Below are 144179 nucleotides of genomic sequence, written 5' to 3' on the forward strand. Positions count from 1 at the left end.
ATGTTCACACAAAATGAACACAGGCGATATGCAAGACTTGCGCTTTTTAATTTTGCGTAATTGCTTTTTCTTCCCCACAAACAGCATTTTTAGCATTGTTTAGTAATGAAACCAGATATTCCTGTAGACTTTAAGGTGTGACGACTCAACATCCGCACGTCTTTTTTCTCTACACAGGTATCCTACCACATATTACAATGGAAAAATGAATATTCTAATTCAAATTTGCATTGAAGAAAAAATTCACCCCTCTACAAAATATTAATATTCATGAATGTGAGAGACAGAAGATCAGATTACCAATGTCTCCTATCATTTGGATTTTCTGACACTAAGGTAGGTTGGATTGATTGTATTAATCTTACAAATAGAAATAACTTCCCTATACATGCAGAAAACTTTCTTGTAATTTAGTGACATATTTGAAAAAGCAGTACAACAGCAAATTGACAAGATGAGTATATTGTCCCTCACCAGCTAAACGCACCAGTCTACAGCATTCTGAGCAATGAATGAATAGGTTATTGCGTTTTGTGTGCTGCTTGATCATTTTAAATAAACACAGATGTGTTTACTGTGAAGATTACAGCAACTGTTTATTTTAGTGACCGTGAAATCACGCGGCAACAAAATCTGGTAGTAAATCTCTGTGCAAGTGGAACCTGATGCTTCCCTCTTTCATAGAGGGGAGGGAGAAATAAAACGGCTGTGTGTGAGAAACTGTAGTGCTGGTGCATCAGACCAGTATTGGGGCATGTTCTGGAATGCCGGCGACCTGTATTAGGACCAGAATTTATCTTGCCGCCCTTTGTTTTTGGATAAATATCTGCCCATATATAAGGCAACCTAAAATTACTTTTATCAGTTTAAAGTGTACCTGCAGTCAATAATAAGCACCACGCGCACACACACACACACATCTATCTATCTATCTATCTATCTATCTATCTATCTATCTATCTATCTATCTATCTATCTATCTATCTATCTATCTATCTATCTATCTATCTATCTATCTATCTATCTATCTATATGCACATATATATGCAGGCACCTTAAGATGCCTGTAAGCCAGGTTAGCGTTCCTACTAAGAACCTCTGGAGCCCCAAATCACAGGAAGTTGTGGTGTGCCATATTTATCCAGCTTTCTGGATGGAGAGCTAATTGCCCATTACTGGCTGTTACATGTGTACAGTGCTTATTGCTAGAGGCTTGTTATTATGGAAAACTTACCTACAGTCACATTTTCAAGCTTCTACATACATGGGGGCATTGTTTATGCTTCTCCAACCAAATGGGCATGCACTGGATGTACAGTATATGAGTTTTCGCTTTTATTGATTTCTAATGGTCCATAAAAATGTATCCACTGAAGTAATCAATGCACCTTGTTTACTACGCATATATTGAATTGCAACTCGTTTACAAAAATTGGTTAGGTATATGCTAGAGCCCTAAAGATATTTCTCTTAAAGTGTAACTTAAGCCAAAATGTTTTGTTTTACATTTTTGGGGAGGGGGAAGGTTTACAATCTCTGTTAGGTTTTAATTTTTGTCGGAGGCTTCGTTGGGGGTATTTTCGCACAGTACAGCCCCCACCCCAAATTTATCAAAGTGCAAAGGGCATGCATAGCACACCTTATCCCTTTCCCACTGTTTACCCTCACCCCTTTCAAAAAATTCTTGGCTGTCACTATAGTGGCTGCTGTCAAATACAGAGCCTCAGAAGCATAATTCAGAGACAAAATAATTACTGTTGCATTGTGTTCTCTCTGTTTCATTCACGTGAAGGTCAAAGTGGCAAACCTTCAATTTGCTCATGAGGTTAGTTTAACTACCTCAATACTGGGCACTTAAACCCCCTTCCTTCCGAGACCAATTTTCAGCTTTTAGCGCTGTTGCATTTTGAATGACAATTGCGCGGTCATGCAATATTGTACCTAAACCAAATTTGTGTCATTTTTTCCCCACAAATAGAGCTTTCTTTTGGTGGTATTTGATCACCGCCAGGTTTTTTCTTTTTTGGTGCACAAATAAAAAAAGACCGAAAAGTTTGAAAAAAAAAAATTTTTTTTTGTTTAGGTTATAAAATTTTGTAAACAGATACGTTTTTTCCTGCACTGATGAGCACTGATGACGCCGCACTGACAGGCACTGATGAGGAGACACTGATGGGGTGGCACTGATGGGGTGGCACTGATATGCAGCACTGATGGGCAATGATAGGTAGCACTGATATGCAGCACTGATGGGCACTGATATGTGACACTGATAGATAGCACTGATATGCAGCATTGGTGGGCACTGATAGGCAGCACTGATGGGGACTGATCAGCGGCACTGATGGGCACTGATGGGCACTGATAGGCAGCACTGATGGGCACTGATGGGTGGCACTGATGGGCGGCACTGATCGGCACTGATGGGGGCACTGATAGGCAGCACTGGTGGGCAATAATGGGCACTGGTGGGCGGCACTGATAGATGGCAATAACGGGCACTGGTGGGCAGCACTGATATATGGCATTGGTGGGCAGCACTGATAGGGGGTCACCACTGGTAGGCTCTCTGAGCCCTGTTTGCCATCCCTGGTGGCCATGGTGGGCATCCCTGGTGGTCATGGGTGGGCATCCCTGGTGGCTCTAGTGGCACCCCCTCCCCCCCAGGGCTGCACTGGTAATCAATGTTCTGATTACCAGCACAGACCCCCCCTGTGATCAGTGAGTAATTAGAAATACTCACTGATCCCCCCGGCTGCAGCACCGATCCTCTCCTCTTCTCCTCACTGACAGGATCTGTCAGGAGGAGAAGAGATCGAAGCCGTTACAACAGCTGTATTTACATTACATGACGGCTGTGATTGGACACAGCCGTCATGTGATCAGGAGGGCCAATCACAGGGCCCTCCTGCCGCATCTTGTCGCTCTGTGTCCGAGGGACACAGGCACATCGAGATCGCGCCACTGCGCGTGCCCACGGTGGCGCGATCTCGCTCCTTCTGAAGGACGTTCCAGAACGTCCGATCAGAAGGACGAGACTCCCACCCGGCAGTATATGTACAATGGCCCGGGTGGGAGGTGGTTAAACAACCTCACAAGTTGCAAAAAATTTTTTTTTTATTTAATAGAAATTGGCTGCTATTCATCTTCGTATAAATCTTTAACTAACCTAGTCAGCTCTAGTTAACTCCATTCCTTCCTTTTTCTCCTTAGCTTTTTTTTTTTCTGCAGATTTGTTGTCCATTTTTAAAACATTAATATTTAAAACTAAAAAAAAAAATGAAATACATTGTGTACATTTTATCTATAGTGACAATATTTTTAATTCAAACTGATCAAAATTGTATTTTTTAAAATATTTTTGTCCATTGATTGCAAAACCAGCTTTTACTGCGCTATTTACCGTCAGTCCAGATATTTTGCTGCAGTGACTTTTTCTGCCACTAGATGTCCTCAGTATGATGGCTAGTGTCCTTCAATCCACTTCCTCCCAACCCAGATCATCGTGTTTCCCTCCCTTCCTAGCCTGTGACTGAGCAGTGAAAAGAGAAGCAGCATAGCGATGAACTCATCTCTGCTTTTTTTTCCTATTGGCATGCTTGCCAGCACATGAGCTCATTTAGATCCTTGTACAGCTTCTTCCTCTTACACTCCAGCCCTGCAGTATTGGGACTGCAAGAGGCTGATACCAGCTCATTTTTAAGTACTTACACTTACTTGCATTTTAAAAAGATATATTGAATGATTGCATTGTTGATTACAGAGCTGCATTGTGATAATGTGTTTCTTTTTCTTTTTAGAGTTCATCTCTAACTTTTAACTACAGACATCCACAAAACTGGTAACCAAGTATTTTTCTTCTTAAACATATCAACAAATGTAGTAAAACAGAAATTGTATAAACATTATACCGCTTAATTGCTTTCATTTGTAATTGCTAGGCATACAGAATGTTGTTCTACTGAACACCATTACTCTGTAAGCATTAATGACAAAGCCTTAAAATAGCAGCAATTAATCATAAACAAAAAAAAAGGCATAACACCACTTTTTTTTGTGGCAGGGTGGTAAATTTTCATAAAATAAAAAATACTCAAAAACGTTTTTGATTACTCTGTGCCATAAGCTTATAAGGAAAGCCATAAGATTAAATATCATGTTGTATAAAATACATTAGAGCTCATCCAGACAGGCAATTAAGCCCACCCTCCATACAGAGCCGCTGGCAGATGCGTGTGCATCTTCCTTGGAATTGTGCTCAGGCAGCCCATAGAAGTGATGCACATTCAGCGGCTGTGTGGACACAATCACATGTCAAAGTTTGACAAACGGGCAGCAGGGGATGCACAGATCCAAATGTACAGTCTTTGTGTTCAGATCCATGCACCTGCTCCTGTTGCATCTTGCTTTCCAATGTATGGGCTGCCATTAAGAGCAAAAGAGAAGCATGTTTTGCCTGCAGGTTGGGGAATAGGTGCAAATAGCTTGCTTTCCTTGACCCACATACTGTATGTGTGAACTTAGCCAAAAGCTTGGTGCAGTATGTTGCCGTTATATAAAAATAAAAAATAATTTAGTAATAAAGACCCATTGGAAGAAAGAAAAACAATGAATGAATTGAAAGCATTTAGAGGTAATAATTGTTATGTGATGATCCATAGAGCTATGTACACATTTACATTGTATTTCTGTTGATTGGAAGAAAAGAACAAGGAACCCTCATCAATCTGCTAGTCATGTCCTTCACATGGAAAGCAAGTCTGACTTGAAGGGTTAGTTCAACTTTACCAAAAATGTCTATGCAGATAAGGGGTGTCTATAGACAAAAACAAGCTGTGTGGCTCTGACTAAAGTTGAATAATGTCCTTGTTATAGGTGTAGACCATTTTCATGCCTCATGAATCCTGACTGGAATACTCCCAGGATGTTGCTAGGATGTCGCTAAATGAGGCCTAGTCATTACTGCTCACCTCCACCATCACCAGAGTGAGTGTTCAAATAGTGAGTTCAGAGCTCTTGCATCAAGGAAGAGGTAGAGCATGAGAGGAGGATTGAATCACAGAAAAAGCTAATTTCTGTGATGGTGGAGATGAGCAGTAATGACTAGGCCCCACTTAGTGATGCCCTAACAATGTCCTGGGAGTATTCCAGTCAGGCTTCATGAGGCACATAAATGGCCTACACCTATAGCAAGATCATTATTCAACTTTAGTAAGAGCTGCACAGCTTTTTTTGTCTACAGACGTTCCTTATCTGCATAGGCAGTTTTTTGGTAGAGGTGAACTAACCTTTAGGAGGTATTGTTTCTGCTAATATAAATTTTTCACTGCTGATACCCCCCCCCCCCCCCGTATTGTATGTCCACCAACCATATCATGTGTCACTTTTGCAATAAATAGGACATAGAAATATATATAATATAAATATATTTTTTTAAGCCATCCAACAGTAAAAATCACAATCTTTCCTTTCTAGAGCACATGGAGCGGGTCATAAAGTACTTCAGGTCAGGTTCAGAGGCCAAGATGAATGCGGTTTGTGGGCTCATCATCCTAACCAGCATGATCATATACAAGGTGTATGAATTTAAGTGTCCATGCATACCTGGATTTAACAAACCTTATGCCTTGATGGTCTTGCTTGCTCCACCTTTAATATTCTTCTTTGTTGGGGTTATTGTTAGCCAGTACTGTACTATACTGACTATGGAATGTTCCAGACCTGAAGGCAACCGAGAGAAGAACAAGAAAGTTTTAAGGTAGAACTACTGAATTTTTTTTTTTTTTTTCCTGCAGTTCGTTTTTGAAGCAATTCAAGTACATTAAAAGTATGTATAATCTGTGTTGGTGCATACACTGTGACTCCTTTTACAAAGAAATTTGAAATGGGAAGTGTCTGTATTTCCCTACAGCAGGGGTGGGGAACCTTTTTTCTGCCAAGGGCCATTTGGGTATTTATAAAACCATTCAGGGGCCGTACAAAATTATCACCTTAAAAATTAGCCTGTTATATTTGGTCAAACATTTAATTAACTCACCCCTAATGTGATGGCTGCTACTGCTTCTCTTTGGTGAGGTGTGTGATGTTAGCTGGTATTGATGATGTTGCTACTCGCAACAGGTTTTCCAGGTTTGCGTCGGTCAGTTTGGAGCGCAGTCGACTTTTTTGTGGTGGTAAGTTTTGAAAAGAACTGCTGGCAGGTACTGCTGGTGGGTACAGCTGGCTGGTACTGCTGGTGGGTACAGCTGGCTGGTACTGCTGTGGGTACTGCTGGCTCAGGCTGGTACTGCTGGCTTGTACTGTGCTGTGTACTGCTGGATGGTACTGCTGTGGGTACTGCTGACTCAGGCTGGTACTGTGCTGTAGGTACTGCTGGCTGGTACTGTGCTGTGGGTACTGCTGGCTGGTACTGCTGGCTCAGGCGGGTACTGCTGTGGGTACTGCTGGCTCAGGCTGGTACTGCTGGCATGTACTGCTGGCTGGTATTGCTGTGGGTACTGCTGGCTGGTACTGTTGTAGGTACTGCTGGCTCTAGCTAGTACTGCTGGTTCTGCTGTGGGTACTGCTGGCTCTGGCTGGTACTGCTGGCTCTGGCTGGTACTGCTGGCTCTGGCTGATACTGCTGGCTGGTACTGCTGGCTCTGGCTGGTACTGCTGTGTGTGCTGCTGGCGGGAAATACTGGCTAGGAGAAGTGTAGCAGCGCCACGCTGGAGGAAGAGGTGATGTTTCCTGTATTGGTCACAGGCGGAGTGCATTTGATATAATTCCGCCTGTGACTCACTCAAACTGTCATAACGGAGCAGGAACTATACAGGAAGCATCGGCTCCATTCTGACAGATCAGCTGAGAGACACAGACTTAGCTGCAGTGGGGGCCGGACCAGATGACTTCGGGGGCCGCATACGGCCCCCGAACCGTAGGTTCCCCACCCCTGCCCTACAGTAACCAATCAGATTTGTATCTGCTCTGAGAGACAGCAGTAACAAAATAAAAAAAGGATCATGTTTGTGGTTTGGGATGCTACAGACAGCTCCCAGAGAGCTCCCAGACCCTAGTAAAAAATAAAAAGAAGACCATTCATTTATCATTCTGGAAAAGAAAGCACTGTATGATACAATGTATACAAATTATTGTTTCACAGAGGTGAACATGATATTCATCTGTGTTTTGTTAAAAATGACAGAATGACATATCTACCAAATATATAATCTTGAGGATGATTAGCACGGCCTTGGTAGAAAACTGAACTTACTTTTCTTCCCAGTGTAAAGATTCAGTGCCATTAAAGCGGAACTATACCATTACCAACTTGATAAAAAATAATGTTCTTTAGCAGTGAACATACATTCCACATTAATAATTATGCTACCAAAATTAGTAGTGATTTAAATTCCCTTCAGCATTGCTGCTGTTTCTTCTTGCTGGAGGCTGCCTTTATGCTGAAGCCCAGAGCCCCTGAACAGCAGTAAATCATAAAGCAGGACTAAACCCATCAATTTAACGGTTTAGCCACGGTTGAGCTGGTACTGCGGCAAAGTGGCTCGTTCCCGTCCAGCGACGTAGACCTACGTCGCTGGACTCCTCCCCCTGTGGGCGGAGGCTCGCTCCCGCTGTATTCAGTCACAGCGGGAGTCGGGCCAGGGGAGGAGCGGCGGTGATCAACGCCGCTCTTCCCCGATCGTCGGGGAATCGAGTTTGGAGATCCGCCCGCCTGTGTAAACAAAGCGGGCGGATTTCCTAAGTGACAGACAGTGACAGATTGCAGGGTTCAGCATAGCTGAACCTGCGATCTGTCCCTGTGTCACTCAGTCACCTCCCCCCACACACGTTAGTAAGCACCAGGCATACATTAACCCCTCCCTCTCCAATAAAATTAACCCCTTCCCTGCCAGTGTCATTTTTACAGTAACAGTGCATATGTATAGCACTGATTACTGTAGTAATGTCACTGGTACCCCCAAAAGTTTCAAAAATGTCAGTCAAGGGTCAAAAAAAATCGCAGATCGCCGCCATTACTCGTTAAAAAAAAAAAAACACCAAAAATGACAGAAATCTTTCCCTTAGTTAGTAAACGCAATAAATGTAAATGCACCCTTATTGTACTGTATGTATCTCTGTTTGCCCCTAGCTACTCACTATGTCTTAACCATACAAATGAACCAGTTGCTGACTGTCCCGCTGCAGTTTTACTGCAGCAAGGTGGCTCGGCTGCATGAACCGACGTAACTGTACGTCGGTCACGCGCGGGGCTAGGGGGCGCGCCCCTGCCATCCCTTCGATGTTCTGATTGGGTTCAGAACTGATCAGTCATCAAGTCCAGGCCAATGATTTTTGGCCTGGACCTGGTGATCAGTTCTGACTAATTTCAGAATGTCCTGTGCCTGTGTAATTTAAACACAGGCACAGAAAATTATGCAATTTTCTCTCCTGGAGCCCTTTTCGGTTCCAGCTTGAGAAGAGAGAACATCAACTGTGAGTACACAAACACTAAACTGACACAAGTACACATAGGCACACATTTAACCCCCTGATCACCCCCCAGTTAACCCTTTCACTCCCTGTCACAGTGTACATTATATACAGTATACAGATAATTTACTGATCACTGTATTAGTGTCACTTGTGACTTCAGTCATTGTGAGAGACAGTTAGTGGTAGTTAGAGGCAGTCCCAGATAGGTTTAGGGTACCTGCCATATTTCCCCCTAATAAAGATTTAACCCCTTGGTCACCCCCAGTTAACCCCTTCATTGCCCTTTCACAGTGTCACTATTACATTGTACACATCTTTTTTCTGATCACTGTATTAGTGTTACAGGTGACATCAGTTAGCGTTAATGTTACTTAGCGTCAATACAGGATTGCTTCAGATTGCCCGCCGCATATTTAGTAATACATTTTAACCCTTTGATTGCCAGTGACACATACACACACATTAAACACCTGCATTACTAGTATAGTGTCTGAACAAATTAATATCTTTGATCTGATCAGAACTATACTAGCGTCCCCAATAGTTTAGTATAGTGTTCCCAACACACAGCGTTAGCAGGATCAACTCCGACCCCTGCCAGCCCCTGCGTTTAGCCCCCCCCCCCCAAGAAGTGCAGAATCAGCAGATTACTGTCACTTCCAATACACAGCACACTAAACCGCAGCATTAGCAGAGTCAGGCCCGATGTTTGCTAGCACTAGCAGTTAAATGTTTTGGTAGCGGTTCAAACAGTCCTTGACAACCAGGTGCTTTTTCACCTGTGAGTCACATTAGGTACCTATAAATTTATTGCCCAAAATGTCCAAACAGCGTTAAACTAGTGAAGAGGCCTACACAATGCTGAGCATGACAGATGAGGGCGATGGTGAAGCCTCACTGTCAGAATCAGGCTAAGTATTCGAACCTGTTGAGAGCAGCGGCACACTGACAGATAGCTCTGATGACGGAGTTGTGGTCCCTGCTAAGGTCAGGCGTACTTGACCCCATTCTTCTGTTGCTGAGGTGCAACAACCTCAGGGTTCTCATATGCAGCAGAGTGTCGGTATTAGTGTCGCTCAACCTTCTGGTTAACTGGCAAGCACCAGCAGCCTAGTAAAGTCAGCTGAAACGGAGGTGGAGTGCAAACCAGCGATTCCTATACAATGCATGCTGATCCCTGTCTTCTTTGGAGATTTTTCTTCCTGCATGTTACCTTTGGAGTGATCACTAGAGAAAAGGACAGGAGAGGTTTAAGCTCATCTAGAGAATTCCATTAACGTTTTGTCTATCAGCGCTTGTGCCCAACCATGTGAATGAGGGGTAAAAATATGTGGTGAGTGTCCATCTGATGGGAGTGGTAGTGAATATCACACAGCGGTGGTAGTTTGTGGTTACTTAAGTTATCCTTTGTTCACGAGACTCACATCTATTTGTGGACGCACTGAATTATTTTACTGTTCAAAATAATATTTTTTTGGGACTGTGCACCGATCACGATTATTTTTGGATTTTGTTATAGTACTCTGGTTTAAGAGTACTTTCCTTTATAACCTATTAATAATCACTAAATCACTGTTTTTGCACTGCTTGTGATTTTTCACATATTGTGGTGTGATTATCACAATATTTTACCAAACAATTGAGCAGTATATAGTGTATTTGTGCATTCAATTTAAAAAAGTGTTTTTTTCCCCCAAAAAATTGCATTTGAAAAATCTTTGCGCAAATACCGTGTGACAAAGAAAATTGCAATACCCACTATTTTGTTCTGCAAAGCCTCTGCTTTAAGAAAAGATATAATGTTTAGGGGTTCAAAGTAATTTTCTAGTAAAAAAAAAAAAAAAAATGGATTTTTGTCTTACAGTAAAATACTATTCTCTTATGTTCATTGACGGACACAGCTTCATATCTTCATTGACAGTTGGGTTATGCCGTTCTTCCTAGGAGTAGGACACTAGGCGGAGAAAGGGTTAACAAATGTTAACAAAGCTTGACTGCGCCCATGGGCAGTCCCAGGAGTATACTCCCACTTTCTGCTCTAGGATTTCAGTTTTGTAACAAGCAGTGTCAGAAGAATACATAACCCAAACTCCACAGAGGGGTGGGTGCTGTGTCTGTCAATGAACATCAGAGAAAAAGATTTTACAGTGAAACAAAAATCCAGTTTTCTCTCGTTGATTGACACAGCTTCATATCTTCATTGACAGTTGGGATGTCCCAAAGCAGTGTCATCATGAGGGATGGGCACACAGCAAAAATTAACTAAAAACGGCTAAAAAGTAGCCGACCAGGTATCAAGGAGCCCAACCAGAAACAACTGGGGCTCATCAACCAGAAAAAAACACACCTTCAAGAGGCCGCAGCCTCCACAACAGCAGCCTGCAAGACTTTGCAGCCAAAAGCAGCATCCGCAGATACCAGGACATCCACCTTGTAAAATTTTGTGAATGTATGCACAGACGACCAGGTAGACGCCTTGCACACCTGGACCACCGACGCCTGGTGACAGAAGGCCCAGGAAGCACTAGGTGCCCTTGTAGAATGCGCCTTAACAGGGAAAGGAGGAACCTGACCCTTAAAAGAATAGGCCTGCACCACCGTCTGCCTGATCCATTTTGAAATGCTCACAGCAGATGTGGCCTGTCCCTTACAGGGTCCATCCGTAAGTAAAAATAAGGAATCCGATTTACGAATCGTCTCAGTCGCCGCCAGGTAAACCCTGATGGCGTGAACCAATGTAAGGCAATCTCTTTTGGATGTTTTGGCTTAGGACACAGCAAAGCCAACACAATGTCCTCATTCAAATGGAAGCCCGAGACGAACATAGGAAGAAATGACTGACAGGGACGGAGAACACCTTGTCCCTGTGAACCACCAAATAAAGCGACCGACAGGACAACGCAGCCAATTCAGAAACCTTGAGTGCCGAAGTGATGGCCACCAAGAAGGCCACCTTCTGTGATAGAGTCAATAAAGGGATCTCGCGAATATTCTCGAAAGGTGATTTTGAAGAACCGATAATATGAAATTAAGATCCCACGGAGGCACTGGGGGACCTAACAGGAGGGGCCACATGACAAACTCCTTGCACAAAGGTGTGAACCAAGAAGTTTGAGGCTAATGGGCGTTGAAAAAAAATTGCCAGGGCTGAAATCTGGTCCTTGATGCTTCCCAGAGCCAAACGCTTACTTACACCCCCTTGTAGAAATTCCAGCAGACGTAATACTGAGAAGGCACGGGAGGACACCACCCCCCCCCCCCCCCCCCCCCCCGAGACTCACACCAAGTAATATTTGCCTTCCAAACCCGATGATAAATCTTCCGGGAAGTAGATTTTCTAGCTCTTAACAGAGTAGGAACCACCGAATCCGACAATCCTCTATTTTTCAGTACCTGGCTTTCAATAGCAAGGTCGTTAAAGCCAGCGACTGTAAATCAGTATGAGAGATCGGTCCCTGAGACAACAGATCTTCTCTAAGAGGGATCCGCCAGGGAGCATCGGCAACCAGTCTCACTAACCTCGCGTACCAAGACAGAGGAGGCCAGTCTGGAGCCACCAGAATTACTGGAATCCCTTCTGTCTTGATTCTGCGTAGGAGTCTTGGCAGAAGCTGTAATGGAGGGAAGGCATAAAACAGACAATACTGACCCCAGGGAGCCACCAGAGCGTCTGGGGCATCTGCCAAGGGGTCTCGAGATCTTGCCACAAACCTCTGAATCTTCCTGGTGAGATCACTGTCCAGGATAAGGGAAGGAAGGATTTTCCCTGACGAAGTGCCAGGGAGCGGAGCCACCACAGTAAGGCGCCCCTCGTACCCTGGGTCAATCTGATCAGATTGTACAGGAACCCAGGATTCTTGTCCCATTTGGACAGAATCTCCATTTGCAGAGGTCTGGTGTGAAACTGAGCAAAAGAAACTGTCTCGAAAGGGGAAAGCATCAACCCAGGCACTTGCATGCAAGTCCTTAGAGATGACCAGCGGTTGGACAATAGAAGCTGAATCGCATGCTGCAACTTTTGCAACTTCTCCTCCGGTAGAAACACTCGAGCTGAGACTGAATCCAGAGTCAGCCCCAGATAATTCAACCTGTTGGGCGGAGCTAATTTCTGAAAATCCAGCGTCCAGCGAACTCTTGTAAGGTTCGCAAAGTGAAGTCCAAATCATTCTGTAAGACGGAACATGACTCTGCTCGCAGAAGGAGATTGTCCAGGTACCCCAGTACCGTAATTTCCCTCTGTCTGAGCAAGGCAAGCACCGGGGCCATAAACTTTGTGAACACTCGAGGAGCTGATGCGAGACCAAAGGGTAATGCCACGATTTGATAATGTTTCTCTACTAAGGCAAAGCGAAGGAAACGTTGATGCCCACCATATATTGGGATATGGAGATAGGTGTCCTTGATGTCGATGGAGGCCAAAAAATCCCCTTGATGAAGGGAAGCCACTACTGTGGGAATGGACTCCATCTTGAATTTTTGAACCCGCACAAACCAGTTTAAGGCCTTGAGGTCTAGAATCGGACGAACCTTGCCCTCCTTCCTGGGGACAGTGAAAGGTTTGAATAAAAACCTTGAAAACCTTGAACTGGTACAATGACCCCCTACGAGAACAAATCTTGCACCGCCACCATGAGGCCCTGCAACTGATCCGGGGACAGGTGCAGGTTGGAAAGAATAGGACCTTGCCAGAGGCAAAGACAGAAACTTGATCTTGTAACCAAACCAGACCAGTGGGGTATGGGGTACCATAGGGGTCGGGAGGTCACAAGAGGGACCAACCATCTCAGAATGGCCCGCTTCACCCCAAAATTTCACAGAGGAGAAAGGGGGGTTACTACAAAACCTTCAGAAACCGTGCGGACACCACTCCAGGCAGAACACCTCCCCATCTTGGAATGGGAGGAGCCAGGGGTACACCGAGATTTAGGCTGTGACCCGGTCGTGTGTGTCCTCGCGAGGTGTTCCACTCGCCGCCATGCCCCTGTCTTGTGGGGCTGTGTCGCGGCCGACTGAGCGCCGAGCTACAGTCTGCACACGCTCGCTGGCCAGACTGGGGGGACCGTAAGGATTTAGAATATCCAGTGCGTCGCCCAGTCTGGCTGTTGATTGTAGTTCTCGCAGGAACAACTTTATTGTAGAACAAAAAAAAGGAAAAAAAGTTCCATTAAAAAAGAGAAAAAAAGCTAGGACCAAATATCCCAGCAAGGAGCTCGGTCCTTACTCCTGACTAGGCAGAAAAAAACTGAGATCCTAGAGCAGGAAGTGGGAGTATACCCCCTGGGACTGCCCATGGGCGTAGTCAAGCTTTGTTACCTTTTGTTAACCTTTTTTCACCTAGTGTCCTACTCCTTGGAAGAGCAGCATAACCCAACTGTCAATAAAGATATGAAGCTGTGTCCATCAATGAACAAAAGAGAAAAATAATTTTTTCATGATAGGCAAGTTGAGTCCATGGAATATTCTATATTTTGCCACAAGTTTCAGGAAAATTACATTTTATTTTTCTATTTACACAAAGTTGTCATTTAAATTATATATTGCTCAAACATACCATGGCTATATGTGAAATGACACCCCAAAACACATTCTGCTGCTTCTCCTGAGTACAGAGATACCACATGTGTGAGACTTTTTGGCAGTCTAGCCATGTACAGGACCCCGAAAACCAATCACTGCTTTCAGGCTTTCTAAAGGGCGTAAATTGTTGATTTCACTCCTCACTACCTATCACAGTTTCAGAGGCCATGAAATGCCAAGTTAGCACAAACCCCCCCCCCCCATGACCGATTTTCGGAAAGTAGACACCCCAAGTTATTTGCTAAGAGGCATGGTGAGTATTTTGCAGCTCTCATTTGTTTTGAAAAATGAAGAAAGAAAAGAAAAATTTTTTTTTTTTTTGTTTTTTAAATTTTCAAACTTTGTGACAAAAAGCGAGATCTGCAAAATACTCAAAATGCCTCTCAGCAAATAGCTTAGGGCATCTACTTTCCGAAAAGGTATAATTTGGGAAGGGATTTGTGCTGTCTTGCCATTTCATGGCCTCCTAAAGTGTGATAGGTAGTGAGGAGTGAAATTAACAATTTACGCCCTGAGAAAGCCTGAAGGCAATGATTGGTTTTCAGGGTCCTGTACGCGGCTTGACTGCCAAAAAGTCTCACACATGTGGTATCTCCGTACTGAGGAGAAGCAGCAGAATGTATTTTCGGGTATCATTTCACATATAGCCATGGCATGTTTGAGCAATATATAATTTAAGTGACAACTTTGTGTAAAAAAACAAATTTGTCATTTTCCCAAAACTTGTGGCAACATATTAAATTTTCCATGGACTCAGCAAGCCTCTCAGAAAATAGCTTAGGGTGTCTACTTTCCAAAAAGGGGTAATTTTGGGGGGTTTTGTGCTATTTTGGCATTTCGTGGCCTCCGAAACTGTGATAGGTAGTGAGGAGTGAAATCAACAATTTACACCCTTAGAAAGCCTGAAGGCAGTGATTGGTTTTCGGGGTCCTGTACGCAGCTTGACTGCCAAAAGGTCTCACACTTGGGGTATCCCCATACTCAGGAGAAGCAACAGAATGTATTTCGGGGTGTAATTCCACATATACCCATGGTATTCGTGAGCAATATATAATTTCAATGACAACTTTGTGTAAAAAAAATATATTTTTTTTTTGTTATTTTTTAAACATCTGTGACAAAAAAATGTAATATTCAATGGGCTCAACATGCCTCTCAGGAGATTTAAGAAAAGGGGGAATTTGTATGGGGGGGGTTGTACTGCCCCGCCAATTTAGCACTTCAATAAATGAGATAGGTAGTCAGAAAGTAAAAGCTGCGTTAAATTCCAGTATATACAGCATAGTTTGTAGACACTATAACTTTTGCACAAACAAATAAATACACGCTTATTGAGATTTTCTTTATCAAAGACATGTAGCTAAATACATTTTGGCCTAAACGTATGACAAAAATTTAGTTTATTGGATATTTATTGTAAGAAAAAGTAAAAAATTTAATTTTGTCTCACAATTTTCGGGCTTTTTTCATTTATATTGCAAAAAAGGAAAAAAAGGACATGAATTTCCTTTGGGTACAGCTTTGCATGACAGCGTAATTGCCAGTTATAGGCACGCAGTGCCAAATTGAAAAACAAATGGTCTGGTCATTAAGGGGGTAAAACCTTCCGGTCCAGAAGTGGTTAAACAATTAGATGGAGCCCTTCAGACTGCTGCAATGCAGGTTACAGCAAATAACGCAGTGGTGAACCAAAGGATGAAACTTTAAAGCGGAATTTCTGTTTTCTGTACTGCAAATGTAGCTGTCTTAATACACCAAAGGAATTTCACTTCAATGATACTGACTATTGTTTGATAAGAAGTATTATCATAAAGAACAAAGCCTGATAAAGAACAGAACGTACATATCAATTACAGATACATTTTATACACACATAGAAAAGTCAGTAGCATTGTCATTAGCATTTAGAAGATGAGCCTAGTGTACATGCTGTTTAAACAGGTACCAATTTGCAGCTGGGCATACAAACAAAGCTTCAAAGGAAACTCTACTTCAAAAGTTAAAGAAATAAGTAGTGCATTGTATTTCATTGGTTGTTTTTGTTTTTGGCAAAGGTCTTCTTCTACTCATGTTCACTGCGAAATTCTAAGCTTATAAATCAAAATATGAAACTTTAAGAGGTACCAAAAGATAGAAGCTATGGGTGGCTTGAAAGTAGGCAAATGCAACAAAACATTTTTCTTTATAACATTATGAATGGCACAGATATATAAAATAAAGGGTGGCTTGCAATATCATACCTATTTCTATTGTTATAAAAAAAAATATGTACAGTACTTAAAATGTTCATACCAATATCAAATTGTGTAGAATTCCCACCTATGAATAACTTTGGTTTTATTTATTTATTTTTATTGCTACATCTTTTGTAAGCAAACCCTGCAACCTCTCATCTAACTCGTCATCCCTGACTGCTTAAGTTAAAGCATTGAATCCAGACAGTTCACACTCAAAGTGTATCAAAACAAAAAATGTAATATTTTGCAGCTTACCATTCCTACAATATGACAGCTGCATTTGTTTTCTTTTTTTAAGCCTTTTCCTCTTCTTTTTTTTTTTTATACCCGCTTCAGTATACAGTCCTCAGTGGAGAGAACTGTGCACGGTTTGAACCCACACTGAAGCAAACTAGACTGGACCACAAGTGAACTGCGCCTAGAACCACCTCTTCCCAGTGGTCCCGGGCATGGTACACTGAACCGATCCAGGGCTCAGTTCAGAACACACACACTACACAAACAATTTAGCCCACGTCACTGAAATGCCCCCAGAACCCGTTCAAAGTGCTAGTGTGAGTACACCCTAAGAGAAGATAGATCCGATTTACATACACTTCAGAATTTTCTTATAAAAAATGTTCATACATGGGGAGTAACCAAGATGCATAATGACTCAAATAATGTTTCTACCATCTTGGGCAGGGTTGCCATTTGGGTAGTTCAGGAAAACCTAAGATCATAACCTAAGATCAACTTAATCTTTTTTCTGTTTCAGGCAAATGTTTATAGCAATGATGGTCAGGGCTTTGGCACCACCAATCCTGTGGATTTTAGTTTGCTTACTGGATGGAAAGACAGTAGTGTGTGCATTCAGTGAGACAATGGATCCAGAACAGTTTGGAGGTTTTGCTGACCTCGCTGAGTATGAAACAGTATTCCTACTGGCCAAAGTACCTTGTAAAAACTTTGGGCTGCTTCGCACATCCTCTACCAGGAAGGCTATATCAAGGTTCCTTAAATTCTTATCACAGGTAACAATTGAAGGCAATAAACATGGAAGTATTGTAGCTTAACATATAGAAGGTCCATAGTTATGAAGGTTTAAGTTTTTGACAAAAAACTAAGCTTCCAAGCCATAAATGCAGGTTGCCTGCCGTCATGCCGATACTCTGCCCTCAATGCTATGAATTATTAATCCCCAGATAAGGACTTCTCATTTTACTAGACTAGGAGTCAATACAGCAGGTTGCCTCCCTCTTGGGGAGCGCTGAAGAGTGTAGGAGCAAAGTTATGTTTAGGACTGAAGACTTCTTCTGATTGACTGATAGACCAGATATTGCAGTAAACTTAGTACGCATAGTGAGAAAATTCAAAATTTAAATCAGAGGCTGTGCAACTGTAAGCAAAAGATCCACCCTCACTAGCTCCACCCCATGGGTGGTCTAGGATGAAAAGTATTGGGGAATCATTGTGGATTATAGTAGACAAAATGGTGTTAATTCTACTGGCCAATATTTTTGCTAAGATTTTAATACAACTGTTAAACCATAATGTAGGTATATAATTATAGGGGTTCAGCCTCTTTTTACCATGCTTAGGGACAATGGAAGTATAGCCAGCAATGAAGAGTAGTTATTTTGTTAGTGCATTAAATATACATCCTAAGTGCATAGATACTAAGGAAGCTGGCTTATTATAGTACAGATCTGGGGAGCAAACTGGTCCTTGGGTTTTAGCCAGTTACAAGTATCTGGAAATTATGGAGTTTAGTTTATAGGCCTTTTAAATTGTTTTAAAAACTTTAAAGAATCTTTATCAGATTGGCAGCTACAGAATCTCACATAAGTGAGTACACCCCTCACAATTTTGTAAATATTTTATTATATCTTTTATAAGAACCCTGAAGAAATGACACTGAAGAAATGACACTTGGCTACAATGTAAAGTATTGAGTGTACAGCTTGTATAACAGTGTAAATTTGCTGTCCCCTGAAAATAACTCAACACACAGCCATTAATGTCTAAAGCACTGGCAACATAAGTAAGTGCACACCTAAGTGAAAATGTCCTAAGATACTGTATATGACCACTAGAATCTCTAATCCTAATGGATGAATATCATTTTTTTCCAGCACAGGTTTTCTTTAAAACAAGATATTGCTCCATTAACTTTACAACACAGTGTACACTACTTTTGAAATGTGATGGCCTGAAGGAAGGAATCAGCTGAATCCCTGACCTTTATTATTCTAGTTTTACAACAATTAATGGTATTACTTATAGGATAGGTCAAAGAAAAACAGTGTCATGTAGTTTCTGCAATTAAAAAAAAAAAAAGTTTTAAACTTTTGATACATACTCTAAATCTATCAGGCTTTTGGCATGCTACGATCTCCGGCCCACAACAATGGTAAATCACAGTTTGGTTGTAGTCTTCTGTTATAGCAAATCTGAGCACTTTGTATTACTGTATCAGGTATATCAGAGTTATGACAGTACTAAAAAAATGAATAATATTTTTTTGTTTCGGTTGGAATGGGACAGGGTGTGATCACTCTTTGGTGGAACTGTACCTATTGATCTCAAGTTACTTTTAACACAGCTCTGATCAGCTATGTTTGGCTCTTCAGCCTCTACTTATTATGTTTAGTTTATCCAGCCTATTTTGGACCATCACATAAGTAATCAAAACTAGAGTTGCTTTCTTTATGCCAACAAGAGCTCACGCTCTAATAAGTGAGGAACTTAAAGAGATTTTTGCAGATTTAATAAGACAAAACAGATCCTGCAAAAGTCATTTATACCACCATCACCATTTCCTCAAATTATCAGTCTCTTGCAAAACAAAATCAGTTGCCTGTTCCCCCCACTTTAGGAGGTTACCACAGAGGAAAGACCTCATTATTTCACAGTCGCAAATTTTATTGTCCAGTTACAGGCTGCAGTGGGTCCTAGATCAGGCTTAACTGCAATGTGCTCTACAGAGAGACTTAGGCCATAGCTGTTGATTAGTTCTGATACCTGTATCAACAGTATCAACAGGAAAGAACTACAAACCTTTTGATAGATAAAACTGCTAACAAATTTATATTTCGATTGGGTATTTGGGCATTTGCCTGGAGTTAAGCTTTTATAACATGTAATGTACATAACTTTAATCGGTTAGTGGGAATGGAAAGCTCTTTTTCACTAAGTTTACATTTCTTTTCTTCCTAAGGGGATTGGCTATATCACAATACTGGTTTTTATCCTACTTGCAGCAGTTGCACGCTTTGTCGGCCCAATGTTAAACACAGCTGCATCTCTGCAACTTCGCTATTGGTCTAAATACACAGACATGGAGGAGAAATGCTTTGAGGTGATGTGCATAGAACACAACCACAAGGTTGCAGAGAGAAACATAAAAGGTTACTTTGAAAAAGGGGATGACAGAGAAGAGAGATACGAAGTCTACACAGAATTGACTGAAGCTCCAGTAGAGACACTCATTTATGTGGATAAGTGGTACCACAGTCGCCCATCCATTCTTGGGGCAGAACCTCCAGATCATCATTATGAATAAAATCTAAAGTCGTTAAACAATATCAGTGAGTTGAATTTTGCAGAAACTGAATTCACATGGGTAAACTGAATCACTTTATGACAGAGGTGTCCAACCTTTTGACCTTCCTGGGCCCCATTGGAAGAAGAGGAATTGTCTTGCGCCTCACATGAAGTAAATTAACAATAAGGATAGCTGATGAGTAGAAAAAGTCGGGCAGATCACAAGTTAATGATCACATATTTAGATATTGTACCTATCTTAATATTAAAACTTAATTTTTTGTAATATTTTTTAATAATAAAAATGTAAAAAAAGGGCAACATAAAACCAGTGCGATATTTGACACGGTTTTGATAAACGAATGCATCAATATCTGGTTTACTGGATGTAGTAATAATTCTAAAGGTGCTAATTAGATACTTTGGTTCTAATTTTGCCCTTTATGTACTTCATCCTTGAAAATATTTGTTTACAAATATAGGTGCTGTAGAAAACAAATGACATAAGGCATGATTGTGAAGAGTGGGATATATTCTGCATTGGGAAGATAAAACTTATAAAAGTAAAGTAAAAAGACACTATGAAATGTTTCTTCATCCGCATGTGTTCGTCAAGTGTAAATGCATTTGTACAAAAAATTCCCCCAAAAAATCATAATTTTTAGGTAAGTTTACGATTTTGTGTTGGGCCGCAGGTTGGATACCCCTGCTTTATAATGTTCAGTGGATAGCTAGCCACTAGAAACCCTGAGATATTGAATGGTCCAGCTTATGAATCATATTATTATAGCAACCACAAATCCATTTTTTTATGGTGATGTCCTTTAAAAAATGTTGTACATGAATCTGAATTTTCATTATTGAATTATAAGAATTGTGCCGATTTGGTGTAATGAAAGTTTGACACTTCAGAAAGCTGAAAGCTTATGTCAAGGCAAAATTTTTAAAAAAAAAATGTTCAGTTTACATATCTACAATACATGCATTAGCAGACAGGCAGAGAGCAAAGTTTTTAATTTCATATTCAGATATTTATTACAACATACAGTCGCGAGTAATTGTCTTGACTGAGGGGGATTTTTTTTTTATTAGTCGTTTTTTCTGAATTTTGCCTCGGAAGTGCCACACAGAGGAATTAAAGGGCAATTTTCACAAAAATGTTCTTGGAGGCAAAGTTGGCATTTTTGCAGTGCAATAAGATTAGACAAAATTTCAGGCTCATCCTGACTTGACAGTACCAGACATCTTAGCCCCTCCACCACCTCCTTTTTTTTTTTTTGAGCTTTTTGAAAAATATTCCTTTTTTCAGTGGGTTTTTCACAGTAGTGAAACAGGAAGAATAGGACCCTTGTTGATGCAGTGGAAAAAGTAAGGCCCTCCAATAGATTGTTAACGCAAACAGTATTAGACCAACTTTAGTCTTTAAGATCTAGCCAAAGTTGCAATAAATATATCTGCTTTTGCAGTTTCATAGAGCCAGGGTACTTTTACTAGAAAACATTAACAAACTGCACATTGATATTTAGAGGATATACTAATAGTTTGGTTATATTGGTACCTTTTGTCTTCAGAGAGCTTCTTTCCACAACATACCTAGATGTTTTAGGATTGGCTTTCGAGAGTCAAGCATTTTATCAGCATGTTCAGTGTGCAGTAATTGAAAAAAATAATGCTGTGACATACGCTCAGTATTCACATGGTTTCCCCCCCCCCCACCCCACCAGAGGATACAGGTACTCCCTTATTTATATAGCAAAAATGTTTCTCTAATGTAGAGCACTCCCTAGACTTCTCTCTTTAAAGCCAAGTGCACATTACCATAAACATGAAAATTGGTATTACACCCAGTGACGGAAGATGTAATTTAAGTCCCATGAGCTAAAACTGTTAAAGCTGAAGCGTAATGTACTACCTTACCTTTCCTACCCTGGGTCAACATGCAGTTACAATATTTAAATCAAATCATTTTGTTTTCAAGAATACCTCTTTTAACCACTTAAGCCCCGGAAGATTTTACCCCCTTCCTGACCAGTCCCTATTTTGCGATTCGGCACTGCGTGAATTTAACAGACAATTGCACGGTCGTGCGGCGCTGTACCTAAACGATTGTGACGTCCTTTTGTTCCCCATAAATAGAGCTTTCTTTTAGTGGTATTTGATCACCTGTGCGATTTTTTGATCACGCGCTATAAACAAAAAAAGAGCGACAATTTTGCAAAAATAATATTTTTCACATTTTTTATATGAAATTCCCCCAAAAAAATGTAAAAATCAATATTTTTTAACATTTTTTGGCCAATTTGTTTTCTGCTACATATGTTTGGTAAAAAAAAAATCGCAAAAAGCGTATTTTGATTGGTTTGCGCAAAAGTTATTGCGTTTACTAAGGGAAAGATTTTTGTCATTTTTGTTGGTTTTTTTTTTTAACGAGTAATGGCGGCAATCTGCGTTTTTTTTTTTGCGGGACTGCCACATTGCGGCGGATAGATCGGACCCTTGACTGACATTTTTGACACTTTTGGGGGTACCAGTGACATTACTACAGTAATCAGTGCTATACATATGCACTGTTACTGTAAAAATGACACTGTCAGGGAAGGGGTTAACTTTATTGGGGAAGGAGGGGTTAAGTGTGTCCCTAGGGGCATGTTTCTAACTGTGCAGGGATGTGGCTTTACATATAACAGCAGAGATCAACGGTCCTACATAGCAGGACCGTTAGATCACTGCTGTTACACAGGGAAGAATGACAGGCGGCTTTGTTTACATTAGCCGCCTCCCTTTCTCCCTTCACGGCGGAGGATCACACGCGCGGACTTGTTAGGGAAGGAGCCGGGGCGGGAGCGCGTCTCCGGGGGCGCGCCCGCCCGCTATTGGCTCACAGGCTAGTGACCTACCCATACGTCACTTTGCCTGGCCGGGGCTGACCGCCGCAGTATATGTACTTGCGGCGGTCGGCAAGTGGTGAAAGTCATCACTTGGTCTGCTGGTCTTTGCTTGTAGCATGGTCAAGTTTATTGGGAAGGGCTGAAAGGCTTTGTAAGTGTCACAGCACTTTGCCTTGCGTGTTATATGAAAACATAGTGGCATTTTGACTTTGAGTCAGTCACTATACTGCTGTTCATCAGAATTATATGAAAGAACACATCCATAACATTCCTTTAGAAGTGCATCCCTGCTGGCCACTATGTGGTGCAGATCAGAACCACGCTTACACGATTGTCCGGAGGCCCCCCACCTGAGGATGCAAGCGCACACACTGGGTTCCCAGGTTGTCTACGGGTATTTACATACACAATCTCATATTTATGATTTTTGAGAGGAAAAGGAAGGAGAAAGATGACTGATTGCTCTACTAGTTGGTAATCCCAAAGATGGCCCCCAGCAGATGTCTCCACCTAATAGGGGAGACTGACTTGGCACTGTAAATCCCAGCAATGCCAATGCAAGGTTCAGTATCAAGGCCTGCAGTGTATGAGCTCCTGTCTTGTACACCTATTGGATCTCCTAGCTATGGTGCGGGCACAGGTCTGATCCCAGTGCACCATTTTAATATACAAAGCATGCTGAGAGTGTACAGCCAATGCCTAAATCAGCTACATATGGTATGTGGTTCTTTCTAATAAGTGTAATTCTTAGATTTTTTTTACCATCTGGGAGATTTTTGAAAAACACCTTTGAATACATATACATGGCTCTGAGGTGAAATGAAATGTTAAACCCCTGTTTGTTTGTCTTTAAATAATGTGTGTATAATACAACTTTGCGATATAATGATTATAAAAAAAAATAATGTTTTTTTTTTCTGTACTTCATGTTGGAATAAAAAACAATTGTATTTTTTCCGATAGCTTGTGATTGTTTGTTTTTATCACCTAAAAAGTCCCATTCATTTTAGGGACATAGCAAAAAACACTCCTCATACATATCTTGTAGTTCTTCTTCAAATTCACAAAGTCGCTCTTTACCAAACTTGTCTGGGTTAATAAACCACCCAGGCTGAAGCACACCATACTTTGAAAAACTAAGAGTGAGGAAGGGTCTCCGCTACATTAAAAGATAATGCTGCAGTACACCTTGCTTGTGTCACTAAATAGTGTAAAACAATATTAAAGTGTTCCCATTAAAGCCAGCCATACATGGAGTGAAATTCAGCTGGTTTAGCAGGGACTGGCTGAATTTTGATCCATGTATGGGAGGGCTGGTTGTGAACGAGTTGATTTATCGATCAATTTGTGTACCACTAGCCTTTTGGAAAATTTCCTCCTGATCAGCGGTGCTGGCTTTAGCCTGCGTTGCTGATATAGGGTATTCTGATGTCTGAAAGTGGGGGGTGTCATGGCGCTCTTCTAATATCCCAAGGTGGTACAAGGAATGTGGGTGGATGGGAGGGGGGGGGTTATGGGGCTGCGTGGGGGGGAACAAAGTTTGGTACTGTAGGGAAGCTATAGTCCGCGGCAGCCGGCTGAAGCGTGGAGAAGCCCTGAGAGATGCAAGAAAGGAGAGAGCGGCGCTCTGTTGTGCATGCTCCGCCGCGGCCAGTGACAACTAGCAGCCCCACAGCGGCTCGGCTATACCTCTGGAACCTCACCACCTTCTCCTATGACCACTATCCTGGAAGAGGAAGATGGATGACCCTAACAGTCTTTGTGTACCGGTCTCACCCAACCTCGGACAGTGAGTCACCAATTTTAACAGTGTTAAATAAACTTGTACTATACTAAGCTGGCGCCGCTCTCTCCTTTCTTATTCTGATGTCTGGGAAGACTCCACACTGTCAGAATACAATATCTCAGCGGGATGGATTCCCAGTGGCGTTGCGTGGGTTGTCAGCACCCGGGGCAAGGCAAGTAATTTGCGCCCCCTAACCCGCGGGATTTTAGCCCTCGAGTCTCTTCCACTAGATTAGTTAAAGAAACCCTTACCCCCTAAGCACATGTATTGTTTGTTATGAAAATACTGATGTAATTAAAGTAAAATGCATCTAAATACAAGTTTGAATGACCAGCGTGCCCCCTTTCAATGCAGAGAGACCAGCTTGCCCCCATTCAATACAGAGACCAGCATGTCCCCATTCAATGCAGAGAGACCAGCGTGCCCCCTTTCAATGCAGAATGACCAGCGTGCCCCCTTTCAATGCAGAGAGACCAGCGTGCCCCCTTTCAAAGCAGACAGACCAGCGTGCCCCCTTCAATGCAGAGAGACTTACCTGCAGCGGTGGCTTCTCCTCAGTTCCCTGTGTCTCCTCGAGTCCTCCCGCCACCTGCTCGGCCAATGGCATGCGTTTGCCTTTCGGCCAATCAGGAAGCGGGTCGAGACCCGCTTTCTGATTGGCCAGGAGGAGGATCCGTGTGACAATAGCGAATTTTCATTCGCTATTGTCACACAATGGGTGGGCTCGGGGCGCACTGCTCTGCACCCCGGGTCCACCCTTTTTTGAAGCCTATTAGAGCCTCTGGCTCTAATCAGTGGATTTAAAAGAAAAACCCACTCTGTGACAGCGGCAGGCTGCTAACTTACTCGCTGCTAAACTGACTGAGCAGTGACGAGAGACGGCATAGGCGGGGCTTGGCTTGCAACGCTACCCCACCCTACAACAATGGACAGGTGAGGCACAGTCCAGCCCTGCCCCGCCATTTTCATCCATAGGGCGACCGTGCTGGACATCTCCCAGCCTAAAGATGGAGGCAGCCGCAGACAGTGTGTGAACTGTGTATATCAGAGTCAGACAGACAGAGTGACACTGCGGATGCGCCCCCCCCCAGATGTTGTGCCCGGTGCGGCTGGCCCCCCCTGCACCCCCCACGCTACGCCACTGTGGATTCCCCCATCCACACACTCACTGTGAATCAAGTAATTTTCTTTTGTTTCACCCACTGGTTGAATGTAAAAAAATGGCTCATGTATGGCCAGTCTTAGTTAGTAGTAGATATTTCCTCCATGAGTGATAATGCAACTCAGTGCATATCCTGCTTCACCTATCTAGCGGTAGTTAGTTACATTCCACTGGACTTGTTCTGTAATGTTAAAGGCATTTCATAGCTTATTCATAATACTTCTTCAGTTCTAAGGAGTGTCAGGAAAATACTACAGCATTTCTATCAAAAAGTTTGCACTGACACCTTGATCCAATTACCATGGAAATGCAAATATTATTGTCTAAGAACAGAATGGGAGGTGTGAAAATTTTGGAACCACTCAAAATCCCATCACTGGTGTCAGGAAAGCTTCATAAATGTTAAAGTGGTTCTAAAGGCAGGAGGTTTTTACCTAAATGTATTCTATGCATTAAGTTAAATACCCTTCTGTGTGCTGCCCCCCCCCCATACTTACCTAAGCTCGATGTCAATCCAGTACTGTGCACGAGGAGTAGCATCACTGCTCTCTCTCTCCCCTCACTGGCTCAGACACAGCAGCAGGAGCCATTGGTTAACCACAGCTAGTGAGGAGGGAGCAGGGGGCAGGGCCAAGCTGAATTGTGTTTCTCAATGGACATACAGAGTATGGCTTGGGAGCGAACCTGGATTAGTGCCCCCACAGCAGCGGGCTTTCTATGGGGGCACTCAGCAGGGGGGGAGGAGCCAGGAGCACTGGCAGAGGACCCAAGAAGAGGAAAATCAGGGCTGCTCTGTGCAAAAACAAAGCAGGTCATTATGACATGTTTTACGTGGGTACTAAATGTCAAGATGGGGGGAAGAGGAGCTCAAACCATTCTTCAAGTCCAGTGTAGGAAGTCTTGCTGAATTTAATTGTAGAGTTTGCAATATTAAAATACCAGCACAAAATTAAAAGGTATATACACAAATGCTATAATGCTTGAAGGAAATGCTCGAAGTTTGTTTAACGAAAGGAAGAGTAACTTCTGTTACTTGAGGAGGACTTTTACTTCATGGAAGTATTGAAAACCTGATTAGTAGACATGTGCAATTCCTTTTGGTCTGAATACAAATTCAGACAGATTTTTGGTTATTCAGGGATTCAGATAAAAATGTATTTTGTTTATTCGTTTTCTAACAAATTCCAAATTTTTGGAAGGATTCTAATTTGGATTGGTCGAAAAATAATTGCCAGATTCTAATTCTGTGTGAAGAATAGCTGGTTGTTAAGCAGCAGGCTGGGAAGCCATCTGCCTCATCCCTAACAAACGATGACCCATCAGCTGTCAGCAGGCTTCCACACTGAGAGCAAAAATGTAAACAAAAGAATGCTGGTAATAAAAAAAGTCAGAAAAAACAGATCCTTCGGGTCTCTTATGGATTTTAAGGGGAACTCTGTGCCAAAATTGAAAATAAAAATGGCATAGGGTCCACCCCAAGATCAATACCAGATCCTTATCCAAGCATGCAGCCCGGCAGACCAGGAAAGGGGGGAAAAAGCGAGCACCTTCCCCCTCGAACCATACCAGGCCACATGCCCCGCCGACTGCCTGTTCCTCTCTCTGACATTTCTTAAACAGGTAAAGGGTAGAGTCATCCGATGATATCAGTGGGTGACCACGCCCCCTTGTAGCGCTACTGACCAGGGCATGATGGGTCATTGAGGTCACAAGGGGGCAGGGTTACCTGCTGATGTCATTGGGTGACTCTGCCCCTAAGCTATTTAAGAAATGTCAGAAGGAAGAGCAGAAAGTTGGCATTCAGCCTTCAATGAGACTGGAGGTTTTTTCCCCTTTTTTCAGGTCCAGCGGTGCGGCGGGCAGTGCGATTGAGGATGGATCTACACCAAGAAACATTGTTTTTTTTATAAGAGACTTGTCAAAAACTTGTGTACTGCCTTTATTCACTTTTTACATACTGAAGGGCCTGGTATGGGTTGGGGGGTGGGGACCCCACGCTGTTTTTTTTTTTCAGAATTTTCTATTGCCAGCATTTTTTGTTTACATTTCTTCTGTCAGTGGGGAAGCCCACTGACAGCTGATGAGTTATTGGTTGTTAAGGATGTGGCAGCCGGCTTCCCAGCTCCCTGCATAACAACCAGCTATTCTTCACACAGAATTGGAACAGGCCAATCATTTTTCGATCGATCCAAATTTCGAATCGTTCAGAAAATGTGGAATTCATTAAAAAATGAATAAATGAAACTAAATTGAATGAAAATGAAACACAACTAAACAAATTCTGAAATGAATCAACTAAATATAATTAGTAACATAATGAATGTATGTGAAACAAAACTAAACACATTTTTCAATTTTGCAATGTCTACTGATTAGACAGTAAATACATATTCACCAGCACACCAAGGTGTACGTTTAGTAACCGGTGTTAATTCTTGCATTATCACCATTCTCCTAACACGCTCTAACACCACCAATTTTTACACCGGCTGTGAGGCTGTTTAGTAAACCGTGTTGTGTTGACTCCAGCTCGGTGATAAGCGGTGTTAGCTATCAGTGTGTTAGCATCGTGTTAGAGAGTGGGGAAGGTTTAACTAGCTGCACAGCAAACATCCTGTGTGTGAAAACCTATGATCCACAGTAAAGGAACATTGAATGTTTCTCAGAGCTGTTGAAAAATAAAAAATAAACACACGTAAAAGCACATACACACCCTGACTAATATTCTAAAATATAAATTTACATATATTATTTTTTTAAAACTACTATTCCTCTACCATCCTCCACCGTAAAGGATCATAAGTTAATCCTTAGAACTGAGTTATGAACAAAATATTATCCTTGGCCAGAGCCCCCTAGAAAAGGAGGTGCCACATCCCTAATAAGCAAATACAACAAAAGAAAGGGGTTCCCCTAAGGGGTTGGGACTTTTAAGGCACTCAAATTGGTGTGAAACAGGTATGAATAGTAGGGTAAGTTTGAAAAAGTATCAAATTTTTTTATTAAACAACCATAAGAGTCTAAAAACAACAAATTTTAAACATAGAAAATGCACATACAGAAAATGCAATATAGTACAGCTACAGAGACGTGCAATTAGATTCACAACCAAATACCCAACGCGTTTCGAAGCTATTCGCTTCTTCTCCAGGGGTAATGTAAAGTATTGCACATAAATTTCTATAATAGAAACATAGAAGTATGTTAGAAACAATACATTGTATAGTATAACTCAACAAATTTCTTTAGAGAATACGTATAGTTCTTACATAATATTAAAAGAAAGGTTCTGAGTGAATACATACTTGTAAGGTCTCTGTCTGTATAAGAAGAAATTCTGCATGCATGAATTTAAAATCAGTTCGGCAGGCTCGGCATTCTCCCTGTGTGTCCACTAGGGGGTATGGATCATAGACAGGTGCGTACAAGGTCAAAAGAGACCTGTATCTAGAGGGGTAGACCTCTCTCAGATTTTGTGTAAGACTAACACAGACCCATCCATATGAAGACCCATCAAAACACTACCCTCAAAAACTCCTAATATTACATCATCAGAAAGACAAATCCTGAGTAAACTCTCTAAAAACGATTCCATCACGATCAAGCCGGCTGATAAGGGTGGAAATGTTGTCCTGATGGACTCCCAAAAATATGTTGAGATGTGTATGAAAATTCTTAATAATGTATGCTGGTACAGATCTATTACGACCACTATTATAGCCAAATATACAAAAGATTTCTATGAGTTAGTAGACCTGGCATACTACAATGGCACAATTCTAAAAAAGACCTGGGAGTTCATCAGGACAACATTTCCAATCACACCTACATTCTACGCCCTTCCTAAAGTGCATAAATGCAAACGCAATCCCCCCGGGAGACCAATTATCTCCGGTCGGGGTGCGCTGACGGAAAATGCCAGCAGACTGGTTGATGAGTTCCTACGCCCCCATGTCATCTCTCTGCCATCTTACATACGTGATACCATCCATCTGTTACAAATTATAGAAGACATTATCATTCCAGCTGAATCCCTACTTGTCACAATAGATGTAGAGGCTTTATATAGCTCTATCCCCCATTCCAGGGGTATCACAGCTATAAGACACATTTTGCTACAATTGGGATCTGACCAACAGGCATATGGTGAATTCATCACCTCCCTGTTGGAATTCATTCTTCTACATAATGTCTTCTCGTTCAACGGCTCCCACTACCTCCAGGTGCAGGGCGTAGCGATGGGCACTTGTTGTGCCCCATCCTACGCCAATCTGTACCTGGGGGAGTGGGAGCGTTCTGTTCACACAGATGATTCTCTATCGATATATACGGACCACATCTTGATGTGGTATCGTTATATCGATGACATTTTTGTTGTTTGGCTGGGGCCTCTCGAGTTGCTACATCAATTTATGGAAAGACTGAATAAGAATGAGTTTAACCTCTTTTTCACATTCCAAGCAGATTCTAACCTTGTCTCCTTCCTCGACGTGGAAATCAAGAAAGGCGAGGATGGCTCCCTCCGCAGCAGCCTGTTCCGGAAGTCCACGGCAGGTAATACTACATTACATGCTTCGAGTTTTCATCCAAAATCACTGATTAATTCAATCAGTATTTACGCATTAGACGAAATTGCTCCGACTTTACATCTTTTCAAACGGCTGCTGATGGACTCCGGGACAGACTGTTGCAGAGGGGCTATTCTAAGACCTCGCTCAAGAAGGCCTACAGGAAGGCTGCTACAAGTAACAGGTCAGATCTTATTCATTCCTCTTCTAGGAAGGAGAAAGATAGAACTGATATCATTAGGATTATTACTAGATTCTCAGATCAACATCCTAAGATTAGACAAATAGTCAATAAATATTGGCATCTCCTCTCCATGGATCCCGTACTAGGCTGTTACGTACCTCCCAATCCACAGTTTACCTTTAGAAAGGTTCCCGCCTTAAAAGACCGATTAGTAAAAAGCGAGTACAAAAACACCAACATGGACTGCCCTTGTAAATACAAGGGCACGTTCATGTGCGGCAGTTGCAAATACTGCAAGTTTATGCATACTACACGAGATGTAACATTACCTAATGGTCAAAAATATCGACCCAAACATTTTGCCAATTGCCGCACATTTGGTTTTGAATCTAATTGCACGTCTCTGTAGCTGTACTGTATTGCATTTTCTGTATGTGCATTTTCTATGTTTAAAATTTGTTGTTTTTAGACTCTTATAGTTGTTTAATAAAAAATTTTGATACTTTTTCAAACTTACCCTACTATTCATACCTGTTTCACACCAATTTGAGTGCCTTAAAAGTCCCAACCCCTTAGGGGAACCCCTTTCTTTTGTTGTAGAACTGAGTTATGGGGTTAAAATATAGCCAATAAAAAAAAAAAAAGAAAAAAAAACACATTTAAAACCTATACACACTTTTATTAAAATAATAAAGATTTGTTTTAATATTACCCTGCCATCCCTCCCACCTTAGCTAACTGCATTCATTTCCAGACACATTTCTTTTTCTCTTTTAGGGCTGGTTCACACGATGCCACACATGAATTGCACAGAAATATACTGTGCATTCCTATGCGATTAAGACTGCATGCAAAATGTACTCCATTTGCGATTTGCAGTGATTGTCAATAGAAAGTTAATGACACCCAAACGCAGGTTGCAAACGCATTGCATTTTCCCACACCCGCCCGCACTGGACTGCATGGTACAAAAGATCTGATTAGAGTGTGGTTTAAAAAGTAGTGAATGCACTACTTTTGGTGCAGCGTGGTGTTAATTTGGCCCATTCAAAACAAATTGGCTGAAATCGCACTGCATAGAACCACATGTAAATCGCACAGGAATGCACAGCTCATTTCTGTGCGATGCATGTGTAAGCATAGTATGAACAGGCCCTGAATGGGCTAAAATCGCACTATGCTGCACCAAAAGTAGTGCATGCACTACTTTTTAAACCGCACTGTAAGCAGATTGCATGGTACAAAAGTACTATGCGATCCAGTGCAGGCAAACGCACTGCATTTCCAACCTGCATTTGGGGTGTCATTACCTTTCTATTGACACCCACTGCAGATCACAAATGGAATGAATTTTGCATGCCTTCTGATCGCACAGGAACTCACAGTGCATTTCTGTGTGATTCATGTGCTGGCATGGTGTGAATCGGCCCGTAAAAGTACATATCAATCCTACGTGTCAGCTGCCAAGCATCAGACATGCTAAGGCATACATTAATATATATTTTTTTTTTCAACCACCGAGTTAAACAAAAAAATGACTTGATTCACCCATTCACACATTCCATTTATGTGGACAGGGGAATCATTTCCACTGAACTATTGTGTTCTGACCACAGGGATACTTCCCCTCTGTCAGAATACTGATCAGTACTGCAGGCTATGGCTGGCAGCACTAATTGATCGGGGAAACCCCGACAGGCTGGTTGTACAGAAGTCCATCTACCACTCAACTTCTGTACAACCAGCCTACCCATACATTTATGGAATTTCAGTTGGTCTGTGCTGAACCAGCCAAATTTCCGTCCATGTATGACTGGCTTAAGATAGTGGTCTCATGCAGTAAGAAATATGTGCCTCTCTGTCATTGAGGTCTACTGTTCTCCTTTCTCAGCCCAGAGGTCCACTCTGCTCTGCCATTATATATGCATGATATGTGAATGCTGCAGACACAGGGTTCTAGATGAACACATACCCTGCAGTCTACACTAGTGTTGTCCTGAAGCACTTACTGACCACAATGAGCAGTGAAATTCCTCTTCTACACTGAAAAAAAGACCTTAACACCTGGTCTGACTAGGTGTTAAATTCAGGAGATTTAACACCAAGTTTACACTGGTTTTAGGACTCTTCTGAGCTAACACGGGTTACTAAACAGGTACATTCCTATACTAACACTGTAGTTATCACAGAGACAACACCGTAAGGTGAAGAGATGTGATATTTGGTTCCTACCTTAGTTAACACGGTTTACTAAACACGTCTTAGGAAATGATCACCTTGATTCTCTGTGATAAAGCCTAACACCACTTAACACCCATTTAACACCGGTTACTAAACGTACACCTAAGGCTCTTGCAAAAGCAGTCCAAAACTTTATTGAAGTTACGATCACATCAAAAAACAGTGCAACGTTTCAGAGCCGCACAGGACCCCTTCGTCAGGCCCCCCTTCACAAGCCTAACGGTCCTGTGCGGCTCCGAAACGTTGCACTATTTTTTTATGTGATCGTAACTTCAATAAAGTTTTGGACTGCTTTTGCAAGAGCCTTGGTGTGCTGGCGAATATGTATTTACTTGTAACTAATCCAGTTGCCAACTGGTGATCGCTTCAGCACCCAATATACACGAGCCTACAAACCAGGAAGGTGTGCGATAGGAATATGAACTATATACTGATTAGACAGCTCACATAACTGAGCTGTGAATGTCAAAGGGTATGCTCTATTTCAGTTAGACAGCATAGGTAAAAAGGGGGATGAGTATGTCTGCATGTCAAGAACAATCTGAAAGTGAATGTGCGCGATGACATCACTTGTGCAGAGTCTTTGACCTCATTTGCATGGGGTGTACTACAGTGTATGCTTGTGTGAGGCCAAGTTTACCTGCACAGGAATGTACAAGTGTTCTGTACATACTTATACAGGCAGTCGCAGTGATGTCAATTGGGATACAGTAGCTTCACAGGCACAGTAGCTGCTCCCAATTTGACATCACCGGGACTGCCTGCAAAGGTATGTACAGAACACTTGTACATTCCTGGGAGCAGCAGAAGTTTCCCCACTATCAGAATACAATAGCTCAGTGGGAAGGATTCCTCCATTCAGATTGAATGTGTGGATGGGGGAATTGGCTAATTTTTTTGTTCAACCAGCTGGGTGAACGAAAAAATATTACTCATGTATGGCCAGCTTTAGGCTTATCATTTCTTGAACATACTGCAGGACAATAAAATTGGTCAAATTGTGCAAGCCCAAAGTAGAAATAATGCTCTCTTGGATCTACTAACTTCAAACAGCATGAAGCTGTTTGCAGATGGGGAAATTAGGAACAATTTGGGTAACAATGATCACAGAGTAATTATGATTGCCACAAATTACAGGAAAGAGAAACATGTTGATATGACAAAGAATGCTAGATTTCAAAAAGGCTAACTTTAATAAGCTGCACTCCTTACTGTATGATATTAAATGGGATCAAATTGTCTCAACAACGAACACTGGAGACAAGTGGGAGTATTTTTAAGAACATATTAAATTTTGAGTAACAAATATGAAAGAACAAATGCTAAACCTTGGTGGACAAATTCTAGGGTATATAGACTAATGAGAAAAGAATGGCCTTTTAAATATAGATGACAGAAGGGTTACCACTGACATTTCAGAACTACAATGAATGCAACAAATAATGCAAGAGGGCATTAAGGGTAGCTAAAATAGATTGCAAAAAAAAACATATTGCTGCAGAAAAAAAAAAATAAAAAACAATTTCCATTCTTCAGTTTGCAAAAAATGAAAAAGATGAGTTTAATAAACAAAACAGTAATGGTAATACAATTGTATGGAATGTATCTTTGTGGCTGACAGAAACCTGGGTTCTAAAATGATTCGAAAATCTAAGAGCAGATGGCTTATATCCAGGACTCCAGGAGTCCTCAAAGAGCTTAGCCATTTTATAGCCAGAGCATTGTTCTTATTTTTAAGGACACCTTACTGACTAGAATGGTAAGAATGGTAACAACTGATTGGTGAGAAGCAAATGTGAAGCCAACGATCAAAAAAGGGCTTAGATGTATACCAGGAAACTACAGCCTGGTCACTGGCCATTTATCATTTTGAGGAAATGGTAAGGGACTATATTGAAGAATTTGCCTGCAAAAAAAGGAATAGTAAGTAACAACCAACATGGATTTATCAAGGAATTGGTTTTGTCAGACAAACCTATTAACACTGAGGAAGTGAGCAGTCATTTAGATAGAGGAAGGCCAGTGCACAGAGTAAACCTGGATTTTGCTAGAACATTTAAAACTTTGAGAAAATGATATGTCCACAGATAGAAAACTGGTTACATAAAGGCATCTAGAAAGTAGTGATTTTCCAAATAGTCTGGAGTTCTGAGCGGTGTGCAGAGTTTTATTTAGATATATGAATATTTGATTATCTGTTGAGTTCAATAGGGCAATAACTTCACAACAGGATATAGCAACTTTACAATAAGACCATGATAACATAGCGTTTGGGGCAGCTACATGGCAGATGAGGGTTAATATTGAAAAATGTAAAGTTATGCACTTGGGAGCTAAAAATAAATATGCATTATACTAATGAGGGGTAGCACCTCTGTGTAACGCTCCTGCGTTTTTGTAACAAGATGGATTTGCAGCTGCAGAAATCTCCACTCAGCAGTCATGTAGAGATGTGTTGAAATACCAATTCCAACTCCCAAGACTCATCACTGTGGCCTGCCTGATTCAGCATACAAATATACACACTCAATAAGATGTTCCTGGAGTGATAGATGTATATAGCAGTATAGTGGTGATGTGCTGAAGGGACAGGTATGAACAGTGACAGTAGATGGCAAGCACTCAAGAGAAATGTTCAGGAGAGTATAGATGGTAACAGGTAGGATGCAGATAGGTTAGCAATCATGTATGGTAGTAGGTGGTAGGATAGCAGATGACATACAGGAGAGACTAACCCAGTGCAAGGATAGATGTTAGTAGGCTCAAGAGCTAGCAATCTAAATAACAGTGCAGATGATAGGTTTAGTATTGCATAGAGAGTGACAGTCTTTAGTGAGCAATAGATATAGTGTAAGTAGGTTTTATGGAGGTTTCCCCTGCGGGGTACTTATCACTAGAGAGTAGGTTAGTAGCGGGGTCCGGTAATGAGGAGTGATCCGGTAGCGAGATACAGGGATCAGGAGCGAGGTTCCGGTCTGTTCAAGGCAAAGGAAAGCAACTGGAGGTTCTGACAGCGAGACACACTAGCAAGCATGTGGACAGCCAAGCAGGTTGAACGAACAATGTGAGTGAGACCGCTGGCGGTTGAAATAGCCGCTCTGCGGTGCTCAGCAGTGACCTCATCGCTCTTAAAGGTATATGCGTACCACCTAAAGGGAAAGGTGGGACGCATTGAAAAGAAAGTAGTAAATAAGGGTACTAGAGGTACCAGAATCTTACAGTACCCCCCCCCCTTAAGGCCGGCTCCGGAAGGCCTATAGTACTGGTTTCTCTGGGTATTTCGAGTGAAATCTTCGTATAAGCCTAGGTGCATGTACATCAGAGGTATCTAACCAGGTGTTGTCTTGGGGTCCATAATTCTTCCATCTTATGAGATACTGGAGTCTTCCTCTATGGAATGCGAGAATCCAAAATCTCTTTGATCTCATATTCTTCTCCGCCTTGTCATGGTCTTACCTTCTTGCTGTTCTCCTTCGTTTGACATGTGCTGGCGGCCATCTTGGTTTCTGGGTTTCTTGTAGCCTCCCACCCTGCGGCTCCTCCTTCCCACTGGGAGGAGCTGGATGCCTAGCTCATATATATAGGAGGTCTGTGGCTTCAGTTCCCTGCTTGGTCCTCCTGTGTTCACATGCTACTAAGACTGCTGCTACTTCTGGTTCCTGTTCCTGGCTTCGTCTGACTACCCTGTTGGTTCCTGATCCTGGCTTCGTCTGACTACCCTGTTGGTTCCTGATCCTGGCTTCGTCTGACTACCCTGCTGGTTCCTGACCCCTGGCTTCGCAAGACTCTGCATCGGTTTCGCCATCCGTTTGGACTTTTGCTTTATAGCTTGTTTTTCAATAAAGCTGTCTTATTTTCACTTATCTGTTGTTGTACGTCTGGTTCATGGTTCCGTGACATTAGGACCAAGCCATGAATTCTGACGGTACAGGGCCATCCTCGCTACCCACGCTGGTTGCCAGACTTGATCAGCAGGATCACCTGTTGGGTCGGTTCGCCGTGGCGTTGCAAACCCTGCTTGAACGCACGGTACCACAGGCCACGAATTCTGACGGTACAGGGCCATCCTCACTACCCACGCTGGTTGCCAGACTTGATCAGCAGGATCACCTGTTGGGTCAGTTCGCCGTGGCGTTGCAAACCCTGCTTGAGCGCACGGTTCATTTCGCTCCCGTTGCCGATGGGTCGGTTGTCGCTCCTGGGCCCGCTCCTACTGCTGCTCCGGTTGTTGCGCCAGAGTCTACCCCGACACCTGTTGTTGCGCCCGCGGTGTTTCGGGGTATGTCCGGTTCTGCTCCCCTTCCACAGCGCTTTGGGGGAGAGCCAACTCAGTGCCGAGGTTTCCTTAACCAGGTGGGCATTTATTTCGAGTTGCTGCCACATGCCTTTCCTACTGAGAGATCAAAGGTGGGCTTCTTAATCTCGCTGCTCTCGGACAAGGCCTTGGCCTGGGCCAGCCCTTTATGGGAGAACAACAATCCGGTGGTTGCCGAGTTTTCCGGTTTTGTTGCTTCTCTTCGGAAGGTATTCGATGTGCCGGCTCGTGCTGCCTCTGCTGCGAAGCTCCTTATGTCCATCAGACAGGGTTCACGATCCGTAGCTGAATACGCCATTGAGTTTCGTACCCTGGCAGCAGAGGTGGGCTGGAATAATGAGGCTCTGGTCGTTGCTTTCTCTCATGGTCTCTCGGATGCCTTGAAGGATGAGGTTGCAGCTAAGGACCTACCAGTGGAGCTCGAGTCTCTTATTTCTTTCCTGATTTTGATTGACACCAGACTCAGGGAGAGACCTTCCTTTAAGGAGAGTCTGCGGAGGCCTCCTAACAGATTGGCGCCTACCTTTGTTGTCCCACCCGTGCCTCCCTCTCCTCCCACGCCTCCTGGGGATGACTTGTCTGGGGGTGAACCCATGCAGCTGGGGTTTGCTCGCCTGTCCGAGGGGGAGAGGGTACTCCGGAGACGCGAGGGCCGATGCATGTACTGTGGTCTCGGTGGGCATTTTCGGTTGGCATGTCCGAACCGTCCAGGGAAACGCTCGCACCTGAGATCCTGTCGGGGGCAGATCTTGGGTGGAGTCTCCTCGTCCCCGGTTTCCCGTGTTGACAAACCACTGATCACTGTTGTCCTTTCCTGGGTCGGGGGCTCGGTGACGACCCAGGCGTTGGTGGACTCTGGTGCTGGTGGTTTGTTCATTGATAGTGTGTTCGCTGCCGCCAATTCCATTCCTCTGCAGGCTCGAGGTTCTCCTCTGGCTCTTGAGGCGATAGACGGTAGACCCCTTCTGCCGCCACACGTGACTCATGAGACCCTTCCAGTGGGGTTAGCCATTGGTGCCGTCCACAGAGAGTCGGTCTGCTTCCAGGTTATTTTGTCTCCACACTACTCGGTGGTCTTGGGGTACCCCTGGCTCCAGAAGCATAATCCGATTTTCGATTGGAGATCGGCCGAGATCCTCTCGTGGTCACCGCAGTGTGGGACTAGTTGCATCCATGGGCCTGTCAAGTTGCTGTGTACTTCCTCGGACTCTCTGTTGCCCCCTGAATACGAGGAGTACCGGGATGTATTCGATAAGGTGCGCGCGGTTGCCCTACCTCCGCACCGCCCATACGATTGTGCCATCGAGTTACAATCTGGTGCCGTTCCTCCTCGTGGCAAAGTCTATCCACTGTCGGTAGCGGAGAATGAGGCCATGGAGGAGTACGTGAGGGAGGCGCTTTCACGTGGACACATTCGCAAATCCTCGTCCCCGGCAGGGGCTGGATTTTTCTTTGTGAAAAAGAAGGGCGGTGAGTTGAGGCCTTGCATCGATTACAGGGGTCTCAATCGCATCACGATCAAGAACGCTTACCCGATACCCTTGATTTCCGAGCTGTTCGATCGCCTTAAAGGGGCCACGGTCTTTACCAAACTCGACCTGAGGGCGGCATATAACCTCGTAAGGATCAAGGCGGGCGATGAGTGGAAGACCGCGTTTAACACCAGGACCGGTCATTATGAATCCTTGGTTATGCCCTTTGGGCTGTGCAATGCGCCCGCAGTCTTTCAGGAATTCATCAACGATGTTTTCCGTGACCTGTTGCAGCAGTGTGTGGTGGTCTACCTGGATGACATCTTGGTATATTCTGAGTCCATGGAGACCCACATTCTGGATGTCAAACGAGTGTTGCAACGGTTACGAGAGAACAAGCTGTTCGGTAAGCTTGAGAAATGCGAATTTCACCGATCCCAGGTAACCTTCTTAGGTTACATCATTTCCGCTGAGGGGTTCTCCATGGATCCTGAGAAGGTTTCGGCTGTCTTACAGTGGCCCCAGCCCAGTGGTCTTCGCTCCCTGCAGCGCTTTTTGGGCTTCGCCAATTATTATCGGAAGTTCATCAGGGACTTTTCCATGCTAGCCAAGCCTCTCACGGATCTGACCAGGAAGGGCAGTAATTCCCAGGTCTGGCCGCCCGAGGCCATCTGAGCTTTTGAGGCTCTAAAGTCCGCCTTTGTGTTGGCTCCGATTCTGTCGCATCCCAACCCTGGGTTGCCCTTTGTCCTCGAGGTGGACGCGTCTGAGACGGGAGTAGGCGCCCTTCTGTCTCAGCGTAGAACACCAGAGGGTCCTCTGCTTCCTTGTGGGTTTTACTCCCGGAAACTGTCTTCCGCGGAGTGCAACTACCAGATTGGTGACAGGGAGTTATTGGCCATCGTGCAGGCTCTTAAAGAATGGAGGCACTTGCTCGAGGGTTCGGTGGTTCCGGTCCTCATCCTGACGGACCACAAGAATCTGACCTACCTCTCTGAGGCCAAGAGATTGACACCACGTCAGGCCAGATGGGCTCTGTTCTTGTCACGTTTTAATTACGTGGTCTCCTACCTACCCGGTTCCAAGAACATCAGGGCTGATGCCTTATCACGGCAGTACTCCGACCTGTCCAGGGAGGAGTCGATTCCGACTTCGGTCATACCTCCGAATCAGATCCTGGCTGCCATTCGCACCAGCCTGACCTCTCCCCTGGGTGAGCAGATTTTGGCGGCTCAATCTGGTGCTCCCTCTGGGAGACCCAACGGCAGATGTTTTGTGCCTGAGGAGTTGCGCACTCGGTTGTTGCGAACCTACCATAACTCCAAGACCGCGGGGCATCCTGGAAAGAATCAGCTGTCCTGGGCTGTTTCACGTCTGTTCTGGTGGCCTTCCCTACGTTCCGACATCGCCGCATATGTAGCGGCATGCTCCGTTTGTGCCCAGAGTAAGTCCCCTCGGCACCTTCCGTTGGGCCTTCTGCAACCCTTAGCCACCGGGGAGCGCCCATGGTCACACCTGGGTATGGATTTCATTGTGGACCTCCCTGCATCCCGAGGCCATACGGTCATTCTCATGATTGTGGATCGATTTTCCAAAATGTGTCACTGTGTTCCTCTCAAGAAGTTACCCTCGGCACAGGAGTTGGCCACGATTTTTGCCAGGGAGGTCTTCCGGTTGCACGGTTTGCCCAAGGAGATTGTGTCGGATCGGGGGAGTCAGTTTGTGTCCAGGTTCTGGCGCGCCTTTTGCTCCCAGTTGGGGATTCATCTCTCCTTCTCCTCGGCCTACCACCCTCAGTCCAATGGGGCCGCAGAACGATCCAATCAGGCCTTGGAGCAATTCCTTCGTTGCTATGTCTCCGATCACCAAGACAATTGGGTTGACCTCCTGCCTTGGGCTGAGTTTGCCAGGAACACGGCGGTGAACTCTTCCTCTGGGACGTCTCCCTTCATGGCCAACTATGGTTTCCAACCTGCCGTGTTACCGGAGGTATTCTCTCCCCAGGATATTCCGGCTGTGGAGGATCACCTTTCCGTCCTACGTGCTTCTTGGGTACAGATCCAGAAGTCCCTTGAGGTCTCTGCGCAGCGCCAGAGACTCCAGGCTGATCGCAGACGAGCGCCTGCTCCTTCCTACCAGGCCGGAGACCGTGTATGGTTGTCCACCCGCAACCTCAACCTTCGAGTGCCCACTCCCAAGCTGGCGCCTCGCTTTGTTGGTCCCTTCCGAGTGCTTCGCAGGGTAAACCCGGTAGCCTATGCCCTTGCGCTTCCTCCTGGCATGCGGATCTCCAATGTGTTTCATGTCTCCCTGTTGAAGCCTCTGGTGTGTAATCGTTTCACTTCCTCGGTTCCTCGGCCTCGTCCGGTCCGAGTGGGCAATCGTGAGGAGTATGAGGTGAGCAATATCCTGGACTCACGCCTGGTCCTCGGTCGGGTGCAGTTTTTGGTTCATTGGCGTGGTTATGGTCCAGAGGAGCGTTCCTGGGTTCCCTCCGCAGATGTCCATGCTCCTGCCTTGCTCCGAGCCTTCCACGCACGCTTCCCTCAGAAACCGTTCTTTACTCCGCGGAGGAGGGGCCCTTGAGGGGGAGGTACTGTCATGGTCTTACCTTCTTGCTGTTCTCCTTCGTTTGACATGTGCTGGCGGCCATCTTGGTTTCTGGGTTTCTTGTAGCCTCCCACCCTGCGGCTCCTCCTTCCCACTGGGAGGAGCTGGATGCCTAGCTCATATATATAGGAGGTCTGTGGCTTCAGTTCCCTGCTTGGTCCTCCTGTGTTCACATGCTACTAAGACTGCTGCTACTTCTGGTTCCTGGCTTCGTCTGACTACCCTGTTGGTTCCTGATCCTGGCTTCGTCTGACTACCCTGTTGGTTCCTGATCCTGGCTTCGTCTGACTACCCTGCTGGTTCCTGACCCCTGGCTTCGCAAGACTCTGCATCGGTTTCGCCATCCATTTGGACTTTTGCTTTATAGCTTGTTTTTCAATAAAGCTGTCTTATTTTCACTTATCTGTTGTTGTACGTCTGGTTCATGGTTCCGTGACACGCCTTCAACTTGTATAGGAGGTGGAGGCAAGATGGTAAGCCTTATTCCTTGGTACGTGTGGCTTCAATAGCGACACATGGAAGATGAGCTGGACTGCAGCTTTTCCAATAAGTTTCCTGATTGGGAAGGGTCCCAAGAATAAAGGTCCAAGCTTTTTGCTAGGGATCTTTAATCTTAAATTTTTGTTGATAGCCAAACGAGGTCCCCAATAGCATACTGAGGAGAAGGTCTTCTACGAAGGTCGTAGTACTTTTTTTGTTGACTATGAGCGTGTGAGATGGTAGTATTAAGTAAACCCAGAGAGTCTTTTATTTGGGTAAGATAGTCTGAGGCTACTGGGTTACTTGAGGGAAGGATGCGTGGTGGAAGAAGAGAGGGATGAAACCCATAGTTCAAGTAGAACGGACTTTGTTTGGTAGTACTGCGGGTTGCGTTGTTGTAAGCAAATTCTGCTAGGGGAAGGAGATCCACCCAATCATCCTGTAGGTATGATGTGTAGCAACGTAGATATTGCTCAATGCACTGGTTGACTCTTTCAGTCTGTCCGTTGGTCTGAGGATGGTAGGGAGAAGTGAGCTTTCGCTCAATCCGTAGTATGTGACATAGTTCTTGCCAAAACTTGGAGATGAACTGTGAACCACGGTCAGATAAGAGAGTCTTTGGAATTCCATGTAACTTAAAGACATGTTTCACTAGTAGTTCCGCTGTTTGTTTGGATGAAGGTAATCTGCGAATAGCAACGAAATGTGCCATCTTTGTTAGATGGTCCACTGACACTAGAATGGTATTAAATCCTTTGGAAGGTGGTAGTTCTACTATAAAGTCCAAGGACACAACTTCCCATGGAGCCTGGGTTATTGGTAGACTGCATAGTAGACCGGATGGTTTTGTAGTGTCAATTTTGGACCTGGCACAGATGTTGCATGAAGAAACAAATTTCTGTACAGATGTCTTCATCTCAGGCCACCAAAACTGTCTGGTAAGCAAATTAAGAGTTTTCGTCATACCCATATGTCCTGCCATAGGCACATCATGTGACAATTCCAGGATCTTGGTACGCATAGTAGGGGGTATGTAGAGTTTGTCGTTGTAGTAGAGGAAGCCTTCTGCATCAGTACTTAGGTGTGGTGGAGGTGAATCCAATCCTATACTGTGCAAAATCTCTTCCTTCAAGGAACGGACAACCCCAATAATACGCTTGTAGGGTATTATAGGAACAGAAGGGATTTCGGCGTAATTATTTTCAGTTAATCGTGATAGCGCATCCGCTTTTTTATTCTTGTCTGCAGGCGTGTAGGTCACTAGGAAATTGAATCTTAGGAAGAATAGTGACCATCGTACCTGCCGGTGGGAGAGAGTTTTGTTAGTCTGAAGATATTGAAGATTTTTATGATCTGTATATATGATTTTTGGTAATCGGGTACCTTCAAGTAGATGTCGCCAGTTTTGCAGAGCCAGTTTTATGGCAAGCAACTCCTTTTCACCCACTGGGTAATTTACCTCTGGGCTGCTTAATGATTTGGAGAAGAAGGCAACTGGATGGAGTGGTGAAGTATTTGTTGGTCGTTGGGAGAGAACTGCTCCTACTGCCATATTTGACGCATCTACTTCCAGAATATATTGGAGGGATGGGTCTGGATGGCGTAGTATGGAAGCAGAGGTAAAGCTTGATTTTAACAAGCGAAAAGCGCCACTTGCTTCATCTGACCATTTAAATGTTTTTTTTATACTTGTGAGCTGTGTGAGAGGTCTCACAATGGCAGAGAAGTTCTTGATGAACTTCCTATAGAAGTTTGAAAATCCAAGGAATCGCTGTAGAGCCTTGCGGTGGTTGGTATAGGCCAATCCTGAATGCAGGATATCTTACTCATATCCATCTTGATTCCGGTTTTGGATATGATGTATCCTAGGAATAATACTTCTTCTTTATGGAATAGGCATTTTTTTAATTTCACGTATAGATTGTGTGTGAGTAGTCTGGATAACACAAGTCTTACATGTTTTATATGTTCAGACAAGGATCGTGAATAGATAAGTATATCGTCCAGATATACCACCACACAGACATCAAGTAAGTCTCTAAAGATGTCGTTTATGAATCGTTGGAAGGCTGCGGGAGCGTTACATAGCCCGAATGGCATTACAAGATATTCAAATAATCCGTATCTGGTTCTGAATGCTGTCTTCCACTCATCTCCATCACGGATTCGGATTAGATTGTATGCCCCTTTTAGGTCCAATTTTGAGAAGTAGGTAGCTCCACGCACTTGTTCAATGAGTTCAGGGATGAGCGGTAAAGGATAGCGATCCTTTACTGTGATGGCATTCAATTGCCTATAGTCGATAATAGGCCTAAGACTTGAGCCCTTATTGTGGACAAAGAAAAGTCCTGCAGCTGTGGAAGAAGTAGAGGGTCTAATAAACCCTTTTGCCAAATTCTCATCCAAGTATTCCTTGAGATGAGAAAGTTCATCCTGGGAAAGAGGATAAACATGACCAAAAGGCAATTTGCTATTTGGGAGTAGATCGATAGTGCAATCGTAATCCCTATGGGGAGGCAATATTTGAGCGTTTTTCTCAAGAAAAACTTCGGACAGATCCTGATAGCATAGTGGTGCAATCTCATCTGACACCACAGACAGGATCTTTCCATAAGACGGGAGGTTACACGTAGTCTCGCAATAATAAGAAAGGAAGGTTAAGGTCCGTTTCTTCCAATCTATGGTTGGTTGATGTGTGTGTAACCAGGGAAGTCCCAAAACAATGGGAAAGTGGGGTGAAGATAATAGATCGAAGGTGGTGGTCTCCGTATGAGACTCGTTAGTAGTGACGAGAAGTGCTTGTGTCTGATTAGTGATTGGGCCAGAAGCTAACGGGATACCGTTAATAAGACTAATAGAGACAGGCTTAGGTTTGGAAATAATAGGTACTTTATTTAAAGTAGCAAAACGTATATCGATATAATTTCCGCAAGATCCTGTGTCGATCATGGCTTTAGTGGTAATCCTAGTCTGGTCCCACTGCAATGTCAAACGAACAAAAAGATAAGGGTTAGTAATTGAAGTTGTTAATCCCCCCAGGAGGACATGTGAACACTCACCCTCTTTTTTGCGGGCAAGGGGACAGACGCTTATCATATGATCCGGGGATGCGCAGTACATGCAGAGATTACTGGATCGTCTCCTGGCTCGTTCAGTAGTTTATAAAGGTGGGCGTATGGTTCCTACCTCCATAGGAGTAGGGTCAACAGCGGCAATCTGAGAAGGACTGGACAATGGCATTCCCATTTTTTCAGCCTTTCTTTCTCGCAGCCGCCTGTCTATGTTGATACTGAGTTGTATCAAGGCATCCAGAGTGCCAGGTAAATCCGCTCGGGCGAGCTCGTCTTTAACGGCTTCTGATAGGCCGAGTCTGAATTGAGTTCGCAGAGATGTGTCATTCCACCCTGAATCAAGGGTCTATCTTTTGAACTCTGCTACAAAGTCTTCTACAGGTCTCCTACCTTGTTTCAAGGACCTCAATTGAATATCAGCAGTACTCTGCCTATTGGGGTCATCATATAAACTAGCGAGTTCCGCTAGGAATAAAGCATAGGAGTTGAGAAGCTGATCATCTTTCTCAAAGAGAGAGTCTGCCCAGGCCCGTGGATCACCCGTCAGATATGAAATAATAGTACAGACTTTAATATGATCAGTAAGGTAAGTACGAGGTTTTAGCAAAAAAAGTAACTGACATGCGTTTTTGAATTCACTAAATTTTTTGCGATCACCTGTAAACACTAAGGGAGGATTTATTTTGGGTTCAGGGGGCTGAGCAGTGGCAAGTTGTGATAGACGGGTTACCTGCTGCTTCAGAGCCTGATTGTCTTCTTTTAATTCAGTAAGAGCATGTATTAATGCATTTACTTGTTGTTTTAATTGTGTCACTTGAGTGGGTATTTCTGCTAAATCCATTTTTATGGTTCGTTCAATCTGTAACGCTCCTGCGTTTTTGTAACAAGATGGATTTGCAGCTGCAGAAATCTCCACTCAGCAGTCATGTAGAGATGTGTTGAAATACCAATTCCAACTCCCAAGACTCATCACTGTGGCCTGCCTGATTCAGCATACAAATATACACACTCAATAAGATGTTCCTGGAGTGATAGATGTATATAGCAGTATAGTGGTGATGTGCTGAAGGGACAGGTATGAACAGTGACAGTAGATGGCAAGCACTCAAGAGAAATGTTCAGGAGAGTATAGATGGTAACAGGTAGGATGCAGATAGGTTAGCAATCATGTATGGTAGTAGGTGGTAGGATAGCAGATGACATACAGGAGAGACTAACCCAGTGCAAGGATAGATGTTAGTAGGCTCAAGAGCTAGCAATCTAAATAACAGTGCAGATGATAGGTTTAGTATTGCATAGAGAGTAACAGTCTTTAGTGAGCAATAGATATAGTGTAAGTAGGTTTTATGGAGGTTTCCCCTGTGGGGTACTTATCACTAGAGAGTAGGTTAGTAGCGGGGTCCGGTAATGAGGAGTGATCTGGTAGCGAGATACAGGGATCAGGAGCGAGGTTCCGGTCTGTTAAAGGCAAAGGAAAGCAACTGGAGGTTCCGACAGCGAGACACACTAGCAAGCATGTGGACAGCCAAGCAGGTTGAACGAACGATGTGAGTGAGACCGCCGGCGGTTGAAATAGCCGCTCTGCGGCGCTCAGCAGTGACCTCATCGCTCTTAAAGGTATATGCGTACCACCTAAAGGGAAAGGTGGGACGCATTGAAAAGAAAGTAGTAAATAAGGGTACTAGAGGTACCAGAATCTTACAGTACCCCCCCCTTAAGGCCGGCTCCGGAAGGCCTATAGTACTGGTTTCTCTGGGTATTTCGAGTGAAATCTTCGTATAAGCCTAGGTGCATGGCTAGGGAAATTGGAGTTGAAAAATGATCTGGGGGCAGTGTTGTAAACTGTCCTTAGCATAACAGATAGTTTGTAAAAACCGGGCACTTTTTGCTTGCCCATAAATGTCAGTGACAAGAAGAGTGTCCGTTAAGAATATGGATGTGCTCAATGTTCTGTCAGCCTGGACAGAGCACTAGTACTAGAGGGAAAAGTTTATGTGCGCTTGGATCCCTTTAATAATTAGCATCTGAACACTACACCCTTGATACTAGGCATGTGATATTGTACAATAAGAAAGTGCAGTGCTAAGCATATAAACATATGTGAAAAAAATACATAAACATAAATCAAGTAGTGAACCACTAAATCATAATGTGAAAAATCAACTTATATGAATAAATTGTGGTAAATGTATAACGAATAAATTAATTTAAATAAAAAGAGTGTCCATAAAGAAAAAGTCCCTTTAAAATTCTGAACAGAAAGGAAATCCAAGACAGCAGACGTGACACCAAGGTGTAATCAGACAGAGGCCTACCGGAAGGCTAGCGATAATATATATAATATATACCTATTCACTATTAATTTTTACTCATTCTATATAGATATCCTTTCATGTTGCTACCAGCACTACTTCAATCATTTCAACCCACACTCCTTCCTGTGTGTGGCGTTTTTCGCCCTGTCCACGGGCCTTGTGCCCCCTCAGCTCCCGTGGGAGACACCTGGGTTCATGCCTCCACTTCCAGTACCAGTCACTGCCAGAGTTGCCATGTAAGTTTTGGGAATGTGGGGGCTTGTCTCCCTCTCCCTCCCCCTCCAAGTTTCTATTAACCATCATTATTGCAATTTTCTTATACGCATATTTTTTATAGACACAGATCATACACCTACTCTTGAAGAAGTGGCGAATCTCTGTGTGGCTGGGCAATGTGGAGCAGTCTCTGTCTCTGTTTCCGGTCAATGTGGAGCAGTCTCTCTTTGTGGCTGTGCAATGTGGATGTCACGCTTACCCCTAACACAGGTGGTCAGACACTATAGCTTGCCACTGTATTCTTCACCTATATCAGCCCCCTTTCCTATAAGGCAAGCAGGCCCAACGGTACTCGGTAGCCCCAGAACTTATACACAATGCCATAGTGGCTGGCTACCACGCCAGGGCATGCGCAAACTGAGCAAAGCAAATAGGCACTTAAAAGGCAGGCAGAGATCAGAGAATAGTCATTATCCGATCCAAAGTCATGCACAGGGAAATCCAATCTAGCAGGGCAGACAAACAGGCAACTTGATCGGGTATTTACACAGTCTATCACAAGCATGATACTGAAGGTTTAACTGGCTTAATCAGGTTTGGTCTTCACCCAGTGTCTGGCCACATCAACACCTTTGACAGACAAACAAGGAAAATGCAATAGCCAAAACCAGGATGCCGGCATGAGGAGCAGGAGCACTAGACAAGGGGGACATCAACTATTGTTAATAGTACTGCTGCTACTGCTCGGAAATCGGGCAGCGGGTCCAGCGGTGGCAGTGCCTGCTTGTGACATGAGTGATGTTAAGGGGTGCCAGCCACCTGCCATTCCAGCATCAATGCAGCAGGAGTCAAGACTGGAGCTGGCAGTCTCATGTGTGGCCAGGTGGTCCTTCCGAGTGACGAGCCATCTTATTCTAATATAAATATATATGGGCCCTGGAACAGGGAAGGGGGGAGCAGTCTCTCTCTCTGTCTCTGGCTTAGCAATGTGGAGCAGTCTCTGTCTCTGTGGATGGGCAATGTGAATCAGTCTCTCTAGGGTAGGGCAATGTGGAGCAGTCTCTCTGTGCAGGCAATATGGAGCACCTCTGTGGCTGGGCAATGTGGAACACTCTCTCTCTCTGTGGCTGGACAATGTGGAGCAGTCGCTCTTTCTGTGGCTGGGCAATGTGGAGCAGTCTCTCTGTGGCTGGACAATGTGGAGTAGTCTCTCTCTTTCCGTGGCTGGACAATGTAGAGCAATCTCTCTTTCTGTTACTGGACAATGTGGAGCACTCTCTGTGTGGTTGGGCAATGTGGAGCAGTCTCTGTCTCTGTGGTTTGTCAATGTGGAGCAGTCTCTCTTTGTGGCTGAGCAATGTAGATGTCATGCAAGACAAAAGTGATTCCCCCAGGGGCTTTTTAGCAGCAATGTATTAAATCAGACTGATAATGATAAAAATTTGTATTTTATTAACAAATCATAATCCATAAAAGGCTTGATGCCACATAAAAATGTAATTCTGGTTACAAAAAATAAAGAATCGTCCAACAGTTAGGAACATACATGCATGGCAGTTACAATAGAGCTACCAGACAATGAAGTACCCCAACGCGTTTCAACCTAGTACAGTCATGGTCTTCTTCGGGGGGCTATTTCTACAAAATGTATACATATAATTAGTAATATAATCCACTCTGTTAACGTCTATCCGTATAAGAACAGAATGAGTATAAATGTATATAATTATCACTGAGAGACGAAAACAACAAATTCCAATCAGAAGTATCAATCAAGCAATTCCCTATGGAGTCCCCCCGATTCACACAGCACCCGCAGGAAAGAGGCTTACGAGGGATCACGGTGTGACATTTGGGGAAAGGAGAGAGGTCCAAAACTGGGAGGGCAACCACCCATAAGTCGGCTAAATTGCAAATAAATATATGGTTTATGCAATCTATTAAATCAAACAAAATAAAATATAATATTAGTGATATCAATGGAGTCATAGTGACAATAATATCAAAAATGGACCAAGGTTCGGTGTTGAGTGATTAATGTTAGGAAAGTGAAAATAGGAATAAAAATTAAAAATGAAAAAATGAAATAAATATAAAATAAAAATGAAAATAAATATATAAATATCAAAGGTAAAAGTAAGAGCTGTGATGCATGAGAAAGAAGGGAAACATACCCTGTGGATGCATGTGGATGTCATGCTTACCCCTAACACAGGTGGTCAGATACTATAGCGGCTATTTTGTTCTTCACCTATAGCAGCCCCCTTTCCCATAAGGCCTACCAGTACTCGGTTGCCCCAGGACTTATACACAATGCTATAGTGATTGGCTACCACGCCAGGACATGTGTGAGCTGAGCAAAGCAAACAAGTACTTGCGGTTGGCATACAGGCAGAGTGGTTCAATGACTGTCTAGGTAAAAGGCAGGCATAGTTCAGAGAATAGACATTATCCGATCCAAAGTCATACACAGGGCAATCCAACCTAGCAGAGCAGGGCAGACAAACAGACAGCTTGCTCATGTATTTACATAGTCTATCACAAGTATGATTCTGAAGGTTTAGCTGGCTTAAATACAGTTTGGTCTCCACACAGTGTCTGACCACATCAATCACCTTGCAGGTAGACAGACAAGCAAGGAGAATGCCATAGCCAAAACCAAGATGCTGGAATGAGGAGCAGGAGTGCTAGATGCTCCTGACATTACCCCCCTTCGAGGAGGGGCTCCCGGACTCTTACAGACAAGCTGGACATCTGGCACAGGACCATCAAGCTAGGCAAAGGTTAGAGGATCAGCGAGGTTCGGTTGGTTTAGCAGGTAACATGTCAATGGAGTCAAGCTGGATAGCTGGAACACAGGCTGAATGCAGAGTGGCTTGAAGAAAAGATTGAAGGTGCCACCTGCCCGAGTGAGTCAGATTATACAAAGGATGGATGGAATTTCTTAGACAGGTTTAAGCAGATGTATTTGAAGTAGGGTGAGGCCAGGTTACTGAAAGTCCTGAACATGAAAAAGCAGGAGACTCAATTGGCATGGGCTGAACCGGAATAACTGGTGCTGAGACAGACTGGAGCTCATTGGCAGTAATAGAGACAAACTGGACTGCATCATCAGGTGTAGAGGCAGCAGAACTTGAGGACAAGTTAGCCTGGGTGTGCATACAAGTGCATTTAGAGCCAGGCAAAGGTAGGGGTAATCCAGAAGGCTTGACCTTTGAGGTCTTAGAGCCAGCACAGGTTTTGCAAGCCTTCACATAGGAACAGAAATCCATTTGGAGAGAGGGTCACCAAAACCCACAAGAAACCAAAGAAAATCACTTCCAAGACTCCTTGTTCTTCTTTACACTGAAAATGGTTCTTAATGATATTGGCTGTATGTTGTGGGTCGTTGCACTGCTGCAGAATAAATTTGGGGCCAATCACATGCCTCCCTGATGGTATGGCATGATAGATAAGTATCTGCCTTTATTTCTCAACACTAAGGGCACCATTGATCCTGACCAAATCTTCAACTCCATTTGCAGAATTGCAGCCCCAAACTTGCAGGGAACTTCCACCATGCTTCACTGTTGCCTGCAGACACTCATTATTATCTCTAGCCCTTTGAGAACAAACTGCTTTTTGCAGCAGCCAAATACTTCAAATTTTCACTCATATATCCAGAGCACCTGCTCTACACCCCAGTTCCTATGTTTTCATGCATAGTTGTGTCACTATAGGGCAGAATAAGGCTGGCCATACACTATACAATTTTCTTGTTCAACTTTCCTTTAGATTTACCAAAACCATGTAATATAGGGTCAAACCTAAACACTTTCAGTTTGTATGCGGTCAGGCAGGCCCTTGCACTACATAGTTTAAGGTAAATCTAAAGGAAATTGAATAAGAAAATTGTATAGTGTATGGCCAGCCTTAGCCTTGTTTCCATGTCCTATGCAAATCTGATGCAGCTGTGTATTGTAGCCAATCAGTTTCACTTCAGCTTGTTAAGTTAAGCTTTGGCAAAATACCTGAAAGCGGATTGGTTTCTATGCAGAGCAGCACCAGATTTTACACTCTCCAGTTTTAATAAATCAATCCCCAAGTCTGTCTACGATTATTTGAAGAAACAGAAGGATTTGAGGCAGCCTACATCCACAGAAGATCTTCAGTTAGTTCTCCAAAATGTTTGAACAATCTACCTGCCGAGCTCCTTCAAAAACTGTGTGCAATTGTACCTAGAAAAATTGATGCTGTTTTGAAAGGGTGGTCACACCAAATATTGATTTGATTTGGATTTCTCTTCTGTTCATTTATTTTCCATTTTGTTAATTGGTAAAATAAGCTATTAAAACTTCTATTTCTGAAAGCCTTCCTAATGTAGAGCCTTTTTTATACCTGCCTAAAATGTTTGCACAGTACTGTATCAGTTTACAGGGACGAGACAAACCATTTAACACTGGCATGGGTGCTTGCAACGATCAGCTGTTTTTATTCATGTAAAACCTTTAACCTAATGTTTTAAAAAAGGTTGTTGTATCTGATTATAAAGTGTGAGCTGAAGTTTGGCTTAAATTTGTTAGTACATTTAAATCTGCTAGTATATCTAACACTCCCCTCCTCCCCCAGACTGACATTACTGCTGTTTTCTGTGCCCCCTGTGCTCATTCATCCAGAGTGAGAGAATTCTATTGCAGAAGGTGTGCTACTGGTCAGATTTCCAGGTGAAAGCAGAGAGAAAAAAGCCTAAACAAGGAAAGCGAATGCAGCTGCCACACCTAATGACTGGTCAGCTGCAATATATTACATTTTTGGTTTTGGGTTGAATAGCACTTTAGGATGCAAGTATAAATCAGTAAGTCGTACATGCTGTTCATCTTTTCCAGTTAAAACACACATGTTTTAACCGCTTACGACCGCTTGGCGCAGATTTACTGCGGCAGGCTGGCTTGTCTGTGCAAACCAATGTAGGGGTATGTCAGCTCGCGGGAGCGGTCCTGGCTAGGCAGCAGGAATGCTGATGCTCGGGATCGGCAGCAATAATTGCTGCTGGGCACCCGTGATCGCTCCCCGCTGAGAGAGAACACCGGTCACATGTTGTAAACACAGCCGAACGTTGTTCTCTCTGAAATGATCACAGAGCGCCTGTGATCCTTCTACATAGGAACACAGGTCTCTGTGATCATTTCACAAGTCCCTCCCCCATACAGTTAGAAAACACTCCCCTAGACTCACACTTAACCCTTTGATCACCCATAGGTTAACCCCTTCCCTGCCAGTGTCATTATTATAGTAACAGTGCATCTTTTTAGCACGGATTACTGTAGTAATGTCACTGGTCCCCCCAAAAGTGTCAAATATGTCAGTTAGGGGTCCGATCTGTCCCCTGCAATGTCGCAGTCCCGCTTAAAATCGCAAATAGCCGCCATTACTAGTAAAAAAATAAAGAAAAAATAACATAAATCTTTTGTAACCTTGTTTGTAGAAGTGATAACATTTGCGCAAACCAATCAAAATACGCTTATTGTGATGTTTTTACCAAAAATATGTAGCAGAATAGTTGGACTAAAAGGATGAAAAAAACTGAATTTTTGTAAAATCTTACCGTAAAATTCCTTTCTCTAAATCCTCCGACAGTCGCCGCCCACTCATACAGTCTTCACCAATGGGGTATTGACTTCTTCTCCTTAGGAGTAGCTAGGCATAAGACTTAAAACAAAAGCATTTACATAGACACACCCATGGGGGCTGTCCCACTGGTCCAATACCCCCCTGCAATAGCCATCCCAACTCAGTTTGGTAGCAAGCAGTTAAGTGTATAAGAACCCCAAAAGAGGGGCGGGGCGGCGACTGTCGGAGGACTCAGAGAAAGGAATTTTACGGTAAGATTTTACAAAAATTCAGTTTTCTCTTACGTCCTCCGACAGTCGCCGCCCACTCATACAGTCTTCACCAATGGGGATGTCCCAAAGCAGTGTAGACATGAGGGGTGGGAAACGCAACCGTCAGAAAAGGCAACGCAGTACCCACATCAGAGAAAGGAACCTTACATGAACAGCAAGGGAACCTTCTGGGCAACAAAAAAGCTCAACAGGAGCAACAACCCAGGAAAGCAAATAACCAAGGGGGTAAACAACCCCAACAGCCAGGGACCCACACAAAACCTGGGTCCCCTACGGTACTGCCGCACAGAGAACTTTGCGGCCAAAGGAGGCATCAGCTGATGCCAGAACATCAATTTTGTAGAATTTGGAAAAGGTGTGCACTGACGACCAAGTCGCAGCCTTGCACACCTGGGCCACCGAGGCCTGATGCCGGAAGGCCCAGGACGCACTCACCGACCTGGTAGAGTGCGCCTTGACAGGGAAGGGTGGTACCCGTTCCCTCAACGAATAGGCCTGAACAATTGTCTGTCTGATCCATTTGGCAATGGTCGCCGCAGATGCAGCCATACCCTTCCAAGGTCCCTTAGGAAGGACAAAGAGAGAATCCGATTTTCGAAAGGATTCAGTCGACGACAGGTAAACCCTGATCGCCTTGACAACATCCAAAGAATGCAAGGCAATCTCCTTAGGATGCTTAGGATTCGCACAGAGCGAAGGTAAGACAATGTCCTCATTGAGGTGAAAATCCGAAACCACCTTTGGAAGAAAGGACGGGTTAGGTCGCAAGACCACCTTATCCCTATGAACCACCAGGTAAGGGGAGCGGCAAGACAACGCCGCCAACTCCGAGACTCTGCGAGCAGAAGTGATCGCTACCAGATAGGCAACCTTTTTAGACAGCAGAGGTAACGAAATTTCCCTGATGTTTTCAAACGGGGAACGTTGCAATATGGACAGAACCAAGTTCAAGTCCCATGGAGGTAGAGGCTCCCTTCTAGGAGGGGCCAAGTGACGCACACCTTGAATGAAGGTGCGAATCAAAGAATTAGACGCCACAGGTCGCTGAAAAAGAAACTTGGCCCTTAATCGTGGCCAATGCAAGGCGCTGGTCCACACCAGACTGGAGGAAAGCCAACACTCTCGCCACCGAGTATGAACGAGGAGAGAAGCCCCTGGACTCACACCAGGCAAAATAAGCTTTCCATGTACGGTAATAAATCTTACCAGACGAGGCTTTTCTAGCCTTGATTAAAGTAGGAATGACCTCTGAGGAGAGACCCCTATCTCTCAGGACCTGGCTTTCAACAGCCATGCTGTTTAAGCCAGCGACTGTAAAGCAGGATGGAAGATTGGTCCCTGAGACAGCAGATCTTCTCGCATTGGCAGCCGCCATGGAGGCTCGACGGCCAGGTGAACGATGTCCGCGTACCAGGACCGGCGTGGCCAGTCCGGCGCCACCAGAATCACCAGTGTTTGTTCCGAGGTCAACCTGCGAAGGAACCTGGACAAACGTCAGAATCGGAGGAAAGGCATAGATCAGACGATACTGATGCCAAGGCACCACCAGCGCATCCGAGACGTCTGCCAGAGGATCGCGCGTTCTTGCCACGAACCTTTCCACCTTGTGGTTTAGCCGAGACGCCAACAGATCCTTCGCACACAGCATTTGAAATATCTCTGGGTGCAGGGACCATTCCCCCTGGTCCAGGGTCTGGCGGCTCAGATAATCGACCTGCCAATTCTCCACACCCGGAATGTGAACTGCCGATATTGCCGGGACATGAGTCCCGGCCCAAGACAGAATACTGGTCACTTCCTGGGCCGCCCGGGCACTCCTGGTGCCCCCTTGGTGGTTGATGTACGCCACCGCAGTGGCATTGTCCGTCTGCAACCGTACAGGACGGCCCTGAAGACGATCCGACCAATGAAGCAGGCACAGCCTGATCGCTCTCAATTCCGATATGTTTATTGGAAGGGAGGATTCCTCCTCCGACCAAGTGCCCTGAGCAGATAGGTTGCCCAGGACGCCACCCCAGTCCGACAGGCTGGCATCCGTGGTAATCACCGTCCATAGTAACGGCTGGAAGGAAGTTCCGAAACAGTCGGGGACTGAAGCCACCACATGAGATCCATTCTGGTTTGGCAACTCAGAGACACTCTCAGGTCCAAGGACTGAGGTAGTCTGTCCCACCTGGCCAGGATCTCCGCTTGGAGAAACCGCGTGTGAAACTGTGCAAACGGTATCGCCTCGAAGGCCGATACCATCAACCCCAGGGACCGCATACAGGTCCTGAGTGATGAGGATTCATTGTCCCTGAGGGAACTGACCTTGGAATGCAGGGTCCGGAGCTTGTCCTCCGGTAAGAACACCTTTAGTTGAGCAGAGTCCAGAACCATTCCCAAATATGGGAGACGAACCGAAGGAGACAAGGTCGATTTTCGCGCAACAGGCTCTGACTGGCACTCGATCTTAACAGGAGATCGGTGAATAAAAATAAAAAAAAATAGTAGTGCACATATAAAATTAAATATTTCTTTTGTGAACAAGGATTTTCCTTGTGAATAGATTGTGCTAAGTATTGAAACCAATGTGAGAAGGTGCTCGTGTGCAAATATCAAATAAATAAATAAATAAGCGGTAAAAAAATAGTGATGAAATTTTATTTCAATAATTAAATAAATTAAATGGATTCAGTGCAATAAAAGACAAAATAATAGTGCCACTGGGTGGTGAACCAGTGTGAAATTATTATAATGCTTGTAGAAAGTGCCAGTGAGACAAGTGAAAAAAAGGAAGAAATTCCCACTGTGAAGAAACAATGAATGAAGGTTGCATACACTAGCGTGGCCACTAGATGTCGCAACTACAATACAACCTGTTTAGTAGTATTTTCTGGATTAGGTGAGCGCAGTCATGAAGGTTCCTTCTCCACGGCGAGCAAGTACACGCCAGTTGATGTCATGAAACATAAGAAAAAGGGAACCCCATTTGTGCAGTAAAATAGACGGCAGTAGAAAAAGCATAGATCCACTCACGGTGTATGGACCCGCCCTACGCGTTTCGTTAGAGGACGCTCCAGCAGACGTCCTCTGATGAAACGCGTAGGGCGGGTCCATTGCGTCACACGTCACTTCCGGTTTACCAGCATCTGACCGTGGAACGCGGAAGCTTCTCGGGAGACCGCAACTGATCGCTAACAGCCTACACCGTGAGTGGATCTATGAGGCACCGGGACGATTACCCCCTGAGCGAGGAGATCCTGTATCGCTTGATGCAGGACCTGTAACAAATAAAGATTTGAGGGAAAGAATCTGTCTGCCGGCTGTGAAAGAAATTCGATCTTGTACCCTGATCGAATGATTTCCTGAACCCACCTGTCCGGGAACTCGGAGCAGCCAAGGTTGGAGGAAACCGCGCAAATGTCCCCCCACCCCTGAAATGGGTGAGGGCGCCCCTTCAGGCAGAGGCGGACTGAGCCGCTGCACCAGCTTGACCAGATTTTTGTTTGCCGGTCCAGGGCTTTCTCTGGCCACCCTGGCCCTTGAAGGGTTTCCCCTTGTACTGTGCCTTGAAGGCACAAAAGGACCCCCTAATTAGGTTTAAAGGCGGGACCCCGCTTGCCGCGGAAAAACTTGCCTTTAGTATTCTGGGGCAGCAGAGTGTTCTTGCCCCCAGTGACTCCCTTAACCAATTCATCCAGGGATTCCCCAAAAAGGCGAGACCCCGCATAGGGAATATCAGCCACTGTCTTTCTGGATTTCTGGTCAGCCGACCAGCTCTTCAACCATATCAGTCGACGGTTAAGCAGCGCGACACTGGACAGGCGCGCAGCCAATGGGGCCTCATTTAAGGCAGCATCGCACAAATACATGACCCCTTGATAAATCTGGTCCACCATCTCCACGGTAGTGGGGGGGGGGGCAGAATCAGCCACGAGAGTGCGTCTGAGCACCTTGGTACAATCCGACACAGCCCGAGCCGCCATGACAGAGGCGAAAATAGGCTTTAGCATGGAACCCGCCACCACGTAGGAGTGGCGGGCAAGAGATTCCAGCCTCCTATCCGTAGGATCCCTAAATACAGGAGAATCTTTGGTGGGAACCAGAGTAGCCTTGTTCAATCTGGCTACAGTGTGATCTACTTGAGGAGCCACACACCAGCGTGCAACCGTAGTAGACGCAAAAGTGTAGAGAAGTTGAAACCTTTTAGGCACCGTGAAGTTGTGTTTCAAATTGCGCCATTGCTCATCCACAGTGTGATGAAACTCAGCGGGGCAAGGAAAAACCTGCGCCGTCTTGCGGGTTCTGTGTGTACCGAAAGAGGACACAATGCCCGGAGGATTGGGCTCATCCTCTAAATGTAGTGTTTCTTTAATGGCAGAAATCAGTGCATCCATAGCTGCGCGTTCCTCGGGCGTCCCGGGGGGGGGATTCATACACCCCTGTAACCTCCGCCTCCCCCTCAGACTCTTGCGGGTAATGAGAAGAGCGAGACCCTGAAAGGGGCACGCTACCTACAGCAACCATGTCACATTCAGAATCAGAAGAAAAAGAAATCCTAGGCCTTTTTCTAGCAGCACGTTCAGTCATCAGCACATCCATTTTGGACACCAAAGTCGCCACTACAGCAGCCAAATTAGTCAGGGTAGAGGATTCAGAGGAACTTGAATCACCCACGAAGGCTGGAGGGAATTTGCTGTCCTGGGATTCCATTGCAAAATTTTTTTTATTTTTTTTTTAAGGTACTGGCCCTTTAAGCATGCCGCGGACCCCGCAGCACACCGCTACAAAGGCTGTGGAAAACAGACCCCCCCCCCCCCCCCCGGAAAAAACTGAAAGCCAGGAAGATTGCACAAGGGAGGAAAAGAAGGACAGCAGAACAGAGCCCCACAAGTGTGTTACCACCGGTCGCTCCTGAGTGAATGAAGGAAGTGATGTCACCGCCAGAGACTGAACTGAGGCTGCAGGCTAAGGAAACATGGATGCCTATGTAAAGTAATGGGAGGCTTCGGCAAAATGGCCGCCGCTATGTGCTCGGAACGATCGTTTGCCACACACAAAATGGTGCCGCAAGGCGCCAAAATACACTACATACAATGCTGTATAAGCACCCACAGTAAAGCCAGACATGCTGCCCACACCTAAAATGGCGGACCGGCGGTTTTTAACGCCGCAGCGGTCGCCGCACGTGTCTGTACCTCCAAGCACCCTAAAGTGACACAGGAGAGGGATCCCCCAAAACCCCACACAGCGCTGGCTGTGAGAGAAAAAACCCCCGCAGGGACCCGGATCAGGGAGCCCAAAAACGCACAGACATAGGGGACACCACAGACACACAGGACTGCCGACCCCAGACAGATGCCCCACACAGAGTGTACTTACCTGTACCCGATGGCGTGGGGTGCCTCACATCAAACGGAAAACTGCCCACCCTCAGATGGCAGGGGAGTGCCGCCAGCCAAAAACGCAGGACACCAGTAGTGCCCGGATGAACCGTGGATGTGTCTGGTGAGGTAGCCACCTCACAGACTGCATCTCTGAGGACAGGGATGGGTCGTTTGCGAGGCCAGGGCGAGCACATAGCCTGCGAAATGCTCGATGGCAGGCTGGGATTCCATCTAACCCTCTGTCCTGGAGAACCAGGATGGCCAGTCCGATTCCCAGCTCCACAAACGCCGTCTTCATCCGAAGATCTGACTAACTAACGCTGACAAAATAAACAGCTAGTAATGCAAAGAAAAAATGACATTTTCAGAAAATAAAATCATAAAATAGAAGAAGGCTGAGACTGTAGCCCCAGCACAGGGAAGCCTATCTACTCCTGAACTAGGCGGAAGGCAAACTGAGTTGGGATGGCTATTGCAGGGGGTTATTGAACCAGTGGGACAGCCCCCATGGGTGTGTCTATGTAAATGCTTTTGTTTTAACAAGTCTTATGCCTAGCTACTCCTATGGAGAGGAAGTCAATATCCCATTGGTGAAGACTGTATGAGTGGGCGGCCACTGTCGGAGGACGTTAGAGAAATTAGATTTTTAATTTTTTTATTTTTGGGAATGTTATATGGCAGAATGTGAAAAATATAGTTTTTTTTCAGAATTGTCTCTCTTTTTTTGTTTATTTTAAAATAAAAATCTTTGAAGAGATCTCTGGCTTGGGGGTGAACATTTCTAAGTGCTCAATTTTGCCTTTGAATTTGCCTAACTGGATGACCGTTTCCTTAAGGGAAAGTTTTTGTTTTCATGGTGTATGAAATCATTTAGATACCTGGGTGTACAAATCGCCCCGTATTATGAATCTCTACGTTGCCAATATTCCTAAACTGTTTGCCCACATCAGATCCCTTCTGTCCTCCTGGGCATCTTTCCATATTCCAATGGGGCCAATCAGAGTGGAAAAGACATGGAGAAAGCAGCAGATATTGCTTCATAACAGATCAAGCAGTACCCACATGGCCAGCATTACCTGCCAGCAGTGCCAGCAGTACCCGCCAGCAGCAACTGCCAGAAGTACCCGCCAGCAGTCTGCAAAATGAGTAGAAAAGAGGTGTGCTGGATCGATTAATGGCAAGGATATATGAGAAGATCTCCCTTGATCTGTACCAGTGTTTGGCTATCTGCTGTCTATGATCCCTGTAATAAGGATCATAGGGATTCGGTAAGGGGCTGATTTATCTCTCATGGTGGTGGCTTGTTCTTGCACCTGGCTGTTGATGGTTTGAAGATTTGCATGAATAGCTTATTGGGGATTAAGCACCAACTTTGTGGAATCTTTCCTTTTGGAATTAACTATCTCTCATTTTAATAATATATTTATGGACTAATAGTTCATAGATTTTACAGAATCATAGCGCTATACTATTATATTTACATGGTTTACTAGATCTGTTTCTTCTGATTCAGCATCAGGTGTTGGCAGCTTGATTGATTGTTTTATGATATATGCTTAAGCATGCAGTCTCATTAAGCGCAGCAATCCCTGTGTACAATTACTTTCCATTCACAAACTTCCTAGCACTGAGCACAACAACTATGTATTTATCAGAGAATTTTTCCAGAATCATGTCTCCCTTAATCTCTTAATCTGCACACCCCCCTTTATGCCCTTTGAGGTTATCTGTTATTCCTCCCCTTCATGGGATGGGCCTGATTTCAATGATGTATAGTCATCTTAACCAAACCTCTCTCCCAAACAAACACAAGTATATGGTCAAATGGGAACAAGATTTGGAATGCTCTATATCTGTGATTGAATGGAATAAAATGATGCACAATCTTCGTATATGTACTCGCTCCACCTCCAGCAGAGAAACTCCACTTAAGCTTTATATTAGATGGTATATGACCCCTGCATTATACTCACTCATTTTACCCTACCACCTCATCCAGATGTTTTAGGGGTTGTTCAGAGGAGGGTACGTTGTTGCATTTATTTTGGAGCTGTGGACATTTGCAGGGGTTGTGGAACCTCACTTCAGCTAAAATTTTGCAAGTGGCTGATAGGAATGTTCATATCACAACTAAAAAGTGCCTTCTTTTCGCTTCAATCCCTGATGCCCCCCTCCCTATCACTAAGCTGATACATACTTTATTCAGTGCCATTCAATGGATGATTGTCTTTAATTGGAGATCCTCCACAATTTTGTGGTCCCAGGTTATTTCTAGAATGGAGATGCTTAGACTTTCAGAATATATTCATCACTCGCTGAATGATACAATGCATATTTTTAGAGATAAATGGGATAGCTGGGACAAGTGTGTCTCTAATTCATAATTGCCTTCCGTTCTCAGATTTTATACCTAATACCATGTATTTTTCTACAATCTTAGTTATTGAAAGAACTCGTGTTTCTTAGATAGCATGTGATGTAATTTTTATATGAATATCTCAAAGTGGATTTTTTTTGTCATTTGAGCTGTACATTTCACTCAATATTTTTATGATGTGTTGCTTATGTTTGCGCTGTTTGGCTTTGACTTTCCAATAAAATCTTTGTAAACAAAAAATAAAAGGTAACAATATGAGGAAGATTGTAACCTGTATTTCTTATTCTTTTCACGTATGCAACCTTGCTTAACCACTTGCCTACAGTGCACTTTCACCCCCTTCCTGCCCAGACTGATTTTCAGCTTTCAGCGCTCTCACACTTTGACTGAGAATTACTCAGTCATGCAACACTGTACCCATACAAAAATTGTGTCCTTTTTTTCACACAAATAGAGCTTTCTTTTGATGGTATTTGATCAATACTGGGTTTTTTATTTTTTGTGCTATAAATAAAAAAAGACTGAAAATATCGTGAAAAAACGCATTTTTCTTTGTTTCTGTCATAAAATTTTGCAAATTAGTCATTTTTCTTCACAAATTTTGGCCAAAATTTATACTGCTACTTATCTTTGGTAAAAATAACCCAAGTAAGTGTATATTATTTGGTCTTTGTGAAAGTTATAGAGTCCACAAGTTATGGTGCTATTCATTGAAAATTGATCACACTTGATCACACCTGATGTACTGAAGGCCTATCTCATTTCTTGAGACACTAAAAGGTCAGGAAAGTACAAATACCCCCCAAATGACCCCTTTTTGGAAAGTAGACATTCCAAGGTATTTAATAAGGGGCATGATGAGTTTTTTGAAGTTGTAATTTTTTCCCACAATGCTTTGCAAAATGAAGATTTTTTTTTTTTTATTTTTTATTTTTTTACAAATTGCCGTATTAACAGGTTATTTCTCACACAGCACATGTATACTTGCAACTACACCCCAAAACACATTCTACTACTCTGCCTGAGTATGGCGATACCACATGTGTGAGACTTTTTCACAGCCTGGCCACATACAGAGGCCTAACATCCGAGAAGCAGCGTCCGGCATTCTAGGAGCACAAATTACACATATCATTTCCTGACAACCTATCGCACTTTTGAAGGCCCTGGAGCACCAGGACAATGGAAACCCCCATAAAATGACCCCATTTTGGAAAGCAAACAGCCCAACGTATAATTTTTGAGGCATAATGAGTCTTTTGAATATGTCATTTTTTTCCACAAGTTTTTGGAAAATGTGGAAAGAAAATGAAAACACATTTTTTTTACACAAAGCTGTCCATTTATGCAATATTTCTAACACATAGCATGTACATAGCAAAACTTGCACCCCAAAATACATTCTGCTATTCCTCCTGAGTATGGCGATACCACATGTGTAACACTTTTTCACAGCCTGGCCACATACATAGGCCTCACATCCAAGTAGCGCTTTACACAAAGTTGTCCATTTATCCACTTTAAGACTGGGCCTATTTTTGACACTTGGTGTTTACAAGCTAAAATAATTTTTTTTTGCTAGAAAACTACTTTGAACCCCCAAACATTATATATATTTTTTTAGCAGAGACCCTAGAGAATAAAATGGAGATCGTTGCAATATTTTTTATCACACCATATTTGCGCAGCAGTCTTCCAAATGCGATTTTTTTGAAAAAAATTCACTTTTTTGAACTAAAAAATAAGAAAACAGTAAATTTAGCCCAATTTTTTTCCATAATATGAAAGATAATGTTACGCCGAGTAATTAGATACCAAACATGTCATGCTTCAAAATTGCGCATGCTCACAGAATGGCGCCAAACATTGGTACTTAAAAATCCCCATAGGCAACATTTTAAAAATGTCTGCAGGTTACTAGCTTAGAGTTACAGAGGAGGTCTAGGGCTTAAATTATTGCACTCGCTCTAACGATCGCGGCGATACCTCACATGTATGGTTTGAACACCGTTTACATATGTGGGCGGGACTTGCGTATGCGTTTGCTTCTGCGCGCGAGCTAACGGGGACAGGGCGCTTTAATTTTTTTTTATTTTTTTTTTTCCTATTTATTTTATTTATTATTTTTTTATTTTTACACAGTTTAAAAAAAAAAAATGTTTTGATCATTTTTATTCCTATTACAAGGAATGTAAACATCCCTTGTAATAGAAATAGGCATGACAGGTCCTCTTTATTGTGAGATCTGGGGTCAAAAAGACCTCACACCTCACAACTACACTAAAAAAGAAAAAAAAAAAAAAAAATTGTTGAAAGAGGGAAAAAAAAAAATCAAAAAAAAAAAGCGGCCCTTTAAACCGGTTGCTAGGCAACGTCTTTTGACGTAGCTCCGGTCCTCCAAGACCATAGAGTTGAGTGAGGGCCATCTTGCCCTCACTCGACTTCCTGTCTCTGAGGATCCGGGACCGGATAGTTTTCTCCGCTGCCGGCGGGTCCGGTAAGCTGGGAAAACGTCTGGGACGCGGCAGGAGGGGGGGCACCTCTTCCCCTGCACCGTAAGGGTAATTCCGCGGCGAATCCGCCACTGGGACCACTCTTATCTGAAAGCCGACCGCCCGCCGTTTCAAAAAATACCGGGGTTATGGGGGCTATCTGCTGCCATAACTCCAGTATTTAGCTTTTAATGGCCGACGTATATAGTCGTTAGACGGTCAGTAAGTGATTGCATGTATATGGCAAACAGGTGACGATGACTGACGGGGTGACAGGTGACGATGACTGATGGGGTGACAGGTGACGATGACTGATGGGGTGACAGGTGACGATGATTGATGAGGTGACAGGTGATGATGATTGATGAGGTGACAGGTGACGATGATTGATGGGGTGACAGGTGACGATGATTGATGGGGTGACAGGTGACGATGATTGATGGGGTGACAGATGACGATGATTGATGGGGTGACAGATGACAGTCACTGACGGGGTGACATGTGACGATGATTGATGGGGTGACAAGTGACGATCACTGATGGGGTGTCAAGTGACGATGACTGATGGGGTGACAGGTGACGATGACTGATGGGGTGACAGGTGACGGTGATTGATGGGGTGACAGGTGACGGGCGATGGTCACTGATGGGTGACAGGTGACGGGCGATGGTGCATTGCTGATGGCAGTCTCTGGTGACCGGTGAACTTTAGGCTATGTTCACATGTGAGCGTAGCGATCACGGTCAGAATCACTGCGATTCTGCCCGTGATCCAGAAATCATTGCAAATTGCGGGACGCCTGTGCGTTGCCCGTGATTTGCAATAGCACCCCAAATGCTGTGCGATGTTGCTGCGATTTCCGCCTGCCGAATCGCGGTAACATTGCGCAAACAACGCATGACGCTCCAAAGAAACTCTTGTACCTTTTTTGGGCGTCATGCGATGTTTGCGCGATGTTACCGCGATTCGGCAGGCGGAAATGGCGGCAACATCGCACAGCGTTTGGGGTGCTATTGCAAATCAAGGGCAACGCACAGGCGTCCTGCGATTTGCAATGATTTCCGGATCGCGGGCAGAATCGCTGTGATTCTGCCTGCGATCGCTGCGCTCACATGTGAACGTTATGGGTGTCAATTTCTGGGCACTGATGAGGTGACTGTTGGGTGACAGGTGACATTGGGGGGGGCTGAGGACTGTGTGGGGACATTTATTAGTGTGATTTTACTTTTTACATGTGTACAGAGCAGTAACTCACTATTTCTAGCTCTTCTCCCCTCATACTGGAAACTGTATGAGGGGAGAAGAGCTAGTAACACTGAGTTACTGCTCTTTGTTTACATTTTCTGATCGGCTGTGAATGGATTCACAGCCGATCACATAGTAAACAGTCACTGTCAGTGACTGTTTACTACTGCCGGTGACAGCTGTGTTCCTACGGAACACAGTGCCACCGACATGACCGCGCTGCGCGCTCCCGATCGCGCATGCGCGGTCATCTAGTGGGCGCCTTCATTGTGATCGGCTGTGTCATTGGAACACAGCCGATCACGTGGGAAACAGCCACGCCCATTGGCTGTTTCCCCCCTGCCGGTGACGGGGGGTGTCCCGGGGACACCCCGACACCGGCAGTGCAGGGCGGCGCGCACGCGATCGCGCGCCTGCCCTGCTTAAAGTGCCGCCGTCATATGACGGCGGCCCAGGATAATGGTCGCTCCGCTCCGCCGTCATATGACGGCGGGCGGGCGGCAAGCGGTTAAAGTGGTTGTAAAGGCAGAAGGTTTTTTATCTTAATGCATTTTTTGCATTAAGATAAAAAGCCTTCTGTTTGCAGCAGCCCCCCTCAGCCCCTCTAATACTTACCTGAGGTCCATCTAGATCCAGCGACGTTGCACGACAGACTCGGCTGTCCGGGACTCCCCTCCTCATTGGCTGAGACAGCAATGTGGCGCCATTGGTTCCCACTGCTGTCAATCAAAGTCAGTGAGCCAATGAGGAGAGAAAGGGGGTGGGGCCGCGGCTCTGTGTCTGAATGGACACAAGGAGCTGCGGCTCAGCTCGGGTGCCCCCATAGCGAGCTGCCTGCTGTGGAGACACTCTACGGGAGGGAGAAGCCAGAAGCACTGAAGAGTGACCTGAGAAGAGGAGCATCTGGACTGCTGTGTGCAAAAACCACTGCAGAGGGCAGATAAGTATACCATGTTTGGTATTTTTACTGAAAAAAGCAAGACTTTAGTATAACTTTAAAGCCTATTTAAGCCCACAGTGGGAAGTGCATGATAACTAACTTATTTCAAAATAATTGTCTTTGTTTTTATGTGGGTTTTTTGTTTTTTACTCGTTTTGTATTTTGTATGATGCTCCAAACTGCTGTTCTAATCTCCTTTAGAAAACCCTGCCAGTGATACATTCATTAAAACAAACACACTACATTTGACTAACTCATTTACCTGCTGAAGCATGACACAACCACCAAAGAACACATCCCATGCAGACAGAAAATCACTTTGTGGAAAAAGACAGGACCAATGATAAAGAGGATTTAGTTTTAATGGACACAAGAAGAAACATATTCCTTGGAAACAAAATTGGACTTTGATTTTTGGGAGCAACCCTTGACTCAACTGCATTTTCATAGAAAAAAACTGAGACACTGTAACTGATCAGCATGGATCGCTTTAAAATGATATTTCAGTATTTCCAGTCCAACTCAGAATCAGTAATGAATGGAATTTGTGGAATTCTAGCGCTGGCAAGTGTGAAAATCTACAACTCCCTAGATTTTAACTGCCCATGTCTACCCAGATATAACATGATGTACGGAATGGGGATTATGTTTGTGCCTCCAATTGCTCTCTTCCTGTGTGGCCTTATTGTGAACAGGCAATCAGTAATAATGATTGAAGAATGGCGCAGACCTCCAGGAAACCGGAAAAAAGACTTTGCAATTGTAAAGTAAGTGCTGCACATGAAAAGCAAAGATTTATCCCATAGTTTATGACCAAATGTGTATACAGCAAGCCATTATATTTTTTTATTATTATTATTATTATTATTTTTTAATTGTATATTATACTGTGGTTAGACTTGTATGCCTGACCTAAATACTGCACAATTTGTTCATCTGACAGGTTGGAGTACAGAAAAGCATATCTAAGAGTAAAGTTTTTCTTTAAATTATAATAATAACAGCAACAACAATTCCCTGTATTCTCTGTAGAATAATCACAGCTTTTCTGTACCCAACTGTAGAATTCAATTTTTTTATTAATTTGTTATCACTAACAAATGTATTTGTCTGTGTACACCAAGCATAAGGTCTATTCATACCAGCCCTGCTGTGGTACGTTAAAGACATGCACATTGGTTTGTGCATTACTGAGTAACATGTGTTGCATTAGGCTTGGTTCACATATGCGAAATGGATGCCTTTTAAACCGCATTGCATCACAATAAAACAAAAATCATGCATGTAGTATTTTTGGCAGCTCATTGCAAGCCACGTGTGTTGCTGTGTAATGTCTCATGCTGTGCTGTGCAGCAATGCAAGAGTACCTAAAAGGTGCGTTGGGGTTCGATATGAATGGCACTACTTTACACCAACACAAAAAGAGGTGCTACTGTGTGTTGTGTTGCTGCATCTAATCGGTGTGATCAGGCACTAATAGACACTTTAATTGTATCCAAACAACTGTATACTGAAAGAAAAAGTATAGTCTAATTCTGTGGTCTCCAAACTGTGGCCCCGGGGCCAGATGCAGCCCTTTGCTTGCCTTTATCCGATGCTTGAGGCATTATTCCTGCCACTGACACCAACAATGGGGCATAATTCCTGACACCAACAATGAGGCACTATTCCTTGTATTGACAATAACAATGTGGCATGATTCTTTCCACTGACAACAAAACGTGGGTACTATTCCTCCTAATGACACCAACTGTTTCTCCCTCTCTAATACCAAAGATTGGGCATTGTTTACTCCCCCTGGGCACAGTCTGGCCCTCTTAAAGTTTGGCCCTTTCTTCAGAAAATTTGGAGACCCCTGGTCTAATTGAATAAAATAAAAGAATGGTCTATGACAGTATTAATAGTTTCCTAAAATTAATCAGAGCAGTAATGAAGGTTGCTACATAAACGTGTTCCTCTGCATCATAATGGCCATCTTTTTCTTTGGGCAGCACTGGGTAAGAGGTCCTGCAAAGCTTGCAGTCATATGTTACAAGTATTCTTTAGAGAAAAGGAAAGGCAAGAAAGTGGAGCCATAACACCTGTAAGCTGTCCTGAGAACAATGGTACATTTCTCCAAACTTGTCTTGAAAAATGTTCTGTTAATCTAACTGAACATTAAAGTATTGAATTTTGATTTAAACAGTAACACATCTACAACCGCTAATAGTTTTTGCACTATATACTGTAGATATTCTTAAATTAAAAACATGATTTTGCAATTTTAAACTCAGCACTGGAGTGTTTCAGGTGATTAGGAAGGTGGGAAGCATTTTACCTTTTTTTTTTTATGTAGTTCTGACATATTAGCCTATGTTTGATCTCAAGACTGCTTGAGATAAGACTGTAGAGTGTATAGGACAGCATTGGATTTCTGACAGGATTAACATGTTTTTTTTGCACAGATATAACACATTGTAATGGCCAAAAGTAAGAAAATAAGAAGAGGTAATTGATAGGATAAACATTGTTAGGGTTCACATTAGGAATCGACCGAGTATCGGTTTGGCTGATGATCGGCGGCCGATATTCACGTTTATTAAAGTATCGGTATTGGCAACGAACTTGGCCGATATGACCAATATTTTCTTAAGGTAGGGCCTATTGGGCTGCCTCCGGAGGGGAAGGGGGGGGAATGGGGATTAGAGCGCTGCCTGATTACACAGAGCAGGGTTCTTCTGCATACCCAGCGCGGGCACTGTCATACGAAGTCCTGCCTACCTATGATAGACAGCCCACTGGTGACGTCTATCATAGGAGACGGGACTTCTTATGACAACTTCATCAAGACGTCATCTGGAGGGCCACTCCAGATGACGTCTTGATGATGAAACGCGTAAGGCAGCACTTACTGCGTCAACGTCACTTCCGGTTAGGGGAGCTCGGACGTGGAACGCGGAAGTGTCCCGGCGTTATTTTCCCCACTGAATAGCTCGTATCCAACTGTAAGTTTACTGCTTTGTTTATTGTACATGTACCCTGCATATTACACTATGGGGGATCCCCTGTTTGTTATCTGAGCCCACCAGACCCTGTGGACCTCCAGGGAGGAAACTAACAGCCGATCCTACCACAATACCAGGGCAGCCCAGGACCCGTGACAACCAGTAAATCAGAACTATATACAACCTGCCAGCACCACTGTCCAAAGTGGGAAACCGAAGGGTGAGTGCAGTACCTGTTGGGGGGCCACGGGTATAGGCACTACCAGCACCCTCACCAAAACCGGTCACTCCACACGGGTAGCCACTGGTATTCACGACTGGGTATAGAGCACTGGGAGTAATCTTCCCACCATTTCACAATAATTTCATTCCTAATTCCATTTTTGGTTATATATTTTGTTTCTCACATTTATGAGTACAATCTGAGACTTCGTGCACTTATAGAACCTCCAGATAGAGGATTTCACAGTATTTTGAAAGTACCCACCTTCTTCTGTACTATCTACTCTTTTTAAGCACTTTTTACCTAAATAAAGCCTATAAAACACTTTGAGCACTGGTACAGTGATCTTTATTTGCACTAATACCTAGCACTTTATATAGGCAATACTTGCACAAAAAAACATTTGGTTTATGTTGCACGGTGCACTTTATATTCAATTTATTTTTATGCACTATTGAAATACACTAGCAATATGTGTATGAATTTTATTTACTGTATATTATATCTATGAATTATTAAATTATCATAACGTAATCAAAACTCTCCCACACTGAGCAAAGCCCGTAAGTGCATCCATTTTTTTGTTTGAAAAGGTAGCGCCATATACCAACAATACCTTTTACTCATTTCTCTGACCCCGGGACTTCCAGGGGTAGGTTGGTGGCAGCTCACACCTAACGGTTACAGATATATACCCCATAGCGCTGGTCAACTTGAGTTATATATTCATATGACAACGTCCGTGCCGGGTAAGCAGAAGAACCCTGCTCTGTGTAATCAGGCAGCGCTCTAATCCCCATGCACTGGTCACTCTGCATTGGATGGGGGCACTGGTCACTCTGCATTGGATGGGGACACTGGTAACTCTGCATTGGATGGGGGCACTGGTAACTCTGCATTGGATGGGAGCACTGGTCATTCTGCATTAGATGGGGGCAGTGGTCACTCTGCATTGGATGGGGGCACTGGTCACTCTGCATTGTTGGGGGCACTGGTCAGTCACTCTGCATTGATGGGGGCACTGGTCACTCTGCATTAGATGGGGCACTGGTCACTCTGCATTGGATGGGGACACTGGTCACTCTGCATTGATGGGGGCACTGGTCACTCTGCATTGATGGGGGCACTGGTCACTCTGCATTGTTGGGGACACTGGTTACTCTGCATTGGATGGGGGCACTGGTCATTCTGTATTGTTGGGGGCACTGGTCACTCTGCATTGGATGTGTGATTGAATGTGGAGAATATCGGCCCATATCGGAGAATACCGATACTTTGTGACCAAAATATCGGTATCGGTATTGGCCCTGGAAAAACCATATCAGTCTATCCCTAGTTTACATACACTTACATACATTAGCTTTGATGCTACCTTCAGTCATCTGCCAAGGTTATAAAAAGACATATAATAAACAGGACATACAGTGCCTAGCGAAAGTATTCGCCCCCCCCCTTGAACTTTTCGAACTTTTGCCACATTTCAGGCTACAAACATTAAGATATAAAACTGTAATTTTTTTGTGAAGAATCAACAACAAGTGGGACACAATCATGAAGTGGAATGAAATTTATTGGATATTTCAAACTTTGTAAAGAAATAAAAAACCGACAAATTGGGCGTGCAAAATTATTCAGCCCCTTTACTTTCAGTGCAGCAAACTCTCTCCAGAAGTTCAGTGAGGATCTCTGAATGATCCAATGTTGACCTAAATGACTAATGATGATAAATAGAATCCACCTGTGTGTAATCAAGTCTCAGTATAAATGCACCTGCACTGTGATAGTCTCAGAGGTCCGTTTAAAGCGCAGAGAGTATCATGAAGAACAAGGAACACACCAGGCAGGTCCGTGATACTGCTGTGGAGAAGTTTAAAGCCAGATTTGGATACAAAAAGATTTCTCAAGTTTTAAACATCCCAAGGAGCACTGTGCAAGCGATAATATTGAAATGGAAGGAGTATCAGACCACTGCAAATCTACGAAGACCTGGCCGCCCTGCTAAACTTTCAGCTCATACAAGGAGAAGACTGATCAGAGATGCAGCCAAGAGGCCCATGATCACTCTGGATGAACTGCAGAGATCTACAACTGAGGTGGGAGACTCTGTCCATAGGACAACAATCAGTTGTATACTGTACAAATCTGGCCTTTATGGAAGAGTGGCAAGAAGAAAGTCATTTCTTAAAGATATCCATAAAAAGTGTCATTTAAAGTTTGCCACAAGCCACCTGGGAGACACACCAAACATGTGGAAGAAGGTGCTCTGGTGAGATTAAACCAAAATCGAACTTTTTGGCAACAATGCAAAACGTTATGTTTGGCGTAAAAGCAACACAGCTCATCACCCTGAACACACCATCCCCACTGTCAAACATGGTGGTGGCAGCATCATGGTTTGGTCCTGCTTTTCTTCAGCAGGGACAGGGAAGTTGGTTAAAATTGATGGGGAGATGGATGGAGCCAAATACAGGACCATTCTGGAAGAAAACCTGATGGAGTCTGCAAAAGACATGAGACAGGGACGGAGATTTGTCTTCCAACAAGACAATGATCCAAAACATAAAGCAAAATCTACAATGGAATGGTTCACAAATAAACATATCCAGGTGTTAGAATGGCCAAGTCAAAGTCCCGACCTGAATCCAATTGAGAATCTGTGGAAAGAACTGAAAACTGTTGTTCACAAGCGCTCTCCATCCAACCTCACTGAGCTTGAGCTGTTTTGCAAGGAGGAATGGGCAAAAATTTCAGTCTCTCGATGTGCAAAACTGATAGAGATATACCCCAAGCGACTTACAGCTGTAATCGCAGCAAAAGGTGGCGCTACAAAGTATTAACTTAAGGGGGCTGAATAATTTTGCACGCCCAATTTTTCAGTTTTTTATTTGTTAAAAAAGTTTGAAATATCCAATAAATTTCGTTCCACTTCATGATTGTGTCCCACTTGTTGTTGATTCTTCACAAAACATTACAGTTTTATATCTTTATGTTTGAAGCCTGAAATGTGGCAAAAGGTTGAAAAGTTCAAGGGGGCCGAATACTTTTGCAAGGCACTGTAGACAAGACCTATAAAGTGGGACATAGTATGTAGTAAATACAGTTGGGATCGAAAGTTTGGGCACCCCAGGTAAAAATTTGTATTAAAGCGGAGTTCCGGGCACAGAAGTCATTTTTTACTAAACATACCCCCGGGACAGTCAGGGCTAGCACATTCCACAATGGCTAGCCTCTGATCTGTCCCGGTTCGCACTTACCTTTTAGAAGAAATACTTACTTATAAAATTTCTTCCACAGCGTTTCCATCTCTCTTGTGGGCAGCTGAAGCCGGCGCGGTCCTCTTCTGTGTCTTCTTCCGCGTCTTCTTGTCCCAGAATGCGCCTGCACCAGCCCCCTATCGTCACTTCCGGTGCGGCATTCCTCCACAGCTTCTGGGCATGCCGTCGCATTGATTCCTGGGAGCTATGACGTTCAGCTCCCAGGAATCATAGCGAGACAGGAAGTGACGGGGTGAGCCGCGGCTCCGAGGGAGGAAGTACTCTAAGGTGAGTATCTTCGATCTTCAATTACAAGGTAAGTAAACAAAAAAAAAATAACTATCCAATTCCTTTTTAGGTGAGGTCTACCTAGCGGAGGGGCACAAAAAAAAAATATCGTTTTTGTGCCCGGAACTCCGCTTTAATGTGCATAAAGAAGCCAAGGAAAGATGGAAAAATCTCCAAAAGGCATCCAATTACAGATTAGACATTCTTGTAATATGTCAACAAAAGTTAGATTTTATTTCCATCATTTACACTTTCAAAATAACAAAAAACAAAAAATGGTGTCTGCAAAAGTTTGGGCACCCTGCAGAGTTAATATCTTGTACTGCCCCCTTTGGCAAGTATCACAGCTTGTAAACATTTTTTGTAGCCAGTCAAGAGTCTTTCAATTCTTGTTTGAGGTATCTTTGTCCATTCTTCCTTACAAAAGTCTTCCAGTTCTTTGAGATTTCTTGGCTGTCTGTCACGCACTGCTCTTTTAAGGTCTATCCATAGATTTTCAATTATGTTGAGGTCAGGAGATTGTGAAGGCCATGGCAAAACCTTCAGTTTACACCTCTTGATGTAATCCCCCGTGGATTTCGAGGTGTGTTTAGGATCATTATCCATTTGTAGAAGCCATCCTGTCTTTAACTTCAGCTTTTTCACACATGGCATCAAGTTACCATCCAAAATTTGCTGAAATTTTATTGAATCCATTTTTCCTTCTACTTGTGAGATGTCCCCTGTGCCACTGGCTGCAATACAACCCCAAAGCATGATTGATCCACCCCCATGCTTAACAGTTGGACAGAGGTTCTTTTCATTAAATTCTGTGCCCCTTCTTCTCCAAACGTACCTTTGCTCATTCTGGCCAAAAAGTTAAATTTTAACCTCATCGGTCCACAGAACTTGTTTCCAAAATGCATCAGGCTTGTAGATATGTTAATTTGCAAAGTTCAAACGCTGATTTTTGTGGTGAGGACGTAGAAGAGGTTTTCTTCTGATGACTCTTCCATGAAGACCATATTTGTACAAGTATCTCTTTATAGTGGAATAGTGTAACACAACTCCAGTGTCTGCCAGATCTTTCTGGAGGGATCGTGCAGTCAAACGTGGGTTTTGAATTATTTTTTTCACAATCCTGCGAGCTGTTCTGTCTGATATTTTTCTTGGTCTTCCAGATCTTGCTTTAACTTCCACTGTTCCTGATGACTTCCATTTCTTAATTACATTCCGAACAGAGGATATTGACATCTGAAAACCCTTTGCTATCTTCTTATAGCCTTCTCCAGCTTTGTGAGCGTCAACTATTTTCAGTTTCAGTTTTCTAGACAACTGCTTAGAAGATCCCTTGGTGCTGATTGTTGGGGCAAGGTCAGATGAGTCTGGACATTTAAAACCTTTGAGATTGACATCACCTGGTCTTCCCAGACGATGATTGAGAACAATCCATGACACTGGCAGGTCTCAGCCTTGCAAAGGGGGCAGTGCATGCTATAAATTCTGCAGGGTGCCCAAACTTTTGCAGACACAATTTTTTTGTTTTCTGTCATTTTGAAAGTGTCAATGATGGAAATAAAATCTAACTTTTGTTGACATATTATAAGAATGTCTAATCTGTAATTTGATGCCTTTTGGAGATTTTTCCATCTTTCCTTGGCTTCTTTATGCACATTAATACACATTTTTACCTGGGGTGCCCAAACTTTCGATCCCCACTGTATGTGTCCTCCAAACCAGAGATGATCTAGCACAAGAAAATAATTTTGGCAGTTTGGCCATGCTACCTGATATCTAAGTTTTGCTTTGCTTTCAGAGTCAGTTTGAAGTATAAAGCCCATTAAAAACTATTTTTAAAGATATGGATAGAGCACGGTAGGTATGCACTAGAACAAGATATTCAATGTCTATTTTCCATAAAGTCAGATAAAGAAAATAAGTCATTTTACCAACAATTTCATAAAGACAAAATGTTTACAGTATGCTTTTATATTTCTGACAGGTATATGTGCACCTCTGTGTTCATAAGAGCTATGGTGGCTCCGGTGGTGTGGATTTTGACTACACTTTTGGATGGAAATTGTTTTGTCTGTGCATTTAGTGGCTCAGTAGACCCTGACAAATTTCCAGGTTTTGCTAACAGCTCTTCACCAGAAATACAGAACCTGCTGTACAAGGTTCCCTGTAAGGAAGACGTCCTAATTAGGAACAACACTTCAAGGAAAGCCGTATCAAGATATCTAAAATGCTGGTCACAGGCAAGTTATACAAGTGTCTCTGTTCTGTTATCATTTTACCTGCATTGTAAAGTTCATCAGAATGTTATTTCAGAAAACCTGAAAAAAAAACACAATATCAGTAACTATGTTACACATTTGAAGTCTTTGGGTATTTCAAGTAATTGTAAAGCAAAAATTAAAAGAAAAAAAAAACCCTGCTTTGTGCACACCCCACTCCCTCAACAGTGGCTTTGATTGACAGCAGCGGGAGCCAGCAAAGCCAGTGAGACACAAAAGTGAAGGGAGAGAAGGGGATCAAATGAGAGCTCATGTAAGTAAAAGGGGGGGGGGGGGGTGAGGGGCCAAAAACCGATGCCTAAACATTTTGCATTAAGGTACATGTCTAAGCTTTAGAACCACAGGTTTGTTTTCCATAATAGGTATTTGTTTTGACTGCACTAAATTAGATTGCTCAGTGTCATCCCTGAGTTGCAAATGCATAACATTGATAAGCAATTCAGTGTGAAACACTAGATTTAGGAGCAGATATCTTCCTGCACTGGTGAATTAAGCCAGCTTTACATGGTTCAAATTTATGTATTTGCTGCTACTTTGTCAGGACTCTTGTGCCCATGAATAAAGCTGGTCATACACATAAAAATGCCTCTTGCTCAGTCCTCTGTTGACTATTGTATTCTGACAGCGCCGCAGCGGGCACCCAGGGCTGTCAAAATACCTGAACAGTGACTGCAGCCAATTAACTGCAGTCATTATTCAGCTGACTTTTTTCTGCCCAGTTTCTTTTGTTTTCTCAATCAAAGTTTATTAAGCCGAGTGGTGTCAGCATGGCCACTTAGAGCTTTAGAGTAACTGGCTGAAATTCAAGCCATGGGTAGTCCCACCGATATCACCAGGCTCCACAAATCTACATGCAGGAAAGGAAAAGTAATTGAGTGGAAAAAGGTCAGCTGAACAGCGAGTGCAGCCAGTCAGCTGCAGTCACTGTTTAGGTATTCTGACATCTGTGGGTGGCGGCTGTAAGAATAGCAGGAGACTGAACAAGAGAAATCCTTATGTGTATGGCCAGCTTCAGTATGTCCTTATGTGTATGGCCAGCTTTTGAAACAGAGATCCTGGCAAAGTAGAGGCAAATATATAAACAGGAGATAAAGTGATTGTAAATGATCATCTTGTAAAACAACCTATTGAGTTAAAAATAGAAATGAAAGACAAAACATTTTTGTATAGATATACAAAAAAACATTATAAATACCTTTTTTCCCTGTTTTATAGGTGATCACATTCCCTCTGTTCTCAGCTGTATAAGAGCTGGGGGGAGGAGAAGCAGCAGCACACTGAACTTTCCAGTGAATGGCTGTACAGCGGGGGCATGTCAGAACAAGTCTGATCATTGGAGGAAGGCACACTGAGTTCCCAGCATAGCTAGAGAACTGACAACTATGTGCTCTCCTGCTTAGTGTGGTCAGTTTTTATAAGGAAATCATGGGGACTAGCGGGAACACGAGGTATTTCACACAAAGGAAGCAATGCAAAGAGAACAGTATACTTTCTCATTCAAGTACATTGTACAGCAGGCACATATCAGGAATATGAAGTGTTGGGGTAACGAACGCTTTAAGTTGGCCATACAAACATTTGTACAAAAATTCCCAACACATGCAATGACTTGACGAATGTCGTTCGACAGTACTTTTTTTAAAAAATTTGCTTTCAATATTTGTTTTCGGAGTGAATAGACTTTTCTGAACAACAACTTCATATACACTGTTGTATTCATTCAAGGAAAATTTTCTTTCCTGCTTCATAGTTTTCTCATAAATGCGATTGAAAACAAGCATTGATTTGACCTTACTAACTATTAGAAAGTCAAACAACTGTTGTTAAAAAGAAAAATGCCAAACAGAATTCTACTAGTTTATGGCCAGCTTTGGTGTTACAAGGAAGGCTATTGATCAGTTACAGTTCATATTAGTGTCAGAGGGGCCTTTGGGTAAGGCATCACATTCTTCAAAATGTATGGGCACTGAACTCCCAAGCCTTAAAAGAGATGTATGGGAATGTTTTTTTTTTTTTTAATTATACTTACCTAGATGGATGCAGCATCGGTGCGATGCTGCATCTGTCCCCCGGTGCCTCTGCACTAAGAACCGAGCGATCGAACACCACCAATCACTTGGTTCTGACAGCTCCCCAAGCAGAGACCTAGTGACTGTCAGTCAACAGCTCTCTGTTCTGCCCCCTCCTTGCTCACTGGAGTGCTGGGCTGTGGAGGGGGCGGAGCGGCCGACTCAGGCTCTCAGCGGCTCACTGAGAGGCTGAGTCGGGTGTCGGTCCAGGCACCTGGCAGATCCCGACTTCCATTGTCATGATAATGCAGTGCCTGGACTGACTTCTGTGACGTCAGCAGAGAGTGAACTTCAGCCCGCTCTCTGTTGAAAACATGTCACAGGGCAAACTGCACTCCTGTAATTCATGTACAGTCAAACAAGCTTTGGCTGTACATCTTCTTTAAACCTTATGCATCTTTTTTTCTATTTTCTTTCTCCAGGGCAACAAACCCCAATGCATCTTTACTGAGTCAAAGTATTTGTAATAGTAAAATTTTTTTTATTTAATGCATTTACTGCAAAGAGGGAAAAAACTTTTAATGGTAGCACACCCCTAAGCTCCCCCTAAATATTGACCTGAAACTGATCTGGATCCAGCGTAGGAGCCATTTAAACAGAGAGCGGGGGGGATGCAGGGCAGAACCAGGCCGTGTGTCTCTTTCAATTCCCCTCATAGGAAGTGGCTTGCTATGGGGGCACTTGGTGGGGGGGGGGGAGCATTGAGCGACCCCAGAAGAGGGGGATCAGAGCTGTTTTGTGGAAAACCATTGCACAGAGCAGGTAAGTATGACATATTTGTTATATTTAAAAAATAAAAACCAAAGCTTTATAATCACTTTCAATTGTAAAAATGCAAAAATAATATAACCCAGTAAAGGTTAAATCAGGGGTCTCCAAACCTTTGACTCCCTAGTTTTTGAGGAACTACAATTCCCATCATGCCTAGTCATGTCCGTGAATGTCAGAGTTTTACAATGCCTTATGGAACGTGTAGTTCCACAACAGCTGGAGGGCTGTAGTTTGGAGATCTATGAGTTAAATGATGTGCAATTATACATGAAACAAATGTGCACTGCCATAGAAGATAGTCACCATTTCAGAAATGAATTAAAAAAGAAAGGAAAGCTAATTGGTAATAGTGACTGACATCTACTGTATTTCCCAACACATTTAGTCATAATCTTGAAGCGACAAAGGGCTGTGCAAAGGGGAGCAGAACGCAGTTAAAAAGAGCCACAGCCATTCTTTTTTTGTTCTGATATTTAAATATTCAGTATATGTATTAGTATGTTAGATATTGCTGTGGTAGATTTCAACCAGCCAGTCCACATGGTGGAATTTAAGACTAATTTGAACGACAAATTTAAAATTGGGGTAGACTTTCACTTTGAGGTCAGCTAACTGTTTTTAAATGCTTTATTGTTCCAGGCTTTAGGATGGGGCATTCTGTTAGTTCTCATTGTTCTGGCGTTTCTGGCTCGCTCACTCAAGCCTTGCTTTGACCAAACTGCCTTTCTACAAACACGATACTGGAGCAACTACATTGATATCGAGCAAAAGATCTTTGATGAGACCTGCTGCGAACATGCACGAGACTTTGCCCACAAATGTATCCTCCATTTCTTTCAAAGCATGCATAATGAGATGAAAATAGCCAATTTTACCAAGAAGTCAGAGGATGAAGAAGACCACATCCATGGACTTACTGACAAGGAGCAGGTTAACAAACTGTTAAAATCTTGGTACCAGAGTAAACCTCCACTTTCTATTAACTACCCAACTCAGCGACAACATATCAAAGGGAAAGGCAATGGCTGCTGCTTGGAAGATCATAAACAGACAGATGTTTAAGTACAGTTAGTAAATTAGCAGCCCTAGTATGTGCACATGCATTTGCACCACTATATACATAATCTCAAGCCTTTACTTCATGAGGTAAAGTAGTTAGATATGCACAAAGGAGTAACCCATGACAAGCAAAAATAATCTTTCATTGTTCACTGGCGTGCCTCACATGTTAAACTCAAATTGCTTATTGTTGGTTACTTGCACGCCACAGCTGTTTTAACTCTAATATGTATGATTTGCTTTAACTAGGCATGCAATGATACAATAATAAATATGGGAGAAAAATGTAAATTCAGTTCTGGCAGACCCTACTTTGCAAGCACTAGAATTCACTAGTGACTTGTAAAGTCATTAGTGATTCCTAACCTGATTGCTATGGATTGAGTGTTTCAGTTGCATGTGTGCATTATTTTCTGAGTCTTCAATATAGCATGGTAGTTTTGGGTATTTGGGTTTGGAAGTTTTGGCACAAGAAATGTTACCAAACAAATATGTATATCACAATTTGTATATTAGCTACTTCGACTTTGATTTACCACAGCCAAAAAAAACATACTTAGGGCCTGGGGGCATATTTACAAAGGATTTGCTGGTACATTTGACAGCACATCCACCAATCAGTATTCACTACATTTAGAGAGGAACTCCAGAGACAGACATTTTTATGATAAGTGCAACACAAAAATTACTTCTAGCCAGGTGTAAAATGAGTAGTTTGCTGCTCTGTACTTTAACCACTTTACGTCTGCCTGCAATAATATTACTGCGGCAAAGTGGCTCGTTATCATCTGACGACGTAGTACTACGTCGTCAGACACTCCCCTTCCTCGGCGGCGCGCGCGGCGCAGGAGGCTCGCTCCCGCTGTATTCAGTCACAGCGGGAGTCGGGCCAGGGGAGGAGCAGCGGCAATCGCCGCTGCTCTTCCCCGATCGTCGGGGATCTAGTGTGGAGATCCGCCTGCTTGTTTAAACACAAGCGGGCGGATCTCCTAAGTGACAGGCAGGGTCAGATTGCAGGGTTCAGCATAGCTGAACCCTGGATCTGTCCTTGTGTCACATAGTCACCTCCCCCCAAACACGTCAGTAAGCACCAGGCATACATTAACCCCTCCCTCTCCAATAAAATTAGTGACAGGCAGGGTCAGATTGCAGGGTTCAGCATAGCTGAACCCTGGATCTGTCCTTGTGTCACATAGTCACCTCCCCCCAAACACGTCAGTAAGCACCAGGCATACATTAACCCCTCCCTCTCCAATAAAATTAACCCCTTCCCTGCCAGTGTCATTTTTACAGTAACAGTGCATATATATAGCACTGATTACTGCAGTAATGTCACTGGTACCCCCAAAAGTGTCAAAAATGTCAGTCAAGGGTCCGATCTGTCCGCCGCAATGTCGCAGTCCCGCAAAAAAAATCGCAGATCGCCGCCATTACGCGTTAAAAAAAAAACACCAAAAATGACAGAAATCTTTCCCTTTGTTAGTAAACGCAATAACTTTTGCGCAAACCAATCAAAATACGTTATTGTGAATTTTTTTACCAAACATAGGTAGCAGAAAACAAATTGGCCAAAAATGTAAAAAAAATTTGATTTTTACATTTTTTTGGGGGGAATTTCATATAAAAAAAATGTGAAAAATATTGTTGTTTTTTCAAAATTTACACTCTTTTTTTGTTTATAGCGCAAAAAGTAAAAATCGCACAGGTGATCAAATACCACCAAAAGAAAGCTCTGTTTGTGGGAAAAAAAGGACATAAATTTCGTTTGGGTTTGACGTCGCACGACCACGCAATTGTCAGTTTAATTCGCACAGCGCAGAATCGCAAAAAGTGGCCCAGGCGTAAAACAGCAAAATCCTCTAGTGGTAAAGTGGTTAAAATGAACAAATATTTTCAAGCCAGATACTCTGTGTTCCTGCTCACTGCGGCTATGAGAGCTGGGGCTCACATACATGGAAGCTCTAGTGTTGTTTATCTGCTCCCTTCTTCTCTTGGCAATTAACAGAATACCTTGTATTTTGGGAATGTTTCACAGAATAAAATGCATCCTGTGAATGGCCAAGGGAGAGGATGTGGATAAACAACACTGTGGCTTCCAGGTATGAGAGCCCCAGCTCTAATAGGCACATGATGGAAATTAAGAGCTAGCTGTAATACTTGGAGTAAGAAAAAGATGAACTGTACAGTATAGAACAGTGATCTGCCCGTTTAGTACACCTGGCTAGGAGTAAGTTTTGTGGCACTTAAAGTAGGAGGCAAAGTAGTAGTAACTGTAGTCAAAACGGTTTTTTTAAATTTTGGATAGAGCAATGTGTTTATTTTTGCCCTCTGTGCCCCATTGGGCAGATTTCCCTTCACTTCCTGTCCCATAGTCAAAGCAAGAAGTGAGAGAAAAATCCCTCTAAAGTGAGGGAACCCCTGGTTGTCTCCAGGGTCACCAGAACTAGCATCCTCTTTGGAAAATAGTCCCACTATTTCTGGTATGGGGACAACCCAAAATTTGGATTTTTTACTTTCACTTTCATTAATAATGGTAAACCTGACAAATAGAGGGAGTGAATATTCCTAACGGGGGCACAGACAGCAAAAGGGCTGACAAAGGTTCTAAAACCTCTTCACTCCATCTAAAACTAAATCAATGTTTTGTCTTTAGTTATACTTTTTTTTTTTTTTTTTTTAACAGGCCTTTAGTTATACTTTAATAAATTATACAAAAGTCTCTGCCTGGAGTTCCACTTTTATAGGCACATTCATTGGTAAAAAAAAAAAAAAAAAACATTCACCAAAAATCTGTTCTTCCAATGGGAAATGTGGTTATAGGAACCTTTTGTCCTATTTATAACAGTGCAAATGTGACATTCCCATTCCTTGCAAATTCACTTAACAGATGATGGATTGTTGCATATTTATAGAAGCTGAACATATAGGAAAGGTGATTAGAAAGGGGTTTCAAACAAGGAGTTTAAAAAGCCTTGCATACAGTTAAATATAAATTGCAGTACATACAGTTAAAATAAAACTGTAAAAAAAATCAATATATATATAATGCAACTTTTACAATCCAGCACTTTTCTGATCAACAGGCCTCAGCTGTTCTAAAATGAAGGGCAGACTTGGTTGAGGTATTAGGGGCATCCAGGCAGCATTTCAAAGCTGCATCACTAAGGCCATGTCTTTCTATATTTGGTATTTGTCTGAAACTGTCAATAAAAAGTGAAAATAATATCTTTAGTCACTGATTTTTTTTAGTATGTTTAGTCACTGATTTTTTTTTTGTATGTTTAGGCACTGATTTTCCAAATTAGAAAAAGTATATCACTTTGGGTTATCATTCAACTGCAATTCCTAAAGGACACCTGTAATTGGTGATATTGCAGTTGGTGACTTCATATTAAGAATACAAACAAAACTAGTTGTTCAGATGGCATTAACCTTTTTTACTGCCACTTCTGTAATGGAACGTATAACCTATGTCCAAAATAGAAGCCATGAGATTGTTTATATTTTTTGCAGTAGGCTCTCAGCTGTTTAGTAGAAGTGACTGAGCACCCCTGAATGAGACGAATAATTTTAGGGCCATCATTTACAAGTAATGAAGAGCTGTAAATGTTTACAGCATTACCTATGGGCAAATATGGGCATTGTAGTTTATTGGCTACTTTGCAAGCACATGCAGTTTTGAGTCTTGACTTATTTGGTATCCATTGAATCATGTTATGTTTGATTTTTTTACATAAAATTTGCAGATTTTGTTGTGTTTGTGTACACCAAAATTATTTTTTGTATTTATTTTGAGCAATTTTTTAATTGAAAATATAGATTTAACAAACAAGTGCACAAATGTCATGTGACATAAATGTGCAACTACCATCATTTTATTCTATAGGTCATGTGGTTTTAGAAAACATGCTGTTAAGGCATTTATGTAAAAAAAAAGTACATTTCAACTGGCAGTAAAAGGTTTAACTTGACAGCTATGCAGTTAGCATTTTCAGAAGAAATGGTGGGCAATGGTGACCTCCATATCCTCTTAGTATAGGTGTTATAATTAATAATGATACCCTCCTAATGTTGTTATCAATGTTTGCAGGCGAGGCTGGAAATTGTAATTTATAAATTGTAATTGTAATTTGCTTGGTGTATTCATAAAATCTATTGGATTGCTATGATATTTAGGTGCTCTGCATCATGAAAAAACAAGTAACCAAATGAACACAGTTATACATGTCTCTGCTATGTACAGTATATGTATTTCAATAAAAAAAAAAAAAAAAAAAAGCAATACACAAAATGTCTCATTTGCCAAAATTCCTCCACGAAGCAGATTATGCTGTTCTACCGGTTCAGACTGGAGACAGTGACCTTTCCCACAAGTCCATTAAAATGAATTGCCATCTGTCATTTTAAGACCAAACTGGTATATTTTAGAAAAATCTAAAGTAAATCTGATTTGTGAAGTGTCAGTTTACTTGCTTACCCAACAAGATCCTGTCATGTTAATATCCTGCCCTAAAATTAACCCAATCGAGTGTTTAAAAGTAGATTTTATGCCTAAAAGCAGCAGCACAAATAACCTAATTTTACCTTTACTGGCCATAAAACCCTTATTTTAGTTTACTAGCCATAACCCTAGCCATTGATAAAGTATTAGATGTCTAATCTCTAAACCAGAGCTTACAGTGTGTATGTATTACTTATAAAACTGACTCGTGAAGCATACTTCTCATGATGTATCCCTGTCAGTGTCAGGACAAGGTCACCTAGAGCCCAGGGTGGACATGCTAAATTAATCCTCCAGAGTTGTGCCTCACTAATACAGGAGGTGTATTACTGGCTAGATCAACAAGTGAAAACAGAGGGGGAAAAGCCTAAGAAAAGAAGACGAATGCAGCCACCACATCTAATGATTGGTCATCCCAATGAGTGGATATGAGGAGGCGCTGATTTCCATGGTATCAGGATCAAAAGGTGGATCACCATAGGACAGTGGAAGATCACTGGTTTTGGTACGTGTTTACAGCAAGGGTACGTGTTTACTACCTAGGGGGGAGCACGGCGGTGTGGTGAAGGCTCTTGGTGGCTGAGTTGGTGATTTAAAGAGACTGGATCTGCACCTTTTCCACCTTGTTTTATTGGACAAAGAGACTTTCCATAGCAATTTGTTTTCATAACCAGTCACTTTATATATATATATATTGATATTATTCACAACTTGATATCATACTAACATATTCGCCGCTCTTGGAAGCAAGGGTGCATTAGCGCTGCTAGTGCATATATGGACTTTGTTTATGTACGCACCTTTTTTAGATAACATTGATTTTATAGCAGCAGCTGTGTTTGAATATTTGTAATTGAAATTGAGATTTTCACATTCATCTATCGGTGGTAAGTAGCCACTAGAAATTTGGGATTGTATACTTTCCATAAAGCGCTGAGTGGGTTGGACAGGACCTCTGTCCTTGTTTTGCTCTTTTTTTCAAAGTATTAGATGTATTCTTAGAATGCAACAAATTTGAGTGGCTGAATTTTATCAGCCTCTTTAATTCTCGTATACAGCAGCACTCAGGCTGGGAGAGGAAAGGGCAAGACTGTCAAACAATCAGATGTGCTATATGCAAATGTGTTACAAGAAATAAGTTCATAGGGGAGCAGTAAAAGAAGGGAGTTGACCCTGTGCATAGAAGAGAAACTGATCATTCTTAATTTTAATTGATGTTACCCCCCTGGCTGTCTAGGGGAGCTTTGTAAATTTCAGGAATGGATAGACAGACAAAAACCCTTTGGTATATAAAATACAATAGCTCAGTAATATGCATATCATGTGTGCATTTGCAGTATCTCACAAACGTGAGTACACCCCTCACATTTTTGTAAATATTTTATTATATCTTTTCATGTGACAACACTGAAGAAATGACACTTTGCTACAATGTAAAGTAGTGAGTGTACAGCTTGTATAACTGTGTAAATTTGCTGTCCCCTCAAAAACACTCACTACAAAGCCATTAATGTCTAAACCGCTGGCAAGTGAAAATGTCCAAATTAGGCCCAAATAGCCATTTTTCCTCCCTGGTGTCATGTGACTCATTAATGTTACAAGGTCTCAGGTGTGAATGGGGAGCAGGTGTGTTAAATTTGGTGTTATCGCTCTCACTCTCTCATACTGGTCACTGTAAGTTCAACATGGCACCTCATGGCAAAGAACTCTCTATGGATCTAAAAAAAAAAGAATTGTTGCTCTATATAAAGATGGCCTAGGCTATAAGAAGATTGCCAAGACCCTGAAACTGAGCTACAGCACGGTGGCCAAGACCATACAGCGGTTTAACAGGACAGGTTCCACTCAAAACAGGCCTCGCCGTGGTCGACCAAAGGAGTTGAGTGCATGTGCCCATCGTCATATCCAGAGGTTGTCTTTGGGAAATGAACGTATGAGTTCTTCCAACATTTCTGCAGAGGTTGAAGGGGTGAGGGTCAGCCTGTCAGTGCTGAGACCATGTACGTCACACACTGCATTAAATTAGTCTGCATGGCTGTTGTCCCAGAAGGAGGCCTCGTCTAAAGATGATGCAAAATAAAGCCTGCAAACAGTTTGCTAAAGACAAGCAGAATAAGGATTTGGATTACAGGGACAATGTCCTGCAGTCTGATGAGACCAAGATAAACTTATTTGGTTCAGATGGTGTCAAGCGTGTGTGGCTGCAAACCAGGTGAGGAGTAGGGATGATCGAACATTTGAAAAGTTTGGTTCAACCAGAACACCCGAACTTCCCAAAAGTTCGGGTTCGGATTCCAGAACCCCATTGAAATCAATGGGACCCGAACTTTGGTAATCAAAAAACACAATTTTGAAGCCCTAAAATCTAATAAATGCCCCTAAAAAGTGCCTAGGGTTCTGGGTCATGCCCCAGGGACTATTAATCACACAAAAAAAGTGCTTAAAAATTGTCGTTTTTGATAGAGAGCCAATTATTAAAAAAATTATTGAAAAAAAAATGAGATTTCTTTGGATTTAGTGTCTGGGGGGTCTAAAAAGTGTACCTGTGAAGTTTAGCATGTCCAGAACCAGAAAAAAAAAAAGATCGTTTGTTTTAGAATTGCAGTAGAGCAGGGATATGGCTCCTCTAGTTTCACACCTGGCCGTTTTTGTTGCAGGCGTTTATTAGGCTTTTTTGTGGACATCTTTGGAGGCAGGCATGACATCTGAACTTCTGTGTAGGGGTATATATACACACACACATATATGTATATATACACATACATACATATAGGTGTAAACTTCTGGAGGGGATGATTAGGGACTATATCGTAGAGTTTGCTAAAGACAACAACATCATCAGCAGTAATCAGCACGGGTTTACAAATGGGCGTTCTTGTCAAACCAATCTCTTAACATTCTACGAGGAGGTGAGCTGTGAGCTAGATAGGGGCAGACCAGTAGACGTGGTGTACTTGGATTTCGCTAAGGCGTTTGATACAGTTCCCCACAAGCGCTTATTTTATAAAATAAGGTCTGCAGGTATCGACAGCAGGGTTTGCTCTTGGATACGGAACTGGCTAAAAGGCATGTCCAAAGGGTGGTAATAAACAGCGCATACTCAGACTGGTCTGAGGTAGTAAGCGGGGTCCCCCAGGGCTCAGTCCTGGGACCAACCTTGTTCAATTTATTCATAAACAGCATTGAGGTCGGGATCAGTAGTTCGTTATCAGTTTTTGCAGATGACACAAAATTGGCCAGGGCAATAACTGCACAGCATGAAGCAGATATCCTACAGAAGGGAAAGGGGGGAAGGAGGGCGGGACTTTAAATGAGGCACATGGTGGGGTAACCATGTGTCTCCATCCCAAATTTCATATAGAAAAAAAGCCAAAAGGCAAAATGTTGGGACTTTGTATGAGAGACATGACAATGACAGGGCTAGTCGGTAAAAATATAGTATTTATTATTTTTTGTATATATATATATATATCATATAGTCATAATATACAAAATAAACAATGCATGGTATATAAAAAACTGGAGTAATACAAATGATGAATGGTCCCCAAGCCAGCCTGAAAGAACCAGCATAGCAATAGACAATAATAAAGTAAATTGAGTATGATCATAACATCCATAACTGACGCGTTTCGTGGCCTAGTATCGCCACTTCTTCAAGAGTAGGTGTATGATCCATATCTATAAACAAAAAGATAATACGTATAAAAGTATTTTGCAATTTTGGATAGCATGATGGTCATTAAAAAGCTGAGAGGGGAGGGGAGAGGGAGGGAAGCCCCCACAGTCTCACAACTTACATGGTGGCTCCGGCAGTAGCTGGCAATGACGGTGGGACATGGACCCAGTGCCTCCCACGGGAGCTGAGGATGCAGAGGGTCAGCGGAAGAGGCGAATATCGCCACACACAGGAAGAATTTGTAAGTACAAGTAGCTGCGGTAATATAGGTAGTAACATATACCTGTATCAAATGAGTAGAAACGTATGTTTGTATGAGGACTTCACATAATGTTGCCTATATTGTATCAGTAAAAATTGGAAGAGACTGAAAGTAAATTTGGAGGAAATGAATTAGATGAAAATTATGGAATAAGTGAGAAAGATAAAAATATAGATAATGACGTTTAACTATATAAATGGGGTGGGGAAGTGTGTGTTATGTGAATTGACCTGGTATAATTATATATGGTGTGAGTAAAAATATAGTAATATGTATGAATTAGTGTGAGTTGAAAATAAATGAAAATATAAAAGTATAAAAAATATAAAAAATATAAAAATGAGGAAGTGTGGATGTGACTGAAATGGTATAAAAGAGGTTGTGCATAATGTGAAAAGAAACAATAATTGAGGAGTGTGTAAGTGGATGAGAGGGTGGAAATGTGAGAGCAAGAGAATAAGTGCCGAAGTAAAGAGAGGAGAGAGAGTGGGATAGGAAAACCAAGTAAGCCAAAAAACCAGAGGATGAACACCACGAGGTGAATGAACATAAGAAAATAGATGTGTGATCCAAAGTGAGTGGTGAAGGTGCAGGAGGTCAGGAGGTGAATACCCAGGAATGGAGTATGAAGGAGTGTGTCTTGCTTTCGCCGAGGACCGCCAAACCAGTAACATCCAGCGTCACGTCGGTGCATACAGTAGATGGGAAGACCCGCGGGAGCGGCTGGCAATGCCGACCGTCCAGCGGGCTCCCTCTATATGCACTGAGATGTGAAACAGTCGTCGGCGTGTCGGCGCCAAAATTTTTTGTATATTATGACTATATGATATATATATATATATACAAAAAATAATAAATACTATATTTTTACCGACTAGCCCTGTCATTGTCATGTCTCTCATACAAAGTCCCAACATTTTGCCTTTTGGCTTTTTTTCTATATGAAATTTGGGATGGAGACACATGGTTACCCCACCATGTGCCTCATTTAAAGTCCCGCCCTCCTTCCCCCCTTTCCCAATGAATTAGGGATGGAGAGACATGACTCTAATTGACAGGACCACACACATCTCTGCTTATTGTGCAGTGATTGCGTGTGATGGCTTATGTTCCTTTAAACCTCATATACTGTGTCATAACAGAATTTTTCTGGACCAGTTGGGGGCTTGATGTACTTGAGTCATACGGACAGTCTTATTTATACAAACTCTATCTATGTCTGAGATATATGTAGTAGTTATATACAATAATGTCATCAATTGCTGTTTAATCATTACTTTTGGTGTTTGGCATGGATGCTCCGGCATGGCTGGCTGGCTGGTGGGGTTTCCTTCCCCTGTCTCTCCCGGGAGCTGCGATGTGTGCTGTATGCCCTCCCCCTCTCCTTACCCCATTGGACTTGGGTGATCGGGGGGGCGGTGCCACCACACATCGGCGCCACGTCCTGCGCCGACGTGTGACGTCATATTGGCGCCGACACGCCGACGACTGTTTCACATCTCAGTGCATATAGAGGGAGCCCGCTGGACGGTCGGCATTGCCAGCCGCTCCCGCGGGTCTTCCCATCTACTGTATGCACCGACGTGACGCTGGATGTTACTGGTTTGGCGGTCCTCGGCGAAAGCAAGACACACTCCTTCATACTCCATTCCTGGGTATTCACCTCCTGACCTCCTGCACCTTCACCACTCACTTTGGATCACACATCTATTTTCTTATGTTCATTCACCTCGTGGTGTTCATCCTCTGGTTTTTTGGCTTACTTGGTTTTCCTATCCCACTCTCTCTCCTCTCTTTACTTCGGCACTTATTCTCTTGCTCTCACATTTCCACCCTCTCATCCACTTACACACTCCTCAATTATTGTTTCTTTTCACATTATGCACAACCTCTTTTATACCATTTCAGTCACATCCACACTTCCTCATTTTTATATTTTTTATATTTTTTATACTTTTATATTTTCATTTATTTTCAACTCACACTAATTCATACATATTACTATATTTTTACTCACACCATATATAATTATACCAGGTCAATTCACATAACACACACTTCCCCACCCCATTTATATAGTTAAACGTCATTATCTATATTTTTATCTTTCTCACTTATTCCATAATTTTCATCTAATTCATTTCCTCCAAATTTACTTTCAGTCTCTTCCAATTTTTACTGATACAATATAGGCAACATTATGTGAAGTCCTCATACAAACATACGTTTCTACTCATTTGATACAGGTATATGTTACTACCTATATTACCGCAGCTACTTGTACTTACAAATTCTTCCTGTGTGTGGCGCTATTCGCCTCTTCCGCTGACCCTCTGCATCCTCAGCTCCCGTGGGAGGCACTGGGTCCATGTCCCACCGTCATTGCCAGCTACTGCCGGAGCCACCATGTAAGTTGTGAGACTGTGGGGGCTTCCCTCCCTCTCCCCTCCCCTCTCAGCTTTTTAATGACCATCATGCTATGCAAAATTGCAAAATACTTTTATACGTATTATCTTTTTGTTTATAGATATGGATCATACACCTACTCTTGAAGAAGTGGCGATACTAGGCCACGAAACGCGTCAGTTATGGATGTTATGATCATACTCAATTTACTTTATTATTGTCTATTGCTATGCTGGTTCTTTCAGGCTGGCTTGGGGACCATTCATCATTTGTATTACTCCAGTTTTTTATATACCATGCATTGTTTATTTTGTATATTATGACTATATGATATATATATATATATATACAAAAAATAATAAATACTATATTTTTACCGACTAGCCCTGTCATTGTCATGTCTCTCATACAAAGTCCCAACATTTTGCCTTTTGGCTTTTTTTCTATATGAAATTTGGGATGGAGACACATGGTTACCCCACCATGTGCCTCATTTAAAGTCCCGCCCTCCTTCCCCCCTTTCCCAATGAATTAGGGATGGAGAGACATGACTCTAATTGACAGGACCACACACATCTCTGCTTATTGTGCAGTGATTGCGTGTGATGGCTTATGTTCCTTTAAACCTCATATACTGTGTCATAACAGAATTTTTCTGGACCAGTTGGGGGCTTGATGTACTTGAGTCATACGGACAGTCTTATTTATACAAACTCTATCTATGTCTGAGATATATGTAGTAGTTATATACAATAATGTCATCAATTGCTGTTTAATCATTACTTTTGGTGTTTGGCATGGATGCTCCGGCATGGCTGGCTGGCTGGTGGGGTTTCCTTCCCCTGTCTCTCCCGGGAGCTGCGATGTGTGCTGTATGCCCTCCCCCTCTCCTTACCCCATTGGACTTGGGTGATCGGGGGGGCGGTGCCACCACACATCGGCGCCACGTCCTGCGCCGACGTGTGACGTCATATTGGCGCCGACACGCCGACGACTGTTTCACATCTCAGTGCATATAGAGGGAGCCCGCTGGACGGTCGGCATTGCCAGCCGCTCCCGCGGGTCTTCCCATCTACTGTATGCACCGACGTGACGCTGGATGTTACTGGTTTGGCGGTCCTCGGCGAAAGCAAGACACACTCCTTCATACTCCATTCCTGGGTATTCACCTCCTGACCTCCTGCACCTTCACCACTCACTTTGGATCACACATCTATTTTCTTATGTTCATTCACCTCGTGGTGTTCATCCTCTGGTTTTTTGGCTTACTTGGTTTTCCTATCCCACTCTCTCTCCTCTCTTTACTTCGGCACTTATTCTCTTGCTCTCACATTTCCACCCTCTCATCCACTTACACACTCCTCAATTATTGTTTCTTTTCACATTATGCACAACCTCTTTTATACCATTTCAGTCACATCCACACTTCCTCATTTTTATATTTTTTATATTTTTTATACTTTTATATTTTCATTTATTTTCAACTCACACTAATTCATACATATTACTATATTTTTACTCACACCATATATAATTATACCAGGTCAATTCACATAACACACACTTCCCCACCCCATTTATATAGTTAAACGTCATTATCTATATTTTTATCTTTCTCACTTATTCCATAATTTTCATCTAATTCATTTCCTCCAAATTTACTTTCAGTCTCTTCCAATTTTTACTGATACAATATAGGCAACATTATGTGAAGTCCTCATACAAACATACGTTTCTACTCATTTGATACAGGTATATGTTACTACCTATATTACCGCAGCTACTTGTACTTACAAATTCTTCCTGTGTGTGGCGCTATTCGCCTCTTCCGCTGACCCTCTGCATCCTCAGCTCCCGTGGGAGGCACTGGGTCCATGTCCCACCGTCATTGCCAGCTACTGCCGGAGCCACCATGTAAGTTGTGAGACTGTGGGGGCTTCCCTCCCTCTCCCCTCCCCTCTCAGCTTTTTAATGACCATCATGCTATGCAAAATTGCAAAATACTTTTATACGTATTATCTTTTTGTTTATAGATATGGATCATACACCTACTCTTGAAGAAGTGGCGATACTAGGCCACGAAACGCGTCAGTTATGGATGTTATGATCATACTCAATTTACTTTATTATTGTCTATTGCTATGCTGGTTCTTTCAGGCTGGCTTGGGGACCATTCATCATTTGTATTACTCCAGTTTTTTATATACCATGCATTGTTTATTTTGTATATTATGACTATATGATATATATATATATATATATATACAAAAAATAATAAATACTATATTTTTACCGACTAGCCCTGTCATTGTCATGTCTCTCATACAAAGTCCCAACATTTTGCCTTTTGGCTTTTTTTCTATATGAAATTTGGGATGGAGACACATGGTTACCCCACCATGTGCCTCATTTAAAGTCCCGCCCTCCTTCCCCCCTTTCCCAATGAATTAGGGATGGAGAGACATGACTCTAATTGACAGGACCACACACATCTCTGCTTATTGTGCAGTGATTGCGTGTGATGGCTTATGTTCCTTTAAACCTCATATACTGTGTCATAACAGAATTTTTCTGGACCAGTTGGGGGCTTGATGTACTTGAGTCATACGGACAGTCTTATTTATACAAACTCTATCTATGTCTGAGATATATGTAGTAGTTATATACAATAATGTCATCAATTGCTGTTTAATCATTACTTTTGGTGTTTGGCATGGATGCTCCGGCATGGCTGGCTGGCTGGTGGGGTTTCCTTCCCCTGTCTCTCCCGGGAGCTGCGATGTGTGCTGTATGCCCTCCCCCTCTCCTTACCCCATTGGACTTTGGTGATCGGGGGGGCGGTGCCACCACACATCGGCGCCACGTCCTGCGCCGACGTGTGACGTCATTTTGGCGCCGACACGCCGACGACTGTTTCACATCTCAGTGCATATAGAGGGAGCCCGCTGGACGGTCGGCATTGCCAGCCGCTCCCGCGGGTCTTCCCATCTACTGTATGCACCGACGTGACGCTGGATGTTACTGGTTTGGCGGTCCTCGGCGAAAGCAAGACACACTCCTTCATACTCCATTCCTGGGTATTCACCTCCTGACCTCCTGCACCTTCACCACTCACTTTGGATCACACATCTATTTTCTTATGTTCATTCACCTCGTGGTGTTCATCCTCTGGTTTTTTGGCTTACTTGGTTTTCCTATCCCACTCTCTCTCCTCTCTTTACTTCGGCACTTATTCTCTTGCTCTCACATTTCCACCCTCTCATCCACTTACACACTCCTCAATTATTGTTTCTTTTCACATTATGCACAACCTCTTTTATACCATTTCAGTCACATCCACACTTCCTCATTTTTATATTTTTTATATTTTTTATACTTTTATATTTTCATTTATTTTCAACTCACACTAATTCATACATATTACTATATTTTTACTCACACCATATATAATTATACCAGGTCAATTCACATAACACACACTTCCCCACCCCATTTATATAGTTAAACGTCATTATCTATATTTTTATCTTTCTCACTTATTCCATAATTTTCATCTAATTCATTTCCTCCAAATTTACTTTCAGTCTCTTCCAATTTTTACTGATACAATATAGGCAACATTATGTGAAGTCCTCATACAAACATACGTTTCTACTCATTTGATACAGGTATATGTTACTACCTATATTACCGCAGCTACTTGTACTTACAAATTCTTCCTGTGTGTGGCGCTATTCGCCTCTTCCGCTGACCCTCTGCATCCTCAGCTCCCGTGGGAGGCACTGGGTCCATGTCCCACCGTCATTGCCAGCTACTGCCGGAGCCACCATGTAAGTTGTGAGACTGTGGGGGCTTCCCTCCCTCTCCCCTCCCCTCTCAGCTTTTTAATGACCATCATGCTATGCAAAATTGCAAAATACTTTTATACGTATTATCTTTTTGTTTATAGATATGGATCATACACCTACTCTTGAAGAAGTGGCGATACTAGGCCACGAAACGCGTCAGTTATGGATGTTATGATCATACTCAATTTACTTTATTATTGTCTATTGCTATGCTGGTTCTTTCAGGCTGGCTTGGGGACCATTCATCATTTGTATTACTCCAGTTTTTTATATACCATGCATTGTTTATTTTGTATATTATGACTATATGATATATATATATTGTGAGGGATTAGCTCGGTGGTAGGCGTAGATGACTCCTTGGGGGGTGCGTTTTCACAGAGAAATAGCCCAAAAGTGCTTGCAAACAACAGGTTTATTCTTCAAAGAAGTGCATGCAGCAAAAACATCAAAATAAAATAAAACAAAATAAATCCTTGCCTCTGTGGGCGGCTACCTTCTCACAACTGGAACCTGCCTAAGTGTCTGTCTCCAACCTACCGTCGGGCAGACTTCCTTGTCCTTACAGCGGACACTCAATAGTCCTTTTATAATAGCTTCACAGGGCAACACAGTCCTTTTGTTTCTTTCACACAGAAACACTTCGTCTTCTCACCTTTGAGACGTATTCACCCTTGGTTACCGTCCCGGGCACACATCACTCCGGGGGGTCTTCTCCCAGGCCCACACATCCTGTCGGGAGGCACACGCTGACTGTCCTCCTGCTCCCAGCCCACATGGCTTCAGGATGCAGCTTCTGGAGGCAGCAAAAAACAGGAATTTCTCTGAACAAATTATAGAGCCTTAACTCCCTCATTCTGAACAGGTGAAGGCCTTTCAACTTCCTGCTGGCTAGCTCTGTAGCCAACACCCTAAATTAATTAATGGACTTCTCAATCAGGTGGAAAATGTATCTCCTTCCTGTGACTACATTCCCAGATTTACCTGACTTCCTGTCACATACCCCCCCCCTCTTGTTTCAACCCTAGGGTTGGGACACATATTTCCAGGCACGCATGTGTCAGGCACTGCTGACTCACTGATAAGCCTCCTATTATCCTCAAGCTTCCGGATGAAACTGTTTCTGTCATCTTCACTGACAGATTTCTCATAAATGCCACACAGTTTGTCTCTCATCTCATATACACATTCTTCAACTGCATTTTTGGCATAATTTTGCTCCTTCTCGTTTCTGTCATCTTCATTGACAGCTTTCTCATAAATGTCAGACAGCTTGTCCCTCATAACCGTCTGTCCAATCCACCATGGAGGACCGTGATCCATAGGCAACTCAATTGGGCTAGTCTTAATGTCTTCAACATTCTTAAGACGCCTCTCTCTGCAATCCATAAATGTTTTCCACAAAACTTTGAGAACCTTTGCTTCACTAAGCTTTGTTCCAAGTAGGGACTCTTGACATCCCTCTGTGACTTGAGTTGCCTCTCCATACATCTGTACACAATCATTGACTTTTTGTTGTAAAAGGGAATGATCTTCCTTCTTGAGCTTTGCTTGCTCTAAGATGCTGTGCAGAGGATTTTCCAATTGAGACAACAGGCTGTCACACATTTCTTCAAAGTGACCCCTGTTCCTTTTCCCAGAGATATCAATATCATTCACCAAACATTTCATATTCATAGGCAGATCTGAAGCATTTGCACTCATCAACTTCTTAAACTTTTCGCCCTCCTGAGCGAGTCGCAGTAAAGGCCTACTATTTGATTTGATATTGAGTTTATATTTCTTGCCAAACTCTTCACAGAAGAAGCCAACCAGAACATCATCAACTTTCCTTCCACCAACATAGGGGTCAAAGGCAACAACACAGTTGAACCCAGCGATCTGGGTGGTATCCATTATAGACCTCCTCTCTGCATCAGTGAAGAAGCATGGAACTGCAACACATTCTTTTACAGGTTTCTTCAATGCACTTTCTGCTGAACTATTTGACCGCTCAAGGTCACCTAGTTCTTTTTCTCTATCTGAATTCCACATGGAATGCATCTCAAGATCACGATCAAACTTCTGCCACCCGTCTTTCACCAGTTTCATTTTAGAAATATTCTCTGAAAGGCACTTGAAATTCATTTGCTTCACGTTTTCACCAACAGCCTTAGTTTTCTCCACTAGGTGGCGTTTGCTTTTTCCTCCCAGATTTATATCACTTGCTTTAGTTTTCTCCGCTTTAGTTTTCTCCACTAGGTTTTCAGCCTGAACTGAGAAATCATCACATTTCTTACACAACTCCTTTATTTGCTGAAGTTCTAATGATACATTTTCCAATGCTTGAAGTTTTTGAAGGAACGGTTTATTCCAAAGGGGTGATTCAAGCCACGTGTCATCACATTTCTGAGGCTCACTCAGGACAGACCCCAAAACACTGATCCTTTTAAAAACTGCATCAGGCACACTATCCCCTCTTTGGGACAGATCCTCTGTTGCCTGGAATTCCTCTTCCAGTTCCTGCAACGGAATCTTCATCTCTTCTACTTGCTGTTCTAAGGCTCGCTTAGACTTTTCTAGCTCCTGAACGCTTTTCACAACATCATCCTTGGAGCTGACCAATTCTTCCATTTCTGTACGCAGCTGTTTAACACTTTCTAGTTCAGCCTTACACTCTAGAGCTTCCTCCAAAGAGCGAGCCAAGAACAGGGCTTTGCTCTCGTTATCACGCACCTCCGTTTCTGCACGTGCGCGTTCTTCTGCATATTTTGCAGACACAGTCTTCTCTTCACCAAGCATCTGATCAAACTTCTTTTTCACATCTTCAACACACTGTAATGAACCAACGCTTTCTTCCATGCGTTTTTTCATATCCGCTATCTGAGCTTGCAATGTTGCGACTTGCTCTGATAGGTTTTTCTTTGCTTCCGCCTCCTCTTTTAATTGTTCCAGGAAGCCATTTTTCTCATCTTCCATTTGTTTGAGCTTTGTGCTAAAACTCAGCCTTTGACACCTCTCTTCCTGTAAGAGTTCCTGCGTGTCTTGCAGCTGCGATTCCAAGATAGAAAAATCTTCCGCAATTTCTCTAGATTTGCGGTCTGCTTGAGAAAGCCGATTTGTGACACTGTCCAACTCAACCTGCAATCGGTTTGCCTTCTCTGACAGCTTAGCACACAATCGGTCACCTTCTGACACCTTGACTTGCGATTCCAGAAGCTGTGTCTCTACTTTTTCCCTCTTATGTTCACAATCTCCTTTTCCCTGCATAAGAGCCTTCACCTCATTGGCTAGCATCTGGGAATAAGAATGTAATTCTGCCACACAGGCTTCTTTCTCCTTTAACTGCTGCTGGACACGTTGGGCTTCCCCTTTCCAACTTTCACAGTCCGCACGCCATTCATCTACCACATTGCTCAAAGTAGTGAGCTCATACACAGTACTCAGTAATTTAGCCTCTCTTTCACTTTTCTCTTTGTCGCTGAGAGACAATGTCGCTTTCAGAGCAACATTCTGTTCCTGCGACTCCTGCAGGTCTATTTTTGTAGCTCCCAAAGACTGAAGACTTTTTTCCAGCTGATTACGCAACTCCAACATATCAGCCATACTTTGCTTCTGCAAAGTCTGAATTTCACTTTCCTTTTCCATGAGGATGGTATCTTTCTCCATTATAGTCTCTCTGCGTTTTTGCAACTCGACCAAAAGAAGAGCAGTGGATTCTTCCCACTGTAACACATGAGACTTGAGTAGTTCATTCGTTTCCTGCAAGTTTCTATGCTCCATTTTAAGCAATTCCAAGGCTTGTTCCTTTTCTTCCATTTTCCGTTGCAAGGCATCCAACTTAGCCCTGCACACATACTCGGTTTCCTCCATACCGATGGCCTCCATTGGCTGCTGGCGTCTCTGTTTCCAGCCTGCCATGCTCTCTTGATGAGCCTTTTGTTGAGCTGCAAAGCTCTGCTGAAAATCCGCATTTGCCTGCTGTTGAGCTGTATTTGCTTGCTGTTGAGCTGCATTTGATATAATCAGATGTTTCAACATCTCCTCCATTTTGAGTTTACTTTTCATCTGAGCACACTGCGTCTCCATAGCGGTTTCATCAGTGTTGCTAGGGACAACAACCTTCCTCTTTAGTAGACTCTCTTTAGGCATGGATGGGGCTGGTTCAGACGGCAACATCCCCTCCATCCATAGAATCCGGTCTCTCATTTCATCTATCTTTGCATTCTTCAGGCGTTTGGACCGCCCCATCTTCAATAACTCCACAAACAAATTTTTCACAGTCCAGCAAACAATTTTCAGACCACTGTCTCTTCAACACATGTAGTTTTTCTCTCTCTTGCAGGATCTCTTTTCCTGCGCACACAGTTTGTGCAGTCACTTGCACCAGACACAACAAAGTTCATCAAAAAATTTTGAGACCCCTGTCTCTTTAAAACACTTTTTTTTTTTTCTGTCAGGATCTTCTCTCCTGCACACATAGATTGTGCAATCTCATGCACCAGACAAAGTTCATCAAACATTTGCACTTCCTTGCAGGGATCTTGCTGCTTCTGCCCGCATCCTCCACCATATGTGAGGGATTAGCTCGGTGGTAGGCGTAGATGACTCCTTGGGGGGTGCGTTTTCACAGAGAAATAGCCCAAAAGTGCTTGCAAACAACAGGTTTATTCTTCAAAGAAGTGCATGCAGCAAAAACATCAAAATAAAATAAAACAAAATAAATCCTTGCCTCTGTGGGCGGCTACCTTCTCACAACTGGAACCTGCCTAAGTGTCTGTCTCCAACCTACCGTCGGGCAGACTTCCTTGTCCTTACAGCGGACACTCAATAGTCCTTTTATAATAGCTTCACAGGGCAACACAGTCCTTTTGTTTCTTTCACACAGAAACACTTCGTCTTCTCACCTTTGAGACGTATTCACCCTTGGTTACCGTCCCGGGCACACATCACTCCGGGGGGTCTTCTCCCAGGCCCACACATCCTGTCGGGAGGCACACGCTGACTGTCCTCCTGCTCCCAGCCCACATGGCTTCAGGATGCAGCTTCTGGAGGCAGCAAAAAACAGGAATTTCTCTGAACAAATTATAGAGCCTTAACTCCCTCATTCTGAACAGGTGAAGGCCTTTCAACTTCCTGCTGGCTAGCTCTGTAGCCAACACCCTAAATTAATTAATGGACTTCTCAATCAGGTGGAAAATGTATCTCCTTCCTGTGACTACATTCCCAGATTTACCTGACTTCCTGTCACAATATATATACAAAAAATAATAAATACTATATTTTTACCGACTAGCCCTGTCATTGTCATGTCTCTCATACAAAGTCCCAACATTTTGCCTTTTGGCTTTTTTTCGATATCCTACAGAATGACCTGGACAAAATAACGGAGTGGGCAACGACATGGCAAATGAGGTTTAATGTGGAGAAGTGTAAGGTTTTGCACTTGGGGACTAAAAACATAAAAACACAATATACGTTAGGAGGGGAACCCTTGGGGGAATCAAAAATGGAGAAAGATCTGGGAGTCTTGGTTGATGATAGATTAGGCAATAGCATGCAATGTCAAGCGGCAGCTGCCAAAGCCAGCAGAATATTAGCATGCATAAAGAAAGGGATGTATTCCAGAGATAAGACTATAATCCTTCCACTTTATAAAACTCTGGTCCGACCGCATCTGGAGTACTCTGTCCAGTTCTGGTCGCCAGTCCTCAGGAGGGATGTGTTGAAGCTGGAGAGAGTCCAGAGAAGGGCAACTAAACTGATTAGGAGATTGGAGGACCTTAATAATGAAGAGCGTCTGCAATCGCTTGATTTATTCTCCCTGGAGAAGAGACGCCTGAGGGGGGACATGATAGCAATTTATAAATATCTCAATGGGGACCTCAGCTTAGAAAAAAAGCTGTTCAGTCGTAGGGATTGCATGAGGACTCGAGGGCATACAATGCGATTAGAGGAGAAGCGTTTTAACCTCAGGCAACGTGGGGGGTTCTTTACTGTTAGGACTACAAGATTGTGGAATTCTCTACCACAAGAGGTGGTTTCTGCGGGAAGTATGGTGGCTTTCAAAAGACTCTTAGACGTACATCTCAAGGATCAGGACATTCAGGGCTATGTGAGATGATTACAGCCACACACAACTACACAGTTTGAACTGGATGGACTATTGTCTTTATTCAACCTCACCTACTATGTAACTATGTAACTATGTAAGTAGCGGAACCCTATGCCTGCGCTAATGAAATTATTTGCAGGCATAGGGCTCCGCTCCTATCACACCTATATGTGTGTATGTGTATATATACATATATGTGTGTGTGTGTATATATACCCCTATACAGAAGTTCAGATGTTATGCCTGCCTCCAAAGACGCCTAAAAAATGCCCAAAAAAACCCCTGCAACAACACACCTGGGCGTTTTTGTTGCAGGCGTTTTTGGGCATTTTTTGGGCGTCTTTGGAGGCAGGCATAACATCTGAACTTGTGTATAGGGGTATATATACACACACACACATATATGTATATATACAAATACACACATATAGGTGTGATAGGAGCGGAGCCCTATGCCTGCAAATAATTTCATTAGCGCAGGCATAGGGTTCTGCTACTTTCACACCTATATGTGTGTATGTGTATATATACATATATGTGTGTGTGTATATATACCCCTATACAGAAGTTCAGATGTTATGCCTGCCTCCAAAGACGCCCAAAAAATGCCCAAAAAACACCTGCAACAAAAACGTCCAGGTGTGTTGTTGCAGGCATTTTTTTGGGCATTTTTTGGGCGTCTTTGGAGGCAGGCATAACATCTGAACTTCTGTATAGGGGTATATATACACACACACATATATGTATATATACACATACACACATATAGGTGTGATAGGAGCGGAGCCACATCCCTGCAAATAATTTCATTAGCGCAGGCATAGGGTTCCGCTACTTTCACACCTATATGTGTGTATGTGTATATATACATATATGTGTGTGTGTATATATACCCCTACACAGAAGTTCAGATGTCATGCCTGCCTCCAAAGACGTCCACAAAAAAGCCCAATAAACGCCTGCAACAAAAACGGCCAGGTGTGAAAGTAGCGGAGTCATATCCCTGCTCTACTGCAATTCTAAGACAAACAATCTTTTTTCTATGGCGGTCACCCTGACATGGAAGAGTTTGGTCACCCTGCCATAGCAGTCAGAGTCTGTTCACCCTACACTACACTACGGTCACCCTGACATTTAACACTTTCCCTACAGAAACTAGATTATTGAATATAACTATAGTGGAAAATAGTACCATAACTACACTAGATATCCCTTTCCTCACACTAATAATTGCTAAATGACACTTTTGAAGCAGGAGTAACAAAACTGCTCTCTTCCACAGCCCCTGTATTACAGTGCTAGAGATTTGGCGGGGCTATGTTATACACTGGGGGCGTATTCACTACTGATTGGCCTCTGGACCCCCTAGTCACTCCAATCACATTCCTAGCATCCTCCTGCCCCCTCAATTGGCTTTTACTGATGGTTCTGGTCCAATCACGGGCTTTTAAAGCCCAGTTCCTGTCCCATTGCATTTTGGTCGGTTCTGGTTGCCAAATTCCGAACTTTTTCCGCAAAAAGTTCGGAATTCGGCCGAATTTTGAACAGTCAATGTTCGGGTCGAACCGATGGTCGACCTGAACCGTTCGATTATCCCTAGTGAGGAGTACAATGACAAGTGTGTCTTGCCTACAGTCAAGCATGGTGGTGGGAGTGCCATGGTCTGGGGCTGCATGAGTGCTGCCGACACTGAGGAACTACAATTCATTGAGGGAACCATGAATGCCAACATGTACTGTGACATACTGAAGCAGAGCATAATCCCCTCCCTTCAGAGACTGGGCCGCAGGGCAGTATTCCAACATGATAACGAATCCAAACACACCTCCAAGACGACCACTGCCTTGCTAAAGAAGCTGAGGGTAAAGGTGATGGACTGGCCAAGCATGTCTCCAAACCTAAACCCTATTGTGCATCTGTGGGGCATCCTCAAATGGAAAGCGGAGGAGCGCAAGGTCTCTAACATCCACCAGCACCATGATGTTGCCATGGAAGAGTGGAAGAGGAATCCAGTGGCAACCTGTGAAGCTCTGGTGAACTCCATGCTCAAGAGGGTTAAGACTGTGCTGGAAAAATAATGGTGGCCACACAAAATATTGACACTTTGGGCCCACTTTGGACATTTTCACTTAGGGGTGTACTCACTTTTGTTGTCAGCGGTTTAGTCATTAATGGCTGTGTGTTGAGTTATTTTGAGGGGACAGCAAATTTACACTGTTATACAAGCTGTACACTCACAATATTACATTATAGCAAAGTGTCATTTCTTCAGTGTTGTCACATGAAAAGATATAATGAATATTTACTAAAATGTGGGGGCTGTACTCACTTTTGTGAGATACTGTATTAATTTACCTAGAGTTTAGCTTTAATGTTAATTTGTGAAACAGTGGTGCACTTAATTTAATTATGCATTCAGTAATAGGTTCAAGGTATTCATGAATGGCAACCCTTGGAAACCAAAGTAAAATGCTTACGTTTTTTTGTACATCTTCTAGGTTGATTTTAATGTTCTGTAAATGAGGCAACCCCGGCAAGAATGCACTTTCAGACTAAATGCACATATTTATTTGCCCTTTTGCCATGGCCTAAATGATCCTACCCTGCCCATCCACAGTCATGTACTTACCAAGGTCCAATAGCCATGACCTTCATTGTTGGTTTATGTCCAGCAGTGAAAGGCTTCATCTTCTGGCTTTGCCTGCACAGTACAGCCCCATAGAATTCTATGGGATGAATGTAACTCTGTCTCCCCGCTGGAAGATGGCCCCATTCAACTCTATAGGGAGGTATTTTGCAGTTGCATTTATTAAAGGGAGCCTGTAAACAAACAACTGAGGCGGCAGGCAATGGGTCTCCGTGAGTATTCTGTAGATCTGTGGAGGGGCTTGTTTTGGTCAGGGCAAAGAGGCAAAAAGAATATGCGTACTATGCAAAATCTCCCTGAAAGTGACCCTGTTGGGGGCCTGAAAAATCACAAAAGAACTAACCTGTAATCAAGAAAAAATTATAAATACTGTCCCTTGGCTCATTTTACTAAAACTTTAGCTCTGTAGCAGAGCTCCAGACACTGTTCTGATTTGACTCCTCAGGGTGGTTAAATAGTGGGTCTCCCCTCTGGCCTCTTTGTTTCATCATGCTGACCTCTAGTAACTGCAGAACACAACAGTGATGTAGAAGTTATCAGGAAGAAAAAACAGCAGCCAAACTCAGATAGGTGTCGGGAGCTCTACTACAGAGCAAAGTATTAGCACATGGAATGATGAAAATGTATGTATAAAGCTCTTTTCTTTACAGGTAAGTGTTTTTGTGACTTAGTAGACAAAGTCACTTTAAACGTCTATGTAGAGATTTTTCTTTGTTGCTTCAGTATCCTTAGTGGTTTCCATTTTCAGTTTAAGCCCCGGTTCACATTTGTGCGAGTGCCGGGTTCGCATGTAATATCGGAGCGCACTGCTCCGACATTACATGCAATCAGCTGTGCGGTGCGAGTTTAGCCATACAGTTTGTATGGCTAAATTCGCATAGCACCCGGAGCAAACACGCACAGGAGGCATTTTTGCAGCCGCATCAGGATCGGATCGCACAGCGGTTCACACTTGTGCGATCCGCTCCTGTGCGAACTGCACGATCGCACTGCGATATGCGATCAAACTGGGGGTGTCGTCAAGATTACATTGACACCCCCAGCGTATCGCATATGGCAGTGTGAACTGCCGGGGGTGCGTGTGCGATGCGGGAACAGGCTGCGAATTCGCAGCCTTCCCGCATCGCATAAATGTGAACCGAACCTCAAACAACATTTTGGACACTATGGTGTCAAAATTGCTGTAACAAAGTAGACAGAAACATAAACAAGTTACAAAACTAATAAACAAGTCATCCAAGTTTTGAAAAGCCAAAAAAAAGAAAATATCAGGTCACATAGGCAGAATAAAGGCCATCTTGGAAGTGTAACACAATATCAACAAGTAGGGACTGGCCCCATTTAGGAGGATAAAGACATAAATTATCTGCAGTGGGCAGAAGTGAAGAGATTCCCATAATTCACAAAGTCCATGCTGCCCATTAAATCCTATTATCACCCCCCCTCCCATTCCCCATCACACAGGGAAGCCCCGGGTTGTAGTTTGGACAGGGGGTCCAGATGTTAAAGTACATTCTTCCCTCTGTTTTGTACAGAGGAGGATTTCCAATGAAGTCTATGCTGCCCATTAAACCCCTAAAGGGGTTGTAAAGTCAGAAGTTTTTTTTATCTTAATGCATTAAGATAAAAAGCCTTCTGTGTGCAGCTGCCCCCCTCATTCTTACCTGAGCCCCTCTCCATCCAGTGATGTCCACGAGTGCCTCAGCGGTTCGGGACTCTCTTTCCTGATTGGCTGAGAAACAGCAGTGGCGCCATTGGCTCCTGCTACTGTCAGTCAAACTCAGTTAGCCAATCAGGAGAGAGAAAGGGTGGGGCCAACCAGCAGCTCTGTGTCTGAATAGATACATGGAACTGCAGCTCTGCTCGGGTGTCCCCATAGCAAGCAGTTTGCTGTGGGGGCACTCAACAGGAGGGAGGGGCCAGGAGCTCCAGCCAGGGACCCCGAGAAGAGGAGGAACTGGGCTGCCCTGTGCAAAACCACTGCACAGAGGAGGTAAGTATAATGTATTTAATGTTTATATTTATGTTTATGTATACTAACCCCCCCCCCCTTTTCCCATCACACAGAGAAGCTTTTCATAGAAAACAGATATAAAATGTCCTCCCCACATTCTTGCAAGTGTTGTCTGCTAAAAATATTTTTGGCACATTTAAGAGGATGGTGCTCCTGTATCTTTAAGGGAAGCTAAGGTGCATAGTGATCTTGCATTGTTATTTAATTGGTGCAATATTTTACAATACCTGGCTGATCCTGCCTCTTCCTGTGTTCCTCTCTCCAAACTGACCACGCTTATCACGGCTGCTGATCTATGATAGTGTGGTCAGTTTACGTCTTTTCATTATCTGGCTCTCTCCTCGGTGTGCCTGTATCTCCCTCCCTCCCTGTCACGGTCTGTTTCTCTGTCTGTGTGAAACTGATCACCTCCCCGCCCTTCCCTTCCTCTCTAGCCTTGAATGACTGATCATTCAACAGCAGCTGCTCCTCCCCTCCTCTTTTTTTTTTTATTTTCTTTCATGTGACCAGCACAGCACCAATCAGCACTGTGCTGAAACTAGGTCAGAGGGCACAGATTTCTCTTCTTCCTCCCCTCCTACTTGACTCATAAAGATAAGGAATGAGAGGAGAAAGGAAGACAGGACAGTGCAGAAGTGCTGCTTAAAAAAGGTATTAAGGCCCTATGTGCCTTTAAAGGAGTTGTAAAGGCAAATGATTTTTTATTTTAATGCATTCTATGCATTAGGATAAAAAGCCTTCTGTGTGTAGCAGCCCCCCTCAACCCCCCTAATACTTATCTGAGCCCCATCTCTATCCAGCAATGACCACAAGTCCGTTGGCCGTCGGGGACTCTCCCTCCTCATTGGCTGAGACACAGCAGCTGCGCCATTGGCTCCCGATGCTGTTAAAGTCAGTTAGCCAATCAGGAGTGATGGGGGCGGGGCCAAACAGAAGCTCCATGTCTCAATGGACACAGTGAGCTGCAGCTCGGCTCAGGTACCCCCATAGCAAGCTGCTTGCTGTGGGGGCACTCGACAGGAGGGGGGCCAGGAGCAGTAAAGACAGACCCGAGAAGAGGAGGATCTGGGTGGTAAGCATAACGTGTTTGGTATAGTTTTTTTTTTTTAAAACACGAGACTTTACAATCACTCTAAAGTATAACACTTTTTTTTTAGTTTTGGATAGAGTGGAGAGGGAGTAGAACTCCTGTCAGGTTTTTATTGCTGTCTGTGCCCCTCTTTAAACCCCTCTATTTACCCTGTTAAAGTTATCCCTGAAAGTGAAAGTAAAAGAAAATCACAAAAACAAGAAAAGATTCCCTAATTTTGGAGGGATTTCTTCTAACTTTCATTTTTGGCTATGGGACAGGAAGTGAAAGGGAAATCTCCCCAAAAGGACACAAATGGCAAAAACAACCTGAAAGGGGTTATAACCCTCCCTTTACTATATCCAAAATGGAAAAAAAAAAACGTTTGCTTTTAGCTCTACTTTAAGGCTACCCTATGACAAGTAATTCAGTTTAACATTTCTTATTGGAAACAGCATGTTAGGTCTGTTTAGCTTGACGTCATAATATGTCCAGTTAATAGATTTTCCTAGCTGCTTGTGAAATGCATTGATTGTTTATGTGTTTGTGAAGAATTCTGCTTTATGCAAAAATCTAGACATTTGAGCATCTTCAATGCCATGGTAGACATTATGCAAATAACTGATTTTCCTTGTCTCCCTAACTTCATAGAGGTTTCCCATCAACAACATTTACATAGCTTATTTGCATTTTCTGCACAGTATGTCATGTTTGAAGCATCAACAAAAATGCAAAATGTGAAAATTGCTGTGCGACTCATGGGATATTAGGAATACCCACACATATTGCCTTTACTTGGACTGAATTACATGTAGTAAATGTAATATTATTACAGCAAAATAAATTAAAACTTTTACATTTTAAAGAGTAACGCTGGCCATAAACGTACATGATTTCAGGCCGTTTTCAGACTGAACGATTATTCGTCATTCGAAAGCGAATTGTCCACTAACTGATAGAATAAACTCCTTTAAATGATCGTTTCCATGTTCATAGTAATCATTCAATAACAATAAAAACATATAAGACTAAATGTTTTTTTTTCGTTTTGATTATAACATACACGTATACACTTTAGTTGAAATGGTAAAAGTTTTCACTTCAGATCCATCGACATTAGCCGGGCCGCCCATGGTTGAAATCCTCGGTAAAGTTGGGTTCACTAACAGCACGATTGTTGAACAATCTTTCCGAAAATTACCAGTTTTGGCCAAAATTCTGTGCATGTTTGGCCAGCATTAAGCCCCGTACACACGTACCGAATGTCGGCCGAACGATCGGCCGTCTTTTGTCCGGTGCTGTCCTGTCGGTTGAAAAGTGCTAAAGACTGCACACGAATTTTGTCGGCCAACAACAGCCGACTGCAGAAGTGATGCCATGTGATGGTTAACTTTCCGTGTGTTTTTTCTTCTCTGAGCATGCCCAGTCTTGCTAATTTGCTGTTTGTCGGCCGAATTCTGTACTGACTGGCGAACAATCGGCCGTTCTGGTGACGGCCAACAAAAATTTTAAAGTCTGCACGCCAGATTCTGTTCGGCCGAAAAGTCGCAGTCGGTTGTCGGAAGCATCATACTAACAAGCCGACAATCGGCCGATCGTTCGGCGGCCGAATATTTACGGCCGACAATCGCTACGTGTGTACGGGCCTTTAGTCCATACAAATCTGAAATCGCAGGTTTAATATTACCTATGGTCAAGAATTCCTTTTTTAATGGAAACATCACACATTAGGGTCATGGAAAGGCATTAACTTCTTCTCATGCCCCTTTTAACTGATAAATAGTACCAGCTAAAATATGTAGTGAAGCCTGTAAGAAAATATATTTTATGATTAAGCAACTGATGACTTTGGAAAATAAACCATATTAAATATTTGAAAAGGTGGATCATCCTCTACAATTCAGTCTGCGTAGAATTAAAACAATTGGGATTTTTTTCCTGTATAAAAAATACCACTAGCATTAATTTAAGGCTATTATTTACTTGTTTTCTGGTTCATGCTCTGAGTTGTCATCATTGCTTTCTTGTTCAGGGTGCCTTTGCCCTGGAACAAAAATGCAAATATTAGTAGGTGTGACAAAAGTCAAAATTCACATGCTTGTTCCAGGATAGACATGCAAAAAATTTGGGGGAGCATACCCATGTATTTCCATATTGTTCCAGGATAGGGATGCACCATTTAGTGAAGGAACAATCTAGGGACAACCCTAATTCTACAGTATCTGGTTTATTTTTAAAAGCTATAAGCAGGCTGGGATAGAGTGAACAATAAAGATCAGTTACACTAAAACTTACTTAACCACTTAAGCCCTGGAAGATTTTACCCCCTTCCTGACCAGGGCCTATTTTGCGATTCGGCACTGCGTGAATTTAACGGACAATTGCGCGGTCGTGCGACACTGTACCCAAATGAAATTGATGTCCTTTTTTTCCCACAAACAGAGCTTTCTTTTGGTGGTATTTGATCACCTGTGCGATGTTTTGATCATGCGCTATAAACAAAAAAAGAGCGACAATTTTGCAAGAATAACAATATTTTTCACATTTTTTATATGAAATTCCCCCAAAAAAATGTAAAAATCAAAATTTTTTAACATTTTAGGCCAATTTGTTTTCTGCTACATATGTTTGGTTAAAAAAATCGCAAAAAGCGTATTTTGATTGGTTTGCGCAAAAGTTATTGCGTTTACTAACTAAGGGAAAGATTTTTGTTATTTTTATTGTTTTTTTTTAACGAGTAATGGCGGCGATCTGCGATTTTTTTTGCGGGACTGCGACATTGCGGAGGACAGATTGGACCCTTGAATGACATTTTTGACACTTTTGGGGTTACCAGTGACATTACTACAGTAATCAGTGCTATACATATGCACTGTTACTGTAAAAATGACACTGGGAGGGAAGGGGTTAACTTTATTGGAGAGGGAGGGGTTAAGTGTGTCCCTAGGGGCATGTTTCTTACTGTGATTGGATGTGGCTGTGTGTGTAACAGCACAGATCAACGGTCCTACATAGCAGGACCGAGTGATCTGTGCTTTTACACAGGGAAGAATGACAGGCGGCTTTGTTTACATTAGCCCCCTGCCTTTCTCCCTCTCCACCCGACGATCCGATGTCCGCCGGTCACTCGCGCCGGCTTCTTCGGGTACAAGCGGGGGCGGGAGCGTGCCTTTGGCGGCGTGCGCTCGTCCCCTATTCGTTCCCAGGCTAGTGACGTACCGGTACGTCACTTTGCCTGGGAGGGGCTAACCACCGACGTATATAGTCGGGTGGCGGTTGGCAAGTGGTTAACTTCCTAGGGCAGTGTTTTTCACATGTGTAAAATGTGACCTGTGTTTAGAGATGGCCTTGCGGTTCGCCCGACGGTCGGTTCGCGACGAAATTTGCTCGTTCGCTGTCCGCCGATCATGCGAACATATGGCGATGTTCGCGGCGGCCATATTCTTTTACATTGTGAAGAACTTTGACCCATGACACATCCGTCAGGTGGTACAGGACAGCCCTGTAAACATAAACACAAAAGAAGGGTGCACCAGCCTAGCGCATTATCCTCAGTAGGCTTTTATTAATAAAATGTAAAAAATGTCTACTCACAAACAAGTGATGTAAACCAGCATATCAACTCCGACTAACAATGTCCATGATGTTGGAGTCCAATATATTATCAAGATGAACGGCTGATGCGTTTCGAGGCAGTGCCTCTTCCTCAGAGCCTTCCTCACACAGCCTGACACAAATCGCTCAGTAATAGGGCCACAAAAGTCCTCTAAAGGACTGGTATTTGGTATAAGTGTACTATTGTTTGGTGTGCAGTATATAGGGGTGTAATACACTTATAATATACTTTCTAATATAGAAAGCATATTACAGTAATCCCCCGCTCCATCGCGGTTCAGTTTTTGCGGTCCCGGTAATTCGCAGTTTTTTTTGTAATGTTATTTTACTATATAAATCATTAAAAATGAAATATTTTTGTGTTTTCCATAGCTCTTGCTATGTCTCTTAGTATCTTTTATGTGTTTAAATGAGTTTCTATTGTTTTAAAAGTGTGTTTAAAGACCTTAAAATGCTTCTACACGTACAGTGACAGTAAAATAAACATGCCTACAATGCATTTTAATAGGGTTTTTCTATTTAGCGGAATTTCACTTTTCGCGGCTGGGTCCGGAACGTAACCCCCGCAATGGAGGGGAGTTTACTGTATAGTGTATTTGGGTACTGCAGAAATGTTGCATCTTTCGCTGCGTTAACTCTGCTACACACAATGACAAAAGTTACTAGAAGATATTTTTCATAACTGGTGCGATAAACCAGTGGCCCCCCAAAACGACAGATTGAAGCGGGTGTTATACTTTCATAATAGTGTTTTTGGGTACTGCAGAAATTTTGCCTCTTTCGCTGCGTTAACTCTGCTACACACAGTGACAAAAGTTACTAGAAAATATTTTTCATAACTGGTGTGATAAACCAGTGGCCCCCCAAAACAACAGATTGAAGCGGGGTGTTATACTTTCATAATAGTGTTTTTGGGTACTGCAGAAATTTTGCCTCTTTCGCTGCGTTAACTCTGCTACACACAGTGACAAATTATTTTTTATAACTGGTGTGATAGACCAGTGGCCCCCGAAAACGACAGATTGAAGCGGGGTGTTATACTTTCATAATAGTGTTTTTGGGTAATGCAGAAATTTTGTCTCTTTCGCTGCGTTAACTCTGCTACACACAGTGACAAAAGATACTAGAAAATATTTTTCATAACTGGTGTAATAAACCAGTGGCCCCCCAAAACGACAGATTGAAGCGGGGTGTTATACTTTCATAATAGTGTTTTTGGGTACTGCAGAAATTTTGCCTCTTTCACTGCGTTAACTCTGCTACACACAGTGACAAAAGTTACTAGAAAATATTTTTCATAACTGGTGTGATAAACCAGTGGCCCCCCAAAACGACAGATTGAAGCGGGGTGTTATACTTTCATAATAGTGTTTTTGGGTACTGAAGAAATTTTGCCTCTTTCGCTGCGGTAACTCTGCTACACACAGTGACAAAAGTTACTAGAAAATATTTTCCATAACTGGTGTGATAAACCAGTGGCCCCCAAAACGACAGATTGAAGCGGGGTGTTATATACCTTCTTCCACATATACTGCGCTTAGAGGCTTTTGACAGGCAGAGGAAGAGGCAGGCCTTTCCGCAGGGGTGGTAGGTGTAGGGCAGGAGCACCAGGCTGGAGCGAAAGTGGGAAGTTGCAGAAGGTGCGTTCGATTACATCAAAAGAAAGCACCAGACTTGGTTGAGTGGCACACTAAGCCTTCCTCTTCTGCACCCTCCTCATCCTCTCTATCTGCACCCTCTTCACTCTCTGCTGTGTGCACCCGCAAAGACACCAACACTACCACCACCACCATATACCCTCCACTTGAGTCACAGGAATTATTTTCCGATCCATTACAAGACATTTACAATGCGCAGCCATTCTTGGCATCGGATCAGGAAGAGGAAGTAGCAACAGCCACCACTCAGCAGTCTGACGACAGTGTCACGGAACCATGAACCAGACGTACAACAACAGATAAGTGAAAATAAGAAGGCTTTATTGAAAATCAAGCTGTAAAGCAAAAGTCCAAACGGATGGCGAAACCGAGGCAGAGTCCTTGCGAAGCCAGAGGTCAGGAACCAGGAGGGTAGTCAGACGAAGCCAGGATCAGGAACCAGCAGGGTAGTCAGACGAAGCCAGGATCAGGAACCAGCAGGGTAGTCAGACGAAGCCAGGATCAGGAACCAGCAGGGTAGTCAGACGAAGCCAGGATCAGGAACCAGCAGGGTAGTCAGACGAAGCCAGGATCAGGGACCAGAAGCAGCAGCAGTCTTAGAAGCATGTGAACACAGGAGGACCAAGCAAGGAACTGAAGCCACAGACCTCCTATATATATGAGCTAGGCATCCAGCTCCTCCCAGTGGGAAGGAGGAGCCGCAGGGTGGGAGGCTACAAGAAACCCAGAAACCAAGATGGCCGCCAGCACATGTCAAACGAAGGAGAACAGCAAGAAGGTAAGACCATGACAGACAGTACCCAGATCAGCTCAAGGAGGTTGGTCCCTGCTGTTGCTGCCTACTCCGCGATCTCAAATGTTGGTGGTGGGGAAGGTGACGCCGATGATGACGTGTCTATGGACGTCACGTGGGTGCCTACAAGAGAGGAAGAGGAGGGGAGTTCAGAGGGAGAGATGGACCAGCAGATAGGCAGGAGAAGCAGGCCGAACTTACATTGCACAGGAAGGACAAACCAGACTGGTAATGTTTTAGGAGCGAGCCATCAACCATGTACGGTCACATCTGGCGCTCCCAGGACGCTGGCACATGGCTCCGCAGTGTGGGCTTTTTTTAACGTGTCCGCTGCTGACAATAGTGTTGCCAGCTGCAGCCTTTGCAGTCAACGCATAAGTCGCGGTAAGCCCAACACTCACCTAGGGACGACCGCCTTAAGAAGGCACCTGGACTCCCATCACTGAGCCCAGTGGGAGCAACACCGTCAGAACCCATAAAGCCACACTCCAGGCTCTCACCATCCAGCCTCTTCTCCTTCTCCTCTCTCCTCACAATTGTCCTCCATTCCAACTTCCATCATGCCGTCCTCAAGTTTTTCTGGAAAAAGGCAGGCTTCCGTGGCCCAAATGTTGGAGCGTAAAAAAATGATGACGCTGAATAACCCTCTTGCCCAACGGTTGACCGATGGCTTGTTGGAACTGATAGCCCGCCAACTACTGCCATATAAACTGGTGGACTCGGAGGCCTTTAGAAAATTTGTGGCCATTGGAACACCGCAATGGAAGGTCCCAGGAAGGAAATATTTCTTGCAGAAGGGCATCCCAGAGCTATATGGCCATATTCAGCAGCAAGTGAATGTATCTCTGGCACACAGTGTCGGTGCCAAGATACATCTGACTATAGACACGTGGTCTAGCAAACACGGGCAGGGAAGGTATATAACTTTTACTGCCCACTAGGTGAACCTTCTGATGGCTGTCAAGCATGTAACCTGTGGCACCCTTGTAGATTTTGTTTTACCGCCACGGATTTCATGCAGGCCTGCCTCTTCTTCTCCTCCTCCATCCCTTCTCTCCTCCTCGGCTGACTCCTCCTTTTCCGCTGCTACCGTCTCTTTTCGTCTCTTCCGCTGCGCCGCCCAAGATCCCCAGAACCTATTCGACATGCCAGATGAGACGTTGCCATGCTGTGCTGCGTCTGTTGTGCCTGGAAGCCAAGAGCCACACTGGTCCTGCACTCCTTTCAGCTTTGCATTCACAGGCAGATCAGTGGCTAACACCGCTCAATTTGACAGTTGGTAAAGTGGTGTGCGACAACGGTGCCAATCTGCTAAGCGCGCTGAAACAGGGCAAAATTACACATGTGCCATGCATGGCACACATCCTAAACTTGGCCGTGCAGCGATTCGTTGCCAAATATCCTGGGGTCCAGGACGTCTTGCGGCAGGCCAGAAAAATCTCGGCCCATTTCAGAAGATCTTACACAGCCTTGCTGACATTCAGCGGCAACACAACCTGCCCGTCAGACGTCTTATTTGTGACTGCCCGACGTGATAGAACTCAACCTTGTATGTGCTTGATAGGCTGCTCCAGCGGAAACGTGCAGTTAACGACTACCTGTACGAACTCTGAGGCAGGACAGGTTCTGGGGAGCTTGGGTTTTTTTCACCGCGCCAGTGGCTGCTCATGTGCGACACATGCAGACTTCTGCGGCCATTTGATGAGATCACCAAACTGGTCAGTCGCAGCCAGGGCGCCATCAGTGGCATCGTACCTTACGCCTTCTTTCTGGAGTGTGCATTGCATTGTGGCATTGATCAAGCCGTCGAGGAGCAGGAAGGTGAGGAAGTCGCAATGCTGGATGAATTCCCAGGGGGGGCTACTCCATACGAGACAAGTCAACAACAGGAGTCTGAAGAGGAGTCAGAGGAGGATGGTGCCGGGAGGATGAGGAGGAGCAAGAAGAGCATGCTTTAAACCTTTCTGGGATCCCTGGTGTTGTCCGTGGATGGGGGGAGGAGAACGAGGACAACATTATCCTGGATGATGAGCAGGAGCCAGGCCACTTCACCGCTTCCAGCTTAGTGCAAATTGAGGCCTTCATGCTCCAGTGTTTTAAGAGGGACCTCTGTATAAAAAGCATAAAGGGCAAGGACCTGTACTGGGTGGCAATATACGTAGACCCCCAGTACAAACAAAAAATGGCAGGAATGTTACCACTATCACAGAGGGCTGTCAGAATGCAGCACTTCCAGGCCTTGCTTCGGGAAATGCTGCATTCTGCTTTTGCGTGCACTGGCAGAGGAATTTCCACTCACAGAGAAACAGTTGCAGGTATCAATCCAACAGCGCCTGAAGAGGGCGGTTTGAAGATGTGTTGGTCACTTCTGATATGAGATCATTCTTTCAGCCAACCCATCCACAGCTGTCCTCCGGATCAAGCATCAGGAAGCGCCAGGTGTCTGACTACATCGGGTTAATGGCCGATGTGGACGCTCTGAGAAGTGATGAACCCCTGCACTACAGGGTGGGCATTCTTGACCTCTGGCCAGAGTGTAACGCTCCTGCGTTTTTGTAGTAGGCTGGATTTGAAGCTGCAGAATCTCCACTCAGTAGTCATGTAGAGATGTGTTGAATAACCAGATCCAACTCTCCAGACTCATCACTGTGGGCCTGTCAGCTTCAGCATACAGATATACACACTCAATAAGATGTTCCTGGAGTGATAGGATGTATATGATAGTATGAAGATGATGTGCTGAAGGGACAGGTGTGAACAGTGACAGAGATGGTAAGCACTTGATAGAAATGTTCAGGAGAGTATTAGATGGTATTAGGTAGAATGCAGATAGGTTAGTAATCGAGTATGGTAACAGGTGGTAAGGACAGCAGATGACAAATACAGGATAGACTAACCCAGTGCAAGGATAGATGGTAGTAGACTCAAGAGCTAGCAATCTATGTAACAGTGCAGATGATAGAATTAGTATGCATAGATAGTAACAGTCCTTAATGTGCAGAGGTAGATAGTGTAAGTAAGGTTATGGAGGATTCCCCTGTGGGGTACTTATCACTGGTAAGGTTAGTAGTAGAAGGGTCCAGTAGTGAGGAGTGATCCAGTAGCGAGATACAGGGATCAGTAGCGAGGTTCCGGTCTGTTCCAAGTAAAAGAGAATATCTGGAGGTTCCGGCAGCAAGACAAGCTTGTAAGCATGTGGACACACAGGCAGGTTGAACGAACAACGTGAGAGAGAACGCCGGCGGTTGAAATAGCCGCTCTGCGGCGCTCGGCGATGACGTCATCCGTCTTAAAGGTGTATGCGTACCACCTAATTAGAAAGGTGGGACGCATATTGAAAGAAAATGGAAAATAAGGGTACCAGAGGTACCAGAATCTTACACAGAGCTTGCAGAATTTGCAATGGAACTGTTGGCTTTCCCCTCATCCAGTGTCCTGTCCGAAAGGACATTCAGCGCAGCAGGGGGGATCATGACCGATAAGCACATTTGCCTAGCTCAGGACAGTGTTGACTACCTCACATTTAAAAAAATGGAATGAGGCATGGATCTCAGAGGAATTCAACACGTTACCAGTAGACCATGTTTGATTCCAATTCCTCATGACAGCCCACCCATAACAATTCATGGTCCCTGTTTTAGGTAAATACAGCAGCATAAAAGGCCTTTTATGTCCGTTGAATGCCTAATTTTTGGGGCCTGTAAGGGGCCGACACTTATTTATCCTGTGAATGCCTAATGTGCCTCCAGCCACAGAATACCAAGTTCTTTGCTGTCAGGTGAATGCCTGTTGGCTAATTTTTGGGGCCTGTACTGGCCGACACTTACTTCTGTATCCTGTGAATGCCTAATGTACCCCCAGCCACAGAATACAAAGTTTTTTGCTGCCAGGTGAATGCCTGTTGGCTAATTTTTGGGGCCTGTACTGGCCGACACTTACTTCTGTATCCTGTGAATGCCTAATGTACCTCCAGCCACCGAATACCAAGTTCTTTGCTGTCAGGTGAATTTGGGCTAATTTTTGGGGCCTGTACAGCTGTCAGGTCCCACTGTTCTCTATGGGGGAATCGGATGGGAACGGACTGTCTGTCTGTTCTCATCAGATCCTATCCCATCCCATCCGCTGGACGGATGGAAAATAGGGTTTCCATCCGTCCAGATTTGACGGATCGGATTGGATGTCAGCGGACATGTCTCTGCTGACATCCGATGCCCCATAGAGATACATGAGGCATCCGTTCAGATCTGCCAAAAAAACGGACAGGTGGATCTGAACGGTCCGTCTGTGTGAAAGGGGCCTAAGGTAACTATTTTATTTAGTGACAGGTGCTTTGATTGCCAGAGTTCTTTAAAAAAGTATGTCCAGTGCCACATTTGGAAACAAGCCCTAAGACAATAATGTTGTTTTGAAAGATTTACAGTAGGTAAACACCTGCAGTATTCTGACTAACAGTAACTAACAAAACTAAACTGCATTTACTTGCAACAGTATATAATAGACAGTCCTAACATGTTATAATAGTCCAACTTTTATCCCATTAGATTGGTAAAATTATAAAACCCCTGGCCAGCAAAGTTTGCTATACTTCTCCTTTAACTATAGGGTAAACTGATTTCCAAATGAAGTTTAGAATTTGTTTTAAGTGTTTGCAGTACTACATCTGGAGCAAAAATGGGTAAAACTCAGAAAACAATATAAAAGTTTTATTCAACCTACCTAACTGGACATTTTGGTTTTAGTTCCAAATGTGTAGCAAGGCAGCAAGATTACAAATGAGTGTGTGTGTGTGGGGGGGGGCAATACCTTATGTTTTTAAGCATCTAGAGTTATATATCTGGAAGTGTTAGATTCAGAAGATTCTGCAACACAACATAATCAGCAGCACAGTTGAATATTAAATACCAGAGTTGTTTTTAAGCAGTTCCTGTTATATTCATGGGTTACTGCTAGGGATGAGCTTCGAGTTTGAGTCGAAGGTAAGTTCGACTCGAACATCGCTCGTTCGATCGTTTGTCGAATGACGAACAAATGTGCTTCTTAGCGGGAAATTCGAGTTTCCCATAATACACTGCACGTGCGTCGCACGTGCAGCGCATTATGTGATTGGCCAAAGCATGCACCCTGACCTCATGCTTTGGCCAATCAAATGACCTCTGCCATGATTGGACTAAAGGCAGGCTGCCTTTAGCCAATCATGGCTCAGGGGCCAAGTAAACGCCCCACACGTCATAAAGGCTGCTCGCTCTGCCGCAGCGTGTAGTGTCATTGTGCGGGCGATTAGACAGGGACAGGCACGTGATTGAGGCAGGGAGAGAGTCATTTTTTTTGGAGGTTGTAAGACAGTAAATAGACATTGCTAGCAGTGTAGGGAGGGCCATGTACGTGTGTTAGGTAGGGAGAGATTTCTTTCTTTACATCATATCAGACAGTACAGCACCAGTGAGTGAGTAGCAGTGTAGGGAGGGCCAGGTACGTGTGTGAGGTAGGAAGAGATTTCTTTCTTTACATCAGGTACCAGTCAGAGTATTGTTCATTGGTCAGTTGTGGAACATTCTATAATCATCACAGACCTAAAGGGTTATATATCACTTCACATATCAGTCAGAGTATTCATTGGTCAGTTGTGTAACATTCTATAATTATAACAGACCTATAGGATTATAGATCACTTCAGATATCAGTCAGAGTATTCATTGGTCAGTTGTGGAACATTCTGGATGTTCCAGGTGCGTAGAGCCGCCAGTCCTTCATCTAGGATCCGGACCAAAACCGTGGAGCCTGCATGAGTAATAAGAAGGGTAGCTGGGTACCTCCATTTGTGAGGGATGTTGTTATTTCGCAGCGCTTTAGTAATTGTGGCTAGGTTGCGTCTACATTGAAGGGTGTGCCGGGACAGGTCTGGCAAAAGTTGGATGCCTGCATATTCAGCTGGTATTGAGGAGGATGTGTGGGTAGCCCTCATGATTTGATCCTTAATATGATAGAAGTGGATCCTCAATAACACATCCCTGGGAAGGTCTCCTGCTACGAAGGAGGGCTTGGGGAGCCTGTGAATCCTATCTATCAGGAGGTCTGAAGGCGAGGCAGAGGGTAGAAGAGTGTGAAAGAGAGTAGTGACATAAGGCTATAGCTGGTCAGGAGGAACTGATTCAGGTATCCCTCTGATTTTAATGTTGTTCCTTCTGGAACGGTCCTCCGGGTCAGCCACTTTGGATTTTAACCACTGTATTTCATCCCTCTGGGAGTTCACAGCTTCCACCATGTCATTAAAGGAGGTTGTCTGAGCAGAGACAACATGTTCTACACAGTCCACTCTAGTGCCTAGGGAATGCATTTCTGACTTGAATTGATTCATGCATGACATCATGTCTGTGTGCATAGAAGTTTTTAAAGTGTACAACATGTCCTTCAACAGTGACACAGAGACAGGATTGTCCCCAGAGGGGTATGCAGCAAAGGGGTCTGGTGCTTGTTGTGGAGCAAAAGATGGGGCAGGAGAGTATGAGGCAGGCATACCTTGAAAGTTGGAGGTTCCAGGTGGGGAGGCCGTCCTGGGCTTGTTCTTGGCTGGGCTGCGTGATGCAGGTGATAGAGGCGATGAAGGAGAAGTTGAGCCCGAGGAGGTCCCGCTGTCTGGGTTGGCCACGATCCTAGCCGCAGGAGAGAGCGGGTGCTGCTGAGGAGAAGGCAAGCGGTTCTCTGTGGTGTGGCGCGCTCCGCCGCCACCATGTTTGTGGAGTCCCGGGCCCGGCTGTGTAAAGAAGTTTTCCAGCTTGTTTAGCTGGCCTGGATCCTTCTTGCGGCGTGTCATTGCGGCCGCGGGTGTTCCGAGAGGCAGCTGCGGTGTGAGAGAGTCGGCAGCGGCGTCTGCAGGGCTGGTGCAGCGGTCAGTGTCCCTGGTGGCTAACGGAGCGGTGCTAGAAAGCCGCCATTTACTTCACCGGAAGCCACGCCTCTCCTCGGTTGTGGAACATTCTATAATCATCAAAGACCTATGGCATTATAGATAACTTCAGATATCAGTCAGAGTATTCATTGGTCAGTTGTGAAACATTCTATAATCATTACAGACCTATAGGATTATAGATCACTTCAGATATCAGTCAGAGTATTCATTGGTCAGTTGTGGAACATTCTATAAGCATCACAGATCATCCATCTATAGGATTATAGATTACATCAGATATCAGTGAGAGTATTGTTAATCGGTCACTTGCGTACATCTATAACCACTACAGCTCATCTATAGGGCTATCAATTACATCATATCAGGTCATTGAGTATTTATTGGTCAGTTGCGTATACCCTATATTGATCTGTATCAACATCATGTCCGAAAGGCGGACAAGGAGAGGCTGATGCTCACAGGCCACGAAAAGAAGGCAAGCAGCCTCTGTGTCCATTGTGAAAAGTGGTGGTCACAGTCGACATAGTGCATCCTCTGCAGGCGGGGCACGCCTGTCCTTTATTTCTGGTACTGCCCGTGCTATTCAGCCACAACATGTGGAAGAGTTGGTGGAGTGGATCAATAAGCCATCCTCATCCTTCTCTTCCTCTGACACCCATGCTCCTAGTAGTTTGCCTTCCACCGCAGCTGCCAAAACGGCCCGTTCCACAGGCTCCTTCTCCACAGCTTCTCCTTCAGTCGCCCCACCATCATGCACGGAGGAGTCACCTAAACTATTCGATCATAGTGTCATTGACATGCTCCTGGAAGATGCGCAGCAATTTGAAAGCTGTGATGTCTGTTCCCAGGTTGATGAAGGGAATAACATGAGCCTAGAGAGAGGGGGTGACAATGACGGAAACCAGCAGTCATGTTGCCACAGCTGAAGCATATTGCCAAGTTTACTCCATTTGACGAGGAGGGAGGGGATGATTAGGTCACTGACTGTACTTGGTTGCCTGACAGAATAGAGGAGGAGGAGGGGGAGGATGAGGAGTACGCACAAATCCAATGAGGCAAGATGTGCTCCAAGGGCCACCATAGCAGTAGCCAACCTATTGCATCACAGCACAGAGCTCCACAGGTGCAGGGTGCTGCAAAATCCCTGCGGACTCCAAAAAGTTCATTAGAGTGGGCTTTTTTCAGCATCTGTGCAATAGACCACAGCGTTGCTGTTTGCAACATCTGTCTAAAGAAGATCATGCGTGGCCAGAACACCAGCCATTCAGGCACCACATGCTTGACAAGGCATATGACGACCTGCCATGCAGTCCGTTGGCAACAGCACCTGAAAGAGCCACCAGATCAAAACAAGCATACATCACCTTGCTCCTCATCTGCGATCTCTAACCCTACTATACCTCATGCCTTCTCAAATACTAGCATTGAGAGGGATGATGGTATGACAATGAGAGGCACAGAGACTTGCACCCAATCTACTAGCAGTACACCACCACTTGATTCGAGCAGCAGCCAAATTTCACTACCCCAGTATTTGAACCGTAAAAAGAAATACTGTCCCAGCCATCCACATGCTCAGCATCTCAAAGCTAGCTTGGCCAAATTGCTAGCATTACAGTTGCTGCCTGTTCATCTGGTAGACTCGGCTCCCTTTCGCAAATTTGTGGAATGTGCTGCACCAAAGTGGCAGGTCCCAAAAAGGCATTTCTTTTTGCGTAAGGCCATTCCGGCTCTCCATCGTCATGTGGAAGGTAGTGTTTTGGCCTCGTTGGACAAAAGTGGTCAGCAGGAAGGAGCACATTACTGCCGACTCTTGGTCCAGCAGCCATGGATACATTTCTTTCACGGTGCACTGGGTAACTCTGCTGGCAGCTGGGAAGGATGCAGGACAGGGTTCGGTGTTGCAGCTTGCTTTGCCACCACGCCTCCAAAAAGCTGGTGCTGGTTCTGCCACATCTGGCTACTCCACCACCACCTCTTTCTCCTCCTACTCCATGTCCTCTTCTGCTCAATTCTCCTCTGCAGCAGCAGTGCTCCCTAAGCATTGAAGGGGCTACGCAAGCAGTCAGGCTAAAAGATGCCATGCTGTGCTTCAGTTGGTCTGTCTAGGGGATAGGAGTCACACCGGTTCTAGAGATTCTGTCAGCTCTGCATTGGCAGGCTCAGAGATGGTTGGTGCCACAACAGCTTGAGCCAGGAATGGTTGTATGGGATAATGGCACCAACCTTCTCTCCGCCCTCCGACAAGGACACTTGACACATGTTCCATGCTTGGAGCATGTTCTGAATCTGGTGGTGCAGCATTTCTTGAGCAGATACCCGAGCTTCCAAGATCTCCTGAGGCAGGCCAGGAAAGTCTGTGGCCATTTCTGCCGTTCGTTCAATGCCAGTGCTCGCTTATCTGACATTCAACGGGAATTCAACCTGCTCACCAACCACCTCATTTGTGACATGCCCACCAGGTGGAACTCAACGTTGGCAATGCTGCAGCAGAGGGTCATCAATCAGTACCTGTGTGAGTATGGCACAGGGTCAGGGGAACTTGGCTTTTTATCGCCACGCCAGTGGCTTTTAATTAAGGATGCATGCATCGTCTTGTCATCATTTGAGAAGGCCACAAGGATGGTGAATCAGGACGATGCATGCATCAGTGACACTATCCCGCTAGTCTATCTGTGGGAGCACACGATGCATGGAATCATGGACAGGGTACTTGAGGCAGAACAGAGGACTTCCTTTCCTCACAAGGCCCCCTTTATGGAGATATGCATTCCTGCAGGGCCACAAAACACACAGGAGGAAGAGGAGGAGGAGGAGGATGAGGATTTCAGTAGTATGAATGTAGAGGAAGAGGATAGCATACAGCAGTCTTCAAGGGATGGTTTTGATTCCCCAGAAACCACAGGAGTTGTACGTGGTTGGGGAGAGGTTGCTCCTGCTGACAACCTTAGTGACCCAGAGGACTCAGAAGCTAATGCCTCCTCCAACTTACCTTGCATGGGCTCCCTGATTCTGCAAAGCCTGCGAAAGGACCCGAGGATTCGTGCTATCAAGGAGAGGGATAATTACTGGTTGGCAACCCTTCTTGATCTACGTTACAAGGGTAAAGTTGCAGAGCTCATCCTGCCTTCGCAGAGGGAGCAGAGGATGAAACATCTTGAGGAGGCCTTGAAAAAAAATTTGTGTACCCCCTTTCCAGACACTGAGAGGTCAACATTCTCCGGAAGCGTTTCTGAAGCATCGTTCAGCCAAAGGAGGAGCGGTGGAGAAGGCGGCCGGCTGACCGATGCACAAAAACAGTTCTTTTGTCCTCAGCAGCACCCAGGGCTGTTAGGTTTAAGCATCGGCAGCGTCTCCATTATATGGTGCATGATTATCTAGGCGCAAGAGCAGACTTGGAGACCTTTCCAGCTGAGCATCCCCTGGCTTACTGGGTCTTGTGGATGGACCACTGGCCTGGCCTGCTTCCAGCGTGCTTTCTGAACGGACGTTCAATGCTGCTGGAGGTTTTGTGACGGACAAAAGAGTGCCTCTGTCCACAGATTCTGTTGACCAGCTGACTTATCAAAATGAACCAGTTCTGGATCAACAAGAGCTATCAGGCCCCTGATGCTGGTGTAACTGATTGAATATGCTAGCGGTCTACCATCCCTTGAAGACTGCATATGCTGCCTATCCTATTCCTCTACCTTTATTCTGCTAGCTTCCAACAATGTTTTTGGTTTAGGTCACTACCAACCCCCAAGGCCTAATTTTTCTGCACTTGTACGACAGGTGCATACAATTTAAATGTCGTATGTCATTTTTAACAGCAGGCCCTGTTCCTGTGCCCTGCTAACTGTGAGGGGTTACGGTGTTCAGGCCCCACCAACACAAAAGGCCCAATTTTTGGCACCTGTGTAATACATGCAATTTCAAATTTGCATGGAATTCTTACCAGCAGGTCCCATTCCTGCACGCAGCAAGAGTAACTGCGAGGGCTTGGTTACGGTGTTCAGGCACCACCTACGGCAAAGGCCCAATTTTTGGCATTTGTATAGCACATGCAATTTCTAATTTGTATGGAATTCTTACAGCAGGACCCATTCCTGCACCCAGCAAGAGTAACTGCGAGGCCTTGGTTACGGTGTTCAGGCACCACCTACGGCAAAGGCCCAATTTTTGGCACTTGTATAGCACATGCAATTTCAAATTTGTATGGAGCTCTTACCAGCAGGCCCTGTTCCTGCTCCTAGCAAGAGTAACTGTGAGGGCTTTGTTACGGTGTTCAGGCACCACCTACGGCAAAGGCCCAATTTTTGGCACTTGTATAGCACATGCAATTTCAAATTTGTATGGAATTCTTACCAGCAGGTCCCGTTCCTGCACCCAGCAAGAGTAACTGTGAGTCCTTGGTTACGGTGTTCAGGCACCACCAACAACAAAGGCCCAATTTTTTGCACCTGTATGACAAGTACATGCGATTTCAAATTTGTATGGATTTTTTAGCAGCAGGGCCCGTTCCTGTGCCCAGCAAGAGTAACTGCGAGGAGTTACGGTGTTCAGGCACCACCAACAAACAAGGCCCAATTTTTCTGCTCCCGTATGACAAGTACATGCGATTTGAAATTTGTATGTATATTTGTATATTTTTTGCTTTAGAAATGTCAGTATTGCTGCAGCAGGCTACATAAATCGTAGAGGTGCACTACTTTACAGGCACATTCAGGGGACCAATCAGGCACGATATTTGAAGGAATTTTTCATTTTTATAGTTTCACTCTAAGCCTTATTAAAATCAGTAAATCAGTGCTCTTTTAAAAACGATCGTTTTTAATAACTTTTTTTTCATTGCTACATGTTCCCCAGGTCAGGACCCGGACCCCCATACACTTTTTTGGGGCAATAACTTGCATTTAAGCCTTCAAAATAAGGCCATTTGATTTTCGAGGTTCGAGTCCCATAGACTTCAATGGGGTTTGTTTGTGCGAACAAACATTTCCTCTGTTTGCGGTGTTCTGGTGTGAACTGAACTGGGGGGGGTGTTCGGCTCATCACTAGTTACTGCTAATTTGCCTTAAGCTTATAAATATTATTGAGAGTAGCAGTATATTATGAAGAATCTGATGGACATTTCTCATTACAATTTTTACTTTTTTTGGCTTTGTTTAGTCCCTTTTTGTGGTAAATAAACTTTAAAAACTAATTTTTTTTTTGTTATAACAAAGCAATTATGACATTGTAAATTACAACACAGCTTACTATAGACAGGCATACCCCAAAACTCAGCATTACAGTGACATAGAAATGTCAATGACCCTATGTTCGTGTATTGAAGTGGCCAGAGAAGAAGAAGTTCTTTATACCTATATTTGCCTTTGATGGGTGCAACCTATACAACAATATCTGTAAACATTAGCTGACTGCTTTTATCTGAGAACATTGGCATTTGATGTTAAGCCATCCTTTGTCATTTGTAATACTCATAATACAGTTATATTGTTTGTTACCCACTCGCTAATTTTAATGCTTGGTAATGAGCAATAAACTGTATGTTTTTCAAGGCTACAAATATTTTAAAAAAAAACAAAAAACATAGACCATCAACTGCACAAATGACCTACTGTGTAAATAGGTGATGATAAACGTATCAAATATAAGGGGCATCAAGTGTGGCCACAAAAATTGAGGCTGAACAATAGCTTGTTTTTATACTTTTAATATATATTTATGCTAATATTATTTATAGAATGATAAGAAAAGATTTCCTTTCCCTTGTGATGTTAAATTATGACAAAGCCTTAAAAAAAATTTGTGCTGGTGTAATATTATGAGAAGATCAATTTGGGTTTGCATGGACAAAAATTGGCACAATGGCAAGGTAGATATTAAGGCAAAAACATATTTATTATTTTATTTTCAATATAGTGAGTATATAGCTCAGGGACAGGACTCAGGAGGGCAAGAAATTAGAATAAGCCGGCACACACACATGAAATCGACTCATAGGGGGACGCTGACAGCAGTGTGCAGCAGCACAGATGATGGTGAGACCTCACTGACACAACACGTCCCATCCTGAGTCACAGTGACAGCCTTCTCCACTTCAGGTGGTTCCTTCAATCCACTCCAGCCCAAACAGCACGGACAGTACCTCTCCTGGCTTGCCTTGATCACGTCCTGCAGATGAGGTTCCGCTCGGCTCCCTTGCACCCCTTATGACATTACACAACACACTCAAGCACTGCCTTTACCAAACCTGCTAGCCATCCCCCCTCCACCTCTCTACTTTTTGTGAACTATTCATAGTTCTCTTTGACCTAAAATAGCAAATGAAATGTATCTATATTTGTTAGCAAATCCACATTAAAAAATAAATTAATAATGACTAATAATAAAGACAGGCCATATTACTAGAAAAAACATATACAACAAGCCGTTGCTGACTTACTGCTCTAAATAAAGGTAGTGCTATCTGAAATCTAACTAGAATATGATAACACATCATCGTGTACTAGTTTGTTTTTTGTTCTCTCCAAGCTGCCAGATGGAATAGGAAATGTATAATTTCCATGCAAAGTGTTAGGAAGTTTATGGAAATAAACAAACTCCAGAACCTTCTCAGCTATTTGTTTGAAAACATGCATTAAAAAGCTGCTGTGTCACAAGAGCTGTCGCACCTTTGCCTGAAGGGTGATATTATGTATTACATAGAACTACAGAGAAAAAAAATATTCTATAGTAAAGAATTTGGATCAAAGTGCTAGGCAAATGAGAGAACTGTAATTACATTCCAGCAGTGACGTCTCTCGGCTGATTTAGGGTACTTTAGCAAGCCTTCATAAACTGAACTGCACCCACACAGCAGCTGTAGTGCCCCCAGGCTAAATACTGTATAGGAGGACTCTTGAGTTCAGTTAGTTAATGCAAAGGATATCTGTCCGCAGTGGAAAACATCCCCAAAGCCTGCATTTCAGTTGTAGGTGAGCCTGCTGGAAGGACTTGCTGTATTGCATGGTTCTTGGCTTTCCAGCCTACTTTAAGGGGCTTGTTGGTTCCTCAAAACCAACATTAAATGATGTAGGCACACAGGGTTAGATTTTTAGTTTAGGCTACATAGGCTGTGGCCTATGGTGGCACATCTGCAAAGGGCGGTGCTTTTTCACCCAGGGTGTCTAATCCATGCTGGAGGACCTTTCCTGCCACTACTACAAGCACTACAGCGCCACCTACAAGGCCATACTAGCAGGAAGTCTCCACTTTGGCACCCAGGCCTTTTCCTCGAAGGCTTACCCATGTCCTGATACAAGAATCTTGGCGGGGACTAGGAATGAGTTCAGTTTGCAAAGCTTTGCAAATCTTGCTCAAAGTTTGCAAACGTTCCTGTTAACCCCATTAAAGTCTATTGGGGTAAATCTTTCTACTCAATTCAGGCCATTTGTAGGATTAATAAGCAAGCTATTGTCAATCAAAAGGCAAGGTGATTCAGGTACTGCCACGGAGAACACATACCAATGCAAAAAATAAAGAAACTATATTAAATAATAAAAATCTCTACCTACACAGAAATATCATCTCTCTTCAAGAGCTCCAATACACACTAACAATATGCTGCTGTGAGCCCACCCTGAACCTAAGATAACAGCAAACCCGAACCGCATCCCTAGTGATGATCTTCTGTCACGTGGACCCCTGAGAGGTAAAAAAACCCAGCACAAGATTCAATTGTCATCTACAATGCAAGTATCGTGTGACCTCTTGAGCGAGAAAGAGGTGAAGTATACCAGGTGAATTTAGTCAGTGCTGTGTTGGATTAGTATGGAAAATGCTGTGGAGACTGCAGCAAGTGTGGTGAGTATTTTTACCAAAGCCTTTAGCATTCGCTTCTCCCAGAGGCGTAACTAGAACCTTTAGGGCCCTGGTGCAGGAAACCATGATGGGCCCCCCCTGACACCCCTTTCCATCTGAGCCCAAGGCTTCCAATTTTGGGAGAGCATCCATGGACATCCTCCCAGAACTCTGCCTCCTACATGCCCACTGGGGTGTGCACCCAGCGCACTCTGTGACTTGATAAAGGAAAAGGAATTGGCAGCATTCCAGGTTGAGTCAAAATCCAGATTTATTGACTGGACATCCAAATATGACAATCGTGACAAGGTAGACGCGTTTCACACACTGACTGTGTGCTTAACCAATAGTAATGATTAAGCACACAGTCAGTGTGTGAAACGCGTCTACCTTGTCACGATTGTCATATTTGTATGTCCAGTCAATAAATCTGTATTTTGACTCAACCTGGAGTGCTGCCAATTCCTTTTCCTTTCTCAAGTTTCCACGGAGGCGAGCCGGGCATGCACCGGTGTGAGTCATCAGGCAATTACACCACCTTGAGCAGTGAGTTCTTGTCTCTTCAATTGCACTCTGTGACTGCTGTGTCCTTTGGATAATTACAGATCACGGTATAGGGTCAATCACAGCAGCCCTTTACCATGTGATCAGGTGATCAGATGTAACAGACTTGCTGTATATCAGCAGCCCTTTCCTCCCACGCTGTGTCTGTCAGAGGGAAGGTGAGCCATTAAACGGCAAAAATTACAGTGCATTGTTTACAATGATAGGGTGCACTGATGGGTTCTGATGATCAGGGCACTGATTATCAGTGCCACCTATCAGTGCTCATCAATGCCGCTTATTAGTGCTTATAAATGCCGTCCATTTGTGCCCATCAATGCCCCCTGTCAGTGCTCATCAAGGCCACCTATAAGTGCTCATCAATGCTGCCTATCAGTGTCCATCAGTGCTGCCTATCAATGCTCAATGCCCATTAGTGCCACCTATCAGTGCTCATCAATGTCGTCTATCAGTGCTCAATACCCATTAGGGCCACTTAACAGTGCTCATTAATGCCACCTATCAGTGCTCATCAATGACCATCAGTGCCGCCTATTAGTGACCACCAGTGCAGCCCATCAATGCTGCCTATCAGTGCCCATCAGTGCAGCCTCAGTGTCCATTAGTGCTGCCTATGAGTGCTCAATGCTCATCAATGCCGCCTACCAGTGCCATCTATCAGTGCTCATAAATGCTGCTTATCAGTGCCACCTATCAGTGCTCATCAATGTTGCATATCAGTGCTCATCAATGCCCATCATTGCTCGTATAGATGGGAGAAGAGACAGTCAATCTGATCCTTCTCCCCCCACCCTCTCTCCTCCTGTGCGCACTTCATGAAGTGTGAAGCTAATGAGCTCACACTTTCCACGGTTCACAAAGGAGGGATGGGGAGGGGTGGGGGTAGAAGGATCAGATTGGCTGTCTCCTCTCCCATCAGTACCAGGGAAGAGGGAGGAGGGGGGAACTGTCAATGACGGCTCTGCGCTATATGAGAGCAACGATCTCAGCTCAGAGCCCTGTTACTAGCAACCCTGCTGGCAGTGGCTGATGGTTAGTGCCCGGTCACAAGTGTGACTGTTGCGACCCTGGTAGTTCTGCCACTGGCTTCTCTGTAGTTTTAATGAAAGAGGAGAAACTCTTCAAATACCCTGTACAATTGTCAGGACTGGGCTCCTGCTATTTATGAGTAGCTCTTTTCTTTCAGTGCACACTGACTTCTGGCTTCCTGATCCCATCTGATTGCCTGCTCTGGCATCCAAACCCTGGCTTCAGGTTTTGACTACGTTCCTGAACTGTGTTATTTTTTGGTATTTTATTAAAGGTCTGATTTTAACTGCATTTTTTTTCTCTGCCAGGTTTATGGTTTCTGACAACAATTTGGAGAAATTACAGAGTGCCACCGCTGACAGTGAGATCCCCTGACAATTTCAGTGAGTTAGGAATTACATTCTACAATATGACTGTATACAGTATGTTGTTACATATACTGGATATAGTTATGCCAATATTAATGCTGGATTCTTACAGAGAACTGTAAAGATGACAAAGAATTATCTTGAAACAGTGAAGGAAGAAATTCTCTGTTTAGACTAAATTTATTGATGAGGGCAGCCTGGAGAAACAACATTTTTCACCCAGACTAAAGGAACTACTTTAAAAGGTTACTGTTGATGACAGTCTGAAAATGAAAAACAACATTTGTCATCTTTTACATTCTCCTACATGATATTAAATATGTTATGTTTCCCAGAGGTAGATATTGAAGGTCATCAAAGGACACCACATACCACCTTTATGTGGAACAACACAGGAAAGAAAATGTGGAACAACACAGGAAAGAAAAAAGACTGACTAAGCAAGAATTCTGCCCAAAAAATGCATGCAAACCAAAGCCACAACAGTAAAATCAGTCTGTAAATGCAGTAAAGCATGCTTGTTATACTCACTATGGGACCAAGGGGTTAATTCTCAGCATTGTGTAAAAAGGCTGTTTGATTCTATCATCTCTTAACCTTCCCTTCTTCCACTGTCCCCAATCCATCTCCTGATAGAACAGAGGCTAGGGGACAAGCTGCACATGCTCAGTTTGATGTGTATTGCTAGAGAGTTTTTTTTTCTTAGGAGGGTGCATGTGATCAGCACAGGGCCAATCAATACTGTCCAAACAGAGGGTCAGGGGTCCTGTAGCCGGATAGGACAGTCAGAGTAGAATGTAAACTTCTCCTACAAGACACTAATAGAAGTCACAAGACTGCTCTAACTGCTGGTGATGCTGATGAAAAATCGGTATTTAGCAGTTTATATTTACTAACATGATTGCATTTCCATGTTCTGTGTACCGTGGGGGGACCAGATATAGTGAATGCAGGCTCCTGGGTTTATTAACCTTTAAGTTCTTAAAGTGGTTATGAACCCAAAACCATAAATTTACAATGTATAATATAGTGTAGCTGACCAGTCCTTAGATGTAGTGGCTGCATTAGGCTTTTTTCCTTTACCCTTTCCGATCACCTCATAATCCAACCAGTTACACATCTCCTGCTTTTGGGTGTCTCCACTCTGGATGGAGGAGCTGCGAAGAGATCTGTGGAAAGCAGCATTATCAATCTGAGAAGAGGGTAGTGTTAGATACATTAGTATATTTAGATAGACTTGGCAAATAAAGCCATACTCCAGATAACACTGTTTTAAGCAGTTACAGCAATCGTTTTTCCTTTGGAATAAAGATTTTACATAAATGAATAAAAGCTGATAATTTTAAGCACCCTTATTATTATTATTATTTAAAAAGCCCAATTCCAGCTAAAGTGTATATTCACTTCAATACCAGGCACTTTTACTCCCTTCCTGCCCAGGCCAATTTTCAGGACACTTGACAGTTTGCGCACTCATGCAATATTGTACCCATATGAAATTTTTTCCACACAAATAGAGCTTTCTTTTGATGGTATTTAATCACCACTGGGTTTTTTACTTTTGTTGAATGAACTGAAAAAGTCAATGTTTTGAAAAAAAAAAACACACATTTTATTTGTTTCTGTTATAAAATTTTGCAAATAAATAATTGTTCTTCAAAAATGTAGGTCAAAGTGTACTCTGCTACATTTCTTTGGTGAAAATAACCCAAATCAGTGTATAATATTTAGTCTGTGGGAAAATAGTCCACAAACTATAGTATTTATATGTGAAAATTGATCAATCCTGATGACGGCCTATTTCCTTTTTTGAGGTCCAAAAATGCCAGGACAGTACAAATACCTGACAAATTACCCCTTTCTGGAAAATAGACAGTTCAAGGTATTTAGTAAGAGACATGGCAAGTTTTTTGAAGTTGTAATTTTTTTTGTCATAATTTTTGGAAAAATAAAGAAATATAAAAAAAAAAAAAATATATATATATATATATATATATATATATATATATATATATATATATATACACAATTGTATTTTATTTTACAGACTGTCACCAGTGCAGTAGAGCATCATCATATAACTGTTGTGATGGTGATCAGGGACGCTGAATGGTGACAATAAAAAAAATATTTTTTTTACATTTTAGTTATTTATTTTATTTAAAAAAATGTTCTTTTTCTTATGATTTTTTTTAACACACTGTAACCAGAGCAATATAATGTTACCATAGTAACATTGTGCTACTCTGGGAAAGTGTTTAGGGTTTTTTTTTTTTTTTACACATGATTGCTTATAGCAGTGCTTTACATTGCTGTAAGCAAGCATTTTACTAAATGAAGCTGATTCATTCAGTTTGTTTTGTTTTGATAAGCTGTGGTTGGCCAGAGCTAATCACATGGTACAGATGAGCTGTAATTGACCCTGTCTGCACCATGTGATCATGCTGACCAATCACAGCTAGCAACACAACTGTACACAATGAATGACATGAAAGGAAGCCATTTATTGTTTACAATGGTCATGTGACATGTTGTGACTGGTCACAGCGGTCACATGGTATCAGTAGTGAGCTGGTACACTGATCAGTCATCAGCTGTGTCCAGTGGATGCAGCCGGTGACAGATTGTGTCGCTGCATGACCCCACATCTGCAATCTGCGAGGACGTCATATGATGCCCAACCGTATCGACAAAAGGCCCACCCAGCTGTCATTTTGTTATAGGCTGAACGGGAAGTGGTAAAGCGGAACTTCACTCTATCAATCAACGGGAAGTGGTAAAGCGGAACTTCACTCTCTCAATCAACATTGACTACTTTTAATCCTTATGCTGCTAGCATTAGTAAATAGAAAGAAAAATATCAAACTACTTCCCTCCCGTAGGATGTCATATGACGTCCTGGATTTGAAGTGATTATACCGGGATGATACCTGCAGCTACAGACATCATCCCAGTATCTTTCTTTTCAGTCGGCAATTCCCATTTATGCAAAAGCTATCCTAGTGGCTAATTAGCCTCTGGACTGCTGTTACTGGTAGGGAGAGGGGACATCGTCGCTTGGGAGAGCTCAGGATTCGATACGGCGGTGGCGCCTGGTTACCATACGGCTGGCCATGTACCGGATGGGGTACCTCTCTATGATCCTGGGAGGCCAGAAGTGATGTTATGACGTCAGTTCTGGCTCTGGCAGATGTTTCATTGGAAAGCAGAGATTAATGTTTTGTTTTGTTTTGTTTTTTATCATATGCTTTCAAGGGTAGAGGAGAGATCTAGGGTATTATAAACCCCAGATGTCTCTATAAAGAGGACCTGTCATGCCTTATTTTTATCACAAGGGATGTTTACATTTCTTGTGGTAGGAATAAAACAGATAAAAAAATTAAAGGGACAGTGTAAAAATGAAAAAATAAAAATAATTTTTTTTTTAAGCGCCACCCTCCCCTTGTGCTCGCACGCAGAAGCGAACGCATACATAGGTTGTGCCTGCATATGTAAACAGGGTTAGCACCACACATGTGAGGTATCTGTGCAAACGTTATAGCGAAAGCAAAAATTCTAGTGCTAGACCATCTCTGTAACTCTAAACTGGTAACCTGTAAAAATGGTAAAAGCATGGAGATTTTTAAGTACCGTAGTTTGGCGCCATTTTAAAAGCCTGACATGTTAGGTATCTATTTACTTGGAGTAACATCCTCTTTTATATTTGACCAAAAAAATTGGTTATATTTTGTGTTTTTTTTACATTCAAATTCATTAAAGTGTATTTTAAAAAAAAAAACATTGCGTTTGAAAAATCGCTGCGCAAATACCGTGGACATAATAAATTGCAAAGACCACCATTTTATTCTCTAAGGTTTATGCCAATATATATATATATATATAAAAATGTTTGGGGGTTCTAAGTAATTTTTCTAGCAAAAATAAAATGTGATTTTTACATGTAGGAGATAAATGCCAGAATTGGCCTGGGCTGGAAATAGGTAAAGTTATTGTAAAGTCTGTTTTTTTTTTCTATAAAAAAATTAATAAATAAAACAAACATGTTATACTTACCTGCTCTATGAAGGGGTTTTGCACAGAGCATCCCAGATTCGCCTCTTCTCACATTCCCCCTTCAGAGTTCCTGGCCCCTCCCTCTGTCCTGTTGAAAGCCCCCACAGCAAGCAGCTTGCTATGGGGACACCTGAGCCAAAGCACAGCTCTGTTTATCCATTCAGACATGGTGCCGCAGTTCAGCCCCACCCCCTCTCTCCCCTCATTGGCTAACTGACTTTGATTGAGAGCAGCATTTATAGAATGCATGAAAATAAAATAAAAAACCTTCTGTCTTTTTCAATCACTTTAAACTTTTTTTTTTTTTTTAATTCCTTCAGTTACTTGCTGTTTCCAGACCGAAACAAATAATGTCATACATCCCAGGAGTCTTCAGGAGGACAGGAGGAGTTTTCTCAGGTAAGGAAACCCTCTTGCTTGCATGCCTGAACTAAGGCAGATGGATTCCATGAAGCAAATGCTGCATGAATCGTCTGCCCTAAATTAAGATGTCCATAGCCAAAAATGCTACGGGGTGATGTCTCAAAAAAATGTGCAAATAAACAAATAATAATATTTATATAGTGTATACAATTGCGACACAAGTCACATTGTAACTGAATGCTATTAAAAATTAACTTTCTCTTTCGTTCATTGACGAACACAGCTTCAGATCTTCATAACTGTTAGGTTATACTGCCCCTACAGGAGTAGGACACTAGGCAGAAAAAAAAGTCTGGCTACACCCATGGGCGGTCCCAGGGGGTATACTCCCTCTCTCTGCCTAGTCAGGAGTAAGGACTTTGTTCCTTGCTGGGATCTTTGGTCCTGGCGATTTTTTATTTTTAGATATTTTTTCCACCTGGATTTTTCCTGTGAGATCTACAATCAACTGCCAGGCTGGGCCATAGGCTGGATAATCTAGATCCATTGGTCGCCAAAGTCTGGCCAGCGAGCCCGCGCAAACCTCAGCTCCGCACTAGGTCAGCCACAACAGGATGGGGGCTGGCCTGCGAGCTAAATGTCTTGCGAGGTCGCATAGGACCAGGTCTCGGCCCAAGTTGCACCATTCCTCCTGGCCAGCAGCCCCCCCATTTCGATGGAGAGGGGTTCTGTCTGGAGCAGTGCCCACCTGATTCCTGGTATGGTGAATAGCCGTCCCCTCTCTCCCCCCTGGAGGGTTTTGGGGTGAACTTGGGCCCCAAGGATGGTCTGACCCCTGGGTTCCCCTCATTCCCATCAGGCACCCCCCTTGTCATCCGTCCCCCATCCTACCCCCCCTCCCCCTCCACATATCTTTGGGCTGTTTGGGTGGTATGGTCCACCTCCTGGGGTGGGGGCAGGGAGCTATGCTGGCGATGGGGGCCGGGGGGGGGGTACGCTGCCGGCGACTGGATGATTGACTGTGCGGGGGGTTGTACCTGGTGGGGGCTCCTGACAGGGTACCCCAGTCCTGCCTGGGTCTGTCTTTGAGGCCTGAGTTCCCTCCTGGGTCCCTGTAAGCCCTGTGGTGCCGCGCGGGGCCGCTATTTTGTTGTAGCCTGTGTGTTTCTATGCACGGTGGCCATGTTTGCGTAGTCCGGTGGCTATTTTGCGGTGGTTTGCCGTTGAAAATAGCGGCGGCCATGACAGTGAAGCCCTGTGGGCGGTGATTTCAGTGGTGTGAGCCCCTCCTCATCCTCTGGTGCTGACTCCTGGATCCTTTCACTTCCTGATTGCCGCGCGTGGAGTGCAGATTATACTGGTGGCTGCAGGTGCCTGTTTCTGCTGGGTGGGGAGTCTGGTAGGGTTCTCTCCCTCTCTGCTGAAGATCGCTTGGTGCTTGTGTCTGGCGACTGGGTGGTGCTGCCAGGGTGGTGGGGGTTGTCCCTAGCAGTGTTTTACACTTTTTGTGGGGTCCCCCTGGTGACTCATGGAGTCTTTGGAGCACATCTCCCCACCTGATCCCCTCTCTGAGACCCTCCGGGTCCCAACCATCCATCGATGTACTGACAGCGGTCCTGGAGTCCTTTGTGTCCCGATGGAGGTGGTCTTCGGGCGACGGGCTAGCAAAAAGCGTGCCCCGCCTCCCCTGCCTCATCAGATCCTTAATCTGATTTGGCCACTGCAAACGTGGGTCACCCTGCTGGGTCTACAACCATGGGCCCAGAATCCTCCAATAGTGAAGATGATTCCTCCACGTCTGCAACTGCGCACAAAAAGGCTGATTGTATCTGTGCATGAAACTTTGAAGATAGAGGATGCAGCTGTGATGGAGGCGCAGGTTCCCTTTGGCACTCACAAGCCATCCAGAGCGGCAAAGCTGTTTCCTTTCCCCGCCTATTTTGACAGAATTGTCGCTAAAGAGTGGGGACTGCCAAAGCGTCCCTAAGCGTTTTACTAGGCGTTACCCCTATGAGGAGTCCCTTCTCCGGTTTCCAGATTGAACAAGGCAACCATGATTCCAGTTGAAGAGTCCCCGGCCTTTAACCCCCTTAGCGGTAACCCCGAGCGTGACTCGGGGTGGTTTTTTCATGCTAGGATCGGTATCCCCGAGTCACGCTCGGGCTAGATGTGCAGAGCCTGCAGCGGGGTTCCTTACCTTCTCCTGGTGAACCAGCGATGATCTCCCATTGCTGTGATTGCCGCCGAGATCCCTGCCATGCCGTCCTTCGCTCTGAGGACTTCCTGGTTCCGTTCCCTGCAGCAGCAATGGTGCATGGGAGCGGAACTGGGAGGGAAATTCAAATTGCACCAACACATACACATAAAAAGGAGGTGATACAATTATAATTATAGAATATAGATTATAATTAAAAATAATTATAATTATAATTATTTGTAATTATAAATATAATTATAAATTATACTTATTATACTTATTATAATTATATAAGTATATATTATACTTATTATACTTATTGTAATTATATAAGTATAATTATACTTATTATAATTATAAATTATTACAAATAATTATAATTACAAATATAGATTATAATTCATGCATTTGTGTTTCAGATTTATCACATCTGGGATGTCTACTAGAGTCTTGTTTTGGTCAGGTTTAAGTAAGTAATTACTAAGAATTATAGGCCTACAATACATAACGCCAAATTTCCATGCAAAAAATTCTACTGCTTTTGGTACATAATTCCTGACATAATCATACCGCCAGGGAGGTTAAGGATACGGGTGATAGGAAGGCAGAGACTGTGGCCCGCAATATGTACACTTGCTGATTTGGCACTGAGGCCGATATTCACCATTAGGGATGATCGAACGGTTCGGGTCAACCATCGGTTCGACCCGAACATTGGCTGTTCGAGGTTCGGCCGAATTCCGAACTTTTTGCTGAAAAAGTTCGGAATTCGGCAACCAGAACCGACCAAAATGCAATGGGACAGGAAATGGACTTTAAAAGCCCGTGATTGGACCAGAACCATCAGTAAAAGCCAATTGAGGGGGCAGGAGAATGCTAGGAGTGTGATTGGAGTGACTAGGGGGTCCAGAGGCCAATCATTAGTGAATACGCCCCCCAGTATATAAGATAGCCCCGCCAAATTCCTAGCATTGTAATACAGGGACGTGGAAGAGAGTGGAAGCAGTTCTGTTACTTCTGCTTCAAAGTGTCATTTAGCAATTATTAGTGTGAGGAAAGGGATATCTAGTGTAGTTAGGGTACTATTTTCCACTATAGTTAGATTTAATAATCTAGTTTCTGTAGGGAAAGTGTTAAGTGTAAGGGGACCGTAGTGTAGTGTAGGGATAACTGACTCTGACTGCTATGGCAGGGTGACAAAACCCTTCCATGTCAGGGTGACCGCTATAGAGAAAAGATAGTTTCTCTTAGGTCACTTATAGAACAGGGATATGGCTTCGCCCCTGTCACCCTGCTTTTTGCTGCAGGCGTTTATAGAGCTTTTTTGAGGACAGGCATGACATCTAAACTTCTGTGTAGGGGTATATATATACGCACACACACACATGTATGTATGTATACACATACACACAGGGCTGCTGTTAGAAATCGCGGGGCCCCGTACAGACTACCTGGCAGGGCCCCCCCAAGAAAATATTAAAGCTATATTTAGCTAAAATTACAACAAAATCACTATTAGCAGACACAAATATAACATAACTCGCATAATTCCTGCTAAATCTAAAAAAAAAACTATGTTGAATAAAAAAGAAGATGAGATGAGAAAAATATACAGGCTGAGAGACAGAGAGAGAGAAACAAAGTTACAATTTACAAATAAACTCCTGAGCAGAGATAAGTGCTGGGAGGGGGGCCACACAAGGGAGGGGGATTAGTGAGGGACAACTGTCTATTTCTCAACAGATAAAAGCTGATAGCAGGGAGGGAAACAGATCAGATTCAGGTGCTGGAGGAAGATTTCCGTATTTGTTGTCTATCACTAACCCCCCTCTCTGTGTGGGCCCCCCTGTATGCTGGGGCCCCCTACAAGAGGGATGGTGGTCCCTCCCTATCAGCGGCCCTGCATACACACATATAGGTGTGAAAGTAGCAGAAACCTATGCTTGCGCTAATGAAATAATTAACACCCATATGGCTTCTCTGCTATAACACCTATATGTGTGTATGTGTATAAATACATATAAGTGTGTGTGTATATATACCCCTATACAGAATTTCAGATGTTTTGCCTGCCTCCAAATACCCCAAAAAAATGCCCAAAAAAAACCGCCTGCTGCAAAAACACACCTGGGCCTTTTTGTAGCTGGCATTTTTTTGGGCGTCTTTGGAGGCAGGTATAACATCAGAACTTCTGTGTAGGGATATATATACACAGACACATGTATGTATATATACACATACACACATATAGGTGTGAAAGTAGCAGAAACCTATGCTTGCGCTAATGAAATAATTAACACCCATATGGCTTCTCTGCTATAACACCTATATGTGTGTATGTGTATAAATACATATAAGCGTGTGTGTATATATACCCCTATACAGAAGTTCAGATGTTTTGCCTGCCTCCAAAGACCCCCAAAAAATGCCCAAAAAAAACGCCTGCTGCAAAAAACACACCTGGGCGTTTTTGTAGCTGGCGTTTTTTTTTTGGGCATGTTTTGGGTGTCTTTGGAGGCAGGCATAACATCAGAACTTCTGTGTAGGGGTATATATATATATACACACACACACACATGTATGTATATATACACATACACACATATAGGTGTGAAAGTAGCAGAAATCTATGCTTGCGCTAATGAAATAATTAACACCCATATGGCTTCTCTGCTATAACACCTATATATGTGTATGTGTATAAATACATATAAGTGTGTGTGTGTATATATATATACCCCTATACAGAAGTTCAGATGTTATGCCTGCCTCCACAGACGCACAAAAAATGCCCAAAAAAAACGTCAGCTACAAAAACACCCAGGTGGGTTTTTGCAGCAGCCATTTTTTTTTTGGGCATTTTTTTGGGGTCTTTGGAGGCAGGCAAAACATCTGAACTTCTGCAAGCAACCTCGTCGCAGATGTGGGCCTTCCTTTTCAGCTCATAAGAAGTTTTTTCGCCCCTCAGGGTCGACTGACAAGGGCTCAAAGCCTTTCAGGGCCTTCTCTGGAGGATCCAAATGAACCTGGGCTGGCAAGCCGAGAGCGGGATTCTCTAAGCCCGCAGACAAGGCTCCTTCAGCATGAAGGTGCCCCCTCACCCGTATCGGGGGTGGGGGGACATCTTCCCTGTTTTCCGGACCTGTGGACTTCCCTGGTGCAAGACAAGTGGGTCCACAAAGTCATTCAGTCCAGCTACAAGATCGAGTTTGGCTCTTGTCCCCCAGCAAGGTTCTATCCTTCCAACTTGCGTGTCTCCCCGGACCGCTTACAGGGTCTGTTTGGGGTGGTACAAGACCTGTTACATCAAGGGGTGATTGTCCCAATTCTGACATTGGAATGTTTTCAGGGTTTTTACTGAAACCTGCTCACGGTTCCCAGGAAGGAAGGCAAAGTGCCTCCAATCCTGGACCTCAAGGCACTGAACTGCTTTGTGCGGGTGCAGAAGTTCGGAATGGAGTCCATTTTCATGATGGTGGCATCTCTGCATCAGGGGGATTTCCTTGCCTCTATCGACTTCAAGTATGTTACCTTCACATTCAATAATGTGCCAGTCATCAGCGCTTCCTCCACTTTGCTGTGGGAGAGGAGCATTATCAGTTTATGGCGTTACCCTTTAGTCTCGCCTCTGCTCCTTGGGTTTTCACAAAAATGTTAGCCAAATGTTTCACAAAAGGTGCTAGCTTTGCTATGCCAACCGGGGATCGGGGTACTGGGCTACTTGGACAATCTCCTTCTGTGAGAGGAGTCTCCTTCTGCTCTGGTGGAAAACCTAGAGATCACAATACGAACTCTGGTGGGAGTTTGGCTGAATTCTGAATTTTTAGAAGTCTGCGCTGGTTCCGTCCACGAAGCTGGACTATCTGGGCTTGACTCTGGGTTCGGCCTTAGCCAGAGTGCTCCTTCCTCTGGACAAACTATAGAAATTGCTGGCTGCAATTTGTCTCCTGCTGACCAACGGATGGTCATCCCTCCGGACCTACATGCGGGTGCTGGGCCTGATGGTGTCTACTTTTGAGGTGGTTCCATTTGCACAGTTCCATACGAGGTCCCTGCAAAGGGAGATTCCGGCCAAATGGGTCAAGACTCCACAGTCTCTGTACAATCTAATCCGGATGAGTCAGGAATGAATGAATCCCTGATACTCACCATTCTCCAGCGCTTCGGCTGGGCAAATCCTTCCTACCCTTGCATTGGACAGTGGTCGCCAATGATGCCAGCCTGTCCGGGGGGAGGTGTCCTCGGCAAGCATTCTGCTCAGGGGGATCTGGATGCTTGAAGAGTCAAGACTACCGATCAATTCAATCAGACAATGCTACAGCCGTGGTTTAAGTCAATCACCAAGGGGGCACAAGAAGTGTTTTAGTGACTCTGGAGGTAGCCGGCATTCTAAGGTGGGCAGAAAGGTTAGTTCCATCCCTCTCCACAGTACACATTCAAAGGTTGGAAAACTGGCAGGCGGATTACCTCAGTCAGGAGGCGTTGTACCAATGAAAATGGTCCATTCATCTGGAGGCGTTTCATCAGTTGTGTCTCCAGTGGGGCACTCCCTAGGTGGATCTGTTGGCATCTCAGCTAAACAGAAAGGTGCAGAGGTTTGTAGCTCAGCCAGGGGATCCTCTGGCAGATGCCACAGACTTGCTGGTGGCTCTGTGGGGTCAGTATCATCTGATTTATGCCTTCCCTCCTCTCAAGTTTCTGCCAAGACTTCAGGATTGAGGCAGAAGGGATTCCAGTCATCTTAGTGACTCTGGACTGGCCTCCCTGGGCTTGGTATGCTGATCTGGTGCAGCTGGTTCCCGACGTTCCTTGGAAGCTTTCTCTCAGGGAGGATCTGCTGTCCCAAGGACCGATCTTCCATGCTGCTTTACAGTTACTGGCTTTGACGGCTTGGCTGTTGAACACCAGGTGCTGAGGGATAGAGGTTTATCTAAGTTGGTGATTTCTACACTGTTAAAAGCTAGGAAATTTACTTCTAGGAGGATCTACCATCGTATGTGGAAGACATACATTGTGTGGTGTGATTCTCTTGGGGTTCACCCTCGCTCCTTCTCGGTGGCTCAGATCATGACCTTCCTTCAACGGTAGGTTGAACAGAAATTGGCCTTGAGTACCATCAAGGGACAGGTGTCGGCTTTGGCGGTCTTCTTCCAATGACCTTTCGCCACACACTCCCTGGTGTGTTCCTTTCTTCAGGGTGTCCGACAGTTGGTTCCTCCAGTGCGGGCTCCGTTGCCACATTGGGACCTCAATTTGGTGCTTTCGGTCCTCCAGAAGCCTCCCTTTGAGAATCTTTGGGAGATTCCCCTGCTTACGCTGTCCCAGTATGTGGCCTTTTTTGGTGGCTATCACTAGGGATGATCGAACTTTTCAAAAGTTTGGTTCGACCAGAACACCCGAACTTCCCGAAAGTTCGGCCCGGATTTCAGAACCCCATTGAAATCAATGGGACCCGAACTTCGGTAATCAAAAAACACCATTTTGAAGCCCTAAAACCCAATAAATGCCCCTAAAAAGTGCCTAGGGTTCTGGGTCATGCCCCAGGGACTATTAATCACACATAAAAAGTTCTTAAAAATTGTCATTTTTGATAGAGAGCCAATTATTGAAAAAATTATTGATAAAAAAAAAAATTAGATTTCTTTGGATTTAGTGTCTGGGGGGACTAAAAAGTGTACCTGTGAAGTTTCAGCTCTGTAGCATGTCCAGAACCAAAAAGTTTGTTTGTATTAGAATTAATACAGAACAGGTTAGTAGTTTTGCTACTTTTACACTTGGCTTTTTGTTGCAGGCGTTTTATTGGGCTTTTTTGAGGACATGTTTGGAGTCAGGCATGACATCAGAACTTCTGTGTAGGGGTATATATACACACACACACATGTATGTATATATACTCATACACATATATAGGTGTGAAAGTAGCAGAAACCTATGCTTGCGCTAATGAACTAATTAACACCCATATGGCTTCTCTGCTATAACACCTATATGTGTGTATGTGTATAAATACATATAAGTGTGTGTGTATATATACCCCTAAACAGAATTTCAGATGTTTTGCCTGCCTCCAAAGACTCCCAAAAAATGCCCAAAAAACCGCCTGCGCCAAAAAAAAAACGCCCAGGTGTGTTGTTGCAGGCGTTTTTTTGGGCATTTTTTGGGGGTCTTTGGAGGTAGGCTTAACATCTGAACTTCTGTATAGGGGTATATATACACACACACTTATATGTATTTATACACATACAGATATATAGGTGTTATAGCAGAGAAGCCATATGGGTGTTAATTATTTCATTAGCGCAAGCATAGGTTTCTGCTACTTTCACACCTATATATGTGTATGTGTATATATACATACATGTGTGTGTGTATATATACCCCTACACAGAAGTACAGATGTTATGCTTGCCTCCAAAGATGCCCAAAAAATGCCCAAAAAAACGCCAGCTACAAAAACGCCCAGGTGTGTTTTTGCAGCAGGCGTTTTTTTGGCATTTTTTGGGGGTCTTTGGAGGCAGGCAAAACATCTGAAATTCTGTATAGGGGTATATATACACACACACTTATATGTATTTATACACATACACACATATAGGTGTTATAGCAGAGAAGCCATATGGGTGTTAATTATTTCATTAGCGCAAGCATAGGTTTCTGCTACTTTCACACCTATATATGTGTATGTGCATATATACATACATGTGTGTGTATATATACCCCTACACAGAAGTTCTGATGTTATGCCTGCCTCCAAAGACACCCAAAAAAATGCCCAAAAAAACGCCAGCTACAAAAACGCCAAGGTGTGTTTTTGCAGCAGGCGTTTTTTTTGGGCATTTTTTGGGGGTCTTTGGAGGCAGGCAAAACATCTGAACTTCCGTATAGGGGTATATATACACACACACTTATATGTATTTATACACATACACACATATAGGTGTTATAGCAAAGAAGCCATATGGGTGTTAATTAGTTCATTAGCACAAGCATAGGTTTCTGCTATTTTCACACCTATATGTGTGTATGTGTATATATATATACATGTGTGTGTGTGTGTATATATATACCCCTACACAGAAGTTCAGATGTCATGCCTGACACCAAACATGTCCTCAAAAAAGCCCTATAAACACCTGCAGCAAAAATCAGGGTGACAGGGGCGAAGCCACTATCCAGGTCTATAAGTGTTCTAAGAGAAACAATCTTTTCTCTATAGCGGTCACCCTGACATGGAAGGGTTTTGTCACCCTGCCATAGCAGTCAGAATCAGTTAACCATACACTACACTACGGTCCCCTTACACTTAACACTTTCCTTACAGAAACTAGATTATTAAATCTAACTATAGTGGAAAATAGTACCCTAACTACACTAGATATCCCTTTCCTCACACTAATAATTGCTAAATGACACTTTGAAACAGAAGTAACAGAACTGCTTCCACTCTCTTCCACAGCCCTGTATTAAAATGGTAGAGATTTGGCGGGGCTATCTTATATACTGGGGGGCATATTCACTAATGATTGGCCTCTGGACCCCCTAGTCACTTCAATCACATTCCTAGCATTCTCCTGCCCCCTCAATTGGCTTTTACTGATGGTTCTGGTCCAATCACGGGCTTTTAAAGCCCAGTTCCTGTCCCATTGCATTTTGGTCGGTTCTGGTTGCCGAATTCCGAACTTTTTCAGCAAAAAGTTTGGAATTCGGCCGAACCTCGAACAGTCAATGTTCGGGTCGAACCGATGGTCGACCCGAACCGTTCGATCATCCCTAGCTATCACCTTACCTGGTGATTCACAGGGATAAGGTGTTTCTTCGCTCCTGTCCATCGTTCCTTCCAAAGGTTGTGACTGATTTTCATTTGAATGAAGACATTGTGTTGCTTTCCTTGTGTTCCAGGCCAAAACATCTGAAGGAATTTGCCTTGCATGCCTTGGATGTGGTCCAGGCAATTTGGGTATACCTGGCAGCTACGGAGTCTTTCAGGAAGTCAGACTCTTTCTTTGTGCTCATGAATGGGCCTCGTAAAGGGTTGTCCGTTTCTTCTGCGACCATTTCTAGATGGATTAGACAGATAGTGATTCAGGCCTATTCCATCAAGGGTTTAGGTTCCTCCTTTCCCTGTTAAGGCGCACTCTACTCGGGCACTTAGTGCCTCCTGGGCTTTCCGTCATCAGGCGTTAGTGACGCAGGTTTGCAAGGCAGCCACTTGGTCATTGGTGCACACTTTCACAAAGTTTTATAAAGTGGATGTGTTGGCATCGGCGGATGCTTCTTTTGCCCGCAAGGTTTTGCAGGTAGCTGTTGGGAGGACCTGATCCTCTATGAGTGTGTATTGTTTTTTCAGGTGGGCTCCAGTTGTTTTGGTTGAGCTCCTGTTGCCTGGTTGGCTACTGTTTAGTCTTGGGAATTTTTTTTGCTGTTCCCACCCCTCAAGTTTAACCACTTAAGCCCCGGAGGATTTTCCTGCTAAAAGACCAGGGGGTATTTTGCGATTCGGCACTGCGTGACTTTAACGGACAATTGCGCGGTCGTGCGACGCTGTACCTAAACGAATTTGACGTCCTTTTTTTCCCACAAACAGAGCTTTCTTTTGGTGGTATTTGATCACCTGTGCGATTTTTTGATCACGCGCTATAAACAAAAAAAGAGCGACAATTTTGCAAAAATAGCAATATTTTTCACATTTTTTTATATGAAATTCCCCAAAAAAAATGTAAAAATCAAAATTTTTTAACATTTTTGGCCAATTTGTTTTATCCTACCTATGTTTGGTAAAAAAAATCGCAAAAAGCGTATTTTGATTGGTTTGCGCAAAAGTTATCGCGTTTACTAACAAAGGGAAAGATTTTTGTCATTTTTGTTGTTTTTTTTTTTAACGCGTAATGGCGGCGATCTGCGATTTTTTTTGCGGTACTGCGACATTGCGGCGGACAGATCGGACCCTTGACTGACATTTTTGACACTTTTGGGGTTACCAGTGACATTTCTACAGTAATCAGTGCTATACATATGCACTGTTACTGTAAAAATACACTGGTAGTGAAGGGGTTAACTTTATTTGGGAGGGAGGGGCTGTGTGTGTCCCTAGGGGCGTGATTCTTACTGTGATTGGCTGTGGCTCTAGCTGTAAGGACACTGATCAACGGATCTACATACTAGATCCGAGTAATCAGTGTCTTTACAGCGATGAGAATGACAGGCAGCTTGTTTACACAAGCTGCCTGACATTCTCCCTCTTCCCCCGACGATCGCCGAGTGGCCGGCGGACATCGGGTCCGCTGGTCACTCGCGCGGGGGGGTGCGTGACCGCGCGGGAGCGGGAGCGCGCCTCCGCGGGCGCGCGCTCGCTCCCCAGACCCTCCCAGGCTAGTGACGTTAATTAACGTCACTCTGCCTGGCAGGGGCTGACCGCCGCAGTAAATCTACTTGCGGCGGTCGGCAAGCAGTTAAACACTGCTTTGGGATGCCCCAACGGTTATGAAGATCTGAAGCTGTGTCCGTCAATGAACGAAAGAGAAAGTGGGATTTTTGACTTACATTAAGATCCATTTCTCTGATGTTCATTGACGGACACAGCACCCACCCCTCTGTGGAGTTATAATTCTTCGGACACTGCTTGTAACTAAACTGAGTGTCTATAGCAGAGAGAGGGAGTATACCCTCCTGGGACTGCCCATGGGTGTAGCCAGACTTTTTTTCTGCCTGGTGTTCTACTCCTGTAGGGGGCAGTATACCCAACGGTTATGAAGATCTGAAGCTGTGTCCATCAATGCATCAGAGAAATGGAGAGTAAAATGTGATTTTTCTTTTCAATCTGAAGTGCGATAATTTTCTGTAAAATGCAATGTCATATAGCGGCCTGGAGGCCTCCTGTACACAGATGGTGTACAGAACGCCCTCCCCCCCTCCTCCCAGAAATCAGAAACTTTTTC

At 43.6% G+C, this 144179-nt stretch overlaps 1 protein-coding gene across 1 annotated transcript; it reads left to right on the forward strand.

Moving 5' to 3' along the window:
- Positions 1–5480: 5480 nt before the first annotated feature.
- Positions 5481–78353, forward strand: LOC309563787 (calcium homeostasis modulator protein 1-like; the record flags this gene model as incomplete). Its single annotated transcript, XM_082268400.1, has 6 exons — positions 5481–5758; positions 17045–17300; positions 19487–19596; positions 66122–66193; positions 74157–74412; positions 77931–78353. 6 exons carry the CDS (start codon positions 5481–5483, stop codon positions 78351–78353), a joined length of 1395 nt encoding a protein of 464 aa, XP_082124526.1.
- Positions 78354–144179: the final 65826 nt, after the last annotated feature.

This window comes from Pelophylax lessonae (assembly GCF_965119305.1).
Source record: "Pelophylax lessonae genome assembly, chromosome: 9".
Classification (NCBI taxonomy): Eukaryota; Metazoa; Chordata; class Amphibia; order Anura; family Ranidae; genus Pelophylax; species Pelophylax lessonae.